The sequence below is a fragment of the Ochotona princeps genome, chromosome X (genome assembly GCF_030435755.1).
Source record: "Ochotona princeps isolate mOchPri1 chromosome X, mOchPri1.hap1, whole genome shotgun sequence".
Taxonomy (NCBI): Eukaryota; Metazoa; Chordata; class Mammalia; order Lagomorpha; family Ochotonidae; genus Ochotona; species Ochotona princeps.
The window spans coordinates 81509743-81653921 of NC_080865.1; the positions used below are offsets into that span (position 1 = coordinate 81509743).

The 144179-nt window shown below is 42.2% G+C and overlaps 2 protein-coding genes across 3 annotated transcripts; one reads left to right on the forward strand and one right to left on the reverse strand.

Moving 5' to 3' along the window:
• Positions 1-40562: 40562 nt before the first annotated feature.
• Positions 40563-47983, forward strand: ZBTB33 (zinc finger and BTB domain containing 33). The gene is made up of 3 exons (XM_004587651.2): positions 40563-40842; positions 42745-42846; positions 44265-47983. Exon 3 carries the CDS (start codon positions 44267-44269, stop codon positions 46283-46285), a length of 2019 nt encoding a protein of 672 aa, XP_004587708.1. The 5' UTR covers positions 40563-40842; positions 42745-42846; positions 44265-44266; the 3' UTR covers positions 46286-47983.
• A 1539-nt stretch (positions 47984-49522) lies between these two features.
• On the reverse strand, positions 49523-106931 carry TMEM255A (transmembrane protein 255A). 2 transcript variants are annotated; one of them, XM_004587652.4, is made up of 10 exons: positions 106857-106931; positions 99333-99475; positions 85732-85794; positions 83529-83618; positions 80230-80298; positions 78626-78697; positions 78165-78253; positions 68871-69033; positions 62844-62987; positions 49523-51860 (listed from the first exon to the last, which is right to left on the reverse strand). In XM_004587652.4, the coding sequence occupies exons 1-10, from the start codon at positions 106912-106914 to the stop codon at positions 51702-51704; spliced, it is 1050 nt and encodes a 349-aa protein (XP_004587709.1). In that variant the 5' UTR covers positions 106915-106931; the 3' UTR covers positions 49523-51701. The 2 variants fall into 2 exon arrangements, with proteins under 2 accessions (XP_004587709.1, XP_004587710.1); XM_004587653.3 differs by lacking the exon at positions 78626-78697.
• Positions 106932-144179: the final 37248 nt, after the last annotated feature.

A 144179-nucleotide genomic window follows, 5' to 3' on the forward strand; every position in this document is an offset into this window, starting at 1 on the left:
ATTATTGAAATCTGAATGTACCAAAAAGCTATATTATAAGAGGAATCATTTGTAGTCCTAAATTATTTCAAACATATAAAACCAAACGTAGGCGTTTTGCTTAAGCAGTACTTTTGTAAACATTTAAGCCTTGGTGTGAAGGAATAAACCTCACACAGGACACACTGCTAAGCTGTAACTGGTGGGAAGGCAATGGGTTGTAAGGCCTAATGTCATATTGTCCTGCTATTGAATTTGCAAGACTGGTAAAGCAGTGTGGAGTCAGCCTTAGATGGTAATCTTTCTGGAATTCTTTGGTGTGCTAGCCTGCAAACTTTGCTCCGATTTCTCTTGAGAAATCGGTCCCATCTGGAATCCAATCTTTCCTCTCTATAGTACTGCTAGGCAGAGGTAGGCTTTGAGGAAGTTAAGGCTGTCGGTCACCAGCTTTCACATCCAGCCAGGTTCTTCTTATTGAATGGTAACTTCAATAAGAAGTATCTTCTTTTTACATGCTCAGGCAGCAAGCACTAATTTGTAGCTCATGCCATCAGAAGTGGGTTATTTTAGACTAATTGCCACAAAGGAATTTCTCAAGGGAAATCAAAAAAGAGAAAACATCCCTTGGAAGCATCTCTCCTTTTCTTAAAATTTCAAGAGGTTTCAGGGCATGCATGACTCGTACCACTTGGTCACCCTTGAAGGAAAACCTGTGTTTAAAAACAACCTGCTCCATTACTGAAGATGTGCTTTTCAAGGTGGGGTTGTTCCCTCTCTAAAGAATCTAAAGGCATGCAATTTTTAACCAGTAGTCTAGATGACAGATAATAATTTACGTATTGATGGGGGGCAGTGTGATATTGTGGGACACGTCTACCTGGTGTAAGAATCAGCTCGGGTTACTTAGGCTAGCCACCAGCTCAAACACTTACCATTTCTCTGTGATGAAAATGCCTGCAGATCCGACTTCTAGCTCTTTTGATTGGTACAATACAGTGTTGTTTGCTGCAATCACCCCTGTGTGTCATGGCACACCAGAACACTTTCCTCCCATGCACAAGTCTGGCATGGTGACATGTGCCTGGTGGCAGCTGGATTGCAGCTCAGGATACAGATGAGCCAGGTATGGCAATCACAGAAGGAATCTAGTCCTATTCATCAGTCACTGCAGCAACAATCCATGTGCACAGAAAGATGCAATTAAAGGTAGGAGGAAAAAGACAAAGCAAGCAGTGCACCAAGCCAAAGCTGAGCACATATTTGAGCTCACGAATGGAGGGGGTGTTCTTTGCCTTAGATATTTGAGTGAGAATGAAGTAGCTTTTCACAGCAAGGAAAAAGGGTTTAAGACACATAAAGTTGTCTGTTGTGTTCTTTCTTTGATGACTAAATGCTCAATGTACTAAATCAGTCTCTGTTTTCTTCTCTGATTGAAGGTGTGGTTTAAGAAGAGGAGAGCCAAATGGAGGAGACTTCAGATGATATTAAGATCCAGAAATCAACTCCCTGTTGTCCAGGCCTCCCCTGTTGACCAGCTCCCGTCTGTTGTCCAGCCCCCTGCTGTTGTCCAGCCTCCCCCTGTCGTCCAGCCTCCCTCTGTTGTCCAGGGCCCCCCTGTTGTTCAGGCCCCCCCTGTTGTCCAGCCCTCTCCTGTTGTCCAGGCCCCCTCTGTCATCCAGGCTCCCCCTGTCACCATAATCTGGGGTAGACTGTATCAAGTCGTGTCTTTACCTAACATGAACTGGGTACCATATATTTCAGGTACACAGCCATTCTGGCTCTACCTGCCGACGTGGCCCACTGTGCCCATTAACACGCCCATGCATTCACCTATGCATATACCCGTGCTGATTCCCATGTCAATGCCTGTACCATGGCATACACAGCTGCCTCTGTCACCAGCATATCCACCATATCCTCCCCTGTTCTGGCACCCTATTCCCTTCTATTTTATACCCTTGTCTCCCAATGGCCCAATATCCAGTGGCATGGTTTGGCTCTGTATTTTGAGTCAGGCGTATAGAGGCCCATTTTTCTAAGTAATAGTCTCTGTTATTTTTCCCCAAAATGTTTTAAGGGGATATAGAAGTTTTGTGTGATATACTGTTATGAGCAGTTCATCACATGCCTGTTAATTGTATAAGTGCACAAGGTCACTGACCCATTTTAGCACATGGTTTTTATATTCAATAAAGAAGTTTACAATGAAATTTATGCATATTTTTGTTTGTCACAGGACTTAAGAGGTTATGAATGGATATTGCTTTAAAAACTGCCATTTACTTTATATTAAAATATTTTTGCCTGGAAGAAATATAAAGTTCTGTCACTGTGGTAAAAACAAAACAACAAAAAATCAAAACTGCCATTTACACTGTGGCTGGAAGCCTCCTTCCATTTGGTTAGGTCCTAGGTCACCAACAAGGGCTGCGCACAAAACAGAAGCTGCGTGAGCACACAGAGCAGGACTCCACGGACCTACAGTCCTTCCACCTGCCTACCCAACACTCCACACTCATCCCCACCCTGCCCCACTGGGACCACATACATCTGCCAGATGGGGTGGTGGAAACTCCTGATGAGAACAGCCTTTCAGCTCAAACCTGGATCCATCCTTGCTGCCAGGCTCAGGCAAGGCACCAGACTCCAAGGAATGCCTCCCCACAGGGCCCTCGAGACCTGTTGGAGCAGTAACAACTGGGCAGTGAGCTGATAGTCTCCCAGTTCTGTTCACTGCTGGCCCTTGGCATGGGGAGGACGTGGGGATATTATCCATGACAGCAGGAGAGTCCTACCCTTGCAATGGACATCAAGAGGACACGCCGCCCAGGTCAGGAAGGGGTTCCCTTTCCTGTCCACAACCCCCAGAGGTGCAGTGCATGTTGCTGTACTTTTCATAGCTGGTACACTGTCACTCCTTCAAATGTTGCTTATCACCTTCAAGGCCACTGAGAGAACCCTGGCTCCAAGTAATTAAACACTGAAAGGGATTCTGTTGGTTTACTGCTGCCTGAAGGAAGAAATAGTCCTGAGAAATGTAGAACAGTTTAAAGAGCAGTTAGGAGTCTGTTGCCACGATGTAGTGAGCTAAACTTCCTGTGATAATAACATTCCATATGGCCTCCAGTTTGTGTCCTGTCCTAAGGGTTCCATTTCCATTCCAGCTCCCTGTTTATGCCCTGGAAAAGCAGCAAAGGATCTTTGAAGCCCTTAGGCTACTGTACTCACATGGAAGAACCAGAAAAATCTTCCAATCCTGGCTTTGAACTGGTTTAGACACAGCTGTTGCAGCCATATGAGGAGTGAGCTGACAGACTGAGGGTCTGTCTCCTCTCTCTCTGTAACTGTGCCTTTCAACTAAAATAGAAATAGTCTGCTTTTAAAAAGATTTGTTAAAATTGTTATTGAAAATTCAGATTCACAGAGAGAAGGAGACAAAGATCTTCTGATCACTGGTTTACTCCCCAAGTGGCTGCAACAGCTGGTTCTTAACTGTTCCAAAGTCAGGAGCCAGCAGCCAGGAGCTTCTTCTGGGTCTCCCACATGGGTTGTGGGTCCGAGTAAAATAAAAATATAATGTAAAAAATAAAGTGGAGTAAAAAAATAAAATTCAGTGTACTGATATTGACTAATAGAAGTAGACTGTAATAACTTCAAAGGCATTTTGTCACCTTCAGCATCACTGAGAGAACACTGGTGTCACGTAATTAAACACTGAAAGGGAACCTTAAAGGCATTACTGTCCCTTAAAGCAAAAATGAGAGTCCCTGAGCAATAATCCAGAATATTTTATTTACAAAGGGTAGTTTGGGTGGGGGTTGTGGCACAGCTGTTTAGCCCACCATTTAGGATGCCCATACCCCCTAACTGAATACCCGCTATCAAGCCTCACCTCAGCTTCAATCTAGCTTGATGATAATGTGTGCTTCTGGAGCTCCAATGCTTGTATACTACTTCACATGTGGGAGACCTGGAATGAGTTTCTGGCTGCTTGATTTCACTTGCAATAGACTCTGCTGTACAATCATTTGGGAAATCAAGTGGTGAATTGAAGATCTCAGATAATATTCTCTCAAATTAAGGTGAATTCATTTATTTATTTGAAAACTCAGGGGGGGTGTATTTAAAGCCAGGAATTTGGTCCAGCAGCTAAAGCACTGCTTCAGATGACTGCCTCCCATATGGGAGTTCCAGAATTTGATTCCCATTTACTCTTTCTGACCCAGCTTCCTGTTAATGCACACCCTGGGAGGCAGCATATCATGAATCAAGCACTTAATGTACCTCACAAATGGAGTTCAACCAAAGGCTTCAGCCTGGTCCAGCCAAGCCTATTTGAAGTATTTGGAAAGAAAACCAGGAGACCGAATATTACTCTCTTCAAATAAAATGAAACATCCATCATGGGAAAACAAAAATGGAGCAAGGAATTAGGGAAGATGTCAAGCACATATTTTTAGATTTATTATTATGTTTTTTGAAAGACAGAGTTAAATAGACAAAGAGACACAGAGAGATCTTCCATCTATTGGTTCATTCCCAAGATGATCGCAATGGCCAGAGCTGAGCCAATCTGAAGACAGGAGCCAGGAGCTAGAAGCCTCCTGGGGATCTCCCATGAGAGTACAGGGTCCCAGGGATTTGAACCATCTTCCAATGCTTCCCCAGACTATATGCAGGGAGCTGGATCAGAAGTGGATCAGCTGGGACATGAGCCAGTGCCCAGATGGAATGCCAGCACTAGAGGCAGAGGCTTAGCCCACTATGCCATGCACAAGTGCTGAGCTTACTTTTTATCATCCACTAAGTTTTCTCTCTAATGATGGCAAGGTTCCTTTAAGGTACTTTCTGTTAAAAATACGAATTTGATTAATGTCAGTGAGTTATGCCCTTAAAATGTTTGAATTGGCCAAATTTGTTATACAAGTTTTATCATATACTGCTCAGATGCATAAAAGTAGATCTGGCAGGCCTGAAGGCCTGATGCGGTGGCCTAGAGGCTAAAGTCCTCACCTTGAACGCGCGGGGATGCCAGTTCTAATCCCAGCAGCTCCACTTCCCATCCAGTTCCCTGTTTATGGCCTGGGAAAGTAGTAGAGGATGGCCCAAGCCCTTGGGACCCTGCACTCATGTGGGAGACCTGCAAAAAAGCTCATGGCTCCTGGTTTCAGATGAGCTCAGCTTTGTCTATTGTGGCTGTTTTAGGAGTGAACCAATGAGTGAAAGAGTCTCTCTCTCTCTCTCTTTCTTTCTCTCCCTCTCCCTCCCTCCCTCCCTTCCTTCTTCCCTCCCTCCCTCCCCCCTTATCTGTCTCTAACTCCGCCTTTCAAATAAAATAAATCTTTAAAAAATTGAAAATAAAGGGCCCGGCGGCGTGGCCTAGCGGCTAAAGTTCTCGCCTTGAAAGCCCCGGGATCCCATATGAGCGCCGGTTCTAATCCCGGCAGCTCCACTTCCCATCCAGCTCCCTGCTTGTGGCCTGGGAAAGCAGTCGAGGACGGCCCAAGGCTTTGGGACCCTGCACCCGTATGGGAGACCCGGAAGAGGTTCCTGGTTCCCAGCTTCGGATCGGCGCGCACCAGCCCGTTGCGGCTCACTTGGGGAGTGAAACATCGGATGGAAGATCTTCCTCTCTGTCTCTCCTCCTCTCTGTATATCCGGCTTTCCAATAACAATAAAATCTTTAAAAAAAATTGAAAATAAAATAGAATTGTCAGATGAATTGGAACTCATCCCAAGTCAGATACTGTTGAGAGTATATATGATGGGATGAGCTCAGTGGACTGACTAGGGCACAAGTTGTAATTTCCTTTTGATGAGGCATAGCAGTAGGGAGTGATGCTATAACCTTCAGTCACCCAGTGCACATTTCATTATCAGCTTACATCTATCCTCCCTTTACATTCTGTGGAAAGCAATTGAATACTTTCCTTGAGTGGTTACATTCGATGTTCAAGCAAATACTACTAGCAAGATACCAGAATCCCCATTTAAATAAGAGAAAACTATTGCTCAAGTTTGAAAAACTAGTAAAAGGATCATGGTTTGAAGCCAAGTCTCTACCTTTGTCATGTTTATTACAGTAGCCACATCCAGGGATGGTACTAGTACAACTATTCATCCTATAGATGCAGAATACACTTTTGTTTAATCAGTTCATGGAACCAAGATTGATAAAATCATAAGCCACAATAAAAGCCTCAGCAAATTAATATATATATATATATATATATATATATATATATATATATATATACCATGTATCTTCTTAGACCATCATGGAGTCTGAAACTGGAGATGAACAAGCCAAAATACCCCAGAAGATACGAAAATACACAGACTCTGAACAACATGTTGCTTACTGAACAATGAGGTATAGAAGAAATCAAAGAGGAAATAATAAAACTTTCTGAAATTAAGGGATCAACACAACATATAAAAACTTGTATGACACAGTCAAGGCAATGTAAAAAAGAAAGTTAGTTGCAATTAGTGCCCATTTCAAGAAACTAGAAAGGCATCAGGTAAAATAAGGGAGGAAATAAACAAAATAGAGACCAAAAGAACAATATATAACATCAACGAATCAAAGGGCTGGTTCTTTGAGAAAATCAACAAAATAGTCTCCACTAACCTAACTAACCAACAAAAAGGAGCGAGAAGATACAAAGCAGCAGAATTTGAGACAAAAAAAGGAAATGCAACAATGAATACCTCAGACACAGATAATTAGGAATTATTATAAGCAACTATATGCCAACAAACTGGAAGACCTAAAAGAAATGGATAGAATTTTTGGACATGTACAATCTACCAAAATTGAATCATGAGGTAATTAAAATCTAAACAGATCTATAAGCAGGATAGATATTGAATGAGTAAATAAGTCCCTCCCAGAGTTGAATTCTACCAAAAACGTTGCAAGAAGAATTTGCCACAATCCTCCACAAGCTATTAAAAATAGAATGGGATGCATTGCATCCAAACCTTTTCTGTGAAGCCGACATCACCTTATTACCAAAGACAGACAGATACAACAGAAAAAGAGCAACATACCAATATCCCTTATGAACATAGGTGCAGAAATCCTCAATAAAATTCTAGTCAACAGAATCCAACAATACGTCAGGGAGATCATTCATCTGGACCAGGTGGGATTCATCCTTGACATGCAGGGATGGTGTAACATGTACAAGTCAATAAATGTGATGCATTACATCAACAAATTGAAAAATAAAAACCATATGATCATCTCAATAGATGCAGAGAAGGCATTTAATAAAATCCAATACAACTTCATGCTAAAAACCCTAAGCAATATAGGCATAGAAGGAAGATTCTACAGCACAATCAAAGCAATTTGCAAAAAAAAAAAAAAAAAAAAGTGACAACATCATTGTAAATGGGGAAAGATTGCAAGCTTTATCCACCTAGATCTGGAACTAGACAAGGATGTTCACTTTCATCACTGCTATTCAACCTAGTACTGGAAGTCCTCACTAGAGTTAGTAACTAAAAAGAAGAAATTTAAGGGAATAAAATTGGAAATAACATCCCCCAGTGTAATATTACTCAGCCATCAAAAAGAACGAAATTCTACCATTTGCAACAAAGTGGTTCCAACTAGAAACATCTATGCTCAGTGAAATAAGCCAATTCCAAAATGACAAATATTATATGCTTTCTCTGATATAAGGCAACCTCCATACAAAATACGAGATAAACAGATATATAGGTAAACATGTATAGACATATACTCTCATAAATGAACTGTATCACGGAGAGTAGCATATACCAGGAAGTGGAGATATGTTGCAGTATGCTTGTCTACTTCTGAATAATAAGAGGACTCCCAATAAAACTGTTAATGTATCTTCACAATAGGATGCTGGCCTTTCTACCATTACTTATACCTACAATGCATTATTACACACTGAAACAGAAGAATGTTAGACATGTGACTGTTGTTGAAGAACTATGCTATTATAACAATACAGGGGAAACAGCTGATGGGAGGAGAAATGGGAGGTGGAAGGGGGAATCCCTTTGTCTATGGAACCATACAAAGAAAAATAATTTTAAAAAATAAAAATCAAGGGCCTGATGTGGTAGCCCAGTGGCCAAGTCCTCACCATGCACACACCAGGATCCCATATGGACACCAGTTCATGTGCTGGCTGCTCCACTTCCAATCCAGCTCCCTGCTTGTGGCATGGGAGGGTAATGTAGGATGGCCCAGGGCCTTGGGACATTGCACCCACATGGGAGACGTGGAGAAAGCTCCTGGCTCCTGGCACCGGGGAAAGCAGCCATGTGAGAGATGAAGTTTTAGCTTCTTGCCTTTGTCCTGGCCCAGTCCTGGCCTTTGCTGTGATTTTGGAAAGAGTCCAACTGATTGAACTCTCTCTCTTTTTTTCTCTCTCTCTCTCTCCCTCCCTCCCTCCCTTCCTCTCACTCTCTCTTCCCCTCCTCTTTCTGTTTTTATCTGCCCTTGAAAATAAATAAATATTTCTTTCTTTTCTTTCCCTTCCCTTTTCTCTCTTTTTCTCTTTCTTTCTTTCTTTCTTTCTTTCTTTCTTTCTTTCTTTCTTTCTTTCTTTTTTCTTTCTCCCTTTCTTCCTTCCTTTACCATTCCATTTACAAGCCATAGATACTAAAGGCAGCAGTTCAGAGATATGAGAATTTCGGGAACTAATCAAATTAATAAAATATAACTAGATCCTACCAGAGGTCATTATCTTCTCATTTCAACAATACAGACCACCTAAGAGTAGTATTTCCACTACTAAAATAATATTACTAGCACAAATGATGCATAGGCCTTATATATAGACTAAAGCAGGGAGCTGGATCAGAAGTGAGGTCCTTGCAGAGGATGTCCTAAAATTATGATTCAAGAACTAACCACATCAGACAGAATGGAAAAGCAGAAGTTGCAGGTAAAGCCTAACATTCCCCCTGAAGAATTTTTCCAGTGCTGCAGGGCCAGATGAAGTCTGTGATCTCACCCTTTAATGTCACTGTCCAGCCTCCCAGGCAGGGAGAGGATTCACGTGGACATTATCACTGATAAGTTCCAGAGCCACTGATGCTGTATCAACACTGATGGGTGGTTTCACCCCCCACCCCCACTGAGCCCATGAAACCAATTGTAGTGAACCTCCATGTCCTTGCTCACCTTCTGGGGTCCCTGGGAGTCAGAGATGCTGTGCTTCTTCAGCAATAGGAGCTGGAGCTACTCAGTCCCAAAGTATCTTCGTTGAAAAGGGGCAGATCTCTAGCTTCCTTTGTTTTATGCTTTTGGAAATAAGGACAGCATCTCTAAGTGCTAGGACCACTGGAAACAGTGAGGATACCAGCTCCTGGATATAAACCTATGTGTGGTCTTTGAGGTGCTAAACCAGGCAAGTACAAAAGCTTTTCCAAGCAGAAATCATAGCGGGGAAGACCCTTACCCTATCAGATTTGCTGCACACCAGTTGTGTGGCAGTGTCTGAAAGGTGCTGTGATCAAAAACCTTGCTGATGTAAGGTTGAGCTCCAAGGTGGACCAATAAGGGATTTAGACATTGTTTTCTTTTTCACTATTCTGATTCAGTATCCAGTATTTTTCAACTGCTAGCCCCTCTCTCTCACCTCTGCCACCTCTGCATGCATATTTGGCAGGAGGCTTTTTGTTCAGATTTTCCTCAACCAGGAGATGATTTTCTAAATCTATGCTAATCCCTCTGACCCTTGCCTCAACTATTATGTGTGGACAAAAGGAATGATGGTGGACGTGTTATTTTCTCTGGGCTAGCCAGTTGTTTACATTACCAAAGAATGTGACGTAAAGGCTGGAATTTTCCGTTTTGACTTACTATCTTAACTGCTCTGATGTCCTGCAGCTTGGTTATCTTTAGGTCAGCTCAATGTTTATAAAAAAAAAAGTAGCTTAGTTGATCAAGCACAAATCGTTTTTACAGGGAAAAAGCCTGAAACCCTTCTAGAAAGTTTCACCAATGAGGTACAAACAGAATTTTCAAAGCACTTATGGAAAGTGCAAGTGGACCATCCCCCAGGACCCACAGGCCTTGTCAGGCATTTAAGAAGTGCTAGCGACTCCCTGGGGTAGTGCACCAGCCATGCCCATGGGTCTCAGGAAGTGTTAGGGGAATCCAGTATGTGTGAAGCATTGGGAAGTGATTTACATATAAGCTTTTTGGTTCCAAGGAGGACCATTGGTCATTCTCTTTAACCCTCACTATCCTAGCTAAGATCACTTTGTGGATTGAATTAGAGACCCAACAGAAGGACTCTGAGAAAGCTGAGGTAGCAATGCCCTGGCTACTGCTCCTCATTCTCCCTTGATGGGGCTGTGGCTCACTGGAGATCCCATAAACTGAATTGTACCCAGTAACTATTGCTAGATGTCCCTGGTGATGGTGGATAGATAATGTGTCGTGCAATATGTTATCAAAACTCATAGTTCTATCATTTAAAAAAAAAGTTGAGCTCTTGATCTGGAGAGACCTTAGAAACTTGTGACATTTCCTGAAGTGAAGTGGCCCATTGAGGGGAGTGTCAGTACAGACTTCAGTTCTTCAGAACAGCTTGACAGTGAACTTTGCCTAAGGAGGAAGCACATGAAGAGGGTGCACATACCACGAGTGCATTCCCCAGCTGGGTACTGTGTAGCTTGTGATAGATTTGCCCCCCCTCAGAGGAAAACATGTCTGAACAACAGCTGTGGACTCTTTGCTGCCCTCCTGCTGGCTTGTTGAGTCTACCATGAAGGAGTGGAAACAGGAGACAGTGACACTGTTAGTGAGATTCAGATTTATGTCTTTTTATGCCATTCCTTCTTGTAATTATGCCAAGCTAAGCCACTTATGCGGTCTGTGACACAATTCGGATCTTAACTGAGAAATTCTCTGGCACAGAAAAAAAACATGGCTACTGAGAAAGTAACTTGCATGGACTGATCCGGAGAGGAGCATAACAATGGTGATTTGCTGCCCTCTTCTGGATTATCTGGATCTAGGTCTCATTACTCAGGTTTCAAAAAGTTCCTACATAACCTGCGTCTCTACTTCTGAACAAAATAAGGACTACCAATGAAACTTATACCTTTACATTACAAAGCTATATTTTCTACCTTTTCCTAGATTTACTATGTCATGATGCATTTAAATATCAGAAATTGACACCTGTAATCATAAACCGAGCGACGATGCTTTCATGACAACATGGAGACAAATAGTGGGAGAGAAAAAAATGGGGAGGGAAGAAAGGGAGAAAAATATTCCCACTTAAGAAACTCAAGGCCATGGACCAAGCCACAAGATACTTAAAAAGTGACACCACTAGAGCCCACATGGTAATGGCCATGCATCTCTTCTGGTGAATTTGGAGATGAATTACACAATAGACAAGTTTCAACATAAATTCTGAAGGGGACAAATTATTCAAATCACAACACTGTGAAACCTTCCAAAGTGGTGATCAGCCTACAAAAAGCCCCAGAAGCCCAGGGAGGAAGTTGACAAAAGACATGGAGCAGCTCCAGGGTAGCTGAGCGAACACTCTGGCTGCCACAGAAATCAGGAGCCCAGAAGTCCTTGATCTTTTTATCAGCATTCCTGTGTGTCCAAGGAAACTACATAGGGTCTGAGAAAAGACATGCAAAGTTCGCCCCTAATGTTCTTGCAACACAGAACTAGAAAGAGCCCACCCCACTTAATAGTCTGACCTTTCCCTGATCCTTGCTGCTGGATGGGCTACAAGTTGATCTTGACCCCTGCTTCTACTCAGCATCTGTTTATTTCACTCTCAGCTGACTAGATGTCTTAACAAGGAGTCATTTCATTTATTATCATCTAAATTGTCACTCAAAGACTACAATAAGAATAGCAAAACTTAGATTGATCTGGTATATGTTTTTACTTCAGGGTCTTATTGGCTGGAGGCTTGTCATTGGTTAAAGTAAAAGTAAATGATAAAAGCACTACCTTCATGTCACAGGACAGTCTTTCACTTAATTAAAATTTCTGTGACTGATGACATGGCTTAGTATCGTCTAGCTACAGTGTTGGCATCCGATTTGGGCACCAGTATGTATCCCAGCTGCTCCATTTCCAATCCAGCTCTTTGTAAGGCCTGGAAAATCAGTGTAAAAACAACCTAAGTCCTTGGGACCCTGAATCCATGTGGGGGACACAGAAGAGGCTCTAGGCTCCTGGCTTTGGATTGGCTCAGCTCTGGTCATTGTGGCCATTTGGGGAATGAAGCAGCAAATGGAAGATATCTCTCTCTCTCTCTCTCTCTCTCTCTCTCTAAATTCACTTCTCAAGTAAAAAACCCTTTTAAAATTGTTTCAAAAGTTTTAAGAAATATGACCCAATTCCTTACATTTTTGTAAGCTTAACTGCTCCTTGCTCATGTCTCATGTCATTCTTAAATCCTAGATTGGCTTTCATTTCAGTTTTTTATGTAAAGATGTTCCATTATGTTTACAGCAAAATAAAATTGGAATGTACTGAATTCAAACACACTTCTATATTCCTTTCATTTTCCATCCTGTGCATCGAAACAGGATTATTCAACAAATATCTTCATCAAGTGTTATTAAAGTTTTGTATCAAATGTATCTAAAAATGTAGCTGCAGATTTGTTTATCAGGCGACTGGGCTACTTTTCTGCATAAGTTAGAAGAATCCCCTGAAAATGCTCCTCTCAAGTGTTCACTTGCACAGCCAGAAATTTGATACCACTTATGGTAGTTAACTGGACTGCATTTCCTGATCACCAAATTCATATGCTGAAGCCATAACCCCCATGTGACTCTATATTTGAAAGACCAAATTATGGGAGGTAACTCAAGGTAAATGCGCTCATAGAGGGGCACCATAACTTGATACCATTCAGAGCCTTATAAATATCTCTCCCTCTCTCCTCTTCTCCCTCACCTTGGCCAGCTGGTCCCCAAATTCCTATAGCTCTCACTCCTGCCTCCTCCTCATCTATTATTCTGATATTAGTCAAAGTGCTATTTCAAAACTTATAACAGATTATATTACTGATTAAAAATAAATTCTGTGCCAGTGTGGTAACACGGTGAGTTAAGCTATCAATACTGGCATACAATATAGGGGTACCAGTTGTTCTACTTCCAATTCAGCTCCATACTAATGTACCTTTCAAATAAATAATCTTTTTTTAAAATTACTATTTTTTATTACACCAAAGTATTTCTTAAGATTTACTCATTTTTATTGGGAGAACAGATCAGATTTACAGAGAAAAAGAAAGAGAAAGATCTTCTGTCTGCTGGTTCACTCTGCAAAGGGCTGCAACAGCTGGAGCTGAGCTAATCCAAAGCCGGAGCCAGGAGCTTCTTCCAGGCCTCCCATATGGGTACAGGTTCCCATGCTTTTGGGCCACCCTCTGCTGCCTTCCCAGGCCACAAGCAGGGATCTGGATGGGAAGCGGGGCAGCCAGGACAGGAACTGGCACCCATATGGAATCACAGCGCTTGCAAGGTGAGGATTTAGCCATTGAACAATTGCTCTGGGCCCTATTCTAAAGTATTTGACTTGAGATTCTTAGCATGATCCACGAGCCCCTGGCTAATCTTTCTCCTCTTTCAATTCTCCAAACCCCTTTGAAGTGTCTCACTCATAATCCCACCTTCTAGATTCTCCTGGAATATAGAAGGATTTCCCAACTCCAGATCAGTGCCCAAGCTCTTTCACCTCTTCCTTCTTATATGTATGTTCCAGTCCACAACTCGGGGGGGAAAGCATTGCCTCTCAGTAAAGACAGTGATGTGAGTTGTAGAAGTTTTAGTCTATGATTTTCAGATTCCTTCTGTATCTTTCAGGTTCAGCTTTCATGGACTCTTCCTTGGAATGCCCCCCACCCCATGAGCTATAATCTCAATTAGATTCTGTTGTTACTATATAGGTATATATATATATATATATATATATATATATATATATATATATATATATATATATATACACACACATACATACAACATACACACACACACACACACACACACACACATGCAAACACACACACAGGTTTACTGTCTGGCCCTCCAGATGCGTGGCCCATTTTGTGAGAGTAAGGAAAGCAATCTGCCTTACTGATGAATTCCCAGCACTTAGTTTCGTGTTCAAGTGGAAATTCAGTTGACATGTCTTGAAAGGCAGAATAAATGAGTGCATTCTACAGAGGCTAATATTATTAGCTCAGAGTAGGTAAATGATTTACTTTCTGGTACATAACCAGCAAGTGGAAACACATGGATAAGACCCCAGGATTTGAGTTCCCAAGGGAACACACCATCTAGGAGACTGTTGCTAAGGGGATGAACAAGAGAGGGAGGTATGGGGTGTGTATCAGTCAAGTGAGAAATTTCTGCAATATTGATTCTTAGAAAGATGTTTAGAGGATATACTATGCAAGACACATATTCAGTATTTATGTGTGTTGAAAAATATCTCTGTTTCCCTAACACAGACTGCTGAGAGATCTCCCTGGCTTGGAAGGATAAAAGAAAATATAGAACTTCTTCCAAGAGAATGGAGTATTCCATTTATCAGAAAGCAGATTTAAAAGCAGACTGGAAACTTCATGAAAACATTGTGCTATTTGCCTAAACACACCAAGGTGTGTGGGAGTGGGAGTGGGAGATGCCACAAAACAAGGTGTGCCAGGAGCACACTCACTTAGGTCTGTGGCGCAACGCACACAGGCTGTGTATTCCCACTCAGCCACAACCTCTGCAGGCTGCACATGCCATTCCTCCAACTGTGTATCACGAAGCCAGATATCACCTTGCAAACTCATGTCACCTTATGAAAGCTGCACTCCCCCATACACTAGCATTTGTAAAAACCAAGCACAGAAGGCATGGATGAGGAGAGCCTGGTATGCTGCCAGGAGGACCCTTGGACAAGGCGGTTCGGAACCAACTGTCCAGCAGAGTTTGCTTGAGAGCCTCTGCCATCAGAGCCAATAGGGGACATACCCTCTGGCAGGCGCAGGCTTCCTGCCTGGGTTAACTCCAGGGTAGCTAGAGAGACAATTAAGTTAATCACTGCCTTTCTAAAAACAAAATTCCTCTTTCTTTCCCTCCTAGGCTTGACCATTAGTTAACTACACTGTTAGAATATTTTAAATGATCCTATGGATATCTGCAAGAATAAAGGATACTTATCATCATTATTATTAGCATTAATCAGATTAAAATGAAGCCAAGAATTGGGGATAAGGACAGAACCGTGGACATTGTGTTTGAATATTTTACTTTGCTCTGGTTTGTTTGCTTGGGTTTCGGGGGAGTATTGTTTCAACCTTATCAGTTTTGGGTCTGTTAATGTACTTAGTAAAATAGTCTTTCTGGGGAAAGACATTAATTTTTCCTGAGCGATTTGTCACATTTCTGGTGAAATACACTAATGTCCCCTCATCAAGACTGACTGAGATAGGGCCAATACGCACAATAACTTAACTTGGCAAAGAGAATAAGATGTGAAGGGACAGTTTATCAATGTCTGAACCTCCACAAAACTACACCATTTTTAAGAACTATAAAAAGAATAATATTCATTAAGCAAAAGAACATTAGTGCTAGAAGTAACCTTTGAAATTAAACCATCTCTTTACTATATATATGGTCAATGCAGCCCAGAGAGGGTGTGTGACTCGTCCAACGTCACACAGCATTTGAGTGCAGTCAAGGCTGAATTTCAGTCTGCAACTCACAAACAAAGGATAGAAACTCCGGTCTCTCAGTGAAAGGATAATGGCATGAGTTTTCAAGACTGGATTCAATCCCAGCTGTAGGTGATGGCCTAGATCGCCTTGTACCTAGGTAAGCGCTGTAGTACTGCGAGAAAAGCAAGCATTCTGGGCCTGGTTAATGCTAAATGTGTCTTAACTAATTCAGTGTGCCAGCATAGTTGCACATTCTATTTTTTCTTTTCTTTTTTTCAAAAGATCTGGGAGGAAGGGGGCAAAGCACTCATCCCACCACCATGGGTGTGCGCAAGCTGAGGCCATCCCACTGCCATCACCGCAGTCATAAGTGTGTTGGGGGAAAGGGGATGCAAATATTGCTAGGGGCTGGAGGACGGGAGACAGGCCGGAATAGGGGCCATTGAGGGTTTGCTTGACATATAGTGTAAATTACTTTCTGTGGCTTCAATGGACCAGGCTACTGTACCCACAGGTAATCAAGGGAGTTGAGATGGAGTGGATCAGAAGCAAGAATTTGGAGGGCCTACCTGGGTCAGGCCAAAACACTTGCATGCATGCACAAGAGCCAGGACTGTGGGGTGGATCTGGTAGGGGTTCTTTGGGGCCACCTCAACTAGGCCACCAGCAAATGTCTGGGCTGGCAGTGGACCACACCAGATTGGGCCACAGCAGCCGTCAGCCCACATAAGAATTGGGGCTAGGAGCAGGACCAGTGGGGGACCTTTAGGGACACCCCTGCTAAGCCTCAGCACCTGCTGGAGTATGTGAAAGCTGGGGTCTGGGTAGGCTGGACCAGGCTACATGGTACACTCAGCGACCAGCCTATGCACTGGCATTGTTGGAGCTCCTGGGGGGGGGGTCACCCGGACCAAGCCACAGCACCTGCAGGCACACACAAATCTGCATCTGTGGACAGGCCAGGCTGGGCTGCAGCACCCACTGCCATACCCAAGAGATAGATCTGGGGACCTACTCAGTAGGGGGTCTTAGGAGTTGGCCTAACCCCCAACCTCAGAAAATACCACATGGGCATCTGATCTGGCCTCGGAGCACATGTCGTCAGACTGGGCTGCCCCTGTTGCTGTAAGGAAAAAGAACATACCAGAACACACATAAAAAACAAGACAATCCAGCCTCTGATTCAACACAGGATGTTGAGTGTCTTACCAAAAGACGGAAAGAGGAGGTTGCATAATGCTACAGGCCAAATTCCCCACTAAACATCTAAGGCTATGGACATACCGAACAGATACAGAAAGACTTCAAACATCAAACCTTGTGCAATGGAGCCAGCAGTCTCTCAGAATAATTGAGATTACTCAACCAACACCCTTAAGACATTCTTCCCCTCATAAGGGTCCCTTGGAAGACATCAAGGGACCATCTCTGTCCTCTGGCATTGATGTGATCTGGCAGCAGGGATTGACGCAGTATCTGAGGTAATAGGAGGTAGGACCGGATGTTTTATCTCACTCACCTTTCCCCACCCTATTCCTTCACATTCCTCCCAGGGGCCTGCCTGGGTCTGCAATCACCTCACCAATGTAGCAAACATTTTAAAAAATGTAAATTATAAAAATACTATATTCTATTCTTTATTACACGATTATTGTAGAAGAAACTTCACACTTTAAAATTACCTAGTATGCTATCAGTTCAAGATTATCACGTTAGTTTTACTATTACACACATTTTCAGGTTTTATATGTATAAATACCGGTAAAATTGTGATTTTTTTTTTTAGCAAAATTGAAGCTTACTGTCCATTCTTTATTGTAATTCCTAGTAGATGCAGAATGATTCCAGTAAGCAGACTTACCAGTTTAATCAGTTCCTACTGACATGGCGCACGCCTGTAGTCCCAGCTACTCGGGAACCTGAGGCCGGAGGATCGTTTGAGTCCAGGAGTTCTGGGCTGTAGTTCGCTATGCCAATCAGCTGTCCATACTAAGTTCGGCATCAATATGGTGACCTCCTGGGAGCAGGGGACCACCAGGTTGCCTAAGGAGGGGTGAACCGGCCCAGGCTGGAAACGGAGCAGGTCAAAACTCCTGTGCTGATCAGTTCCTACTGACAGACAAATAAGCTTTTTCCAAAACATCTTATAAAAGACACTGCAGTAAGCATTCCTGTTCATGCATCTTTTCAAAATTTTTATTTACCAGAGAGAGAGAGAAAGAGAGAGAGAAAGAGAGAGAGAGAGAGAGAGAGAGAGAGAGAGAGAGAGAGAGAGAGAGAGAGCTTCCATCTGCTGGACCAGCAGCCCAGAGCTCCATCGAGGTCTTCCACATGGATGGCAGGTATTCAAACCATCAACTGATGGCTCCCTCCAAGATGTGCTTTACCAGGAAGCTAAAATTGGAAAACGAGCCAGGAGTAAAACCCAGATGCTCCAATGTGGGATCTGAATGTCCCTGACGATGTCTTAACTGCTGCACCACATATCTGTTCTGTTCATACCTTTTGATTTATTTTGTTTGCTGAAGTGATGTCTGCCTACTATGTGAATTTTTGCAAAAAGGTTAATTTATTCCTGTAGGCTAGATTTGAAGTCTGGCTCTGGAACTTAGGTATGTCTCTTTACATAAGTTACAAATTTTCTGAGCTCCAATTTCCTCATCTCCAAGTAGAAGTAATCATACTATTATTTCCCAAGATGCTAAGAGTTAAATGAAATAATATGCATGAAATAACTGGTTAGTACCTAGCATACAGAAAATCCTAATATTTGTTATTATTATTACAAACTCTAAATTGGCTCTCCAAAATAACATCCTTATTTTCTATTACTCTTGAAAAGATAATAAACATTTTCATTAATTCGTTTCTAAGTGTGCAATTGTAAGATAATATTCTCTTTTAAAAATTTATCCTGAAGAAAATAATACATTTAAAATATGTAATGTGTTTATGCTGGTGTATTTATTTTGATGAGCTATATACCATGATATGATTATCCTTATGACTAATTCCAGTCAAAACAAAAAGAAGCATGGTTTTGCATCACATAGGTTCTTAGATCAAAATAAAGCTTTGGGGCTGATGTTGTAGTGCAGCAGGTTAAGCTACTACCTGTGACACCAGACATCTGGACAGATTCAAACCCAAGCACTCTGATATGACATGGACATCCTACTCAGTGTCTTAACTGCCAAATGCCCATTCCTTTTACTCACACTCTGCTTCTCTGATCACAACTTACCAATTGTATTCTGGTTATTCTTATCCTACATCCAAATTTGCAACTCATACACAGGATTATAGACATAACAAAAGAATTTTCATTTTGTCAAAAAAGACACACACAAGTAACTGTTACCCTTGTTTTATTTTTCATGTCAAACTTTTTCAAATATCGCTCTGAATTTGTTGATTTTCATTCCTTCCCATTTTCTCTGCAAGCCATTGAATATGACCCCTGCCTTATAAAACTGAGTTCTTCAGGGACTTATCAAACACCAAATTCACATCTCAGTCTACTTTTTTGGTATCTTAACTACTATTGAGCCCTTTCCCTTGCTTAAATCTCTCTCCTCCATTGCTTTCCATGAATTTTCTCCTATATCCAACAATTACTTCTCCTTATTTGCCAGTTTCTCTTCTACCTACTCCTCAAAGTTCAGTAGCAGGTTGTCTAAACTTCACCCCAAATCACATTCACAGCACTCTTGAATTCTCTACCTTTACGATCTCCTCTACTCTCACACATCCACCCATCACTCTCACACTCATGGTATTCATATGTGTGTTCTTACATCAGTTGCCTCTCTCCTGAATTCCAGCAATGTGTTCCCAATATTTTAGAGTCTCACGTGACTCTCAGATTCAACATGTGTGAACTGAACTGAACTGCTTTTGTGCTGTGACATTTCCCACATCTCCTAACTTGAATACTGGCATGAGCACCATTCCATTACTCAAACACAAAACATCAGTTATTCAACACTCTCATCAGTCTCTAAATCCCCCGGTTATCCAATTATCCCCCTTTGCCAATTTGCACAGCCAATCTGTTATTCAGTCTTACTTCTATTACACTAGTACAATAAACTCCTACTTGAGTCCTAATTTCAGCTTCTACATCTCTCCTTCCTTATTTCAAGTGTATATTACCTCCCTGAAACATGAACGGTTCTATGTAACTTCTTTGCTATAATTACCCGATTCCCCCTGGGCACACAGAATGAACGCCTGGTGGTTTTGTACAGCATGGCCATGTAGCAATTTGTCCTTGATAAAACCATGTTTCACTATAATCTCCCTTTCATCACTCACGTAGTACAGAGATTGCTTAGCACAGTTCTGACTCGGATGTAGTTGTGTGCCCTGGCTCAGGGTCTTATGTCTTTTCTATTTGAGCTAAGCATTACATGAATTCTTAACCATCCTGTCTGCCTAGGCTCAGTTCTTATTTCTCAATTATTTCAGTGAGTCTCTGAATTAGATATTCTTTATCAATAACACAGATTAATAGTGCATAAAATAGCTCACATGGATCAAGCATTTACTTTGTGTTAGCACTGTTAGTTAATGGCAGGAAATGATTGATGTTCTCGAGAATAAAGGCACCAAGAAATAGTTTGAATGATTTTTCTCCTAAAAGGAAGGTTTGACCAAAAAAAATGCCAAATCTCTTTGTAATTGTCCTTAAGTTTCTACTCAAATTTGTTAGTGAGAGAGGAGCCGCATACTGCTATGCCTGGTGAATGGTTCTTTTTATCCCGCAAGAGGTTACAGAAAATAAATTCACTCTTGTTCTTGTGTGAAGAAAACCATCCACCTGCAAATCCAACATGTGGACAGGCATTTGGCACAGCAGTCAGTATTCTGCTTGGGACACCCTCATCCAACATTAGAATGCTTGCATTCTAGTTCAGTATTGCTTTGGATTTCAGCTTCCTACTGATGCACACTTGGGGAAGCAGCAGGTGATGTCTCAGGCATTTGGGTGTGGACCATCCATGTTCTGGCCTCCTAGCTGAAGCCTGGCCCACCCTCAACTACTGTGGGCATCTGGAGAGAGACGTAACAGATGGAAGGTATTGCTTTCTTTGTCTCTCTCTCTCTCTCTGTGTCTCTGCCTTCCAAAGAAAAATTAATTAATTAAAATAAACATTACATTTAAAAACAAATAAATTTAATGTGGTCCTATTAGACAATTTAGATTGGAGGTGTTTTTCCTCCTGTACTCTGATGCGATTAATATTTAACACAGGACACTTTTGATATAATATTCTGCAGCAGACACCAACTGGGTATCCAGCAACTTCTTAAAGATTTATTTATTTGAGAGTCAGCATTGAGGTATAATAGGTTAAGCCTCCACCTCTGATGTGCAGATCTCATATGGGCATCAGTTCTAATCCCAGTTGCTCCACTTCCAATCCAGCTCCTTGCTTATGGCCTGGGAAAGTAGTAGAGGATGGCTCAAATCCTTGGGACCCTGCACTCACATGGGAGACCTAGAAGAGGCTCCTGGCTCCTGGCTTCATACAGGCCCAGCTCTAGCCATTGTGAGCATTTGGGGAATGAATCAGCAGATGGAAGACCTCACTCTCTGTCTCTCCTTCTCTCTGTAACTCTTCCTTTCAAACAAAAAGAAAAAAATTTAAACCAATTAGGGTTATGAAGCTAAATTTAAAAAATAGATTTATTTGAAAGTCAGAGTTACAGAGAGAAAAGACAGACGTACACACAGAGGGAGATCTTGCATCTGTTTGGCTCACTTCCCAGATGGCTGCAACTGCCAGACTTGGGCCAGACCAGGTGCTTCATCAGGGCCTTCCACATGGGTGGCAGGGGAACAAATACTTGTACCATCTCCCACTCCTTTTCTTTCCCAGACCATTGGAAGGGAACTAGACCAAAGGTGGAGCAGACTGTACACGAAGCAGCACTTATATGGAATGCCAGCATTGCAGGAGGTGGCATTATCCCATATGCCATAATGCCATAATTATAATTATTTTATAATTTAATTCACTTTGGACCTGGAGACAGTTTCTGATTTCATAGGTTAAGGATTCAGCTCCCCAGCTGTAGGCAACTTTCTTTTTCTTTCTTTCTTTTTTTTTTTTTTTTTAAAGAAATGCAGGGAATGCAAGGGGTGATGGGCTGGGCCACCGTGTGCCCCAGGCATACCACATGCAGCCAGGCAGTGGGGGTGCTGCCAGTCACCTAGGGAAGGAGTTGTGGGGACGTATTGGAGTGAGGGCTACTGAGGGCATGTTTGGCAAAGGAGGAATAATTTCTGGGTACTTCCACAGACTGCACTTGCAGGCACTTGTAGGCAAGGGATCTGACTCTGGATGCTTTAGAGTGGGGAAACTGGAGAACATGTCTGGGTCAGGCCAAGGTACCCACCAATATGGGAGACCCAGGCTGGGCTACATGAAAGCTGAAGCTGAGGGACATGCCTAGTTGGACTAGGCCACAGTACCCGCCCACCAAGTGTCAGGGCAGGGTTGGGCCACATCAGGCTGGGCCACCGCACCCACCAAAATGTAAGAGAACACGGTCTGGGAGCAGATTCTGTGGGGGATTTGTGACTTCTCTCTGTGGAACTGCAGCACCCACCAGTTTAATGCAGATAACTGCGGGGTGGTAATGGGCCAAGTCAGGCTGGGTCATAGAATTCATGGACAGTTGTAGGAACCAGGACTGATTGAAGGCTGGGCTAGGCCAGGCTGCAGCACCCATTGGTACATGCAAACGCTGGGACTATGGGAAGATCATTCCAAGCAGGGTCATGGCACCCACCAGCACATATGAAATCCAGGGCTGGGAGCAAGGCTGGCAGAACATGAGGAACTCCCCTGTTAGGTTGCATCTCCCTCTGAGGAATACAAGAGCCATGGCTGGGGGCAGGCTAGGATAGGCAAGGTTGCAGCAATTGTCAGCACTTGTGTGAGCTGGGTCTTGGGACAGGCCAGGCTGGGCTAGGCAGCAGTACCTGCTGGCACACATAAGAGCCATGACAGGGTATGAGCCATGTCCAGCTGAGCTAGAGTGTAACATTTGTCAGTGAGAGCTGAGACCATGGGCAGACCATGCCATGCTGAGTCAAAGCATCTGTCAGCCCTCACAAGATCTGGGGCTGTGAACAGGCCTGATGGTAGAAATTCTGGGATTTCCCTGCTAGGCTGCAGCTCCCACTGGTGAGTGTGAGAGCCAGGACTGTGGGTGGACCAGGTTGGGCAAGGCCATAGTACCTGTCAGCATGCATGTGGGTTGATTCTGGGGGGTGGGCCAGCCTGGGCTAGACTCCAGTACCCACTGGGCTCACAATGGCCAAAATGGGTGTAGGACAGCCAGATTAGGCCACAGCACCACTGGCAAGTGCCAAGACTGGGTACAGATCATGTGTAGCTGACCACAGTCCCTCCTGGGAGGCACAAAGTCTGAGGCTAGAGGCAGGCCTGGTAGGGGAACTGTGAGCACTTTCCTGCTAGGTTACAGCTCCCGATGATGAGCATGAGAGCCAGGGCTGGGTGCAGGACAGACTGGTCAAGGTGACAGCACCCCTCAGCATGCAAGTGGGTCAGGTCTGGGGGCATGGTGGGCTGAGGGAAGGTGCAGCACAGCTCAAGTCTGTATATAACTTAATTCTAGTCACCCCTGCCTTTCCTGAAAGCCAGTGGGTGGGACTTAGAGTTTTAACCTTCCAGGTTTCTAATGACCCAGGCTTTTAGAAGAATAGCCCCATCCTGGGCTACGTATGGTCTTTAACTTAAGTCACCTACTGAGCATTAACACAGGTGTTTTGGCTTTTTTTTTTAAACACAAGTACCAACTATATTTTTATACCACAAGACTCTCCCTCAGTATAACTGTAAAGAGGGTTCAGTGTTTACTCAGCTTTCAACATAATCAGGATGACACTACCTCTAATAAGGAGGTACAAAGCAGTTGAACAGGCAATGATTAAATGTTAGGACACCAATATTTCTCTATTCTGTCACCAAGAATAACATCAACAGTAATTCATTACAGAGACTTACAGCCAAGACCCAGAAACAACAACAACAACAAAAATAAAATAAAATAAAATAAAATAAAATAAAATAAAATAAAATAAAATAAAATAAAATAAAATAAAACAAAACACAGGAAGGCTAGTCAATGTGGGAAGACAGAGCAAAGCCTAGTTCAGAGCTTAGCGAATAGTCTGTGCTCATTAAGGCTGAGCCAAAGTTAACTTTCCTAAGAATTTTAACAATAAGCCAATAGCTTCTCCTGCTGAAATTTAAAATCTCAGTGGCACTGGCATAAAGATTTACATGCTATGTTTCATGTTAATGCACTAATTGTTTGATATAAGAAATCAGTCCTTTTTCTTCCCCTGAAGTTCTGGTTTAAGATTATGAGGATTGGGGCCCGGTGTGATAGCCTAGTGGCTAAATCCCAGCCTTGCCTGCACCGGGTTTCCCATATGGGTGCAGTTCATATCTCGGCTGCTCTACTTTCCTTCCATATACCTGCTTATGGCCTGGGAAAACAGTAGAGGACGGCCCAAAGCCTTGGAACGCTGCACCCACGTGGGAGACCTGGAAGAGGCTCCTGGCTACTGGCTTCGGATTGGCTCAGCTCCGGCCGCTGCAGCTGTTGTGGAGTGAACCCACAGATGGAAGATCTTTGTCTCTCATTTTCTCTGTAAATCTGACTTTTTAGCAAAAATAAATCTTTAAAATGTGAGGATCAAGTGGAAAAGATGTCACAAAGCTTCAGTTTTTAGAAATATGCAAACTACAGTCTCATGACTGTGTGCCTATCATCACACTCTTGGAAGGGTCCTATAATGCCACACTGGTTTGGAAGACCAATTGTAGTTGGGTTCTTCTGACATCGTTGCAGCGCACAATAACTTAGCAACTACCCACGTCATCCTTGCCTTGTCTGCTCTTGCCTCCTTAGGGAGCCTTCCTTTGACTTGGTTTTGGAAGAGTCCTGTCATCAGCATTTGTCTAATGGTTTCCATTTTCTAAGATCTGATTTTTACCACTTTTTCAAAGTGTATTTCTGCCAGATTAAAATTCTGTATAGCACATCTTCAGGAGCAGTTGACCAAATTTCTGTTCAAAGAATAAACAAAAACTCAGTGTATCAGAACATCATGACACAGCAAGTTAAGCCGCTGCTTCCAATGCCAGCATGTTGTATGAGCATAAGTTTAAGTTCTGGTTGCTTTGTTTCTAACAAAGCTGCTTACTGCTATACCTGGGAAGGCAGTGGAAGTTGACCCAAGTACTTAGGCTACCCATGTGGGAGATGAGGATGGAGTTCCAGGTTCCTAGCTTTGGTCTGGCCCAGTCCTAGCTCTCATGGCCGTTTTGGGAGTTAGCACAGCAGATGAAAGATCTCTCTTTCTTCTCTCTGTCATTCTACCTTTCAAATAAACACCTAAAATAAATCCTTGAAAAATCACTTCTTAAAAAGTTACTGTTGTTTTATAGGATACATTTTAATTTTGAATAAAGATGTGAATTCTCTGTATATTTTATGCTATAGATGGGGTATGGCTATGAATTGGTAAGGAAACACCATTTAAACAGAACTGCCAGGAAGCTTTGTTTCACGAGGTGATGTTCCTGAGTTACCATAAATAGACCCTGTACATCTGACATGCATACCAGTGCAAAATAGGGCAGGGCAAGTTCCGAGTAAGCGAGCAGTGCCAACCTCCCTGTATACCAAGGAGCTCAGTCACAACCCTGGACTCCAGGAAATCTTTCTAAGAAGCAACCTGTAGGGCTTCATGAAAAAGTGGCAAACATCTACATGGTGTGTTCCCTTTCTGTGGAAGACATGGAGAAATAGGAACCATTCTTGACCCAGAGTCTTGATTTTTAATAGGAAACACAAGAAGAGACCCCATCAAAGCCAGAGTGAGGCTTCCTTCTCTGCCCCATTCCCAGCCCATAATGCATAGACCTGCACCTCCTGCAGCTCAGATGCTGTCAGTCACGTATTCCAATGGAAATAATGTCATTCAACCTCCATGAGAGGGACCTAGTTGCTGACAAACACTAAAAAAGAAATGTGTTGGCTTACTGCTGCTGAAAGCTGTAGGAAGGAGATAGTCCTCCAGTGATATTCCAGATAAATTGATTCTTGAAAAGCAGCACTCAGACCTTGCCTGTTTTCATGCTATCTTTCTCATGTGAAACCATCAAGCTATGAAACAAATAGAAATTTTTAAATTAGAGGATTTACTGCTAAATTTATCAGGTATGATAATAGTACTGGAATTATGTTATTTTCTAAGTTTACCTTTTTGAGAAAAAAATGCAGAAATGCTACCTGGGATTGATTTCAAACTTACTGGAGAGCACAGGTTATATCCAACAATCTGATAATAATTCAAGCTGGGTGTTGTATGCATGGGGGATAATTATGTCATTCTCTGTGTTTTTACACATTTCCTTTCCATAACACAATGTGAAGAAAAAATGGTAATCTACATTTCCTCTTTTCCTTTCTTGTGGCTTGCTTTCTTCTTGTCGCATTTTCACCTGCAGGTCAAAACATCATTTAAAAATCTACCTCTAAAATTTCAATATTTGGGCTGGCACTGTGGTGTCACAAGCTAAGTCTCTGCCTGTGGTGCTGGCATCCCATATGGGCACTGGTTCAAGTCCTGGCTGCTACAGTTCTGATCCAGGTCCCTGCTAATGGCCTGGGAAAGCAGTGGAGGAGGACTCAAGTCCTTGAGCAACTTGCACCCACATGGGAGACAAAAGAATTTCCTGGCTTCAAAGTGGTGCAGTTCTGTTTCTTTGGGCCATTTGAAGAATGCTCTAGCAGATGAAAATCCGATTGTATCTCTCTCTCTCTCTTTTTCTCTCTCTTCCTTTCAAATAAATAAATCTTTTTAAAAAATGTCAGTAACTTTGAAGAAACAAATATGCTTTTGCTGTCCCTGCTATCCTATTTGTCATTCCAGAGTAATGAATTCATTCAAATATCAATTTTTACAGGCCCTGGGGACATGGAAATTAAAGTCATACTACGTACTAAATGAGATGTGGAATTATATTAATTTATGTAACGAGTTGATGCTCACTGTGGTTAGGTAGGTATCATTTTTGGAAAAAATGTTTACAGGAGTCTGCATTGTGGCAAAGGGGTTTTAAGCTACTGCCTAAAATGCCAGCATCCCATATCAGAGTGTCAGTTCGAGTCCAAGCTGCTCGGTTCAGATCCAGGTTTTGACCTGACTCAGTCCTGAGATGAGAGATGGAAGAAATCTCTCCTGCCCCTTTGTCTTTCTGCCTTTCAAACAGATAAAAAATGTAAAAGAACATTCTTCATCTGTTATTCAAACCACTGCCTATACTAACTTAAAAAGTGATACCCTGAGGCCGGTGTTGTGGCATTGTGGCGTAGCAAGTTAAGCCACCATTTGCACTGCCAGTATCTCATACCATAGTACCAGTTTGAGACCTTACTACTCCATTTCTTCTTTTTTTTAAAAGATTTATTTATTTTTATTGGAAAGTCAGATATACAGAGAGGAAGAGAAAAAAGAGAGGAAGATCTTCCATCCACTAATTCAATCCCCAAGCAGCTGCAACAGCCAGGGCTGTGTTGATCCGAAGCCAGGAGCCAGGAGCTTCTTACAGGTCTCCCACATGGGTACAGGACCCCAAGGCTTTGGGCCGTCCTCTACTGCTTTCCCAGGCCACAAACAGGGAGCTGGATAGGAAGCGGGGCCACCAGGATTAGAACTGATGCCCATACGGGATCCCAGCATGTGCAAGGCGAGGATTTTAGTTGCTAGGCTACTGTGCTGGGCCCACTACTCTACTTCTAATCCATGTTTCTGTTAAGGAGCCTGGGAAGACAGTGGCATATGGCCCAACTATTTAGATTCCTGCTAACCACATAGGAGACCCAGATGGAGTTCCAGGTTCCTGGTTTCTACCTGGCCCAGGCCTGGCTGTTGCAGCCATCTGGGGAGTAAACCAATAGATCACTATCTCTGTATCTTTATGTCTCTTTACCTTTCAAAAACTAAAGTGAAAGTAAATATATATTCAAAATAAGAAAGTTAATTCCTCCTGCAGTGATAAAAAAGACGATGTAGGCCAGGAAACCCACGTGATGTCAAAGGAAAGGAAGCCTGTTTGCAAAATGTGTCAATCCAAAACGGAGGAACCTTCTGCCTAATCACAGCCCCCCAAACACACAAAAAGGCAGCTTTATATAATGTGCCTGTGCAAAAGGGGTGCTTTGCATCAATCAATAGCCAGCCAGAAGGGGCACTTTATGGAGAACTTGAAAAACCTGTTTGGAACTATCCACAAGGTATGGGAATTAATTACACAAAAAAGCCCTTCCACTGAGCAGATGCAGCCCTCCAGGAGCATCTGTGGTGCCACATGTATTGTAGCCCAATCTCCTGACCTGCTCTGTGCCACATACCAATTCGGTTTGCTTAAGTCTGGATCACAATTGTGAGATGTTGGGTATGATGTCCAACTGCCCTGTGCCTCCACTTCTTGTGGCTGGTTTTTTGGTTGGTTGTTTTTTTTTTTCTAAGATTATTTGTTTTACTTGAAAGTCAGTTGCAGTGAGAGAGAGGGATAAAGATTCCATGCATTGCTTTACTCCCCAAATGTCTAAAATGATCAGAGCTGGGCTGATAAAAAGCCAAGAGCCAGGAGCTTCTTCAAGGTCTCCTGTGTGGGTGCAGAGGTCCAAGGATTTGTGACATCCTCTACTGCTTGTGCAGAGCCATCAGGAAGGGGCTGGATCACAAGTGGTGCAGCCAGGAGTTGAATCAGTGCTCAACACTGCAGGCAGAAGATTAGCATGCTGCAGCACTATGTAAGTCCCATCTGCATTTCTTAACCTATAAAGTGTACCCTAAAGATTTTGTGGAGATTCGATAGTAGCACTAAATGCAAAGCACTTAGCAGAGTACCTGACATAAAATTAGCAAGCATTCACAAACTCCTAGCTAGTAAGTACTATTGCTTTTAAGAATCGCTTTCTAAAATATGTTTTAAGAAGTAACATAGTGGGGCAGTCATTTTGGTTTAGCAGGTTCAGTCATTGCCTGTAGCACTGGCATATCATATGGGCTCCAGCTGCAGTTCTGGTTGTCTCACTTCCAAACCCGCTCCCTGCTAATAATACACCTGGGAAAGCAGCAGAGGATTGCTCAAGGTCTTGGGCCCCTGCACCCATGTGGGAGACCCAGATGAAGCTCCTGGTTTCTGGTTTTGGCCTTGCCCAGTCCCAGCTAGTGTAGCCATCTGGGGAGTGAACAAGCAGGTGTAAGATTGATCGATCTCTCCCTTTCTCTCTATAACTCTTCTTTAAAAAAAAAAAATAAATATTTTTAAAAAGAAAAAAAGAAGGCAGACTAGTTTTGAAGCAAGGCTAGCAGAATGATATGGTCTTACAGTCTGTTTCAGAGTTAGTCATCACCGTTATCTTCAGAATACTTCTTTTAGACTTTTCTTTTTCTTTCTCCTTTTCTTGTATCTTTCTTTTGAATGCCTAGACCTCTTTTTTTCCATCTATAGAACATACAACTAAAAACCTACCTTGCAGATACTGGCATGGTGACACCCATGTGGGAGACCTGAAAGCATCTCCTGGCTCCCAGTTTAGGATTAGCTCAGTTTGGCCATTGCTGCCATTGGAGAGTGAACTAATAAAAAGAAGTTCTCGCTTTTGCTCACTCTCTCCCTTGCTCTCTCTTTGCCTCTTATCTCTCTCTGTAAAATCTCTTTCCCACAATTTTTTTTAATCTTAGAAAAACCCTAATTCCCAAAGAAGTATTTCTGCATATCCAACTGTTTGAAATACTGAAAATGAAGATATGGTGATTTAAGTAAAAACAAAGTCTGGTTATTAACTTAGCTTTTTTAACTTCTCAGAAGAAAATGTATATAGTTTTTATTTCATTTTATGACACAGTTTCACAGGCTCTGGGATTCCCTCAACCCCTCCAAAAAGCCCTCCTCCCATGGTGGATTCCTCCACATTGTTACAGTAGTACAGTTCGTATCCAGTCATGATTCCATCATTGTGAGCATGGACCATACAGAGAGTCCAGCATCTTATCGTCCAGATCAATTCAACAGTTTCATTGGGAGACCATCCGTGGTCTGAAAGTAGAGCTGGCAGAATATCATCCCCTCCAATGAAAAGCCACAACACAACATCAACAACCATTTACAACATCATGAAGTTAATTGACATGGTATTGAGTGACCAATATGTTAGAAAATGCAAGTTCTTAACCACATCCTGTGACTACTTCATTGACATTTCAATTTTAGTTTATATACAACCGGCTGCGTTAAAATGGCTATAGCGTACTATTCAGCTGTCTCGTGTCTATTTTCATTTTTATATTTAGCAGTGTATAGTATTGAAGTGTGATTTTTTTACTGAACTTCGCGAACTTTACGATAGTCCAAACAGGTTTATAACTCTACCAAGGCATATGTTAACATTTGAGGCGCAGAACAGTTTTAGGAGGGGTGTGCAGAGAAATCTTCAATACCCTAGTGAGGAGTAACTAATCTTTGTGTCCTACCTAGTAAGGTATATGTGAGTTCAATCTGACTGTTTCCTGTCTGTTCTAAGCTTTCCTTATTGGTCTCTGTCTATCTGATCTCATTTGGGGGGGAAGCCTCCAAAAATCCCTTCTGAAGTAGAAGCGCAGTGCTCTGCTTTAGCTCTTCATGCTCTGCTGGTGTACAGTCCTCAGAGCCACCGTTCAAGGAAGTGGTTGCAAGAATTAGGAAAGTGATCAAATATGGAACATAGAAGTCTTGACAACAATTTTCAGTAATAATGATGATCCAAATGTGTTGAAAGGAAACCCTGGGCTGGTTTTGCCAGAGTACAACTCAAGGTTTTACTATCTTCATAAATAATACAATTTACATTTATATAATTCCTTAGAAATCACAAAATGCTACTCAAAGCAGCATGGAAGATTCATATTTTTAGACAAAATTGCAGAGCAAAAGAGAAATAGGAATAAAAAGAGATAAGAAGGCTGAGGGAAGATGTCATAATTTTAGTCTAAGTGTGTAAAAAACATGTGGTAGCACAGAGCGAAGAGAAGCTAACAAACCACAGTCTAAAGAAGCATTTTTCTGCTGCAGAAAATTCTGAAAGTATTTTTAAAATACAAAAATAACTCAGAAAGAGACTTCTATATTGCAAAATCTTCTAGAGGTGACATCTGAAAAAAATCTAAGTATTGCCTAGAAAAAAGATTTTAGGGTTATTTTCTATTCCAATTCTGATTTTAGTTCCTTTAAGCATTTTCTAAAGGTATCTATGAGAACAAATTTCAGAGATTTCTGTTTTATCACCCTGTCACAAATTACAGAATTATCTATAAAGCACATTGTTTCAGCGCAGCTGAAAATGCAGAGAAATAGAGAAAAGGAAACAAGAAGCTTATGAATAACACCAAACAGAAAAGCAACAAAAAAAATTAAGTTTTTGATTAGATATAGGAACACAAAAGATTTATTTATTCCCTTGAAAGGCAAAGCTGCAGAGAGGGGGAAAATAGCAAGAGGTCTTCCATACTCTGATTCACTGTGGAACTGAGCCTAATGATAACGAAGCCAATACTGGGGACTGGCACGGTGGCATAGCAAGCCAATCCTCCATTCTGTGTGCCGGAATCCCATATGGGCACCAGTTCACGTTGTACTGTCTGTTCCACTTTCAATCCAGTTTCCTGCTTATAGGAAAGCAGCTGAGGAGGACTCAAGTCCTTGGGCCCCTGCACTCACAGGGAAGACCCAGAGGAGGCTCCTGGCTTCAGATCAGTTCAGCCCCAGCCATTGTGGTCATTTGGAGAGTGAACAAATGGATGAAAGAATTTTTCTATCTCTCCTCTCTGTGTAAAATATGCCTTTCCAGTAAAATACAAATCTTTACAAACAAGAAGAAAACCAACATGATTCTGCAAGCCTTCATTCAAAACCAGTATTTTTTTTTAAACAATTGATCTTATTTATCTGAAATGCAGAGAAAAAGAAAGATCTTCCACCTGCTGGTTCACAATCCAGATACCTATAATGGCTGGGGCTGAACCAGGCCAAAGCCAGGAGCCAGGAGCTTTAAGTCTCCTGTGCGGGTACAGGAAGCCAAGCACTTGAAGTGCGGTCTTCTGCTGCTTTTCCAGGTGCACTAGCAAGGAACTAGATCAGAAGTGTAGTAGTCAGGTCTTGAAATAGTACCCAAATGGGATGCTAACTTGGTAGGTGGTGATGTAATATAGGATTCTAGGACATTGGTCCCTGAGGAAATAATTTTTAAAAACATACTACTACATTAGCTTTTAAAAATTCTTTTCCAATACCACTGTCTGGTACACAATTCACTACTGAGCTATTGAGAAAAACAGCTCAAAATAGGATACATGTGTTACTTCTTATAACACTGAACCATTCTATTTCGAGGAAATTAGCGCCTGATGCATTAAAATTTAAAGAGAACAATGAGCATGTGAAAATTAACAAACAACATGCTTAATTTATTAAATATGTTCTGTTTTTAAAACTTAACAGCTAGAAGAAAATATATATCACAACAAAGAAAAAATATACTTGGAGTTCTTCCATAACAAAAATGTTAATAGACTCCAAATTCAGCAAATATTGTATTACTAAAACACTTTTAAAACTTATTTTATTTGAAAGTAAGGGTGAAGAGAGAGAGAAAGAAGAAAACGGAAAAGGACCACACAGTTATTTAAGGAAACAATGACAGAAAAGTTCCAAAAATAAAAAAGGAAAATAAGCCCCAAATATCCACAAATAAATATATTTGAAAGATATTTTCACCAATCACATTATATAATCAAATTCTTAAACTTCAGGGATAGATACTGTGTCACAGTACATTAAGCTGCCACTAGGGATGCCTGTATCCTATATTGGAGTACCTGAATTGAGTCCTGGTACTATGCTTCTGATCAGCAATCCTAACACACCTGAGAGGCAGCAAGGTGGTAGATCTAGATGGAGGTCCTAGGATCCTGGTTGCTGCCTAACCTAGCCTCAGCCGTTGGAAATATTTGAGGAGGATGGAAAATCTTTCTCACTGTTTCTTTCTCTTTGCCCAGTAAGTACATAATTTTTAAGCATTCTTAAATATAAAGACAGAAAGAAAATTTCAAAAGCAACAAGAGTAAAGTGATTTAGCACATAAAAGGGACCCTCTAAGATGTCAATGGGTTTCTTACAGAAGCCTTGGGGATTGAAGGTAGTGGAATAGTATGTGCAAGAAGAAAAATCTGCCAATCAAGAATATCATACACAGCCAAAGATGTCCTTCAGAAAAGTCAGCCAAAAAAAAAAAAAAAAAAAAAAGAGCAAAGGACCTGAACAGATATATTTCAAATGAAGGCATACATATGGCCAATTGGTATATGACAAGGTGTACAACATCACTAATAATTAGACAAATGCAAATCAAAACACAATGAGCCATTTTAGGATGGCTATAATAATGATAATAATAAGTGTTGGGCAAAGGTGTCATGAAAAGAAACCCTTGTCACTATTTTGAGCATACAGATTGGAAAAGCCATTATGGGAAACAGTAGGGAAGTTCCTCAAAAAAATGAAAAATACAGAACCAATGTTGTGGCATAGATGATAACCCTGATTAATGTGATCTCAGCATCCCATATGGACACCAGTTCATATCTTGACTGCTCCACTTCAGCTCTCTGCTAATGATCTGGGAAAATCAGGGAGAGATGGCCTAAGTATTTAGACCCCTTCCACCTATGTGGGAGATCCATATGAAGCTCTTGGATTCAGTCTGGCCCAGCGCTAGCCACTGTGGCCATTTGGAGATGAATTAGAAAATGAAAGATCTGTATGTAAGATCTCTATATAACTCTGACATTAAAAATAAATAAATAAATGTTTACAAAATGAAAAATAGGACCACCGTATGATCCAATGACTCCAATCCTGGGTATATATCAAAAGAAACGAAATCAATTTCCGGAGATGTACACTCCCATTTTCATTGCAACATATTCAAAATAGCCAAGATATGGAATCCACCTATGTATCTCTCAACAGGTACATAAAGTAAATAATTATTAAATACAGTGGATATTGTCCTGCCTTTAAAAGGAAGAAAACTTATTTTAAACAACATGAATGAACTTGAGAGACACTGTGCTAAGTGAAAAAAGACACACACCAAAAGATCAATTCTGTGTGATGTTATGGTGTGGAACCTTAAAAAGTTGGACTCATTGAAGCAGAGAGAATGAAAGTGTACAACGTTTCAGTCATATGGGATGAATAAGGTCTTGAGATCTAACATACAGCATGGTTATTATATTTAATAATACTGTACTAAACACCTGCAATTTGCTGAGAGTAGATCTTAAATATTCTCTCAACACATTCACAAGAGGTAATTCAGTGAGGTGATAGATATATTAACATGACTGTGGCAATCGTTTTTAAATCTTCATGTACATCAAAATATCATGTTGCACTCCACAAATATATGCAATGTTTGTCAGCTACATTCCAATAAAGCTGGAAAACACTCAGCCCTATATAAATGGCATAGCTCCATACTGTTCATTTCTTCTTCTGCAGAAGAACTATTTCTGTGGCAGAAAGAGTTTAATATTTGTGAATAATTTCACTTGTTTACACATATTTATGAAAAGAAAAATACCATCAATTTGTTTAAACTTTAAGGTCTCAGAAACTAGGAACATGGAGGAAATAATGAAGACAAAAATTAAAGCATCAGAAAACACAGAAAATAAAAGGTTTTCTGAAAAGTTTGAATTGATAAAATTCAATAAGTTCAGAATTTGTTTTTTTCTGTGTTTCCTTTAGTTTTTTTTTCAGATAGGTATATTGCTTATCTGCTCTTTGGTAGACACTTGTTTTGTTTTTATTATGTTGCCCATTTCTTCCATTTTAATTTTGCTATCACTCATAAACAAGAAAAGAAAAAAAAAAAAACAGATGTTCAATCCCTCAAGTTTAACTATTTGTTCCCATCTACTTTTTTCTCAAAAAAATATATAAACTGTTTGCTTTATTGTTTGGATAAATTAGTTTTTCTCAAAACAGTAGTATAACTATGTAGAGTTGGATTGCAAGATTTTCCCACTTCAACAGCAGACAATCTGGAAGTAGATATACAAATAACAGCTCCTGGAAAATGTAAGTAAAAGGTGCAGGCTTTTTTAAAAAAAATTAAAGCATGCTATTGTAAAATAAATAAATAAGGAAGGAGAAGAGTAGATGAGAAATGTGCACAGGAGGGAGGGGAGGGTAGGAGCACTATGCTCCTAAATCTCTATTATGAAATGTGTGACATTTGTTCACTAAGATAACTTTCTAAAGGCACATTTTTTTTGTGGTGTAAGCCACCAATATTACATGCTGCCTGAGCAGGTGTGGAAACCAGAAGAGCTCTGAATGATCTAATTTCAAACGCCCTTCTCCAGAAAAGGTCCTCTAACCTCACAACCTCACTATCAAAGGGATTAGGCACAGTGCCAGTTCATCCCAGGACAGCAGACTTTAGTATTCTACCGGCCTGCAGAATTATTCAAACAAGCCAAACACATCTTCAAAAAAGTTATCTCAACATCTTGATGTTAAAAAGCCTGCCACCCACGCTTGCTGGTTGTTCATTTTCCTACCAACAGCAAACTGTGCAGCATGTTGTGGCCCCCTGTGTTCTCCCAGGCATCCTCCACTCTAAGTATATGTGTCTAATAAGAGTGTATATGTGTCTAATAAGAGTGCTCTTGATGTTATCTACCCTATGCTTGGTCCCCCCATGACACAACATGGGAATCCCTCCTATAAAAATCAGATGAGTAGGAAATGATAAAACCAATACCTGCTGCTGGGTAGTTTCCTTTGTACCCTTAAATTACAGTCATGTGTTGCTAAAAGATGGGGACCCATTTTGAGAAAGGCACTGTTGGGTGATTTCATCGTTGTGCAAACATCATTGAGTGTACTCACATAAACCTAGATGGTTTAAGTCAATCACTATATGTGGCCTCAACATAGTTAAGAAATGGTAAACACAAGATAGTGCAGCTACTGTTAGCATATAATGGGGCAAATATTTCGTTTACTAGACACTTTTTTTTACAAATATGAGTACACTCTAACAGCCATCAAAAGTACAGCAAATTAAGGGGATTATATAACAATGTAATGCAGACTATCATATCTAGATATGAGGATACAATGCAGTATATATCTCTACTTCCAGATCAAAGATGGACTCCCAATGAATCCAATAGGGTGCTGGACTCTCTGCCACTGTCCATGCTCACAATAATGGACATATGACTGTTTATGAAGAACTATACTATAGTAATGATATAGGGGAACTCAGTGGAGAGTGGGAGGGAACTTGGGGAGGAGGTAAAGGAAATCCCAGGACCAATGGAACTGTATCATAAAATGATAATAATAATAAAAAAGTTTAAAAGTATAGCAAATGCATAAACCAATATACAGTAGTTTATTACCATTATAAAGCCATAATACTGTACTTAACTGTATGAGCAGTACTTTTATGACTGGCAAATACAGTAGGTTTGTGTACACTACCTTCACCCCCAAAACATGAACAATACATTGCACTACAAGTTAGGACAGCCATAGCAGTTCTGGATGATAGGAAATTTTTTATTCCATTATAATCTTATGGGACTGCTGCCACATATGTAGTCTTTTGTATATGTGTATATGTGGTTTGTGATTGACTCAAAAGTTATTATGCATCACATGACTGTATTTCTTTTCTACATATACACATGCAAATTTTATCCAAGGGGTTCTTTAGTTGGGATTCTCAAATTCAAAACTACTTTGATCGACCTGGACTGGGAGAGCCTTTCCACTATGAAGCCTGCAGGAGTCGTCAAAGCAAAAATGCAGTAGTTCCACTACCCTTATCATGGCACAAGAGGGATGCTTTCAAGCACACTGGAGCCTGTTTTCGCTGTTACTGCTCATAGCTAGCAGCTGTGGAATGCATCGAACTTCAAGGCACTGAATCATTACAAGCATCCTAAAAACGCTAGTGCTCTTTCTCGCCTTTTCACAGGTAAAGAAATGAAGCCTGGAGAATTTGTCCACAGTCACAAACGTCTTAAGCAGCAAAGTAGGGCTTCAAAGTCAGACAATTTGAATCCAGAGCCTGTTTTTCTCATTACTATATTTTATAAGTTCTTAGTGCTGTGAGATAAAGAACTATCAAGAAGTCTCCTAACTGTTGGAATTTCCACCTACCATTCAATGCCCAACATGGTTAAAACTTCTCATTTTGAAACACACAATGAATGTAAGGCAATTAGTATGATACCTGCCACATTTGATAAACACTAGATAGGAGTACTTACAGAGTAAGAAGTATAACAATTTCCCCTCTCCTTATCCAATCATGCATTTTTTTCCACTCCAGTACTCACTCTCATTTATTTTCCCTCCCCTCATTATTCAAGACCAAAACTGAGACCCCTACATCAGGCTTTTCAGTTATCCTATGCTCACCCAATTATCAGGTCTCACAGAAAACTTTTTCAATTCAAACATGAATTTCAGCCCTTGCCAACTCCATACGAAAAATTCCCACTTGTTATCAGGTCAAACCTAGCTGTTCAGCATTCAAGGACCTACCTAGGTGCCAGGCATTGTTAATTTTGTGAGGAACAAAATAAGGTTCCTCCTTTCCACAGATTGTTTAGTAGAAGTCAAAACGGGCAGAAGAATGATAGCACAAAACAAATCCCAAATAAATGCTATATGTAGGTCTATAATCCTACCGGTGCTTTATCCAGGCCCAAGCATGAGAGAGAAGGAAAAAGGTGACTAAAGGACTGGTGGAAAGAATAAAGATAGATGAAAATTAGGCTCAGGGAAACTAGGGGTAATAAAATACAACTGATCAAAAGTAGGCAGAAAGTGAACTCTGGGTGGCAAGTGGTTCCTCAGAACCGAGCTGGGATGGCCTCGCTTACCTCTTCAGCAGGCTGACCTGCCTCTCCTCACTGAGAAGGCGACATCCTGGTTTGTTGTTTCCATCGAGGTACGAGTAGCAATAGCAACAGGCCAACCAGTGGGCAAAAGCAGAGGGGGAGGCCAGGAACGTGAACACTTTAGACAATCAAGCCACAAGCAGTGAAGCAGGGCCGGTTTCAAATCAACAAGAGCAAGCGAAAGAGGCGGCCCCTGCAGGGGGACAGGCAATTTTCCTGGGGCGAAGTCTGCTGCGTAAATTGTGACACTTGCTCCCAGATCCAGAGGCGACTTCAGAAAAGGATATTGGGGCTATTGCAACCATGAAAATGGTGGGCACTCAAGAGCCCCGGAAGATCTGAGCTGCCTGGGTTCTCAAACTCGCACAAAGCTAAGGAAAACTGTGGAGCCCGTTGTGAGTAGTTTGGCAAATGTCTTCTCCGGGTTTAGGGGCTTTCAGCCCAGGCAGAGGTTCGTCAGTTGTTCTAAAGCAGCCACAGCAGTAACCAATTCTGCTAATCCTTCAGTTCTGCATGCGGTTCATCAAGTCTAAATTGGACCAAAGATTATGCCTTTCCCAGCCTCCTACACCAAACAACTTGAAGGGCAACACGAGGGGCCACAGGATACTCCTCACAGACTATCACCACAGGCAATTCCACTTTATCTCCAACCCTTTTGGTGTGTATTGTGGGTTTTACTGTATTGGGTGCCTCATCTCGTGTATATACATGTATGTATATATTACATATGGCTATATCACATCATATATAATATATACCCCATGTGTATGTACATATATAATATATAGGGATGTCTAGAATTCGTTTTTTTCTGAGTTTAACTGAATTTTCAGAAAACTGAATGATGGGGTACGCATGTGACCAGCTAAATCACCACTTTGAACATCCACAGGTCAGAGGATCAGAGGATCTAATTCCAGCCTGCTTGCATACCCCAGGAGGCAACAAGTGGTGACTCAAGCAGCCACATTCCTGTCATGCAGGTGGGAGACCTGCCTTGAAGCTTTGGCCCAGCCCTGACTGTTGCGGCCATTTACGGAATGTTCTGTGGATGGAAATGTCTCCCTCTTTCTCAAGTAAAATGTGAATAAATAAAAACACTTTTAAAAAACTGAGATGGAGGGCCCAGCGCGATAGCGTAATGGTTAAGGTCCTAGCCTTGCACGCACCGGGATCCCATATGGGCGCCGGTTCTAATCCCGGCAGCTTCACTTCCCATCCAGCTCCCTGCTTGTGGCCTGGGAAAGCAGTCGAGGATGACCCAAAGCCTTGGGACCCTGCACCCTCGTGGGAGACCCGGAAAGATGTTCCTGGCTCCTGGCTTCGCACCGGTCGTTGTAGCCACTTGGGGAGTGAATCATTGGATGGAAGATCTTCCTCTCTGTCTCTCCTCCTCTCTGTACATCTGCCTTTCCAATAAAATAAATAAATCTTTTAAAAAACTGAGATGGAAAGAAAAGGGCAAAATATTCAAAGTGTTTCCCCACAGAAGTGATGATGTTTTATTTCAGTGCCATCAGATTTAGCCAAAACAACCTTCATTTTGGAGTTTCAGGTGTTTTAGCATAAACATGTTCCATACGATAATGCAGTTTTGAATGACTATGTTTCTAAAACAACAAAAAAAATTAAAACAGTTACACAGAGAGAAAGAGCTCTTCCATCTGCTAGCTCACTCTTAACTGACTGTAACAGCTAGAACTGAGTCAGGCTACTGCCAGGAGCCAGAAATTCTATCCAGATGTTCCACTTTGGTAGCAGAGGCTCAAATAGTAAAAAGATTAATAATTGCAGGTGCAAGTTACTATTTATTTCCTTGGTTGGTTATGATCAATAAAGAACCTAAAAGGAAATACACCCAGCCTGTTGCCTCATCCAATATGCTATTCGCCAGCCTCACTGGCAAGTGTATTGCCAGAACGTGTTGTTGTTGTTGTTGTTTTAATTCGTTAATCCATTTCTAATCCAGGTCACAGCTCTTGAACTTGGAAAGTCAAGGGAAGATGGCCCAAGTGATTGGGTTCCTGCCACCACCTTGGAGATCCAGATGGCATTCCTGGCAAACTCTTCTGTTCTGGCCCAGCCCCCACCGTGTGAATCAGTAGATAAATCTGTAGCTCTGCTTTTTCAAATAAATAAGTGCATCTTTAAAAAACATATTTGAAAAGCAGATTTACAGAGAGAAAGATCTTCCATCCATTGTGTCACCCTACAAATCGCCACAGCAGCTGGAGCTGAGCTGATTCGAAGCCAGGAGCCAGGAGCCAGGAGCTTCTTCTGGGTCTCCCACGCGGGTGCAGGGTCCCAAGGCTTTGGGTCACCCTCGACTGCTTTCCCAGGCCATAAACGGGGAGCTGGAATGGGAATTGGAGCAGCCAGAATTAGAACTGGTGCCCACAGGGGATCCCAGCGCTTGCAGGTGGAGGATTATCTTGTTGAGCCAATGTGATAAGACTGTGCACCTTTGAAAATACTAAAATTTAGATGATTTGTCATCTAAGAAACTGATAGACCATATTCAAAGTTGCAAAAGATATGTTGCAGTCTCTAAAAGCTGCTATTCCCTAGAGGTCCACACTGAATTTGGAAGAATACGACTAGCTTCCTTTTTCACCCCAAGAGCCCGAACTGCATTAACTATCTCTCCTTTTGCGCTTTTTTTTTTTCCCACCCTTTCGCCCTCCGGAAATAGCCGAACACTCACAGAGCTTCCCAGTCTTTCTCCGCCCCCTTGCGGAAAAAGCCGAGGCAGAGTAGGGTGCCTAGGGTTTCGGCCTTTCCGGACAGCCGCGGACTGCACTCGGAAGGGGAGGGGCGACTGGAATTTAAGGCCTTCCCCCCCGCGCCGTTCCCTCTGTCGGCGGCGTGGGGCAGCCGTGGCAGCGGTGTCGGTAGGAGGTGGCAGGAGGCGGCAGCTGCGCGGACACCGGCCAAGACAGGAGAGACGCTTGGAGACGCTTGGAGTAGCACCGCCGGGGAGACTGGCTTCTTTGTATCCGGGGCCTCCAAGCCTTGCGCGGCCCGAGGAGGAGAAGCGGCGGCGCCGGCGTCTGGAAGCAGGTAAGGACGCGGCCTCGGTCTGGGCAGGGGGCGAGGGAACGCTCCTGCCTTCTCCGTCCCTGGGCCGTGCCTGCGTTTGCGATCGCCTCACTTGAACCAGGAAGCGACGGAGTCCGGAGACTCAGCTCCTCCGGCTCTTTGTTTTGTGTGGGCTGCAGAAGAGTAAAGGGGGACGAGCCGGGAGCGCCGTGGCGCCCTCCGGTTCGTCGACAGTGACCGAGGGGCTGTTTATGTCCCGGGTAGGCCCTGGGAAGGATGTGGGGTGCGCGCCACCGAGACCCCATAGTTTTCCCTCGTCCCTTGGCTTTCGTTTTAGGACGCCTTTTCCTCTGCCTAGCCCCTACTTTGATTCAGAGCTTTTCGGTCGGGCCCGTTCTCCCATTTCAACCCCTTCCCGGGGCGTAACAATGCCGCCTGCTTGTTTCATCCTGCTTTCCCTTGGCACCCGTTGTTCCTCCCGCCGTTTGCATTTGCAAGACGCTGCCTTTTCACGTGCATTGCGTTAAAAACCTGCGTTGCAACCAGTACAAACCGAGAGGAGGGGAGCAGAGCGAGGGAGATGGAGGGGAAGCGTTTAGCTGCCACTGGGAACCGCGTGTTGTTTCGTTTTGCTTCATTGGGGCTGGCTTTGATCTCTTTTTCACCTTCACCAGCCCCTCCGAAGCAAACCTCGGTCAAGGATTTCTGTCAGGGAGTGCCTTCTGCACAGCCAGATCGCGAATTTTCTGGAGGGTTTGCTTGTTTGGACGGAACTGTGCTGTCTCTGGGCCCACCCTGACAAGGAGGAGGGGAACACGTAAACAAAACGAAACCGAGTCTACATGTCACCTGGACGCACACGTTTGACGCAGTCCCACATTGGAAAAGCCCATTTGCAAAGGGCAAAAAATTGTGAAACTGCATTCAGAAAACCAGTTTTTCCACTTAAAAGTGACTTCTATCGAAACCCCTAATTCCAGGAGGCCTGGTTGTTGGCATGCTGTCCAAAGGTCACCTAACTGATGAATGGGTTTTTGGTAACCTGGAATTCCTTGGTTACCAAACGTGCTCAAGTTTTAGACATTTTGCTTGCATCTTGTTCTGGAGCTCTCATTTTGAGAAATGTAAAAGCATTTCAATTTCGGTGTGCATACAGTTTAAGCACTGTGACAGTTATACATGGTTGATAACAGGCGAAGCGCATTTACAACAAATATTTATTTGCTAATTGTTAGTATAGAATAAATGAATATGTATGTGTTTTTAGTATGTATGAGTGCTGGATTTTTAAATTGTTGTTGGGAATATCTTGTGTGAAGTGCCAAAGAAAATGTATTTTGGGGGTGATACACAGCAATGCGATATCCTGACACCTCCCTTAACTTTTTAGAGTGATGTGGGATCTATGAGAGTCAGTATTCTTTTTTTTTAAAGATTTATTTATTTTATTACAAAGTCAGATATACAGACAGGAGGAGAGACAGAGAGGAAGATCTTCCATCTGAAGATACACTCCCCAAGTGAGCACAACGGCCAGTGCGCGCCGATCCGAACTGGGAACCAGGAACCTCTTCCAGGTCTCCCACGTGGTTGCAGGGTCCCAAGGCTTTGGGCCGTCCTCAACTGCCTTCCCAGGCCACAAGCAGGGAGCTGGATGGGAAGTGGAGCTGCCGGGATTAGAACTGGTGCCCATTTGGGATCCCAGGGCATTCAAGGTGAGGACTTTAGCTGCCAGGCCATGCTGCCGGGCCCGAGAGTCAGTATTCTTATGGACTCAATTGATGTGACTAAGGTTTTCATAACCAGTACCCGGAATTCTTTACCAATATAATGAAATGTTTCATGGTTTCATACAAATAACCTTAAGCAATGGTAAACTTCCCTTCCTTTTTTTTAAAGATGTGTTTTATTTTTATTGGAAAGGCGGAGAGAGAGAGGAAGATCTTCCGTCTGCTGCAGGGACTGCAGGGGCCGGAGCTAAGCCGACTCGAAGCCAGGAACCTAGAGCTGCTTCTGGGTCTCCAGGTGGGTGCAGGGTCCCAAGGGTTTGGACTGTCTTTGACTGCTTTTCCAGGCCACAAGCAGGGAGCTGGATGGTAAGTGGGTAGCCAGCATTAAAACCAGTGACTGTATGGAATCCCGGTGCATGCAAGGCAAGGACTTTAGCTGCTTGGCTACCGTGCTGGGCCCCTCTCTTTCCTAAGAGCATCTGTTGACTTCTCTTGGCAGTCTGTTTACCATTCTACCTCTAGAAATTGTAAAGGTAGAGGTGAGAGGAAGGGGATGAGAGATGAAGAGAGAGGAAAGATGGTTAACAGTTTTTAGGATCAGGCACTCTTAAGTAAGAGCAGAAATATGCAAGATTGAGAGATAATAACCAGTATTTTTAAATGGCTTTGGCTGTGGGAAGTAGCTTTAGGATGTGATTTTTTTTTAAAGATTTTTTATTTTTATTGGAAGGTCCAATAGACAGATGGGGGAGAGACAGAGAGCAAGGTCTTCCATGGGCCGGTTCACTCCACAAGTAGCCGCAAGGGCCAGTGCTGTGCCAATCCGAAGCCAGGAGTCTGGAGCCTCTTCCAGGTCTCCAACGTGGGTGCAGGGTCCCAAGGCTTTGGGCCGTCCTCGACTGCTTTCCCAGGCCACAAGCAGGGAGCTGGATGGGAAGCGGGACTGCTGGGATTAGAGCTGGGCCCAGGATGTGATCTTAAAGATAGGAGTAAACATGTAGAAAGTTTTGAGACTCAGTTTTGAACATGACGCTTTTATTTAATTACAGAAGAACTTCTGTGCACTCAAAGTGAGAACTTTCCTTAAAATACTCTTAAGATAAGCTTTAAACCTTTTCTTGGAAAAGAAATAAGGAGTGAGAAAATACTAATCTTGAAACTACTTGGTGGAAATGTATGCATCTGTGATTCAAAGGAAGGAGACAATGGAGATTATTGTTGGTATCTGTGAACTGTTTTAAAATGAGCTTGAGGAGGTGGGATTTTTTGCTGAAGATGTCCCGTAGGATGCCCGCACCTTAAATGCAGGGCCTGGGTCTCATTCCAGCTCTACTCCTGCTTCCTGCTCATGTGCATCCGGGGAGGCAGCAGATGATGGCTCGGATTCTGGCTTCCCTGCCACTGGTTCCTGACTTTGGTCTGGCCCAACCTCAGTTGTAGGTATTTAGGAAATGAACCAGCATCCAGGAACTCCTCTTTCTGCCTATAGCCTTCTGTGTGTGTGTTTCAAAAATAAATTTTGTTTGATTCAGCAGCAAAATGCAAGATTTGATACAGGGTCCAAAAGCCAGTGTGTGTATGAACAATTTGTAGAAAAGTCAAAACATTATGCCAGATTTCCTTTATAATTTGTATAAAGTAATGATTTTATAGTTTAAATTCTGAGTGATTTTTTTTCTGCCTAATCCTCTTCCATTCTCTCTTCTCTTATAGGCATGGAGAGTAGAAAACTCATTTCTGCTACAGACATCCAGTACTCCGGCAGTCTGCTCAACACCTTGAATGAGCAACGTGGCCATGGCCTCTTCTGTGATGTTACTGTCATTGTGGAAGACCGGAAATTCCATGCGCACAGGAATATTCTTTCAGCTTCCAGTACATACTTCCATCAGCTCTTCTCCGTTGCTGGGCAAGTTGTTGAACTGAGCTTTATCAGAGCAGAGATCTTTGCAGAAATTCTGAATTATATCTACAGTTCTAAAATTGTTCGTGTTAGAGCAGATTTGCTTGATGAGCTAATTAAATCAGGCCAGTTATTAGGGGTGAAATTTATAGCGGAGCTTGGTGTCCCATTGTCACAGGTGAAAAGTATCTCAGGTACAGGTCAAGATGGTAATGCTGAGACCATGCCACCTGGGTCTAATGATAAGAATCTTCTAGAACAAAAATCAAAAGAGGAAGCCCACGAGAATGGGGCTACTGTCATGCCTATAATAACTGAGTCTTTTTCATTATCTGCTGAAGATTATGAAATGAAAAAGATCATTGTTACTGATTCAGATGATGATGATGATGATGTCATTTTCTGCTCTGAGGTCTTGCCTGCAAAAGAGACCTTGTCGGATAACAATGCCGGGACACAGGTCCAGCCTACCCCAGGCCCTGTTGCTGTTTCAAATGCTGTACCTTGTGCTAGCAATAATGCTCCGCCTTTACCGAGTGTGACTCCTACTCAGAAATTTCCTACTCCTGTGAATCCAGTATCTGTGAGCCAAACACAGGGAAGTGAAAAATTGCTGGTGTCTTCAGCTCCAACACATCTGACTCCCAATATTATTGTGTTAAATCAGACACCGCTTGCTGCACAACCAAGTGTCAGTTCTTCACTTCCAAATCATATGCCCTCTTCAGTCAATTTACTTGTGCCAAACCAGCAAGCACCGAACAGTGCTGCTGTAACAGGAAACAAAGCCAGTGAAGAGGAGGAGGAAGAAATAATAGATGATGATGATGACACTATTAGCTCCAGTCCAGACTCAGCAGTCAGCAACACTTCTTTGGTCCCACAGGCTGCTCCCCCCCAAAATAACACTTTTGATGGATCCTTGGTACAGAAGATGCAGGTTCCTACACTTCTGCAAGAACCACTTTCTAATTCTCTCAATATTTCAGATATAATCACTAGATTCACTAATGACCGAGGCTTAGGATCCAAACAGCTCGTGGAGGGGCAGAAAATCATTACTTTAGACACAGCCACTGAAATTGAAGGCTTGTCAAATGGTTGCAAGATTTATGCAAATATTGGTGAAGATACTTATGATATAGTGATCCCTGTCAAAGATGACCCTGACGAAGGGGAGGCCAGGCTTTCGAGTGAGGCACCAAAAACACCTGGCAGTGAGACGGCAAACAAACGTATGAAAGTGAAGCATGATGATCACTATGAGTTGATAGTAGATGGAAGGGTCTATTATATCTGCATTGTGTGTAAAAGGTCATATGTCTGTCTGACAAGCTTGCGAAGACATTTCAACATTCACTCCTGGGAGAAGAAGTACCCGTGCCGTTACTGTGAGAAGGTATTTCCTCTTGCAGAATATCGCACAAAGCATGAGATTCATCACACTGGAGAGCGAAGGTATCAGTGTTTGGCCTGTGGCAAATCTTTCATTAACTATCAGTTCATGTCTTCACACATAAAGTCAGTGCATAGTCAAGATCCTTCTGGGGACTCGAAGCTTTATCGGTTGCACCCATGCAAGTCTTTACAGATCAGACAATATGCCTATCTTTCTGATAGGTCAAACACTGTGCCTGTGATGAAGGATGATAGTATTGAGTATAAGGTTGATGCTGGAAAAGACCCTCCTGTACAGCCCGCAGCTCCTGCTCAGGACAAGCCAATGACCTGGGAAGATATTTTCATTCAGCAGGACAATGATGCCATCTTTAAGCAGAATGTAACAGATGGCAGTACTGAGTTTGAATTTATAATCCCAGAATCTTATTGAACTTGTTTGAAATATCAGAAAGTTTCCGGTTTGGTTTAAGGGACAGAAATTTCGGAAGACCTGTGAAGCAACTTATGGTTAAAACAAATTGCTTTTTGATCTGCCTTGTCATCTGAAGGTAGTAGTCTAGTTTGATTATTTGTTAACAGTTTTTAGAAGCAAAGTTTTGTGAAAGTTTGAGTAAAATCGAGAAGTCCCCTTCCTCCAGTATCTGTTTATATAGTTAGCTTCCGGCTAATTTGAAAGAGTCAAAAATTTTAAAGGTGTGGCAAGATACTTTTCAGAGTAGAATTTGAAGTGGTCTGAAATGTTCTTTGATGATAACTGGAGTTGTTAGCAGATCTAGGGCATCTTACACCTTTTCCCTTCCATGTTAGCACTTTACTGATAAATCCTTTAATTTTTTTCAACATTGAAACTATGAATAGGTGTTGTGTCATGTATCTGGCATAACAAGCAAAGAACTTCAAAAAATTTCCTGGAGAATTTCAGGATAAATATCAGTTTGGTGGTTTATTCTGCTAATCCAACGGCTATCAACTTCATGCCACCCTTCTCCCAGGAAAGTAGCCAACCGGCTAAGTCTGTCATCTGAAGAATAAATTAATTTTAGCAAATCGGATTAGTCTGTTCATTGCCAGTTGGTGACACTTTGGTGGCTAGATGCTGTATGCCTTTTCAGTGTGGTCTCTGTGCAAAACACAGGTGGAAAGAGACATTTCTGAAATGTAGACAGGAGGAAATGAAAAGCTCTGTTGTACTTATTTTTAATTATCCTCATGACATTTTTAAAATTTTGGATTTGGAAGCCACCAAATAAACCTTTAACTATGTATAAATGTTGTAAATGGCAGAGTCTATATAGGAGATGCTTGCATATTTTGGGCAGGAGGTTACTTTCGTGTATTTTTAAATGTTTATATTACTTAGAATATCTAATAGGAAGTTATTGGAAATAGTTGAAGAAGTAATCTAGTATTTTTCTTTCAGCAATATCTTTTAGGTTTTTGCCCCTTCTAAAGTTCCATTCCATCTTCAAATTAATACAATATTACAGCAATCAGAAACTACATATGGAATGTTACATAGGCTTATTAATTCTCATTTATCTTGACAATAAATACCACCTTTCTTCCTTGTAAAGTGACCCATAATTTAAACACTTAGAAAAAAAAGTTAAAACTTACTGAAGATTTAGTACTAAAAGGAAGCAGGTTGGAATAAATGCATAGCCTAGAATTTATAACAGAGTTAACTTGTTGAATTTTTGTAAAGGATTGCTTTGTAACGGAAAAATTAATAGAAAAAAAATTGTTGTGTATAGTCATTAGTCATTTGTAACTTTAAATATTCCTTATTTCAACATAGATGATTTCTTCTTACCATGTGTTTTAAAAATAGTATTTCTTGACTCTGAAATTAAAAGCTTTAATCATTGTTCATGTATGCATCATTCTGATTTATGTAAGTTAGATTTCAAGGTAATAGTTTCAAGAGTTTTCTTACTTTGCTATCTGGGGGTGTCAGGCATTGGTATTTGTAATAATACAAGAAAAAAATTAAGTAATCTGCTTACCAAGGGTTAGAGTAATGTCCATTTGTTTTGTTTTCTGTTCTTTAGTCTAGACCTTAAAATTGTTTTGGAAAACCAACCCTTGGAAAACTCGAGAAATTACCTTATGATTTAAAGAATCTGTCGTCTTTCTGTGTAGCAGTCGGTAACATTACACTTTGGTAATAGGGTACACTCTGAAATGTTCTTAATGGAAATCTGTTTGAGTTTTATTAATGTTATTTCCTCAGTTAAATGTAATCACTTCTGCCAATGTGAATGATTATGATGCCAGCAGTTTCCAGACCTTTCAGATTCCACTGCTAGGTAAATTAAGCTTGTCATAATAAAACGTGTTGATTTCTATAAGACTATTATGACAAAACAGGAATTCTGTAATGGAAAACTATTCTAAATAACATTAAGAGTTGATTTGCTGTTGCTGTGCTCTGTGTAAATTTTGAATATGGAAATTAAATTCTGCCCACTAACGGTATCTTAGGGAGTTTCTTTTGGGAGGAGGAAAACTGGAAAATTAAACTAATTTTTGCCAGAAGACTCTTAACTTGCATGTTATCTCAGGGTCTTCAGTTTTTATAGATCTTTATCCAATGCTTGGAATTCGTGTGGAATATTCCTTTGGGATGAACTTCAGTACTTACTGTAATATAATAGAGCAAGATGCTGTTCAATATTTGCTATGGGATTTTTCTACTTTATACTCAGCTTTCTGGCTATTTACATTTCCTTTTATTCTTTTAAATTTGCTGCAGTGCAGAATTTCCAGTAAATATTCGAATAGCAGATATTTAAATAGTAATTTGTTAACAATGTTAAATGCTCCAATGAAGCAAAGAATTTTAAATGCTGTTCCAAACTTACAAGACAAAAATGTATGCTTTATTAATTCATTCATTTACTTAAAGCCAGTTACAAATAAGGAAAGACCAAGAAAGCTTCCATCTGCTGGCTCACTTCCACTCCCCAGATGGCCACAACTACTAGGGCTGAGCCTGGAGGAAGCCCCGAGGAATTTCTTCCTCGTGTCCTGAATGGGTGTAAGGACCCCAATGCTTGGGCTGTCTTCCACTGCTTCCCCAAGCCATCAGCAGGGAGCTAGATTGGAAGTGGAGCAGCCAGGGCATAAACTGTTATCCATATGGGATGCCAGAGTCAGAGGAGGTGGCTTTACCTGGTAAGCCACAATTCTGCCCCACGTTTCCCCTTTTTTCCCCTTATTTTTCTTTTTGTAAAGCTAAAATACAGTCAATTAGAATTTTGCTGGTAACATTTCAAACATAGAGCCACTATGAGAGAATTCCATATTGTTCCCTATTGTACCCCAAAAGATAAAATGGTAAGATATTGCCAAAGCATGCATATGCTGAAGATTGAAATGCTAATTGAACATCATTGGCTGGCTTTTCTCTGTCATTTCCCCCAATACTGTAATGTTCATACTTGTACAATCTTCCTGTCAGAGGAGTTTATTCTACTTTGTGAATCATTACCTGATATTAGTTCATAGAGTTTCTTCATGGCAAAAATAAAAATGTTTTCATTCTAATTTGTGAGTGCATTTTTATTTCAGAAATTACATGATTTGTGACCATAATACTCAAGTGAATCAGCTGCTGTCTGTTATTTTAGAGAGCTTATACTTTGGTGGATATCATGAGGATACATGGATAAGGAGGAGAGTTTTATTAATTTGAAACATCACAAAAGCAGCCTGGGTTTCCAACATGGCAGTGATACAGATTTTTAAGCAACATCCAGTTCATACAGGTTCTGGATTATTATTTGAATACTTCATGCCCAGTTCAATACTTTAAAGCAGAATTAGGAATTAAGCAGGAAATATTACAAAATGCAATCAAGATACATATTGGAGATACAAATTCCTTTGTTACAGCAAAGGTTTTGCAAAAGAGTAAAGCTGCAAATATTAATTTTTCTAAGGTAATGTGCACTTCCAATGTAATAAAAAAAAGCTGCTCAAACTAAGATTACAAAATCTATACTGTTTCAAGTTATTTTGTAAAGTAAGAAAAATACATACAAATGAGTTATAGAATCTTAACACTTTAAGAAATGTGATCAATGTAGGCTATAGTATGTAATGGTGCCTTTTAAAAAACTAAATGTACACATTTACTAAAGCAAAAAATAAAGTATAAACAGCAAAAGACTTCATTGAATGTTCTAACAAGTTCATATTTTATAGTAAGTCAATTAGTTTTTAGACACTTTTTGAAATCCAATAGAATTTGAATATATATGCTCAGCACTGTAAAAAATAATTTTATATAATGCAAAACAATTATAGTTTTTCAGATTTCAGTCTAGATAAGACAACATGATTCTGAAAATTAAACCAAATATTTTTTTTTTTGCAAACATTGAACAGTGAGTGCACGTAGTGTGCACTGGCGATTCTTGACGGGCAGGTGTCTACAAGGTCAGTGGGAGCACCAGCATTTGTCTGCTACCTCTGATCCATCAAGTTGGGAGGTAGCAAATTGGCTGGAAATTTTTCCAGTATTTGTTCTGTGTTTGCAAAACTGTCTAATTAGGTACCCTCCTGGATCCGCTATAATTTTGCATTATACTAGTACAGGATGATCAGTCTCCCTTTAAAATGTATTCTCAGGTTAATGTAAGATCACAAAGTATTCATCCTTAAGTGGAGGAATGGGTGCTGCAGTGTTTTAAATGTATCAAGTTGGTGGTTTTTAAAGCTGTGTATAATTAAAAATTGAAAATTGGCCAGTGTGCCTAAAGGATTTTAAAATCTATGGTAACACTTAAGAATTTGTCACGTTAGGTACATTTGAGATTTTACAGACTTGAAGCGACATTTTAATACTTCCATAGTGTTGAACTGAACACTATGATTGGCCTCAACAGAAAAAAAAAAAAGGACCGATAAAAGCAATGGCATTAAAACACAGATGATTCTTTTAAGGTGAGGTGCAAGATACGTGCAGTTTGCTGGGGTTGAAGCACAATATGTGAAGATTAAATAGTCACAAGGGTTAGTAACAATTCATATCACGATCCAAGAACCTAATCTAACATTTTAAAACTGAATTTCAACTGCAATGTTTCTCCTGAAGGAAATTTTCTAATAATGCAACGTGTAGTCTAACCAATGTCTCCCAACGTTGTCAGATCTGACAGATCTGCCTAAAACATCTCACATGTTGCTATGCTTCTGGAGCAATTAGTTCTGTTCTCTTCTACTTGAGGGAATATTGTACTTTTCCCTTCAGCAGGTACCAGTAACAAAAACAGCTGAATGATCACAGGGTCAGTTTTACAATACGGAGAAGAAAGGGGTAAGATGTAGGCAGCTTTTTTTTCCAAATAAATTCAGACATAAGCACATACAATTCTTTGCCAAAACTCTATTGGAACTACTGTGTAGCCCCTCAGCTGGGAAACTCCTTGGGGACTGACTTCAGTAGTAGAGAAAGAGCGCTTTTAAGCCAGGTGCTTCCACCAGGGTGCTAGGGTGGCACTCTGTCAAGGGCCTGAGGGCAATACTCCTTCACATAAACAAATGGCGACCACACTTTTGCCCAGCACAGAGGAGGAGCACAGGGTAAGGCAGGTTCAGACTTGACAAGCTTCGTGCTAGGCTGGCCTCCCCAGCCTTGCTCAGTGTGAGCTGCCCTTCTGGAAGTGATTGAGGCTGCAGTGCTAAGGAAGAAGCTTCATCCTGGATCTTTCCCTAGCCTGGCAGGCCATCTGTAAAGCTTTACACAGAAGAGTCACACTTTAAATTCTGTACCCTACACCCATCCATTAAAGCAGAAATACAAAGCCACGAGAATCTCCAAAGTCAGCCAGTATTCTTCTCTAGGGGCTGTAAGGTGGTGGTTTTTCAAAAGGAGGATAGTAGGGTGGAGAGTAACGGGGTGGCGCACTTGAGGACCACATGTAGCTGGGTGATGGAGAGGCAGACTGGGGCTCATCAGAAAGTCCAGAAGGAGGAGAGGATGGAAAGACGCTGGAATGCTGTGTTTGGGAAAAAAAAAAAAAAAAGTCAGTTTAGGCAGCAAGTTTACAATTCCTTGAGCGAAGATGTCTGAGTCTCACATTACAGTACTGGGTTCAGATCCTGACTCCAGTTTCCTGCTAATGAAGATCCTGTTAGGCAACAATGATGGCTCAACTAATTGGGACCCTGCCACCCAGCTTGAGCCAGACTGTGGTCGGTATATTTGGAGCAGTGAACCAGAAGATAGGAAGATGGAAAGTGTGTTTGCTCTCCTTCCCTTCTCCACCAATTTCCAAATAAATTCACTTAAAAAGAACATGGATCAAGTATGTTTCTGATTGAAACAGCTCCTTCAGACCCAGATCTGGGAGATGGCCTGGCAGGGGAACTTTGAGGACTCTCTTACTAGGCTGCTGCTTCCACTGGTGAGCGGGGGAGTTTGGACTAGGGGTGGGCTAGCCTGGGTGTGGGCCAGGCTGGACTAGGCTGCTGCACTTGTTGGTGTGTACAAGAACCAGAATGGCTGCAGGCCAGCCGAGCTAGGCTGCAGCACTAGCTGCAAGTGCTGGAACTTGGTGCAAGTCATGTCAGGCTGGACTTCAGTAACCCTGGCAGACACAAGATCTGGGGCTGGGAACATGTCTGGCAGAGGAACTGTGGGCACACTCCTGCTAAGCTGTACCTATCAATGGTAAGCACAAAAACCAAGGCTGAGGGCAGGCCAGGCTGGATAAGGCAGTAGCACCCCTCAGCACACATGAAGGCTGGGTTTTGGAGCAGGTCAGGCTGAGCTAAGCCATAGCATCCACAGGTGTGCATGAGAGCCAGATGGGGTGTCTGCTGGGCCAGGCTAAGCCGCATCAGGGACTGACATGTACAAAAACTGGGGTTGACCCTGGTGGGGGTTATTGATGGTCGCCCTGACTAGGTCATAGCACCTGCTGGTATGTATGAGGACCAGGTCTGTGGCAGGCTGGCTGGGCTAGGGCACAACACCTGTAAGTTTGTGTGAGACATGGGGCTAAGGCTGAAGTGACCAAGCTGCATCCATCAGTATGTGTGTTGTTTGGTGCAGGTGACAGACTGAACCTGACCCTGCAATGGCTGGCACACAAGAGGCCAGACTGAGGTCACCCCAGGCAAGATTTTTTGGGAGACTTCCCAACTGGACCACTGGACTCAGACCCTGGCCACAGGAAAACTCATAAGGTTAGACCACGCATCCTGTGATGTGATCCTGGGCATCCTCACTTGCTGATATCTGTGCAGTGGACAGCATGTCCAAAAGTACACGGGGGATATGCTGGCCACTAATCTAGGCCAGTAGGGGACATCAACAGCCCCAATAGAGAATGGAAAGCAGAACAGGTTGGACAATTCCGGCCATGCTTTGCAGCATGTTCCTGGGTCTGTGAATGCACTAAGGTGGGCTCCGTCAACTGGGAAAAATTTTCTCAAAAGTGGAGCAATGAAACCAACATCCCAGGGCTATCGAAGCCACTCAGGTAACACCCTGAGAACACTCTTCTGCACATCAGGGTCTCTAGGGCCTTATCAAAGGACCGTCTCCAATCCCAGAGTGTTAATGCACTTTGACAGCAAGAAGTGACCCTCTCCTCTTGTTCCTCTGCAAACACAGGAGGAAAAAAAAAGAATGAAACCTGCCCCAGCCACCTTCCTCCGTTCCTGACCCTTCCCGCCCTATTCAGAGGCCCACATGGGCATGCATCCCTCTCAACTATGTAAATAACATTAAAATAAAGAAAGAATGAACAGCACTATGTTGGAGTGCAGAAAAAGTTAAGCCTTCATTTTCATTTGTGTTGTCTTTGGGAAGGGAGCAGACGTGGATTTTTCAAAGTGCTCAGTGAATTGGCATGTTAGGAAGCATTTGCTCCTTTTCCTTCCTGGCTCATATATATGCTTGATACTAATGATTCTCCTGCTCAGAGAGAGCTGGCCTGTTTCTACTCATTGGACTGTCTCCCAGAATTCATAACAATGTTTGGCAAGTAGTAGCTGCTCAATACATCTTAAATGAGTGAAATAGCTTTGGCTATATATAAGAAGGACTTGAAATGCTTTTAAATAAATAGAAATATTTTCAAAGAATAGGGTCACAATTAGGGCTCTGGCCTTGCTTCAGTGGTAGATAAGGGCCGAGGTGAGGTCTGAAGCTTGAGGAAGGATGAAAGGAAGAAAATCAGTGTCAGACGCGCAGGAAGAGCAAACATAGGTAAAACACGGGGCAGAAGAAAATTATTCTGTTCTTAGGATTAGGAGGAGCTAGTATGTTTAAAACAAAACATCAAAAATTTTAACTTCTCCAGAATCCAAGTATTATAGACACGGGTGGCAGTGAAAGGTCACACACTCACACCGTGCTGTTAACCACAGCCACTTTTCCAAGCCTGCAGCAATCTACAGTCAACCTTCATATTTATGGAATCTAAATCTATTTGGGTGATTCTCTTTATCCCCAGTCCAGATCTCCGCTCTCCTGGAAAAAGGATGTACAAGTTTCTGATTGTGCTTGGGACACTGGATTATCTGTTACCAACAGTGCTAGGGCCCCGAAAAGACTTACTGAGGCTGACATTGTGGCACGGCAAGTTGAGCCCTTGCCTGCAATGCTAATATTCCATATGAGCATTGGTCCAAGTCTTGGCTGCTCTACTTCCAACCCAGGTCCCTGGTAATGTGCCGGGGAAAGCACCAGAATATGGCAGAAGTGCTTGGGACCCTGCATCCATTGGTGAGATCAGGATGGAGTGCTGGGCTCCTGGTTTGGGTTTGGACTAGCCCTGGGCATTGTAGCCATTGTGAAGCGAGCAAACAAATGGAAGTCAATCTCTCTCTTGCCCCTTTGTAAATCTGCCTTTCAAATTAATACATCTTTTTAAACAAGAGAAAAACATACAGTAGCTGCCACCATTCCCCTTCCCCCCCTTACATCCATTATTTCATTTTGAGTGAAGAAATGATAGGGTCCTAGAACTTGCAGAACCTTTAAAAGCAAAACAAAAACTCATTTTTTCCCTTCTCCCTCCAAATCTATTGTTAAAATATCAGCAGAGGGCAGAGCATGATGAATTATTGGCTAAATCCTCGCCTTGCTGAGATCCCACATGGGTGCTGGTTCGCATGCCAGCTGCTCCACTTCCCATCCAGCTCCCTGCTTGTGACCTGGGAAAGCAGTAGAGGATGGCCCAAAGCACCATCATGGGACCCTGCACCCACATGGGAGATCCAGAAGAGGTTCTGGGCTCCTGGGTTCGGATCGGCTCACTGTAGCCATTGCGGCCATTTGGGGAATGAATCAGCATATGGAAGATCTTTCTCTCTCCTTCTCTCTCTGTAAATCTGCCTTTCAAATAAAAACAATAAATAAATCTTTTTTAAAAGTAAAATAAAATATCAGTAGAGCTACTTGTCGTGTAAAAACAAGGATATGGTCTGAGAAATATGTGCTTCAGTGAGTCCATTACTGTGAGCACCACAGAGTACATACTGAAGCTAAGACAACTGTGACATCATTAGCTGATATAATTGTCTGGAACCACTATTGTATATGTGGCCAGTCACTTAGCAAAACATAACTATACACTGATTTTCCAATTTCCACACCTTGATCTCCCAAATTCATCCCTCCTCCTTCCTCCTTCTCTCCCTCCCTCCACTTCTGTTGCTTGTATCAACTAGGAATTTTCTCCTCCTAATCAGAGAGTAGTGTGCAATCCCACAAGGACCAAGAATCTGCCCAGGTACTCACCCCTTCAAAATCCTATGACAAGAATGGTGAGAGTCAGCAGTATTAGGTGTTCCCAACCACAGATGGGTGGGGCAGGTTTCCTGCGATAGAGCTAGAGCCAGTTCTGTTCTGAGAGATATGAAGAAACTCTGGCAACAGCTGCCATGGGTGACAGTTGCACACCCTGATAATAAAAGGGGGTAGTACAGTGATCCTTGGGTTTTCACTTCTCAGTTTCATCTCTGGGAGGGATTGGGGTGGCAGAAGGGGGAGATGAGTCTCACTTCCCTTTGCAAATGCTGCGACTCTCAAGGATAGATTTGAAGGGTTCCTAGCAGACCAGTTCGCACACCCTTGGGACTGAGGAGTAGGTCACAGTATCAAGGCATAGCTTCCCCAAAACAGGCAGGCCTCTTGGGAAAGATTTGGCTTTCCTGCCCTTGGGAAGCTGGCCTCGTGAATTTAGGTTCCTGCATGGGAGTGTGACTTTACTAACATGACCGGCAGCACAGGAGAACAGTGCTTTGAATTCATGGGTGCCACAAAACACAGAGAGAATCTAAGTAGTTCCAGCGCTGGGCCTGCTGAGCTGTCACTTCCTGAGCTGCCTCAGAGAGGTTGGGAACCCTAGAGGCTGAAACTACTACCATGGAGCACTATGCTTTCCGAGACAGGCAGCTGTCCTGTCCCACCCCAGCCTGCCAACTGACCCACACTCTTCAAAATCAGGGTATGCATCTGTCAGAGCATGTTTCGCTCTTGAGGGATATATGGGCAAGGGACTCCAAAAGGAACCTTGGACTGGATGCCGATAATGACTAGCCAGAAACACATTGTCCTAAGGGTAAATCGTTTTGGTTCTTACCTTCCAATTCCGTTCTGCTCCTGAAAGAAAGACTGGAGAAACACAGACTTGAATGGAGATGAGAAAGAAAGGGAAGAGGGACAGAAACAAGAGAAACGAGAAGAAAGGGAAAATTTGACAAAAGAGGAAGAAAAAAGAAAAAGTTGAGTGACAGCAATGGCAGCCTTATAAGGCTATTAGTAACCTTACCATTCACTGACACCCCCAGGATTAAAGCAACCCTTTCACTAAATGAGCCCAATTTATAATGAGTTATTTTTACTGACTCAGGTGAACTACTCTTGCAATTTAATAAAAAGTATAAACAGAATGATTACATTTTGGAACTTACTTTTTAAACTTAGGCTTAACAGTTGACACACTGAACAAGAAAGGGACTAGTCCATGGTTACAGTTAAAAGTATAGGGACTGGGCCCGGCGGCGTGGCCTAGCGGCTAGGGTCCTCGCCTTGAACACCCCGGGATCCCATATGGGCGCCGGTTCTAATCCCGGCAGCTCCACTTCCCATCCAGCTCCCTGCTTGTGGCCTGGGAAAGCAGTTGAGGACGGCACAAAGCTTTGGGACCCTGCACCCACGTGGGAGACCCGGAAGAGGTTCCAGGTTCCCGGCTTCGGATCGACGCGCACCGGGCCCGTTGCGGCTCACTTGGGGAGTGAATCTTCAGACGGAAGATCTTCCTCTCTGTCTCTCCTCCTCTGTGTATATCTGGCTGTAATAAAATGAATAAATCTTTAAAAAAAAATAAGAAAAAGAAAAGTATAGGGACTGATCCAGTATGCCAAACTGGGACGTGTGGCTTCAAACCTCAAAGAGTTTATAGAAAGCTACACCTGGTTTGATTTTGCTGCAGAAGTAAAGACTGATGGTTTACACCTTTGAGAATTTGGACTGCTTCCCTGAAGGGATAAATAATTGCAAATAATAAGAGAAATGAGTATTGAGATAAGCAAGGATGCAAAGATACTATGAGCATGTATCCTTCCTGCTTTTGAATATGGAGAGTTCACAAAAGCAAATATATATGGAATCCAATATCTGAAAGAGTCCTGCTTCTCTAAATTTAGCAACTCAAAGCTTCCTCAGCTCTAGCTTAGTAGACCCAAGTACTTCTCATGTCTGACCACAAGAAATGTTACCCAGGTTTTCTAACTGCATAGCTGCACAATGAGGGCATGACTTTGAGGGATTAAAATACAAGCTCAGGGACTGGCCCTGTGGCACATCGTTGGCATCCCACATGGGTGATGACTCTTGTCTCTACTGCTCTACTTCCCATCCAGCATCTGCTAATGAGCGGGAAAGCAATGGAAGATGGCCCAAGTACCTGGGCTCCTGCATCCACATGGGAGGCCCGAATGAAGCTCCAGGCTCCTGGCTTCTGTCTTGGCCAGCCTTCGTCATTTCAGCCGTTTGGGGAATGAACAAGCACATGGGAGATCTCTCTCTCTCTCCCTCTCCTTTTCTTTATGTCTAACCCTGCTTTTTCAATTAAAATAAATTAATCTTTTTAAAAAATACAAACCTATTTTTTTTATCTCATCCTTTTATTAGCCTCAGAGTAAAAAGGAACTCATCAAAACCAAAGTCACATATATAGCCCTATCTGAAAATGACTAAAATGGAGAAGTCATTTGGAAGAAAGTCTAGAAAGGTCGATTTTCTGGCTGTTACTTAAGTCATTCAATCTGAGAAGAGCATGAGGGAGTGCTGACCTTTTGGGGGCATTTGTGCTTCTGGTGGTTTTATTGTCAGAGCTTTTTATTATTTTTTTATTATATTTGTCTACAAATATAAGCAGACAGTTCTTGGCCTCTTGATGTTTTTGGTAGACTGCTATTTTCTCCTATGAAAACTATAAAGGAATTGACTTTAGTGAACAAAAGAAAGCTCAACTCAAATACTAAAACGAAACACAATTTAAGTTCTAGAGGGAAATAAATCACTTAAAATCATGTCCCTCAAGACCTATGCCATACAAGTGTATAGTCTTCTAACAGAAAGTACAAAAGACAGCCTGAGCTCAGGAAAGGATCCTGAAGATATACAGGAAGTATTTAAGCAGCCCTAGAATTGGGGAAATACATGAAGAAACGAAGTCCCTTTTTAGTGGAGATGAATTTAATTAAAAAGAACTCCTTGGCCCAGTGCAATAGCCTAGCAGCTAAGGTCTTCACCTTGCACGTGCCAGGATCCTATATGGGCACCGGTTCTAATCCCAACGGCCCCACTTCCCATCCAGCCTCCTATTTGTGGCCTTGGGAAAGCAGTAGAGGACGGCCCAAAGCCTTAGGACCCTGCACCCACGCATAGGAGACCCAGAAGAAGCTCTGGACTCCCTGGCTTTGGATGGGCACAGCTCTGGCCATTGCAGCCACTTGGGGAGTGAATCATCAGATGGAAGATCCTGTCTGTCTCTCCTCCTCTATATATCTGACTTTCCAATAAAAATAAAATACATCTTTAAAAAAAAGAACTCCTTTCTATGATCATGATTATGCTATCTATAACTTAAACCAGTAAATAAGTATAAATAGTCTAACATTGACTAGGGAAAAGATTCATGGTGTGCTTAGACTCACAGTTACTCCAAACAATTCTTCAAGTTAATCTCTGGGATTGGACAGTCCCAGGTATGAACACTTGCTCCACCACACACCACCTCTGTGACTTTGGGAAAATCACGTAACCCCTTAAAACTGTCAATGACAAGAGTACTTCCCTCAAAGGTTTAAATGATTGAATCACTGTATATGCAATGCACTTAGCATGGTACATAGTAAGTACTCAAAGAATAACATCTGTTACTACAAAGTAGAGACTTCTAGGGACAGGTGTTTGGCCTAAGGCTTAACACACCTAGGATAAGTGCCTTCAGTTCCTGATTCCAGCTTCCTCTCAGTGCAGACACTGGGAGGCACACTGAAGATCTAAATTGAGTTCCTGGCTTCTGGCTCCCAGCCTGGGCTCAGTCCAACCGAGCCTTGGTCCAGCCCCAGCTGCCACAGGCATCTGTACAGTGACTAGAGGAAAGAAGTGCTCCTTCTTTATATGTCTGTCTCTCCGCATTTCAAATGAATAAATCAAATACATATTCAAAATAGGTAGATTCTTTTTATAATTCTTGAAGTTCCTATCTTTTCAAAAAAAGAAGTATTTCGCAGAACTCTTTTTTTAAAAAAGATTTATTTATTTTTATTGGAAAATCAGATATACAGAGAGGAAGAGAGACAGAGAGGAAGAGAGGCAGAGAGGAAGATTCTCATCCACCAACTCATGCTGCAAGTGGCAACAACAGCCAGAGCTGAGCCAATCCGAAGCCAGGAGCCAGGAACTTTTTCTGGGCCTCCCACATGGGTGCAGGGTTCCAAGACTTTGGGCAGTCCTCATTTACTTTCCCAGTCCACAAACAGGGAGCTGGATGGGAAGTGGGGCCGTTGGGATTAGAACTGACACCCGTATGGGATCCCGGCACATGCAAGGCAGAGACCTTAGCTGCTAGGCTATTGCACTGGGCCCTTGAAGTTCCTACTACAAGCTATCATATAGGTTTATACTAGGTGATTAAATCTGGATCCATTTTCTGAGTTACATCTCCTGCTTCCATAACATTTTGGATAATAGTTTATTTACAGTTTTGTTCCCATCACTGTCATCTGAAATGTCTCCAAAAGCTGGAGACTGATATCTTAATACAAAGAATTTCTCCTTCAACCTTTATGTGCAGAGCTGCTAACATAGTGCCTGGCACATGTGAACCCAGAAGAAAATAGTGCCTGTAATCAGCTCATCAGGAGCACTGTCAATCTCATTTTCATTCCTGGAGTAGAATTTGAATGAGGAATGATGGACAGAGAGATAGCTCCATACTGCATAAAGGGGCTTCTTTGGCAACCATCACCAGAGTATTGATCTCCACAGAAAGCGTTCATTATGAAACATAATTTCCTAAATTCAGTATTATTTACTTCTTTCTTAAAAGGAGGCTTCTTGGGCTCGTGCCATGTGTGCATAGTCCCTGTACTCCAATTTTGTTTTTATTTGTTTTGGAGGCCCAAGACAATGGTGATCTTTGTTGTGTTCACTTCAATAGCCCTGTATTCACTTAAAGGATTCCTTATAATCTCTGTCATCAATGAATTACCTTTGTCATTCTTGAATAATGATTGTTTTCCAGTCTGTACCACTTTTTAGGGTAGCAAGTTGCATTTGTTGTGTACCTGTGCAAACAGTAGGCTTTAAAACAAAGTCTAACATTTTAAGCTTTAACAAATGCCTCCTTGTACTTGTGCTCTATCTTAAAGTGACAGGGAATCTAGGGACTCCAGGAAAGCAAAGATAACCATAGAAAAGAAAAAAAAAAAACAAAGCACATGGTATAACTCTTTAGGAGTCCTGAGAGGGAAGGAGATCGGAGAGAGAGGAAACACATACAATGTAATCATGTGTTGTTGTGTCTGCCAAATGGACTTGACTGAGAACTCTGCCCACCTCTGTGCAAAACAAACTATTCCGTTCAGTTCCACGACTGGTTCATTCACATGCCTCATTAGCAAACACTTTCTGTTCTGTACTTGGTTGTTGTCCTTTCCTTCTGATTAGTTGTTATCCTTGCCTTCTGATTGGCTATAACTTTGGCCTCCTGTTTGGCTGTCATTTTGCTCCCCCTTGATGGGTTAAGTATGTACTCACTTTTCAAAAAGGGACCAGAGAGAGTAAGTTTGTGTTAAAAGCGCCAGTACTGGCAAGCTTCTCTGGCAGCTCCTTCCTTATATTCTTCCTCCTATCTGCTAGTTTCACACTTTCAATAAGTCCCCCTTTGCTCACTGCCCCTGTTGGAGAGGAAATTCTTCGGTGTGAGACAAGACACAAGAGCACCTTCATTATCTAGCAGCAACAGTAGTGAACTACACCATTTTATAATACTTGTATTATTGCATTTTGGAGCCCTAGATCTCTCCAAACATGTCTTAAATAAGCACAACTACATTGTTACTCAAACTGACAGGGTTTTTAGGTTTCAATTCTTTTGTCAAACTGAATGTTAAATTAGATTGTTCAAGGACTTTGTATTGTCAAACTGGCTGGCTAATTGGAAGTACCTCTGAACAGTCATGATTTTATATTGCATTAGAACATTCATGGCCTCTTAAACCAGTAGATATAAATGTATCACAAGTCTTCTTTTCCTTAAAAGATATTTCTTTGGTCCATGAATCTTTGAATTAATTACAGTTTGGGGTAACCCCATCGTTCTGTGCTCAAGGGTTTATAATCACTGTACATGACTACAGGGCCATTTTGTTTTCCTAAAATGCCTAGTTTGGTGCAGTATACACAATGAGTCCCTTTTAATCCACTGCCCTTTTTTGTTATTTTATTTTTTAAATTCTAGAAGCGAAGATACAGGGAGAGAGAGAGAAAGAAAGACTGACAGGCTTAGGCAGAAAGTTCTCCCCTCTACCAGTTCACTCCCTAAATATCCACAACATCTAGCACTGTAACAGGAAAAAGGTGAGCTGGGAACCCAATCCAAGTCTCCCACATGAGTGGCAGAAACTCAGCTATGTCAGTTGTCACTTGCTGCCTCCCAGGGTCAGCACTGGCAGGAAACTGGAGTAGGGATCCGCAGCCAACACTCAGACAAAGGCATTATTAAATGACATGTGGACATCTCAACAAATGTCTTAATCACCACACTGAACACCCACCCCTAGTTATGTTTTTCTGTTTGAAAAAAAAAAAACAGGACAGTACATATTTGGTAACACTATTGCCGAGCCACATATTAGTAGGCCAAAAAAAGGGGAAGATAATGTGGTAATGTTTATATATATATATATATATACATGAACATTGTCCTATGTATTCCTAATTAAAGTCTGGAGAAGAACAAGTGAATTTCTTCTTTGGATATTTCAGAGTCCTTATGTGACACAGGTTATTCCTGTTTAAGGGAAAATGGCTAAGTCTTTCCCCATGCCAGAGGACTGGAAAAAGCCACTATTGGATAGGGGTCTAATGTGGTATACTGAAGGGGTTGATGTTTCCCAGCAAGTCACTGAGCCCTTGGTGTGGTTCAAGGCAATTTGGGACACCCTGTTCTTATTTCTTCTCTTTTTCTTTCATCTCTCTATGTCTTCTCTCCCTGTGCTGTTTCCAGCCTCCCCAGTTCTATCACTACCTGCCTATCATTTCTTAAGTTAGTCTATTGGTACACACAGACTGCTAAAGGCTATTAAGGACAGGTAGCCCAGCTGCCTCAGACACACTATAAAGATCATAGAAAATTTCCATAATTGAATTTAGGGAGAGGACAAGAGCTCCTGAATGAAAGCAGGGGGGAAAAAGAGGATTTGTTTGTTTGTTTTCTCTCTCAACATACCTGGAAGTCATAAGCAGAATACGGTGGCAGGTGAGGAGGACTATGGTAGTAGGTATTGTAGGATGCCACTTGGGGACGAGCATAGTATGAAACAGTAGGATGGGCACTTTCAACAGAACAATTCAGTGCAGGAAGAGTCGGGTTCTGTAGAGAAATACAAATTACAAATAACATGAACTTTCTTCAATACAAGAATAGTTAAATAAAGTGCACTTCATCTATACTAAAATACCATGTTGCTACAGATTAAAAAATGATGTATATTTGGTGAATCAGAATTTTGTGTATGATATACTTTTAATTTTGAAAAGCCATCATGTTAAATTAATATAGCATGATTCCAATCTATATAACAAGTGCAATCACATTCATATGTATTTTCACAAATGTCAAAACTTTTAAAAAGTTGAAAATACCTGTGTGATTTTTAAAGATACACATTAAAAAGGAAAAAATACAAAAACACTAAATGTCAAATAGACAAGACTGAACTGCCTACTGCATTTGTTGTCACAAAGTGCATTCAATCACAACGAGTTTGCTAAAATCCTAAGGATTCTTACGCATTTCCAACCTTGCTCACGAGCTCCCCTGCAGACATGGAGGACACTCACTTCTCATCAACCCTATGGGCTAGAGGCAAAAGCTTAGCAATGCACAGATGCCATGAAACACAAGCAAAGCATGTGTTCCTTTGTTTCCACAAACAAAACAGCACAGAAATAATTGTGTAACATTTTTACAATCTGGTGGTATGTAGCTCTTGAAGGGTTAAGCTAACCTGGTCCAGGATGCAGACCCTACTTTCAATGGGACCAAATCACTGTTAAACGCAGTGACCATTGCTCTTTAGGTTCCCAAGTAGGGGTGTGCTTTCTACCACATGGGTCAAAGCTTTTCTTTTTTTTTCTCCCATCTTCTATGTCATTGGCTCTGAAAGCTGTGTGAAAAAAATCAATGTGTGTTTTTCCCTGTACATATCTGTGCCACATTAAAGGACAGCAGACACTTCCTCTCAAGTGCTGAAAATATGTGGGCCGACTTTGGCAGTGGCACAGGCAACCATGTTAGGGTGTTGGCAGGGGAATATCCCTTAACAGCACGTTTCAACACAGTTCTGTTGCTCCCTTCTTTGGAGTGCATTGCTGTTTACATCTCTAGGAGGATTGAAGAGCTACAAACTTTATTCATTATTTGTCAGCTTCTTTACTGTGTGGGAGAAGGCTGAGATTTTAACTTTTCATGGGCTGGTTCCCTTCACAGAGGAAAAGCACTCAGAAAGGCCCTTACTCTCCAACAGAATTGTAAGAAATAACGCTCACCCATGGAGAAGTGCAAGAAATTGTATTTCATTGGACTTCTGTCAATTAAAAACACACCCTCTTAGATCTGTTCCTACAAGTTGATACTATCTTTTCAGTCCAAATAAACTAAACCTGACTATGGAGAAACAGTTATTCAGTGTAAATTACCTCTATAGAAGTTTGTGTGGTGCTCACTTCGGCATCACATACACTAAAATTTGAACAATACAGAGAAGTTTGTATGTTCAGTAAGGTCAGGTTCTAGGATAATATTTAGAGGAAGCTGACTACTATAGGCAAAGTAAAAAAGGATAAACATCAGGAAGATTGAGCATTGGAAAATCAGGAATATAGGACATAGAGAATACAAAAAAAGCAAGAGAGGAAAAGGAAGAGAGATTGAGTCTGAAGAGTTGAGGAGTGATTGGTAAAAAGCCCCCCAAATAATGGTCTGATTATAATATAAATCAATAATTCTGATTTTACAAAATGTGTGCTGTCTCTATTTGGGTGCAGGTAGTGTGTGTGCGTGTGCGTGTGCGTGTGTGTGTGTGTGTGTGTAAGAGAGAGAGAGAGAGAATGAATTGCTGTTAAAATTCTGCACCTTGTGTTGTGAGATCTCCATTATTGATCACTAGCATTCTGAGCTCTAGAACAAAAGGTTACTAGGTAGCACAGGGAAGGGTGAAAGCAATCTTGCCTAGACAAAAATGAGTTTATTCTGAGACAACGATTGCGGACTTTGCAAAGAACGCCACTTTCATTTCTCTTCAGTTTACTTCAAACTATTGACACCAATTAGGAGGAAATGACAAGATACACTCACTTTAAAAAGATTCAGCTCAAATCCTTGTACCTTTAACCAACAAATACTTTATCAATGTTTTAAAGATTTTTTTCCAAGAACCTCTGGTTATGGAATAATGGCATCTTTTTACCTTTCAGGATCGCACAGCTTTGGAAATGGTGGCTCCTAGCCAATTCTATTAAAGGATGCCAATTCACAGCCCTTGGCTTCTGTCCTCCCTCCCTGGAAATGGCTTCCACAGCCATCCAACACCAGTGAGTCTTTCTGTAGACCCTAGGGCATTCTGCTCACAGTGAGGCACACCACAAGTTACCAAACACATTAAGACCTAGGCAAAAAATTTTACTTAAGTTCACCCTGTTGATGTTCCAGAAATATCTACAACGTGTCTTTTGAGTGAAGTGTCCTAAGTAATGGTTCCTTTGTGCCCCAACATTATACATCTATTAATGTTATCTCATAAAATAATCTACTTTGTCCTTAATTTTTATTTTCATTTTACATTCTCCCCATTCCTCCATGATAGATTACCCAGGTTTGGTATTTGATAACTTTCAGTACATTTTTACTTCTGCCTTATTGTTGGAAAGAAGCTCTCAACAGTTATAAACAACTCATTTTAAGTTTTTTTTTAATTAAAGAAGCTAAACAAAGAATTAAACACATTTTGCATCAAAAGGCATTATTGGGGCTGGCCTTGTGGTATAGCAGGTAAAGCTATCACGTACAACACCAGCATCCCACATGGGTGCCAATTTGTGTCCTTGCACCCTGCTTAATCCAGCTGCCTTCTAATGACCTGGAAAAGCAGAGGAAGATGTCCCAAGATTTTGGGCCCATGTTACCTACAAAGAAGACCTGCATGGAAAACCAAGAGTTCAGCCTGACTCAGCCCTGGCTGTTGCAGCTATTTAAGAGTGAACCAGTGAATACGAAAGATCTCTCTCTTTCTCTCAAATAAATGAATAAATCTTTTTTTGTAAGAAAAAATTATCCAGAAAGTGAAAAGAAAATCTACATAATGGGAAAATATTTGCAAATCACATTCCTGATAAAGGTTTGGTATTCACATATACAAAGAACTCTAACAACCCAACAATAAAAATGCAACTTGATTTAAAAATGGACAAATAACCTTAATGGGCAATTAAATAAGATACATAAATTTCCCTCAAACACATAAAATGATGCTTGACATCATGAGTCATTAGGGAAATTAAATTCAAAACTACAATGAGATACCACTTTGCAGCTCCTTACAATGGCTAATAATTTAAACAGAAAACTATTGGTAAGCATGTAGAGAAATTAAAATGATGCAGCTGCTGTGGAAAAAGTTTAGCATTTCCCCAAGAAGTTAAACAGAATTATCATATATCCTAGCAATTCCCTTCCTAGCTATATAAGCAAAAGTATTAGAAATGAGATTTGACTATTATACACCAAGGAACAGTGGTTTTTCTGCTAACTATTTGTTGAATTCTTTAGTTAGTAGCCTATCAAGCCTGAGACTATAAGGTATATCATTGCAAAAATTAAAAGAAACATAAGAAAGAAATGAGGGAAAATGGTGTAAGCAAGAGAGAGGGAAGCAAGATAGGGTGGGAAGTATCATTATGCTTGTAAAACTTTATATATGAAATACAAGACATTTATGTATGATGCCTTTATATAAATAAGGAAGGAAGGAAAGAAAGAAAGAAAGAGCGAAAGAGAGAGAGAGAAAGAAAAAAGAAAGAAAAAGAACGAACGAAAGAAAAGTTTTCAAACAAATGCTTGCATATGAATGTTCATAGCAGCACTCTTCCCCATATCCACAAAGTGGAAACAACCCAAATATCTATCAACAGATGGAGACAAACAAAATGTGATATATCCATACAATGGAACATTCCTATAAGAAGAAATGAAGCACTGCTATGAACTACAAAGAAGATGAATCTTGAGAATTTTAAGAATCAGACATAGAAGTTCATATATTGTATGGACTCCCTCTGGATAAATGCATAGGGACCAAAAGCAGACTAGTGGTTTCTGGATTATGAGGGAAGAGACATGGGAATGGTTGCTAAGTGGGCACAGGTTTCAGATCAGTGAAAAAGTTCTACAATTAGGTAGAAGTGATTATTAAATAACATCATAAATGTGCTAAATGTTACTAACTTGTATATGTGGAATTGATTAATGTTTATCACTTCCATTTATGTTTTCTTTATAAAAAGAGCACAGTGAAGTAAAACAGGAGTCTGAAGTTATATACCTTTCCACTCATCCTTTCTTCACAATTTCCAGAAATGTCGTTAATAAAGGTATCCATTTGGTCACCCTCTACATCCTCCTCAGTTGTCCTTTGCTTCAAATCCCAATTCCTTCTATCACCATGGTAAAGGAGCTCATGGAGTTTTTCACGTTGTGAAGCTAGTAACTCAATAAATTAACAATTTTGTGGCACATTTACCTTCTAAAATTTTACTCCTGTGTGCATTTTCAAAGTGGGTAAGAAGAAAGAGGACAATATCTATCTTAAAGTAAGGAATCAAAAAAATGTTAGACATTTCATCACCATGACCTTCATTGCGGGTAAAAGTGGATGCTAAGAAGCCTTTGCAGGAAGCCCAACAAGTATGTAACCATCACCTTCTCTATCTGTTAATCACGGTAACTCTACCACCTATGCCTAAAGTCTCTAGGAACAATTTAGAGAATTTGTGACAGGCTACCCTGAGGTCTCATCTCCTCAATCTGCCAACTCAGGAGTTTGTCTCCCAGCCAAAGCTGGAAAAACTCCAGGATAAAATTCCTGAGTAGGGGGTGACTAGCATTAATTTTACCTAAAGCCACAACTTTCTTGCCTTCCATCTCTCCTAAAGTTAAGAGAAACTTAGCCCAAAACATTGCTACTTAAAGTTTATGGGAGATAAGGTGTTAAGGGACAGGAAGTGGGCGGTGTTGTGTACATTAAGCCAACACCTCCATATGGGCACCAATTCGAATTTTGACTACTACACTTCTAATCCAGCTTCCTGCTAATGTACCTGAAAAAGCAATGGAAGGCGGCACAACTACTTGGGGTTCCCACTTTCACATGGCAGTCCCAGAGGAAGCATTTGGCTCGGGGATTCAGCCTGGCCCAGCCCTAGTCATTGTGGCTATTTGGGGAGTGAATTAGCAGATGAAGACATTCCTCTCCCCTTCTCTGTAACTCTGGGTTTCAAACAAATACATTTAATTCACATCTTCAAATAAATAAATAAATAATTAAAAATAAATAAAAGGAAGCAGGGAAAACAGATCATGCTGCCATAATCAGGGTAAAAGGGGTACTGAAAATACCCTTTCTTCCCCCACAATCCTGTCCCTAAAATGTGCATCAAGAACTCTGACAGAGCAGAAATGATGGCTCAGCTAGCTAAGCCTCAGCCTGTTAAGTGCCAGTATCCTCTACAGGCACCAGTTCGTGTCCCAGCTGTTCCACCTCCCATCTAGCTCCCCCGCTTATGGGCTGAGAAAGAAGCTAAAGACAGCTCAAAGGCCTTGGGACCCTGCACCCATGTGGGAGACCCGGAAGAAGTTCCTGGCTCCTGTTTTCATACCAATCCAGCTCTGGTCATTGCAGCTATTCCGTGCATCAACCAGCGGATGGAAAAATCTCTCTCTCTCTGTAACTCTGAGTTTCACGTAAAATAAATAAATATTTGAAAAAGAACACAGATAATTCATGTTAACAAGAAATATTTGCAGTGATAGCATTCACTTGTTCCTTCAACTTGAGGTGTTTGAGGGCAGTTACATCCTTGAAACAATTGCTTCTGATTCTGCTCATCAGAATAAGTGTCTCCATTACACCCAATTGCTTAATTTGTCCCTTCCATCCCAAATTGGCATTGTTAAATAGAAAGGCACTTCCTTCCTTACCATGTCTTTAAAGCCTCCGAGGACAGCAGCTGTGATGATACCTAGGAAGAGGCCGACGATATTGAGAATGGTGGCAGACCAGAGCAGGTGGTAGAGGTGGATGATGTCCTGGCAGCTGCTGACATCGATATATTCATAGTATCCACCGGTGATCTCCACCCGGCTGCCAGGGAGGAGCACACTCCAGTTAGTTCCCAGAAGAGGCTCCTTCCCCGGAATTTGGCTATCATGTAGCTCATGGGGGCAGAGGGAGCTTGTCATGAGGGACATCATAGTGATTAACTTGGATGCGGAAGATTATAATAAATGATTGATCTTCGTGCAAAGCAAGCACATTTCTGTCTTCCAGAGAAACATAACCATTACTAACACTATTGCTCAATTGCATCTATTGACACTTGCTGTGTACCAGAGTCCAAAGCATCTTACAAATGTGAATTCATTACGTCTGTGCTTTCCAATATGGTTATTATTTAAGGACTTAAAATTCAGCCTTTCAGTCTCACCAGTCACATTTCAAGTGCAAACAACCACCTGATACTGGACAGAGCAAGTAGAATATTTCCATTATCACAGAAAGTTCTATGAAACAGTGCTGCCAGTCCTTAGAATATTTCAGGATATGGTGCTGTCATATATTCCTATTTTATGGATGAATAAAGTGAAGAAGCACACAGAATTTAAGGAACTTTCCCAAGTCCTATGTGGTATAGCTGAGATTTGAATTCAGGCTTCAAACACTTAGCGTCTCTTTTAAAACAAAACAAAACAAAAACAATGCCCCACAAAAAAGTAAAGTTACTTGCAGTACAAAACCCAAATAACCATCTCCTTGGAGAGACCTTCCCTGACCACTGTCTCAAAGATACCTTTCCTCTCTCATCCAGCCCAGGCACTCTCTACCACATTACCTGTTACAGACTGAATTGTGTACTCTAAAAGTCATATGTTGAAGCCTTAATCCTCAATGTGACTGCTTTGTAGTTAGAAGACAATTAAGGATAATTAAACTATAAGGGTGGAACCCTAATCCAATAGGATTTAGCGACTTTTTAAAATGTTCATTTTTCATCTACTTCAAAGGTTGAGTGCCACATGGATCACAAAGATCCAAGTACTTAAGCCATAACCTACTGCTTCCAAGTGTTCATTAGCAGGAAGTTAGATTAGAAGCAGAGTAGAAAAGACCAGAATCAGCACTCTGATATGGTTTGCAGGTGTCTCAGGTGCTGACTTATCATGCTGCACCCAATACCCACCCCGGTAGCCTTTTAAGAAAAGGAAAATTCACATTCACACTCCAATCTCTTTTTCTTTCCTCATCCCCACAAGCTGGGAGGAGAGTCCTCCCCAGAACCTAACCACACTCCCACCCTGATCTTACACTTTCAGCCACTAGAAGAAAATAAATCCCTGTTGTGTATGCTACCTGGTATGTGATCTTTTGTTCTAGCCATATATAACCTACTACATTATCTTCTCTACTTCCTCTGTAGCACTCACTGCCATGTGAAATTATATTGCTGATGTGTCCACGACATTATTTTCTGTGTCCCCAACGTAAATGTGAACTTTTAGAGGACAGGGACTTAGCTCTTTTTGTTCCTTGCTATGCCTGAAACATGGTTGGTACTACCCAAATTCCCGCTGAATTGATTAAACAAAAGTTCCTGTTCTCCTGTAAGTTGCCAATTGACTTATAAATTGGCCTCTAGAGTTGCTAATGAATCTAAAATACTGAGGTTCTTAAAAAGAAATCTACCACCAAGTGTATTGGCACATGACTGCTGTGGATAAAAACACTGAAAATGAAAAAGTAAATAAAGCAAAAGTCAATCTCCAAATGAATCAAGGAGCGATTACTCACATAAAAAAGACTTCAAAAACATTATAGATGAAGGTTTACTCAAAAAAAGTTTAAAATTTGTGTTTCTCGGGCCTGGCACAATGGCTTAATTTGCTAATCCTCCTTTAAGCGCTGCAATCCCATATGGCCCCTGTTCATATCCCGGCTGCTCCATTTCCCTTCCAGCTCCCTGTTTGTGGTCTGGGAGAGCAATAGAGAATGTCCCAAAGCCTTGGGATCCTGTACCCACATGGGAGACCTGAAGGAGACTCCCGGCTCCTGGCTTCGGATCAGCCATTGGGCAGTGAGACAGGAGATGGAAGATCTTTCTCTTCTTCTCTCTGCATATCTGCCTTTTTAATAAAAAAAAAATCTTAATAAAATAAAATCGGTGTTTCTCTAAGGGATTAAAATGAGTGTGATTGCAGAACAGAATGTGTCCTAATGATCTATGTTTGTGTCTATGAATGCCTGCCTGCGTGTGTCAGTATAGAATTTGTATATACCTACAGGTATCCTTGTGTGAGTCAACGCATATAGGAATGTGTCTTAGAAAGAAAGGGTAGAAATTACAGATTCCTGGGCCAAGCCCCAGTTCTATTGAATGTGGCAAAAATCTCTGAAGGTGGGGGGTACAGAAATCTGTGTTAATAAGCTCACCAAAGGCCAGCAATATGACATCATGAACAAAGCCACTATTTGTAATCCTGGTATCCCATATAAGCAATGGTTTACATCCTGGCTGCTCCACTTCTGATCCTGTCCCCTGCAAATGGCCTGGGAAAAATCAGGGGAACCACAGAGCAAGTGTTTGTGTCCCTGTACTCATGAGGGTGATCTGGATGAAACTCCTGGTTCCTGGAATCAGCCTGGCCCAACCCTGGCACTTACAGTCACTGGGGAGTAAGCCAACAGATGGAAGCCCTTTATCTGTCTCTCCCCATCTTTAACTCTGGCTTTTACATAAATTAATTAATTTGTTAAATTTCTAAAATAAGGAACTGGCGTGATGTCTCAATTAGCTAATCCTCCCCTTATTAGCACCTGGGTCTTTTATGGGCACTGGTTCATGTCCTAGCTGCTCCACTTTCCATCCAGCTCCCTGCTTGCGGCCTGGAACAGCAGTAGAGGATGGTCCAAAGCCTTGGGACCCTGCACCCACATGGGGGACCCAGAGGAAACTCCTGGCTTCTGGCTTCAAATCAGCTCAGTTCTGGCCATTGTGGCCATTTGGGGAGTTAACAAGCAGATGGAAGATTTTTTTTCTCTCCTCTCTGTAAATCTGCTTTTCCAATAATAATAAATATCCGAAAACATTTTAAAAATAAACTTATCAGTATTTGAAACCCACTCTTCTCAACAGCAAGCTTCCATACTGGAATTTTAAGGGTATTTCAATTCACCATAATTTGAACCCAATTTCAGTATTTTCAGCAACAGAGTTATTGAGACCATTGGTAAGATTGTTTGAGGTCTCCTACTAGTTGGCATGGACTAGGCACCAGGGATGTGGCAGGAAGCACGCACAGACTCCTGCCCTAAAAGGATAAGGCTGTGTATAAGGGTAGATGTGCGATGGCAGGGACAGTGTGATGGCTCAGAGTCAGTGTCTGACATCCCACAGATGACTTTTGCCTGCTTCCTGAAATGCTAAAAGCAGAGTATATACAGGCAGTCCCCAACTTAGACCCATTTGACTCAGAATTTTTCAACATGCAATGCTGTGAAAAGGAGATGCATTCAATAGGAAGCGTATTTGGAATTTGAATCTTTTCTATGACTGGTGATGTGTAGAATGGTCTTCTTTTGTCATGCTGGGCAGAGCAGTAGCTGCAGCTTCTATATTATCACAAGGGGGAAACCACTGACACTACCGTGTTCTGTATTGTTAAATCAGTATGTGCAATAGGTTGGGGGTATTAAGTGCATTTTCCACTTATGATATTTTAATCTGTAATGGGTTTGTCAGCATAGAAGCCCATCTTACAGTGAGCAGCACTTGTACAGACAGGCAGTATACCAAAGCAGATACTGAGTCAGACTGTATTGAAATATTATCTCTGTTGCTTATTTGCTCTCTGAACATCAGTAAGTTCCTTAGCTTCTCTGAACATGCAAGATTTAATGAGAGTATGCACGAAATCAGTACTCCAACACATAAGAATTCCACCAAAATATGAGACTAAATTTGCACCTTCCAAGAGCCAGCCTCTGGCAACATAGTTCAAACCCATGAATCCTATTTTTACAGGGATTAACACTTTAAAGTTACAGACCACAAATTGGGGGGCAGATTTAGCGGTTCATTCTAAGAGATTTAGTAGCCTTACAGAATCTGTATCAGTTTCAGTTTGAGTAGGTTCAGCAAATATTAATTTTTTAATTGAACCATGTAACAAAGACAATCAATACTCAGATATGGTTCAGAGTTTAGCAAATTAGCATGCTTTGTTTCTGTTTGAAATTCATAATCCCATTCGGTTCAGCTCTGGGTAGAGTCCTCTGATATTGCATCTCTTGTATTCCCACTGCTTCCACCCTCATGTCTTTATGACTACAAGGTCTTCCTGCCAGTGCCTAACACTCGAACAGATTGTTAATAAAGGAGGGAAAAGACAGATCATTTCATTAATTATGATATTGACTACTCAATATGATCTTGCAATCCCCTTGCTCCCAACTTGTTGCATGGTCCTGGAGAAACAGACAATTTCTTTGGGTTTCACTGCCACTTAACAAAATAGAAAGCAACAGATTTTGGATATGGCAGAAGGGCATTCTTGTGCATGGGGGACTGGGGTCATTAACCAATTTTTTGGTAGCTGGGCAGTATCCAGAGACAACCTCTGTGTATGTCTTGTTGCAAGTACTATATAGAACCATTTCAAGTTCTTCTCTCTATAATCCCTTTGGTACCTCGAGTTCCTTAAGTATAAAGCTATATTTTATCAATACCTGTTCTTTCACAACAGCCCATGGCACATACTACAAGTTCCACAAATAGTTTGTCAAAGGAAGGAACAAATAGAAATGAGCATGTTCTTGCATTTTAGCACCAGCTGGGGCAATCCACAAACCATCCATTTCCTTTCAATTCCTTTAGGTTACATGCTTAAAACCAGTGATATTGACCTGACCTCTCCAAAGATGAGTACATGAATGCCCAAAGTACTCTGAAAGGCAGCTGCGGAGAGGCCAAGTCCTAGAGAAAACTACCTTCCTGCACAAGGCTAAATGGAAGAATCTATGTTTGGTATTAAAACCTCACCACTCCTGACGTCAAAGAAGGTCTGTGGGTTCGAAGGGACAGTAGAAACTCTGTAGCACTGTACTGCCTGATGTTTTTGTCCCCATTTTTTCTTGTCCTCCTTTCCAGGAAGTAGACTGGAGAAGCTGGCAATTGATTAAAAATAGGCTTCGTATAAGGAAAACAAATGAAAGTCTCTAAGCCTCAGAATGCTTGTTGCTAGCTATATTTAGACATTGGGTCTAGGTCTCTTTTGGCTCTGGCTGCAAAAAGTCCCAAGTCAAGAAATAATTTTCCCTTGTGTTGCCACATAGAAGGAGCTTATGCCTGGGGGAACTGTCTCCTGATGAAAAGCTAAAAATCAGGCCCAGCGCAATAGCGTAATGGTTAAGGTCCTCCCCTTGAATGCACCAGGATCCCATGCGGATGCCGGTTCTAATCCCGGCAGCTCCACTTCCCATCCAGCTCCCTGCTTGTGGCCTGGGAAAGCAGTCAAGGACGGCCCAATGTATTGGGACCCTGCACCCGTGTGGGAGACCCGGAAGAGGTTCCAGGTTCCCGGCACCCAATCGGCGCGCACCGGCCCGTTGCAGCTCACTTGGGGAGTGAAACATCAGATGGAAGATCTTCCTCTCTGTCTCTCCTCCTCTCTGTACATCTGCCTTTCCAATAAAATAAATAAATCTTTTTTTTTTTTTAAAAAAGAAAAGCTAAAGATCTTTTCTGCTGGCTTTGGCCTTGAACTATTAGCACCACAGACCTGGGAATGCTGAAGACATGCCTAGGACTGGCCTCCAGGCTTTGGCTAGGCAAGATCCATTTTAAGGCTTGGAGATCTTTAAGAGAAGTGTTCCAATGACTCCTTCCGGTTATGTCATCCAATAATTTATTTTCCTAGTGAAAATCATTTTATTTTGTCAAATTATTTTATTTATGTAAGGTGAATAAATTTTTTAAAAGATTTATTTATTTTTATTGGAAAGTCAGATATACAGAGAGAAGAGACAGAGAGGAAGATCTTCCGTCCAATGATTCACTCCCCAAGTGACTGCAACGGCCAGTACTGTGCCAGTCCAGAGTCAGCAACCAGGAACCTCCTCCACGTCTCCCATGTGGGTGCAGGGTCCCAAAGCATTGGGCCATCCTCGACTGCTTTCCCAGGCCACAAGCAGGGAGCTGGATGGGAAGCGGAGCTGCCGGGATTAGAACCGGTGCTCATATGGGATCCTGGGGCGTTCAAGGTGAGGACTTTAGCTGCTAGGCCACACCGCCGCCCAAGGTGAATCAATTTTATGTATTTCATATACAGAAATCTAGGAGCATAGTGACAATTCCCATACTATCCTTTCTTTTACCCACACTCCCACTGTCCTTTCTTATTTTTTCTTTTAATTTTTACAATGATATACTTCAGTTTATTTTATAATCACAAGCTTAACCCTCTACTAGGTAAGGAATTCAGTAGCAAGTAAAAAAAAAGCATGGTTCCTCAAGAGCACAGACAGGTTCTATTAACAATAATCAAAGCTTATCACTTTGGCTCATATGCTTTTTTCTTTTCTTTTCTTTTCTTTTTTTTTTTTTTTTTTGCTTCGTTTTTAAAAAATCACTTTTTTTTTCATCAGCCCTCTGCTGGGACTCAGTGATATAGATAAAATTAAATCACATTTCCTACTCTTAAGGAACTCATAGTTTAGCACAGTTCCTTATAAAATTCCTTTAGTAAAGACAATACTGTTACAACCTATTTTTTTAAAAAGTTAGAAAGTCAGTTATTGTGAAGTTAATATTCACATGAAGGTAAACTGTGCATCAGCTTTGCAAAAAAAAATTTACCTGAGGACTCAGCTAAATGGAATTTAAAGCAGGGTTTTGTATATTCACACCTTTGCCAGAAATGCACCTATCGCAGAGAGAAAGCTATGTGTGCAAAGGATGATTTCTCAACCCTCTCAGTGGAGCCCTTGTCTCCTCTCAGGGTTAGCTGGCTGGAATTCCAGTACTTCCCGGCCCCCAGAAGGCCATGGAATGAGAAGGGAGTGGGAGAAAGCCACAGAAGGAAAGAAGCTGGAAGCTGAAGGAGGAGGAAAGAGAAGAGAGGGGTGGACACAGCAGGGGAGGAAGGGATAAGGGGAGACAAGAGGCAAGAGAGAAAAATAATCTCCTTTCTACAAGATCTAGCTTATTTTCCTTTGATCACTTTTGGAAGGATGGGCTCAGGCAGTAAAATTATAGCAAGCTCTCAATCATTGCCATAAAACAGGAAAGTCCTTTAAAAGTGTTAGCTATAATTACATCATGAATAATTGAGCCCCTCAACTAATCCCTAAACTCATTTGAGTCTTTTAAGTATTTCTTTCTCCACTGCTAAATGTATCAATGAAATTAGACTGGTGCTAGCAAAGAAAGTAAAGGGCTGATGTGAGTTCTCTCCCTTCTATCTCCACCTTGTCAGCTCCGGCCTCCAACAGAAGGAGATATGTGTTAATCCTTCTGACAATCATAACTCTGGCTCTGTCCAGGTCCCCTCTGCCAATTCCTCCTTATCCCCTCTCTTCCCTTGACCCTCAGAGTCTCAAGAAAATTTGTGCATGGACATGTTCCCTATCACTTACTCACACATTCTTATAGATGCCCATTTCTTGATTGCTCTTAAACGTATTCTCTGGGGGCCTAGCACAGTAGCCTAGAGGTTAAAGTCCTTGCCTTGAACACGCTGGGATCCCATACAGTGTAGTCCCGGCAGCCCCATCCAGCTCCCTGCCTGTGGCCTGGGAGAGCAGTCAAGGATGGCCCAAAGCATTGGGAGACCCAGAAGAAGGGCTCCAGGCTCCTGGATTGGCACAGTTCTGGCCATGGTGGCCACTTGTGGAGTGATATTCCTCTCTGTTTCTCGTCCTTTCTGTATATCTAACTTTCCAATATAAATTTTTTTTTAAAGAAATGTATTCTCTGTTTTCTACCAACACCAAATCAGTTTTATCTAGGATTCATTCCCTGTGGTCTGAACCATTGAAGTGGCCTCCTTATTCTCTAACTATTCAATCCCATCTTCTATGCTGTATCCTTCAATGTTGTCAATTGCATATAGGATCAAGTCCAAAGTGGTCAAAGCAATCACTATCATTTGACCTTTGACTACAGTTCTGCCTTCACCTTCTACTGCAACTTCTATTGTTATCTCTGACTCCCACCTCCTGACAAATGCCAGAAACAGCCTCCCCATCTCTACTGCCCCCTCCCCTATCACTGTGACTTGCTCCTACGTGACCTCTTCTTAACACTGACCTACACTTTAGCAAGTTCTGTCTTTCACTCATTTAGGCTGCCAAGATCCCACCTATATCCATCGATCACAACTGTACTTATCATACTATATTGTAATCAATTGCTCACATCCATATTCTCGCTAGTCAGGGAACTCCTCAGTGGCAATATCTATATTCCCAGCACTTAAATATGCTTTGGGGGAAAAAAGCAAATGGCAACTGAGTGGCAGAGAGCTACAGTAATTGTAGAATTGTCCCCAAACCTGCTGTACCTGCTGGTCTTTCTGCTTGAAACACATGAGTTGCTGTTTGACCTCATTCAAGCTTCTGCACAAACATTACCTCCTCAAAGAGGCCTTCCTTGGTTACTCTAACACAGTATGTGCACCTACACACACCACCTCATCACAATCTATTTATCTTTCCTGCTTCATTATTCAAAGCTCTGATTACCACTTTGAATGAGGTGATATACTTTTAGATTAACTCTCCCCTACTGGAACATAAGGCCAATGGGAGAAAAGTGCTTTAGTTCTGTTTGGCATTGAATATTCAGTGTCTAGAACAGTACCAAGGTAACTATTTCTCGAATGCTGTTGCAATTGGACACAGGCAGAACTCAGTTTGAATCCTATCTTTATCATTTTCAAGATAATGTGTGACCTTGGATTAGTACTTTTCCCTCTGCTTCACTTTCCTCATCTGTAAAATGGGTTGTATATACCCCATAGGTAAGAATTAGGTGAAATGAAATATCTGAAAGTATCTTGCATCATGCCTAGCACAGAGAAAGTAGGTAGTCAGCCTATTGGCTGATTTCTGTTGACAAACTAATATTTTCTAATTCTTTGATCCTTGCCATGTACCCTTCCCCATCCTCAGCCCTTCTAATACCCATTGTAGTTGAACCATACCTGGGGCTCCACACTTACTTGCCACAGTTGTAAAGGTCACAGCAGAAGCAGGTGTTGCCCCGAATGCGAGGCGTACAGAACCCACGGCTGAGGTGCGGACAGTTCACCTGGGGGTACACAACAGATGATGGGCTGGCACTGCCTGGGAAGCAGGGCCCTCTGAGATTAGAAATGCAAGTTAGTGACTCAAGGAGATGGTAAGAATCGCTGTGAAATGGACACAGCAATGTATGAGAGGCAGGGGGGCTGGAACTAGCCAAACTAGTTGAGGCTACACACAAGGCTCCTGTCCAGCCTCAGTCCCAGCCCTCAGCGCCCCATGCCTGAAGGGTGGTTGTGGAGAGGAGTATGGACCAAAGAACAAGTTTGTGATAGGAAATAAAGATCAAGAGGGGATGAAATGAGGGTATAGGAGGGAGAAAGGGTCAGGTGGGGAGGAAGACAGGGGCCATCACATGCACTCTGAAGTACGGTAGTACCTCTCTAGCTGTCTGGGTAAGGTTCCTCACAACTCTCGCGGTGGGAGAATTTTTGGCTGAGGAACTTATGACCTTATATAGGAAAAATAGGATTAGGGGGACCAGGGTTACAAGTGAACCTATGGAAGTCATTATTTACATTTTTTTACAGCCACCAAATTACACCAAAATCATGAGAACAGCAATGATATTTAACACATTTTGAGTTTGCAGCATCAACAAAAAAAAAATCTTAAACTGACCAAAAACTTTCCATTTACCATGTCTTATTTGCAAGAAATTTTCCAGGTTCTCTCCCCTCTACATAAATTAAATCAAGTTCTTATCAATTTGTTTTCCTTATTATAGTGAATACTTACAATTATAGCATTTTTATAGCAAAAATGCTATATTTATAGCAAAAGGGCACTTTTTTATATATTGGATCACTCATTTAAATGACCTTTCTGATAAGCTGTTAACACATTCACATTTCTATTTCTTCCTTCCATCCTGAAAATAGTTGGAAAAATGATCAATCTGTGGTTGGTCAAAGGAAAAAGGAGGCAAGTAGACGGCAGAACCATAATAAAAGCTTTTGCCATAATGCCTTGGGAATAGGACTATCACTCCACCTAACTGCAACAGCAGTATTCACATTGTATTTTATGTAAAGTGGCCTCCCTGAAGTTGTGCAATGTAGTGGTCACTCTATACCCACTTGCCTTCCTTCTCTTGTTCTCATCACAAGCTTATCATTTACCTAAGTATTTTCAGAGGTACTGGCTTTCAATTTAAGGTTAATACTGCACCAAATTGTCAAGGTTTCTGGAAGCATAAATAGAGTTTCAAATGAAAAGATCCTGAGTTGGGAGCGATTATTGTATTCTGAAATGAGAGTTTTCTTGAAGTACCTGGAGTCATGCTTTGCCTCATTTCTCATTGCCTCTCCTTCTGCCTGATTTCACATGAAGAACAAGGAGAGTTGAGTGGGATAGGAGAGATGCATTCAAGCTTCATCAGGATAGTTTAAAAGTTCATGGAAATGCAATTAAAAATCAGTTCCTTTAGGTGCCCAAAATTGAAATCTGTGCATAATTTTTTCATACTAGGCATTTCTGTGAACATTTGGAAGAACCCTTCTATGAGGCAGGCCTTCTGAGAGTGTGGTGAGAGGATCCAGGCTGACAGTCCGGGCCTTCCCAGTGCCTTGGGGTGGACAAAGTTTCTCAATCACACTTTCTGCCCCCATAGCCCTCCCGTATGTGGAAGTCAGGCTCTGCCTCCCCAGTCCAGGCAAATGAACCAGCACCTACAGAGATGGGAGAGAGGATGACCTGTGGCCTCTCCACTCTCACCTGCCCTTCCTGAGATGAAAGCCACATACTAAGAGGCTGCTGGTTGTGGTCAAAGGAGTAGGCTTTGACCACAGAACAATGTGTATCTGACTATGCCTCAAGAGGCTCCAACCTATGGCCACGACCTCACTGTGTTCTGATCCACTGGAAAAAACTGTCAGATACCTAGCAGTAAGCTTTAGAATTATGGAAAACACTAAAAGAAAGATGATTTCAAGCAGGAGACTTTCTCAGGCGTTAAAGACATGCAGTCACATTGTGGCTCACCTCCTCAGCTTCCTTCTGGGATGTCTTGGGGACGTAGTGGCACCGGTTAGCATACAGTGGCTTTAGATCCTGGAAAAGAAAACATCAAACCAAAGAGATTTTGAGTTAGGAAAATAAAACAGGAAAAGCTCTCCTTGGTAACAAAAGATTCAAATACACATACACACACACACACATCACAAGAGTCAGGAAAATGCAAATAAAAATCAATAATGAAATACTGCTTCATCCCCACAAGAATAGGCAGAATTTTTAAAAATCAGATAATAATGAGAGTTGGCAAAGATAGAAAAATCAGAACCTTCATACACTGCTTATGTGAATGTAAAATAGCACAGCTACTTTGAAAAACAGTCTGGATGTTCCTGAAGCATCAAACATAGTCACCATATAACCTAGCAATCCCACTCCTAAATGGAAAGGAAAGAAAAATAGAAACAGATGTCCATTCAGACTTGCACACAAACATTTATGGCAACATTATTCATGATAGTCAAAAGGTGAAAGTAACCCAAATGTCTATCAGCCAGTAAATGCACTAACAAAACATTGTACATCCACACAATGGAACATTACTGGGCCATTAAAAATGAATTTAATAGTGACTTATGTTACAAGGTGTTTGAACCTTATATTGTGTGAAAGAAGCCAATTATTAAACAAAGTTTTATGATTCCATTAATATGAAATATCTAAAATAGGGATAGCTCTAAAAAAAAGTTAGTGTTTGCTAGGACTAGGGCATAAGGGGATAGGAAAACAATAGCTAAAGGGTAGAAAGATTCTTAACATGTGAAAATTGTCTAAAATTCAGGGTGATAATTGTACTTAAACAAGAGTATACTAAAAATCGTTGAACTGCACAATTGTAAGTAGGTACCTGTACAGGACATGGACTATATTCTCCACAAATCTGTTTGAGGCAGGCATTAGAAATGGAAGATGGAGGGAAAAGATGGAATCCATTTTAGCTCATGATGTCATCAAAATGTACTGCAGGTTTCTTAGCTACTAGGACCATGTTGTCATGGAGATTGCCTGGGGTGAATACAGCTTGTCAAATGTGCATAAAATACTGCCCTCTATATTTCTCAGAATTCCAGTGGGTCTCAAATGAGATAACAGATGTGAAGACACACTGAAAAACTAAATGTGTGAAACAAAATAATGAAGTATTGCTATTAAGATGGCTCCTGTTAATACAAAACAGCATATACACTATGATGGACCATGCTACAAAACAGGCATATTCTCAAAGAATAATATACAAAAACAAGAATTGTGAATGTTAAAAATTATTGACATGTCAGTTGCCATTTTAAGAGGGAAAATTTTAGAAAAAGATGCTACTTTCAGCTAAAATCAACATGGATTTATTTGATAGAAGAATCTACATTTCTAATTATATACCTGAATGAAAACAGGACCAAGAGCTTTCCTCTTCCACCTCCTATTTTTCCCCTGCCCAGAAATTATTTCCTGAGATGCCACTTCAAAGATAACCTAGGTTATGATATTGATCATTTGAGTTCCTCTAATTTTGGCATCCAGGGACAATGATTTTTCTGCTTGGAGCAGGATCCAAGAATGCTTTGAAATCGAAATAAATAATGTCTCAAACTGCCCTAACCTACATCCAGCCATATCTATGACACTCTTTCATGATGATCTTAACAATTACCCAGTGATTAAAACAGAATAAAATTTAATTTGATCCACACAAAATTTTGTTAATTCAATTTTGCTCTAATTTTTTTTAACATTTATTTAATTTTACTGGAAAGTCAGATATACAGAAAGGAGAGACAGAGGAAGATCTTCCATCTGATGATTCACTCCCTAAGCAGCAACACAGCCAGAGGTACGCTGATTTGAAGCCAGGAGCCTCCTCCGAGTCTCCCTTGTGGGTGCAGGGTCCCAAGGCTTTGGGCCATCCTCGATTGCTTTTCCAGGCCACAAACAGGGAGCTGGATGAGAAGTGGGGCCTCTGGGATTAGAACCGGCGTCCATATGGGATCCTGGTGTGTTCAAGGCCACGACTTTAACCCATAGGCCATAGTGCTGGGCCCAATTTTGCTTTAATTTAATTGCTTTAGAAAACACAATTGCTGTCTAGTTCGTGGGATATTTTCATTTTCAGTACTGGCTCAGTTGAAACAAAATGAGTGTGCTTGTTGTTTTAGGGCTCAGTAAGTCATTGTGCATCATACAACAAGCCTGATTTCTATTTATGGGCCAGATCATTGCCGTATTATGAATTCCTTGGGCCCTGAACTCTTTGTCCTTTACAGGACCTTTCTTCTGACAAAACAATTGAAAATTATATTTATCTCAAATTAGTTTATGACTTCATTGGTATAAAATAAATATATTTGTATTATATGCTAAAACTCTTTCCAACCTAAAAGTTAATCAATTTTTTTCTTACTTAAAAATAAACGATAGCATTTTTATAGACCCTGAAAGAATCATGAGTCCTCGGTACTGTGCTCAGTGGCCTTAATTGAGAAGCATCCCTGAGACGGCCATGTGAAATAATATGAAACATAAAGCACTCAAAGAGTGATGAGGGTTCCTAAAGAGAACTAAATAGAAACCCTTACTCCCAGGCTTCCCCATAGAGGCACAGCTTTGGGGTTTAAGAACAAAACAGTCCTTAATCAAGTTACAATTTCTCCAGAGCAGAAAGCACTTGACATCTGAATTATGTGACTGGAATCAGAGTGGAAGCATCTTCCAACCTCCAATCACATTATCAGATCCCCAGTCAGATCACTACTCTCCCATCACTGAAATAGGAACAGCGATGTTTGAGATCTAGAAAAATCTGACTTTGTCCTCCTGCTCTGCTCTTGTTGATATTGAAGGGGAGGTCAGCCACTGAAACTTTTAGAGCTCTCAAGAAGTCATGGCTTCCTGCTGCGCTCCCCTCCAACCCCAAATGCTTCATTCCCGATACTAGTTCCACACAACTCCCCTGACCCCAGTGCCCTTGTCTTTGCCTTTCTGAATCTTAGCCACATACCACAGATCCATCTCCAGCCCATCGCTACCAAGAAGCCTTCCCTGGTCTTTGGAGTCCAAGATAACCACTATGACACTTGGCATCTGTACCTGCATCTTAGACCCAGTTCTTCAGATGCCTATATATCCATCAGGGTCCTTTATCTTGGCCGCCAACTCCTGGAGGAAAGGAATTGTGTGTCTTCTCCCTTGTGTGTACCATTCACAACATTCAACACAGACTCCAAGAAGCCTCACTGCACATTTTCTTTAAAGCCAAGATTGAAAATACTCACAATGTGTCTGGCAGCAAAGACTCCATCAACTATGGCACAACAAAAAGCCGCAATAACACCAAAGCTGATAAACACGATAGAAGCCACCAGCTGTGTTGGGGAGAAAGGAAGAGGAAAACATGAATGACTGTTAGCCTTCTGTTCTTGCTGCTTCTGGAGACTAGGTGGCCCCCAAGAGACTGCCAGGCAAATAAGCACTGGAGCCTGATATCCCATGGGGATGCTCTTTTCAGTCCTGCAGGATGGTTGTGTGTGTGTAGGAGGTGAAAGCTAGGCAGGAGAGAAAGACAAAGTACAAATGAAACCCTTTTTACATTTTCAGGGAAAGCAAAGAAATTTGCTTGCTAGAAATCAATATGCTATCTGTAGAGTAACTTGGCTGCAAGGTTCTATCACCCTCAAGATTCAGAAAAATGCTGCATATTTGACATGTAGTCCAATTGTCTACTGTATTTAAGTGAAAATGAAGGCACAGTGAGGGGAAATGTTGTGCCCAAGGTCTCCATATCACCTCTAGAAGAACCTAGCTCATACAAACTCCAATTCCATTTTTCCTTCTATGGCCACATACTGTATGGCCTAGTAGGCATTGGAGAAGACAAGGATAATTCTTTGGTTCTGCACCACCCTTACATGGTCTACTGTAGCCCTGAAAAAAAGGAGGAGATTGCATTTATTGAGACTTAAATGTCACAGGGACTTTACAAGGGCTGACGTCTCTGAAACTGACTGACTGTATAGCTTATATGAAAATACTGGCTTTAGCCAGACTGCCCTAGTCTCCAATCATGTGGTAACAGAAAGTTTCCTAATTAGCTTTTCTTCTATTAAAAAGGTAAAGCTACATCCCAAGTCAATGTGTGAGGAATATGTTTCAGAGTGTTTTCAGAGGCAGGGATTGGAGCTACCTGAGGCTACTTTCTCCCTGTGTTGACCCTCAGAAATGGATGGAATCAGTGTTTCCCTTCTGTGACATTGAGGAGGGGGTAGCAAAGCATTAAGCTGTTATCTACAGAGAAGGAAGAAATAAAAATCAAGGCCACCTTAGGGTTTCCCCACTTCAACAAGCTAGGAGGAAATATTGATCTCCTTTGGGAGTTATTCAGAAAGATCTCTCACTTCACAGCGCTGGAGAATTGGTAAATAATGCATGAACAATGACATGAAATTGGCATTATTTTCCATCTCCTAATCAACAACTAAAATTCCCCCATTATTTTGAATAATTTAAGCCCCAAGTACAAGCACAAGTGGCAGGGGCAGTCCAGGTGAAATGGAAGAAGAAAACTATTAGAATTCCCCTGGGAATGACTTCCCACATTTCTGAGGGCAAGCATTCAGTTAGAGCTCCCTGTCCCTGGAGCCATTGCATTATCTTATTAAACTTGATATTAAATAAGCCCCTTTATCAAAGTTTTGATGGCACAGAGACTTGTAAAAGGCAAGCCTAATCAGTTCACCATCTGAAGACTCACCAGGCATCTTGATTTACAAATCTATAAAACTGCAATATGCTTACAATTCAGTTTCTACCATTTGCTTTTGCCTCAGAGGACTCCCTGTCTGATTGAAATAGGAAAACTCAGCAGTTTGCCCTTTTCAGCCCCTAATATGGCACAGAACGTTTTAAACCACACCATCTGTCAATGTGTTCATCTTTCCATCAAACTTACAACGTACTTAACTTTGACTTATAGGTAAGGGAGATACTTTAGATTGCCTTCATAATTTTATTTTGTCTTTGTTTACCCCAGGCACATTTGTTCTCTTAATCAAAACCCCTTATATTGTAATCTCTTAAAAAATAGGAACTCTCTGTGAAAATGTCCCTGAAAGGGCAGAGAGATATGAGGATCACCAACAATTTGGGGTTGGAAGAAAAGAAACAACAAAAGCAAAGGCGTTTCTAATTGAGGACAACAACCGAACTAGAAAGGCTGAAGCACTTCTGTGCAAATGAGGAGCACAGAACAAAATCCAAAGTGGTCCATCCCCATGACTAGAGGGAACTAGCTATGCCAGTGAGGGAGCATCAGGCAAAATGAGAACTAGCCCCACATCACATGTTCATTGTAAAACAGGTTCAGGAGAAAAGGCAAACTAGCAGTCACTTGTGGCCAAAGTCACACAAACTTAAACAATGCATTATTTACTTACAGAAGCAATGCTCCTTTTCAAAGGAAGAATAGGGATGAAAACTTACCATCTGCCGTTTGTTTTCGACAAGGTTTGATCCGATGATTCCAAGGAATGATCCAAAGCCGAGCTGCAGAGCAACATATAGATGGCATAGAGGAAGGCAGTCTAACAACACAATCGTCCTAGCTCCTGGATTTGGATTTAGTGTAGTAGAAAACAACTGAGGTTGAGATGCTAAGGCCATGTGTAGCTGCTACTTGTACAAATATAGCATGTACAGTGAAGGTATTTTCTCTCATCATTTTGTGAATTTTAGCTCATAGCTATGAATCATACCTTTAAAAATCATATGCACAAAAACTAAAAGTAAAAGTTAACTGTAGCTTTTCAAAGTCTTCCTCTCTCAATTTCTTCTTCTTTTTTAATTGGAAAGGAAGATATACAGAGGAGAGACAAAGATCCTTCATCTGCTGGTTCATTCCCCAAGTGCCTGCAATAGCCGGAGTTGAGCAGATCTGAAACCAGGAGCCTTTTTCAGGTCTTCGATGCAGGTGAAGTGTTCCAAGGCTTTGGGCCATCCTCTACTGCCTTCCCAGGCCACAAGCAGGGAGCTGGATGGAAAGTGAAACATCCAGGACACAAACTGGCAGCCATATGGTATCCTAGTGCTTGCAAGGGTCGGATTTAGCCACTAGGCTATCTCGATGGGCCCTGCCTATCTCAAATTCAGTATCTACTACCTGGCATGTGACTGGTGAGTCAGTAAGAGACGTATAATGATGAGAAGTAAACATTATATTCTGATCTTTATGTGTTTTTGGAAAGGGCTTTCCTTTGTGATGCATGAATTATAAAATAAAGTTTTGCAATAGCAATTTTTGACGCATCAGGAATACTAATCAAACCCAGGAAGTGCTTTAGAAATCAACAAGCACCTTAGCCCACACTAAAAAAGCAAAAGAAAATGAAGAACTTTTTTTGAAAGCCTGTGTTTGTGGTCGACCCACTACAATTTATAGTAGTACTTGTTCACCTCTTCTGCCATCTCTGCTTCATTTATGGACAGAAAGCATTCATTAAAGGGTGAATAGAAATGGCTGTGTAAAACCCTGAAAAACAATTTCCCTGTCTAAGTGGCTGGGATTATGGCTTGGTGTAGCACATCCTACTGCCCTCTTAGTTCAGCCATTAGCAAACTGAACATGACAGGTGAAGGTAAAAATGATTGCTAGACAATAGCTTCTGATGGGGATGAAAATGGAAGAAGTAAAAAGTGGTGAGCATGGAACAATAAATCTTAACACAAGTTCAATGATATAGTTACATTTCTCTTTATCCTCACAAATGGCCCAGGTTTCTATCTGTAGCTTTACCTTGGCTCACAGGAGCATCTATTTCAGTCCAAGGTTCACAAGCCTCTCACCCAGTCTTGGAAACACAATGGACACAAGAGCTGCTCAGGAGCCTAGTGGGGCTGAGTGATTGTCTCAGGATCCCAAGAAAGAAACATGATGGATGAATGAATGTTAATGCCGAGTACTCCCTCTGTGGGAAACAGAAGCTGAACTGCAGGAGGTGTATCCGGTGCCACCCAAGCACATCCCCACTCAGCAGTTAAACTACACCAATCTCCTAACTGGTCTTCACATATAACCAAAATGTCCTATTTGCGATGACTGAAACCCATACCAGAATGCTTAAGTTCAAGTTTTAGCCCCACTACTGATTTCAGCTTCCTGCTAAAACCATGACAGACAGCAGCCTATGGCCCAAGAAGCCAGGTCTCTGCCCCTCATGTAGAAGGCCTGGATTGAACGTCCAGCTCCCAGTTCTAGTGTGGCCCAGTTCCATTTGCTACAGGCAGTTGGGAAGTAACCAGATAGGCGATCAATTGATCTTTCTGCTCCACCCCTCTCTCTCTCTCTCTCTGCCTCTATCTCTATGCTTTTGAAATAAAAAAAAAAAACACATATTTGAAACAAGCAAAAAATTAATTACCCCCACTAGCCTTAGCTTCTAACAACAGCTCCTCCACTTACATCTATGCCTCTTTAAATTTCAATTTCCTTATCTGAAAATAGCGTAATGTTGGTTATTTCTTAGGGTTTTCATAAGGATTAACAATGACGATACATCCAAAGAACTTTGCACAGTGCCTGACTCACAGTAAGCACTTGGCAAATACTATTTTGTGCTAGTGGGTATTATTACTATTGTTTAAAAGACCTTTAACTGCCAAGCTGCTAAGGCCTGTTTTGAGCTTAAAAAAAATTCCTACGATAATTGCTCTCTTTCATGGTAAGTGAGTTTCCCTGTTCTATCGTATCTTCCCTTCCAATCTGTTCTACAGCTTTCGGTTTTAAAAGAAATTCCATGAATAGTCTGTGCTAATGGTACCCTGGGCCACTTATGGAGACCGAGGGGAATTCAGAGACTGCTTCTTACAGGGAAAATAAGATCTTTTATCAAACCGTTCATCAGCATTCAGAGATTCACAGAATGTTTCCCTAACTCCAACAACAGTTACCCTTCTCCTAGTACAGAAAGCAAAGATGCTAGCTATTCCTGTTGTTCGCAATAACTCTTTGATGCCATTTACCAGAAGACATAGACTAAATTCTTGTGGCAATGACTAGAAAAGCAAGGCATTCCAAAACAGGAAATTCAGATCAACCTGTTACTTCATCCAGTCCCTCCCATACTTATCTTCCCTTTGATTCACTATCCCACACCAATCTATTCAAATGTCTATCATTCACAGAATGCTTTTATGTCAAAGGAGTTAGACACTATCCTTGCTCTCTGAAATCTCACAGTCTAGTGAGAGAGAGACTATGGATTAGGAACCATAGGTTAGGGGGAAAAAAAACCAATGTTCTAGATGGGAATAATTTATTCTTTTTTAAAAAGTTTATTCATTTTTTATTGGAAAGGCAGATTTACAGAGAGAAGGAGAGAAAGATTCTCCATTCTCTGGTTCACTCCCAAGCAGCCGCAAAAGCCGGATCTGAGCTGATCTGAAGCCAGGAGCTAAGAGCCTCTTCCGGGTCTCCCATGTGCACAGGTCCAAAGGTTTTAGGCCATCCTCACTGCCCTCCCAGTCCACAAGCATGGAGCTGGAAGGGAATTGGAGCCGTGGGAACACAAACCGGTGCCCAAACAGGAACCCGGCAGTAGCAAGGCAAGGATTTAGCCACCAGGCTACTGTGCTGTGGCCCAATAATTTATTCTTAATTATATCCCTGACTCTGCTACCCATAAATTATGACTTTTGGGCCAGTCGCTTAACCACTCTGTGCTTGTGTTTCCTAATCTGTAAGATGGAAATCACTGGGAGGCCGGTGCAGTGACTCAATTGACTAATCTTCCACCTGCAAGCTCAAGCATCCCATATGGATGCCAGTTCACATCCCAGCTGCTCCACTTCTCATCCAGCTCTCTGCTTGTGGCCTGGGGAAGTAGAGAAGGATGGCACAAAGTCTTGGAAACCTGTACCCACATGGGGGTCCTGAAGAAGCTCCTGGCTTGGATTGGATCAGCTCCAGCCATTGCAGTCATTTGGGGAGTGAATAGAAGATTTTCTGTCTCTCCTCTGTAAATTTGCCTTTCCAATAAAAATAAATAATTTTTAAAAAGGATGAGAATCATAAAAATAACTACCACACAGGGTTGCTGTAGGGATTGAATGACAGAAAATAAACAATTTGCATTAGATACGTTGCCAAATAAATGATGGGGATATATTTTTATATGAGCCCAGGATTGAAATAATTCTTCCAGGTCTACCATGGGTGCAGGGTTCCAAGGCTTTGGGCCATTCTCCACTGCTTTTCCAGGCCCCAAGTAGGGAGCAGGTTGGGAAGTAGAGCAACCGGGATATGAACCGGCATCCATATAGGATCCCAACACTTGCAGGGGGAAGGTTAGCTAATCAAGCCATTGCACCAGGCCAAATTGAATGACACACTGATGAACTTACCCATTATTTCAATAAGATATTTGCAAAGAATTTTTAAGTCAAAGAAGCACTTGCCCTACATTTAGATCACAGAAATACTATGGAGTTTGGTAGAGCCAAAGTCATTCCCATGTGATAGAAAAGTAGAGGCCTAGAGGATTTTAAGAACTTGTCCTGGGCCCGGTGAGATAGCCTAGTGGCTAAAGTCCTCACCTTACACTGCCGGGATCCTATATGAGCACTAGTTCTAATCCCGGCAGCTCTACTTCCCATCCGGCTCCCTGCTTGTGGCCTGGGAAAGCAGTGGAGGATGGCCCAAAGCCTTGGGACCCTGCACCCACATGAGAGACGTGGAAGAAGCCCCTGGCTTCTGGCTTCAGATCAGCTCAGCTCTGGCTGTTGCTGCCACCTGGGTAGTGAACCAGTGGATGGAAGATCTTTCTCTGTATTTCCTTCTCTCTGCAGACCTGGCTCTCCAATAAAAATAAGTAAGTAAAAAAAAAAGTAAATACATAAATCTTATAAAAAAAAAAAAGAAGAACTTATCCTTTCTTAATACATGTTTATAGTAGGACCAAGACTAACTCTAAGCACCCCTGGCTTACAGCCAGTGTACTTCTTGCCACACCTTGCTGCTTTTTTGTGGCCAGTGGTAGAATAGTTAACTTAAAAAAACAAGAGCCTCAATGTTACTCCCTAGGCAAGCAGTTCTCTCTGCTGGGTGGGAAGGCCTATTTAAGGAAGAACTGAAGGCATAAAAATAAAGAATGAAAACCCAACTGAAACCCTGAAAATGGGAAGTTGCTTCTAATCAGCTACTCGCTCGCCTCAGAAAAGTAAGCTTTGTGCATCTCCCACCCCCCACCCCATTCCTCTCCTCAGACAGGTAAGTTCTGTGGCCCCTTGTCAAGTGCTTCATGGAATCATGTCATGGTCAGACCTTGGACATTTTGGTTTGCCATTACCTAACAAATAACCAATTTGCTTTGTTTTGGTTACCCATCATTTGTGGAAGAAATCAGACAAATCATTAGAAATCAAAGTTGGCATCAAGGGCTCTTTCAGGGGCTAAACACAGTCACTGACTCCTGTGCCCATTCATTGCCCCCAGACACCCTGGGAGGAGGCTCTGAAGAATCAGCTATTTAGTAAATACTAACTGGAAATCTCTGTCCAGTTAAATACTCCAAACCATGTTTGAGCTGCAGTTTGGAGGCCATGAAGTAGGGTGAAGTCTGATCCCCAAAGCAGTGAGATTCAAAATCAAAGAGCTCCTACACGAATTAAATACATCATGGCACAATCCCGATCCATAATCCTGAAATCCATAAAGCTCTGAAAAGCAAGAGAACTTTCTTTTTTCTTTCGGCAACTAACTTGGTGGCAAACCCTGACCTTGAACTGATGTGGGGTCACTGCATAACGTTTATCTCACTTAGTGTAAAAATCCACATTTTATTATGGAAACTTCAAAAGAGCTTGATTATAGAATGCTTCTCAAGGCCCACTGGGCTGTTAGCTAATTTATGGTATATGCACTGAATTATTTTTCTAAAATAGAGTCTAAATTCTAAATCATATCTGGTACAAGGGTTCAGATAAGAGATTTGCATAAACAAAACCAAATAAGAATATAGCGCATGGATGCCACAAAGCAAGACATATTTTTCATGAACTTTGAGTTTGAAGAATCTACAGTAGTGAGATCAAAGATGTTAGACATGAGGGCCAGCATGGTGACTTAGCAGGCTAATCCTCTACCTGTAGTGCCAGCATCCCATTTAGGTACCAGTTCTAGTCCTGGCTGCTCCACTTCACATCCAGTTCCCTGCTTATGGCCTGGGAAAGCAGTCCTTGAGCCCCTGCACCCATGTGGGAGATAAGGAAGAAATTATTAGCTCCTGACTTTGAATTGACCCAGCTCTGGCCATTGTGGCCTTTTGCAGAACGAATCAGCAGATGGACGATCTGTCTCTCCCTCTCTCTTTCTGTAACTCTGACTTTCAAATACAGTAAATAAGTCTTTCAAAAAGGAAAAAAAAAGATATTAGAGGCCAGCATGATGGCTCAACTGGCTAATTCTCCACCTGCAAGTGCAGGCATCCCACATAGGCACCAGTTTGTGTCCCAGCAACTCCATTTCCAATCCATCTCCCAGCTTATAACCTAGGAAAGTAGTGGAGGATGGCTCAAGTCCTTGGGCTCCTGCACCCAAGTGGGAGATCCAGAGGAGGCTCCTGGATCCTGGCCTTAAATCAACTCAGCTCCAGCTCTTAGTGGCCAACTGGGGAGTAACCCAGCAAGTGGAAGATCTTTCTCTCTCTGTCTCTACTTCTCTCTATGCATCTGCCTTTCCGATTAAAAAAAAAAAATCTTTAAAAAAATCTATTGGGCAACATTGTGTACCCAGCAGCTGAGATATGTTCTTGTTGTGTATGTAAGTTGGGGCAGGACAGAGCATTTAGATCGAGGGCAAGTCCTAGGGGACAAGACAGTAGCACCAAGGTAGAAAAGCTAAAGTTACACTCAGGGGCCTATGAACTGAGGTTTTGCAAAAGAGAAGGAGACCAGATTTAGTACACCTATGGAAAGCTTTGAAGCATGCCAGGGGGTAACAGGGAGTCAGTGAAAGCTAAAACATTGTGACTTCATAAAAGTCTGGCCCTAGAGCTCTGACTCAAGTACCAGCTGCTCTACTTCTGTTCCAGTTTCCTGCTAAAGTGCCTAGAAAGGCAACAGACAATGGCCTAGGTACTTACTCCCACCCACATGGGAGACCCAGATGGATCTCCAGGCTCCCAGCTTCAGCCCAAATCAGCCCTAGCTCTTGTAGCCCTCTGGGGAAGGAGGCAGCAGATGTAAGATCTCTCTCTTTCCCCCTCCCTCCTTTCCTCCTCTCTCTTATTCCCTCTCCCTCTATCATTCAGCCTTTTAACTAAATAAATGAATGAATAATGTTTAAAAGTCTTAACCAATCAAGATTTAAGTTTTTAAATGTATTAACTAAGGTTAATGTATTAACTAAGGTTAGGAATCTAAATTTAGTTTTATTAAAATTGTATATATTTATGGGGTACAATATGATACTTTGATGCATATGTAATGGTCACGGTTATATATATATATATATATATATATATATATATATATATATATATATATATTTTCAAACACTTAACATTTCTTCAAAGTGAAAACACTAAATTCTATCTTCTTGGACTGGCATTGTGGTACAGTGGGTTAAGCTGCTGTTTGCAATGCTAGCAGGTCATAAACATGCTGATTTGTGTTCCAACTGCTCCACTTCTGGTCCAACTGCCTGCAAATGTGCCTGGGAAATTAGAATATAGCCATTATGCTTGAGCATCTGCACCCATGGGGACACCCAGATGAAGCTCAGGCTCCTGGCTTTGGTCTAACCCAGTGCCAGCCATTGTGGGCATTTGGGGAGTGAACCAGTGAATAGAAGATATATCTCTCTCTTCTTCTGTCTCCCTCTCTTTGCAACTCTGCCTTTCAAATAGCTAATTTTACAAATTCTATACTGTAGTTTTTACATTATCTACAGTGACAACTGTAATAAGGAATTTATATTTTAGAGTAAACTCAGATTTTAGAAACCTTTTCAACAACAAGTAGAAAATTTCTAATTTATAATAAGCCAAAAAAATCTCACTATCTAGCTGCCTTATATTTCCAGAATATTTAACTTATTCAAAACTCGTTTTGAACTCATGGAAGGCCTCTTTTATATCCAAAGCTGAACCCACACTGCCCTCTAGAAAGTGTTTGGTGTATTTGTCTCTTAATGATTTCTCCTGTCCCTGTTTCATAATATTCCATTGTAACTCTGAAATGATTTCAATTCACGCACACATATAGTATATGGAGCAGAAACTTCTGGCTACTTTCCCTAAAGACAATCCAGGGTAGTGTGAACCTTAGCAGCACAACAGCTGACAAGAGGGTAGGAGAATGAAAGGCTTTCCTTAGAAATTAGGGGTTCAACTCCATCTTTTGGGTTGCTTGGGAAACACATTTGGAGACCTATCTTGGACTTAAAAAAAAAATAAGAGGAATCATAGAGGGAAGTGTAAACATCTTTTATCTGTCTTTTTTTTCAAGATTTATTAAATTTATTGGAAAGATAGATTTACAGAGAGGAAGACAGAGAGGAAGATCTTCCTTCTGCTGATTCACTCTCCAAGTGGCTGCAACAGCTGGAGCTAAACTGATCCGAAGCTGGGAGCCAGAATCTTCCAGTTCTCCCACACGGGTGCAGGGTCCCAAGGCTTTGCGCCACCCTTCACTGATCTCCCAGGCCACAAGCAGGGAGCTGGATGGGAAGTGGAGCAGCCAGGAAATGAGTTGATATTCATATGGGATGCTGGCACTTGCAGGTGAAGAATTTGCCGGTTGAACCATCATGCTGGGTCCTCATCTGCCTTTTCAGATTCATGCAACAACCAAAGCTCTTGGATTTTTAGACTTTCAGAATTGAAAACTCACCGGAACTCCATATGTCATAAATATTCCGAGAGTCAAAGTCTTTATTATTACTACTACTACGTCTACTATTACTATTATTATTACTCAGTGGGCAAAAAGACAGAGCAGCGGAAACAGAGGTACGCAGAGCTTCTATCTGCTGATTACTCCCCAAATGTCCACAAAGGGTGGTTGGACCCAGGCTGAAGCCAGGAGCTAAGAACGTAATCCAGGTTTCTCACATGAGTGGCAGGAACCCAACTATTCAAGCCTTCACTGCTGCATCCAACTGTTTACATTAGCAAAAATCAGGAGCTGGAGCTGGAAGGTGAACCCATACACTTCTATATGGGAAACAAGAATATTTTAATCAATATTTCAGGGCCTGGCGCAGTAGCCTAAATCCTTGCCTTGCACACACCGGGATCCCATAACGGTGCCGGTTCTAATCCTGGCCACCCTGCTTCCCATCCAGCTCCCTGTTTGTGGCCTGGAAAAGCAGTTGAGGACAGCCCAAAGCCTTGGGACCCTGCACCCACGTGGGAAACCTGGAAGAAGCTCCTGGCTCCTGACTTCATATCGGCTCAGCTCCAGCTGTTGCTGCCACTTGGGGAGTGAATCATTGGAAGATCTTTCTCTCTGTCTCTCCTCCTCTCTGTATATCTTATGTTCCAATAAAAATAAACAAATCTTTAAAAAACCAGTAATTTTAACTTCTAGGTCAAATACTTACCCTAACAATAAAAATATTAGGCTAGTTTATCTTGATAAGTTTTATACTTTTTAAAACTTTTCAGTTCAGGCTGTCCAAATTGACACATCTTTAAAATACATACGTTTTAAAAATATATGCGCATGTTTTTATATCTCTTAGAAAAATTACATTCTAGAAAGGGAGAGAAGCTAAGATGCTATTATAAGGTACTTTTACTGTACAAGATCATGTCATTCCATGAATTAAACATGTCCCTGAAAATTTTTACATGACTTAAAGTTATGCAAAGTTAATTAATCAAGGTGTCAATATTTGAATAAATTATAGGACTTTACATCTAACTACTTCTCTGCAATTTGTTTGGAAGAACGTAAATTAACATCAGTTGCTAAAACATGTAAACCAAAATCCAAACTGAGAATAATCTAGAATTTTGTCCATTGTTCCTTATAGTAGTGGTCATTTATAATCAAAGTGACCAACTGAACGTACAGAATCTTTTTTTTTTTTTTTTTTGGCAACTGGTACAGACTTTTAAAACGCCAGATTTATGCCCCTTTTTGTTTTTCTGCCAAGCCAATTTTGTTCTTTTGGTCCTGTGGGGGGCCCACATGAATTAGTATCTCTTACTGATGCTTACTGAAATGTAGACTTGGGATCTATTTCGTGGCTACCAGGCATCCTATATTTGAGTGCTGATTCTAGTCTCAACTGCTCCGCTTTGACTTAATGTGTCCTAGGAAAGCAGCAGAACATGGCTCAAGGACCCAGGACCCTGGCACCCACATGGAGACCAAATTGGAGTTCCCAGCTTCTGACTATAGTCTGCACCATCCCTAGGTGTTTGTGGCCATTTGGAGAGGAAGGAACATATGGATGGAAAATCTTTCTGCCTCTCTCCCTCTTCCTTTTTCTTTTCTCTTTCAAATAAATAAAATAAAATATTAAACAAGGTGTAGGTTAAATGTATATTGTTTCTTCAATCAAGGTTATTTCAATATATAATTCAAATAAAATTCAAATTCCTGGGACCCACCCAATCTCCTGAATCAGAATCTCTGGAGTAGAGATCCGCATTTTTCACAGGTTAAACAGATCATTCTTAATTCATACTGGGGTCCAGAAATCACTGGCTTGGAGTTTATATAGTAACTCTCAAATAACCAAACTATTCAATCAGTCAAAGTACCCTATTCTCAAATAAGCCTGGATTCTCAGGCAGGTTTTAGTCATGACTAGATCCATAAACTCAAATGGATTTTTCTGCTTTCCAATTGTGTTCTTCCCCTTCCCCTTTACTTTCTATAGTTAAAACCCATTTTAAAGAAACCATTTATAAGAATTATGAGAGCAAAGTTTTGAAGGTTAAACCATGGGGACACTCTGTTAGGGCTGGCTCTCCATATTAGCTTTCAGTAAAACACAAGGACACAGACACATATCCCCATTGCTTTAACTTTTAGTGCTAGCTGAAAGCCAGGTACTTGAATAAAATCATGTACCCTCCCTCATTTGTTAATCTATTCCAAGCTAGGGTCAGACAACCCACAGAGAAGGATTATAGTCACTGTTCATGAGTAGAAATTAAAATTCTTAAACAACACAAAAAAATACTTCCCCTCACCCATGGGGACTGTGAGTCTTGGTTTTTGCATTTGCTATCAGTCAGAAACATTTTACTAATGCACTATCTGAAGCACACAAAGTCACACAGACCCTATAAATTGCTTTTCCAGGCCACCAAAAATGCTCTTACCCTCTCCTTTCCTCCCACCTCCTTTGCTTGTGTTTAAAAATAAAACCCAATTCTGCTGACTACCGCTTTTCTTGCTTCACCACAGGAAGTGGACTGGATGACTTCTCACATCACATGTTTAACAGAGGACACTAAACACCAAACAATGTCTGTGAGACACCTGCTCTAAGTTGGGGAGAGCCCTGTTTGCTCAAGGGCTGTGAAGGAGCTTCACACAGCAATCTTCAACTCCAGGGAGTCACAGCCCAAGTCAGGTCTCGGCTGTGCAAATGCTGCAGAAGAGGCCACTTGTGGAATGGAATTGCTGATCTAGTAGACAACAGGCTCCAGGCTTGGTCACTCCCAGCCCTGGCTTGTCAAAGGCATCATCTTTACCCTCTTCCCTTCCCTTGGTTTCTTTCTCCAACCTCCACCTCCGAGAGAGTATGTGTGTGTGAGAGAGAGAACAAAACAACCAAAAATACATCTGTTCTCTTCACTGTGCTAAAATGTCAAACACAATGAGCCACAATAAACCATCTTCAAGCCCTCTAGCAATCACAGCTCTGGAGCCATTTGATATTGTAAGTATGAACCAGGGAGCCAGCATCGCGGCAAAGTATGCTACACCTCTGTCTGCAATGACCGCAGGCAACACAGATGCCGATTTGTGTCCCAGCTGCTCCACTTCTTATCCAGGTCGCTGTTAATGTGCCTGTGAAAGCAGTGGAGAATGGTCCAAGTGCTTGGGCACCTGCACTCAGATCAGAGACCTAGAAGAAGTTACTAGTTCCTGGCTTTAGACTGGCCCAGCCCTGGACATTCAGGCCATGTAGAGGGTGAACCAAAAGATACAAGATTTCTCTCATGTGCTCTCTCCCTTGCTTCCTCCCTCTCTGTACTCTGCTTTTCAAATAAATAAATGTCAAAAAAAATATGAACCAACCTCTGCTGTTAGTTTGGCCGTAGACTGAAATGAGTTTTTTTTTTTTTAATGTCACAAGTTCAGAGTTCTTCAAAGTGGACTGCATACACTGTGGAAGTGGGTAAAACAATCCACTGTAATATAGAAACAAACTATTAGAACTCTTGTTCCTTATTTATTATTTATAGAGCATAATGAGAAATTTAGTGTTACTAATGTTCAATAAAGAGACCGTCCGTGGTGCACTCAGTCACAGGACACTTAGATGACTGGGAGGAAACTATTCTGTGGGAAGAGGGCACACCCTAAGCAGCAAAGGGTTGATGGTGAGGTATTTTATGTGTGCCCAGGTTCTAGCACCCAGTTTGTCCTAGCAAAACAGACAAGAGACTTGTAAATATTCTTGTTGGGAAACCACAAACTGAACTTGAATAATTTAAGTACAAGTGAGCAACAAGAAAGCTCCGAGAGGTTTGCCACTGTGGTACAGTGAGTTAGGGCTGTTGCTTGCAATGCTGGAGTTGCCCATTGTAGTATGAATTCAAATCCTGGCTGTTCTGCTTCAGATCCAACTTCCTGACAATATGCCTGAGAAGATAATGAAGGATGGACCTAGCATTTGGGTCTCTGGGACCAGCATGGGAGGCTCCTGGCTCAGCCAAGTGCTAGCCACTGCAGCCACCTGGGAAGTGAGCCAGCAGATCTCTCCCTATATATATTTCTCTCTCTCTCTCTCTCTCTCTCTCTCTCTCTCTCTCTCTCTCTCTCTAACTATGCCTTTCAAAATAAACTAAAACAAAACAAAACAAAATAAAACTGAAAAAAAAATAATGGCAGAGTTGACACTAGAAATGCCAGGGTTTTTGTCAGCCATATTGTGACAGTAAAATACAGTGATTCCAGGGTCCAGCATTAGAGTGTAGTGTGTAAAACTGATGCCTGTGACACTGGCTTCCTGTATAAGCAGCAGTTCAGGTTCTAGCCACTCTATTCCCCATCTATTCCCTACTAACGGCAGGGAAAAGCAGCAGAGGATGGCCCAAGTGCCCTACTTTGAAGACCCAAAAAAAGCTCCTGGCTTTGGTCTGGCCAAGCACTGATCATTGAAACCATCTAAGGAATGAAGCAAAAGATGGACAATCTCTGACTCTGACTCTCTCTCTCTCTCTCTCTCTCTCTCTCTCTCTGTAACTGACTTCCAAATAAATAAATAAATTTCTAAGATTTAATCATAATTTGTAAGTCAGCCAAAAACACTCGCAATGATCAAGTAGGCCATTTGAAATATGGATGTAGAGCTACTGTCTTTCATGACAGGCTTGACACTAAGTTAATATTACCCTATGGTATTTTAGTGTTCATATGAAGAAAGTAAAATGCACTATTTCATTTTAAACTAACTTTTGAATTTCTATTTTTGTGTACATTTCATGACTGTATAATTTATAAATAAATATACTTATTTATTTTAAGAGTATGTATTTCTCATACTTTTCCTGGTAAGTGTGCAAGATCGCTTTGGTGATCAGTGCTTTGCTAATGGCATGTGAAGCTACCCGTGCCCTCACACCTTCAGCTAAGATCAGGTAACTTCTATGATAGGAGGAAATTAACTGCCCAGAGGTAAAGAAAGAGCCTTAGGTTGAAGTTAGCACTGCTAGTTAACACCATCTCCTAAGCCTGAAAGTTGAAGTCCTGTACCATGAGATGACTGGATACAAATAAGGCAGAGGAAATCTGAGCAAGCACCAGAAACTGCAACAGAACTGAAAAGCACCAGGAATACAGCCCTGATATCTGTAGCCACCAAGCTATTGACACCTACCTATGCCTTCTATACTTACAATAACTCCGGGATAATAACCTCCAACAGTCACATTCTGTGTCCTGGTGGTTGCAGCAAGACCCACAGTGAGAATTAACACGGACACAATAAGCAAAGTCACAGTGACATAGATAGAGTTCCGTTTCCTCCGATTGAAGGCTCCTGAAAACACAGAGAAAAACAGAAATTGCTCATTTCGACCAGGGAAGGGAATGACTTAAGGAAAAAACAACAGAAACCTTTTCCTTTCCTACTCCTACTGGACCCAGGGTCACCCCTGGGACAAAGAATTATGGGGACAAGAAGGAGTTTTAGTTTTTGTACTTCATCGAGTGCCACTTTTATGATAAAAATAGGTTTCCAGTTTGAAAATAAGCAGAAGAAATTCCACCAGGTACATAAAAACAAAGCAGATTTTGGTTTTCTATAAAAAATTTGTCATATCCACTTAGTACAGTGCTTTTTTAGGCTAGATTACAAAGTATAAGATAAATGAAAAGTGTATGTGTGAAGGTATTAAGTGAAAATATTTTACAGCCAATATGCAACTAAAATGATTATTTTTCATAAGCTAGAGTTAGGAAATTTCATTTTCAGTGTAAATATCAGTACCAAGCCAGATGCTGGATTTTTTTTTCATTTATTTCTGACATTTGCCACCTAACATATAAACTTTAAAATGGTGTGTTGGCAAGATTTGTCACATGACTAATGTATGTAGTAAAGTAAGTGTTTGGAGGCCATTCGTCCACAGTGATACAGATAGGGGGAAGTAGATATGAAGGATTATAACTTACACACATTTTGGTTTATGTGAGGATGACATCAATATAAATGTTGTGGAACCAATTTTCCCAATCAGGACCTATCAGACATGATAGTGCAAACCAATACATATATTTTGAAAACGGGTTTATTAAGTCAGATAGAAAAATGGAACCTAGGCTCACTTTTCAGTTTAAAAAAAATGTTTCTTAAGGAAATGAGCACCTCTCCATACTCAGCTGGCATTTCTCAGGCATGAGGAAGAACACTCAAAAGAAAATGCTAGTAGCCTAATGGCCAGGGTCCTCACCTTGCACACACCGGGATCCCATACGGGTACCAGTTCTAATCCTGGTGGCCCCACTTCTCATCCAGCTCCCTGCTTGTGGCCTGGGAAAGCAGTGGAGGATGGCTCAAAGCCTTGGGACCCTGCACCTGCGTGGGAGACGTGGAAGAAGTTCCTGGCCCCTGGCTTTGGATTGGCACAGCTCTGGCTGTTGTAGCCGCTTGGGGAGTAAATTATCGAATGGAATATCTTGTTCTCTGCCTCTCCTCCTCTCTGTATATCTGACTTTCCAATAATAAATAAATAAATCTTAAAAAAAAAAAGCTAGAGTAATCATCTAGGAGTGGGTGGGGAAGGACATGTGAATAAGCATGAAACACTAAGATAGCGCAGTTCCCTGAGAATGGCATTACAGAAAGTAGGGAAGATGAAGTAGTGGGAAGCCTTAGGGTGGGGCTATGCAACCAGGTAGCCCTAAATAAACCACTTAGTTGGAGGAGTGAAATGGCTCATTGGCTAAGTTCTCACCTTGCATGCACCGCTTCATGTCCCATGCTCCCTGCTTGTGGCCTGGGATAGCAGTGGAGGATGGCCCAAAGCATGGAGCCCTATGCCTGTGTGGGAGACCTGGAGGAGGCTCCTGGCTCCTGGCTTTGGAGCGGCTCAGCTCTGGCCCTGGAGGCCTCTTAGGGAGTGAACTGGATGAAAGATCTTTCTTCGTCTCTCTACCTTTCCAATACAAATAAATAAATCTTTAAAAAAGAAAGAAAGAAACCACTTTGGTTTCTTCATAAGACCCTGACCCTGACATTCAGGGCGGCCTCACTGCAGCCCCAGGAAGCACCTGCCAGAAAAGCTTCCCAGACTGTACCGTAGGAGGGAGACAAGGCAACCAGCGGCAACCCAGGGGCTGTGGTTGGCCTGTGGCCCCCTGAAGATATCACCTTCCAGGCGGAAGACAAACATCATTAGAGCCACCCAGAATTAGACCCATCATTCATCTTGTCTTCCCCACTACAATTCCTGCCAAAGGTGAGGAGGTGGTAGAGGTTGCCGGTCTCCCCTGACGTCAGCCTGGAAAGCAAGGGACATGACTCATCATGTTCCCTCCTAATACAGTACTATTCTAAGACAATTTTGTATCAAAATGTAGGTGTGCTTTGGCTGTTTTTAGGTACTACCTACATACTAAAGTTCAACGTTTCACCCTGGGAGGAGAGGTGACAAAAACTAGGTAATGAGGCTACTCTCTGGTGAGACCAGAGCCCAGCCTTGATGAGGAAACAGAAACGGCTGCTAGAGACATCTGTGACCTTGGGGACCCTTTGTTTGAGAGGGTTATTAGGGATGCAAATGGAGAGCTGGCTAGTGGTAAACATAATAAGCAAAACCAGGAGACTGGGTATGCCTGATGCAGGGAAAGACACAGAAGAGAACAGGTGCAGCATTCAATTCTTCTGTTTACCTGATGGTTAGTTATTCCTCCTCTTCATTTAGAAAGACCTTGAATGAATCTCTAAAGCAGGGTTCTTGTGTGTATTTAATGATAGACACTTCTTAGTGAATCTTGGAGTTTGTTCTAAAAAGGGGCTCTAACCTAAACTTTAAAAATCACCTCCTTAGGAATTGCATGCAGGGGGGGAGAGTGGGGTGACCATGTAACTATGCTCCTAAATCTATGTTGTGAAATGTGTGCAATGTGTTCACTTTATATAAATAAGTTATATATTTAAAAAAACACACCTCCTATTTTTGTCTTCCTCTTTTATCACTTGTACGATCTCTAAGCCCTACCATGTCCCAAATTGGCAAAACAGAGCAAAAGAACATCTGGATACACCAAGGACCTTTGCAATACATGAGTGTCCCAACACTTTACACTGAAAAACATGTAACTTTAGAGATTAAATTGAAAGAATGTGTATGTATGCACCATCATTCCTAATTGGTTGTTTGACTGTTTTGCTCCTTCCCCATCAACTGACTGGCCTTTAATCTTATTCACAGCTCTTGGGTCTTTGAAAATATCACTCTAACTCTTAAAAGCACAGCAGCCAGGTCAGAAAAGTGACTCAGCAAACCACATGGTGTCATTTGAAAATCTATTTTTTCCCCTCTGTTTTGGAATCTGAATTGAAAATTCAGTCAGTTGAGAAACCCAAAGATTCAGCAGCCCCACAGGGCTTTGCCTCTAGACAAGATTTACTTTGGAAAGAAAAAGCTTAAGAAAGCTCTCCAAACCTTAGGTTGAATCTATTATCTATTATCCCTTGAATCTATTATCCCTTTTAATGGTCCCCATCACCCCTTATTTTGCACTATAAGAAACATGTATTATAGTGTAAAATGAAATTATTTCTAGTTGTACTTGGGCAGTTGACTATTTTAAGGAACCCCTGGGGTTAATCTTTTTGAAAATGAGTAATCACACTTCAATTTATCTTTAGTGTCAATTTGACTGAATCAAATTCACATTTGTTTAGAGCACGATGTACCTGTTCTCTGAAAATGTAGCTCAGGTTCCTAAAAGGCCTCTCATTATGTCTGCTTAGGACATTTTCCTGGTGGTTGTTTTTAGAAGGCAGAAATGGAGCCCTGAACTCATTGGGGTCAAATTTGGAGCTTGCCTTAAATGTTTTTCATAGGAACATGTAATTACAATTTTGCTTAATAAATCAACACACTAAAAAAATTCAGACATTATATGCTACAGTACTTAAAAACAGCAGCAAGACCTTGAAAACAGTGCCTATCATAGCACTTCACATCTAGTAAGCAGATGGTACTTGTTGAACAAACAAGGGGCAATATCTCAGAATTGTTTCCCTTCTATTCAAAAAGGTGTGGGAGGAATTACATAAATAAATATGGGCTATGCTCATAGAATAGATTTTTTAAAATAGGGTGCTTGAGTGTTCCCCGGAACTGAAAGCCTTCTGGCCAACTAGTGTCACAACCCCAACATCTGTCACTACCCTGTCTACCGTGTGCCCAGTGTATTTCTTTTTAAACAACAACCTCTGCAGTCAGCAGCAGTAAGAGTCTGAAATATCGTCATTGGCATTGCCTGCCCACCCCACCCCCCAGCAGCTCCCTGCAGAACTACTGCAGCCCTCCCTCTCTGCAGTGCCCCACCTCCATCCCAGATCCATGAAGACCAAGATGCTCAGCTCCGGAAACACCCAATTATTTGCTGCCTCTGCCTTTCCAAACACAATCAGGTGTCTTTCCTGGTCCCTCCCCGCCCCTCATCCAAGCCCCCACCTGCACTGCAGTCCTTTGGTCCCTCCCTTCCTTTGAACCTTACTCAAAACTCACTTCCTTCAAGTATTTCATGAGCAAATTCACTCTATTCTAATCAATCACTGTTCTGTCCCTAAGGTCTCAGACAACGTATTCAATATGTGTAATGATTGTAATAGCTACAGGTACACTTTTAACTAGTTATATGATGTCCACCAGTTCCTGTATTACGTATGCTGTGACAGAAACCAAAGTGAGGTTTGAAACCAAAGTGGAGTTTGAAACCAAAGTGGGGTTTGCTAGAGATAAGATGCTGTCCCTTGGATTTTACTTTGTTCGTGTTCCTGATTATTTCCTTGCAAGAACATAAGTAGGATGTGTGACCTTTATTGGAGTACAGCAGATAGGGGCCCAGTATCCTGTTATGCACACTATGTCGATGACTGGCTAACACTCAGGGTTGTTTTTTTTTTTTTTTTTTTTAACCAGTTAGGATTTGCTTACCTGAGTTAGGTTTGCCACACAGAGTAGGTCCCCGGAAGACAGCCTTAAGCTTCCGTGGAAATAGGTGTCTGCCTACACAAAGGTCTCTAGGCCCTGTCAATCTCCCAAACATTTCCTTTCAGGCGCTGAAATCCACACCCTCTCCCCTTTAATCAATTCTGAGTAGAAACAAACAAGGTTCTGGGAGAACTATAAACGTGTTGGTTGCTGTGTTGGGAAGAAATCCCCTACTGTAGTTTAGGTGCCTTAGCGCTTGGGGGCGGTGTTGCCAAATAGGAGAAGGGGGTTGCCAGTAAGGGCTGGAGGGGCGGTGGAGTCAAATTACCATCTTCCTGATTGTCAAGCACCTGCCCCGCTCTGAGTCTTAGACTAGCAGTTCACCCCCAGGCAGCCAGCAGAGTTCAGGTACTCAAGTGCACTGTGTATCTGCGTGTCTTACATCTTATTGTTCTGGTTGCGGTTGTATCTTGACTGTAAAGGGAATCCCCGCAGAAATACCTCCCTCGGAAGCTGAAATACCCACCTACCCACTCTTCTGCTCCTCCCAACGTAAGGGCGACATAACCAGAGCTATATTAAGTGGAAATAGCTCCTAAGTAGCCTAGACGCTGATTCAGGCCTGGGCTTTGCAGAACTCACGCCAGGAAACTCCGGGGAGACGACGCTGCTCAAACTGGGAAAGCCCAGGGTTACCCCTGGACACAGGAATTTGGGGGTGCTGGGGGTCTGCAGACTGGAAACAGCGGAAGGCAGTAGCACTAGTTCCGCGACGATGTATCCACTCAGCTTATTGTCTCTCAGACCTTTGGAGATTGCAAAGACTGCAAACCCAAGATTGGCTGAGGGTTCCTTGCAGCGCGAGAAATAACTTTTTTTTTTTAATCTTGTCCTCCCATTTAGAGCCGTGTGCCAAGTAGCAACCCTGAGTCTAAGCCCTGGGCTTCCAAACTGACCACCAGCTGCAAGCACTCGGGCCTCAGGGCGAGAAGGTTGGGTTTGCAGGTGGTTGTACCCACAGCGGTAACAGGCCTGCGGATCCCCAGCACTCTTCCACGGATTCCCTCACTTGCAAGCAACAGCTTGGTGTCAGGAGCCAAGGATTGGCGCCACAGTCGGTCAAGGTAAGGAGTGCATCTCGTGTGTGTGTGTGTGTGTGTGTGTGTGTGTGTGTGTGTGTGTGAGAGAGAGAGAGAGAGAGAGAGAGAGAGAGAGAGAGAGAGGGCTGTGATAAGGAGGCAGCTGCTACTGCTGAGATCTGCATTCGGACTCAATTGGACTCTATTCCTTGACCTGGTTTATACCCCCCTTAAACGTCCTTAAAGTGTTTATACACGAAAATAAATGAATAAATAAGCAAAATCTTATACTGAACATGCAAAGCCATTGAAAATACAGATCTTTCCATTATCCAAGAGACAACACTTTCTGGGACCTTTCTAGTAAACGAGTTTTGTTGTCAGTGAGTTTTTTTTCAGGCAGTAGGAAACTCATAGAGGGGCTTCAATGTCCTGGCCCCCTCCACACAGACATCTCCCACAAATTCCCAGGAGAAGACCTTAACAGAACGTCTGGCAGGAGCTGGGGCCAGAAGGATTTGACAGAGTGTAACACTATGTTAACAAGAGAAAATTCGATTTGGTTGAAGTGTATCCAAGGCGAATTTTAAGATTAGGTGGGATCATCCTTTGACAATCCCCTCCCACTCTCCTGGGCTCCAAATTAATTTCTCCACCCAGTGAAATCATAGGGCTTGGGAAGGTGCCTAACAGCTGAGGGGGGCTGGATTTGTTTTCTGTTTGTAACTACTAAACAACGACTTCGAGGGGCAGCTAAATTGGCGCTGCCCCCCCAATCCCACCCCCTCACCCCCGTTGCCTGGAGGAAAGGTGTAGATAGGTGCCCCTCCCCCTTCAAACCAAGCAGGGAGGAAAAGCGGGGCTGGAGCTGGATCTTTCTCCCCCACCTCACCCCCACATCTCCGAATCCTTTTCACACTCACGTACATTCCTTGCATTTGGAATAGAATAGGAATCAAATTCAAGGAATGTTGATTCTGCCATTGCACCCTGCAGGGCGGGCTGTCTTGAGTGATTTCTCAAGAATTCCCATTCTGCCAGCTCCCTCCTTTCCTCTCCCCCATCCCCAACAGTCCCCTAGAGTTGCGCAACACCCCCCAGGAGAGGTAGCACCCCCCCCCACGCGCGCGCGCACACAGACACACACACACACACACACACACACACACACACACTGCAGCTTGGAATTTCAGAGAGCTGGGAGGGGGCAAGGACCCTGCTCTGTTGGTGGTGGTGGTGGTGGTGGTAGTGTGTGTGTGTTTCCTTAATTCTTGTTGGGAGCTCTTAAAAGTGAGGAGGGCTTTGCAAAATGAGAGCATCAGATGCAAAGCGAAGGCGCAGGTTGCAGGAAAGTGTTTTGATCCAAGACAGCTGGGATTTGCCACTGGCTGAAAGTCTGTAGACACAGACACACAAACACGCACACAACAGTACTCCAGGGCAGGAATACTCCGACGCAAGCTTGGCGCTCCCGTCTCCGCGCATTGCCCCGCAGCAGCCGTACAGCTCCCCTGGGGGCTCTGGTCCATCACCTAGACACTGGGAAGCATGGACCCCTCTAGTCCTGCTTCTCAGTCTCTGACTCTGTCAGCAGCCAAGGCACTTGCGATGCAGAGGACATCGCACTCACCCCTTGCTTGCCTCCCAGATGAAGGGCGGCTGGACTTACCCATGGAATCAGGCAGGGACATGTCACTGGACCGCTGCTGAGTCAGGGATTGATGCATGGTGAAAGCTGCCCGGTTGCCGGAGTCCTCAAAGCCACTTCAAGTGCCCCCCCGCCCCGGCTCAGGGAGTCCCGCAGAACATACTACTCCACAACTGCCTCTCCTGGTCCCTCCAGGAGCTGAGCGAGATGACTCTGGTTAAAAGCTGCAGCCCAAGTGCCTGCTCCCCTTTCTTTTCCTCTTCTCTCTCCCTCCTCTTCTGCCTCTCTGCTCCAGGAGGGAGCAGCATTGGCGGTCAATGCAGCGGCTGCGCTTGCGCAAGACCCCCCCCCCCATCCACCTCCCAGCCTCCCAAGCCAGACAGGGAGCTGTTTTAGCCCCTTGGGGCCAAAGCTGCGCAGAAAAAAAAGGCAGGGGGTTGGGGAAGAGGCTTCAGCCTGGGGCCAGCTGGCCTTCTCTCTAATTTAGAGAGAGGGTCTTGGGCAACCATCCTTTTTAGGATTTTTAAATGGGAAGGGGTACAGAGTCTAGTTCAAAGCTAAGATGCGCGTGCACACACACACACACACACACACTCACACACACTCATTTGTGCAGGTCTGGTGTTAGTGCTTCCAGAATGACATAATGGAACTGGAAATGATCCAGAGAAGGGCCACTTTATAATCAAGGGTATGGTTGGGGGTGGGGTGGGGGAGCCTGCAATATGAAGATAGATTAAACAAATGCAGGCTCTTTAGTCTAGAACGATGAAGGCTGAGAAGGGATGTGACCAGAGTGTATAAAATTATGCAGAGATGGAGCAAGGGAACACAGCCTTATTTACCAGATTTGAGAATTCTAGAACCAACAGCATTCTTAACAGCTAAATGATCCAGCCAAACCAAATATGACTGCATGAGCACCCCAGTGCTTTTGTTCAAGGTACTTTAATATCAAGAATCTCATTTTTCTCACAATAGCAGCCTTGCAAAAGAGGAAGAAGAGTTAGTAAAACTTCCACTTTACAAATGAAAAAACTGAGTTTCAGAGAAGAGATGGAATTTCCTCTGGCTACTTGGTTAGTAAGTGGACAAGATGGGATTCGAACTAGGTCTGTTGTACTCTCAGGTCAGTGTTCTTCTTGCTATAGCAGCTGAAAAAGAAAAATAACTTTATGCAGCATAATGAAAACCTAAGGAATTCATTAACACCCAAGAGGTGCAACCAGATTGAAAACACGAGTAGCTTTGGAAAGGGTGAAAATAAAGTCATGAGTGGCAGACCTGCTGTGCCTAACTACGGGAAACTGCAAGTGAAGTGGGAAGGTTCCTGAACTTAGAAGTCAAGTTCTCCCATTCTATTCTTCTGAGCCCCACCAGGATATTGGACTGGAAGCACCATATGCTGGCCCAGAAAGTATCATTTAGTTTTTCCTAAAACATCTGCAGAACAGGATGAGGCCTCCTTGGAGTCCTCCCAAGACATCTGTCTGGTGATTAACAGTGGACTCTAGCTCCCTCTAAAACTCAGCCCTGTGGGCCTGCCATGTTTAATGAAATTTACGTTTTTGGAGGTGTCCATTATATCCCAGAGAGGAGCTCACAGGTTCTGCTTTATCAGTCTGCTCCCAACCCTCTGTCACTGCCCCTCCCCTGCCCTGGCTGCAACACACACACCCAGCTCAAGACTGCAGTAACCCTCTCTGCAGGTCCCTCACATCCTCTGAGGGGGAAAAAAAACTGTACCACGTATAAAACTCCCCTGGAGTTAATGGGGGTTAAGGCAAATGCTTGGTTCTTCCCAGATCTGCCTGGCTAATCTACTGTGAGGCTGTTTCCTTACCCAGGAAATGGAACTGAAGGCAGTTGTTACATTTTTCCATCTTCTAAAGGAAGGAAAGATACTTCCTGAAGGTTAAAAAGGAAGCCCTTTGTAAAGAACTTGTACACCCCAGGGGCCAGACTGAACGCTGTGTCAGATATTATTAGCAATCCACACTATAGACATGGTTTAGAAATGTGTGATTTATGCCCTAGATAGAGACAAGATACCCATGCGGTAGAAGTAGATCTTTAGCGTGTTTAGCTTATGTGTCACAGTTTTCATAAACTCCACAAAGGCAGAGGGAAATCCCATATTTATACTATCACAATGTTCATTCTGTCGACTTATCTCTTTGTCCTCCTCTATAAATATCTCATATTTAATGTGAGGGACTCCTGAAACCAGTACCTATTTTTAGCGAGTGCTTCATAATTATTTTGCTTCTATGAAAGTTGCATTGAAGAAGAGTTTGTATACAAGCTGGCAAAGACTGTTTACTATCTTTTATAGAGATGTTTAGCTCCCCTACAGCAACACTACAGCTGCTTCTTCAGGAAAAAGCCAAGTAGAAAACAGTTAATGGTGCCACACTAGTTTGAATGGACAAATTGAGTTCTTTTCACTTTGGAAAGAAATGTATTACCCATCACAGGATACAGACAGCTTATGTAATGTGATGTTTATAATCAAAGCTACAAACAAATGAGGTATCTTTAATGGGAGTGAGCCTTGTTTTCTGCAACATCTATATTCCTGAATTCTGTATGAAAATCAAATATTATGTTTAGAAGTGCTAGTGTATCTTTCTTCCATGCTGTCTCTTGGGTGCCTTACAGGATTTGGAACACAGCAGGCATTCAGTCAACTTAAAAATGACTTTGAGACAAGTAGCAGTGATAATAGCAGCAACGGCAGCAGCTTAAAAAGTAGTAGCAGTATTCTCCCTAGAGATGGTGTGCTTGTCTGGAGAGACGATCTGGGATAAGGGGAGGGACTAGAATGGGAACTAAGGGTAGGGAAAAAAAAGACATTTCAACAAAGTCCAATACATAAACCTGCCTTCCTTCCAAAGAAAGTTTATTTTAACTCAGAACAAGCTGAATGATTTAAAAGAGATAATTTTTCTAAGGCTGTATTCTGAGTTTCTTCATGTCAAAGCACACATATTTTTAGGTTCATAGTAAAATTTACCAATACCTAAACCATCCAGATGAAGGCATAGGTCTCATGCAAGCAAAGGTTGCACTAAAGCCACTTGGTTAGCTTGTTATAAAAAAAGAAATTATTAAAGTAGCTTAAAATAAATCCTTTTCATTGCAGGCTTAATCAAGCATACAGTGTTATAAGCAGTTTTATAGCATCAGGAAATGTGTGCCCATGGGGGCTGCGACCTACTTCTCTCCATCTCCTTCAAGCCACTGACGAAGACTCCGCTGAAAAGCCTTCAGAATACCAGAAAGATGTCAGGTGGCACTCTGTCTCCAACACATTCAGTCTGAGAAAAGCTATACCACTCAGTCAACTCCTTATCTTGATTATCACTTTCACTAGTTTAATTACTGATGTACCTTCTTGATTGCAAACTTGGAAATGTGGGCTAGAGGTTTCATGTCTACACATACATGTAAATACATGCCCATATACATATTTAAAATAGTGTTCACAAAAACAACTGCGTGTGCATATGTTTGTGTCAGCCTTTGTTTCTCCACACTGGTTATCACCGCCCAACTTTCAGTTCCCAGATTTAGGTTGACTATAAATAGAGAGGGGCAGGCCTGGTACAATGGCTTAGTAGCTAAATCCTTGCCTTGCAAGTCCCAGGATCCCATATGGGCGATGACTCATGTCCCGTCGGCCCCAATTCCCATCCAGCTCCCTGCTTGTGGCCTGGGAAAGCAGTCGAGGACGGCCCAAAGCCTTGGGACCCTGCACCTGCATGGGAGATCCGGAGGAAGTTCCTGGCTTTAGATCAGCTCATCTTTGGCCATTGCAACCACTTAGTGAACCATCGGACGGAAGATCTTTCTATCTCTTCTCTTCTCTCCTCTCCTCTCTTCTTCTCTGTAAATCTGACTTTCCAATAAAAATAAATACATATTAAGAAAAACCTATTAACTTTTAACAAATAAGTAAGTAAATAAAAGTTCATGGTAATGAAATCCAAAGAATATTTTTTTGCAAAATAAATTTTTAAATCCATACATAGCTTTTTACATAATGGGAAGATTCTATGCACATTTTTAAAATATTTATTTGTTTTAAAAAATCTATTTATTTATAAAATGGTTCCAACTACAGACCATTATGCTCAGTGCAATAAGCCAATCCAGAAAAGACAAATATCATATGTTCCCTCTGATGTGAGGCAATTTTCATGCGAAATACAAGATAAATAGATATATTGGCAAACATGTATATACAAATACTCATCTAGAGGAACTGTGGAATGAAGACTAGCATATCAAGAAGTGAACTAACATTGCAGTATGCATATTAGATGCTGAACTTTCTAACATTGTTTGTGCCTACAATGTCATGATACACTTAAATAGCAGAATGATGGACATCTGACTATTGTTGAAGGACTATACTATTGTAATAACATAGGGGAAATCAGTGGGGGAAGAGGAATAAGGGAGGTGCAAGAAGAAATCCCTGAGCCCATAGAACTGTATCATGAAACATAAAAACTTTTTAAAATGTTTATTTTTATTTGAAAAGCAGACATTTGTTTGTTTGTTTTACAGAGAGAGGAGAGACAGAAAGGTCTTTCATCTGCTGGTTCACTCTCCAAACAGCTGTAACAGCCAGAGGTGTGCTGATTCAAAGCTGAAAGCCAAAGCCAGGAGCTTCTTCACAGCCTCCCACATAGGAGGCCCACATAGGTACAGGGGCCTAAGAACTTGAGCCATCCTCCACTGCTTTTCCAGGCCATAAGCAGATTACTAAATGGAAAGTGATGCAGCCAGGAAAAGAACCAGCACCCAAATGGGAGGATTAGAATGCTATGCCACTATGGTGTCTTCATTGGATCATCTTCTACTGTCCTTTCAGTTTCGTTAGCAGGAAGCACCCAAGATTCAAAGTAGTGCCCATGTGGTATACCAGCGTAGAAGGCAGCTGCATAACCTGCTGCTCCACAATCTGGCTTTGAATAGATGTTTTGTTAAAAATGTTTTTTTAGATTTATTTATTTAGGGCCCGGCGGCGTGGCCTAGTGGCTAAAGTCCTCGCCTTGAATGCCCCGGGATCCCATAAGGGCGCCGGTTCTAATCCCGGCGGCCCTGCTTCCCATCCAGCTCCCTGCTTGTGGCCTGGGAAAGCAGTCGAGGACGGCCCAATGCCTTGGGACCCTGCACCCGTGTGGGAGACCTGGAAGAGGTTCCAGGTTCCCGGCTTCGGATCGGCACAGCACTGGCCATTGCGCTTACTTGGGGAGTGAATCATCAGACGGAAGATCTTCCTTTCTGTCTCTCCTCCTCTCTGTATATCTGACTTTGTAATAAAATAATAAATAAAGCTTTTAAAAAGATTTATTTATTTATTATTAGACAGTCAGTTATACAGAGAGGAGGATGAACAGAGAGGAAGATCTTCCATTCACTGATTCACTCCCTGCTGCCCAGAGTTGAGGCAATCCGAAGCTAGGAGCCAGGAGCCTCTTCCTGGTCTCCCACATGGGTGCAGGCTCCCAAGGTTTTGGGCTGTCCTCGATTGCTTTCTCAGGCCACAAGCAGGGAGCTGGATGGGAAGTGGAGCTGCTGGAATATGGACTGGTGTCCATATGGGATCACCATGCATCCAAGGCAAGAATTTAGCCACTAGACTACCACACCAGGTCCTGAATAGACATTTTAGCACTGAAAACATGCATAGTTACTGTCAGCAATGGAAAGGACCAGTCAAGAAGCTAAATTGGGATGGACATTCAGAGAGAACCACAAATCTAGGAGCCAGAGACTGATCATAGTCCCAGCAGACAGGCAATTTTTTGTCACAGTCAACAAGCACCTTAGGAATCTGCAACTACTCAGGTGTCTCCTTGCAGAATTCATTATTTTGGCCCAGCGGCGTGGCCTAGCAGCTAAAGTCCTCGCCTTGAAAGCCCCGGGATCCCATATGGGCACCGGTTCTAATCCTGGCAGCTCCACTTCCCATCCAGCTCCCTGCTTGTGGCCTGAGAAGGCAGTTGAGGACGGCCCAATGCAATGGGACCCTGCACCCGCGTGGGAGACCCGGAAGAGGTTCCAGGTTCCCGGCTTCGGATCGGCGCGCACCGGCCCATTGCGCTCACTTGGGGAGTGAATCATCGGACGGAAGATCTTCCTCTGTCTCTCCTCCTCTCTGTTTATCTGGCTGTAATAAAATTAATAAATCTTTTTAAAAAAGAATTCATTATTTTTTTCTGTTGCAATACTCAAATCGTTATATTTAATTTTCAAACTTTCTATCCATGGTCAGTACATAGTTAGTGTTTAAAGATTAGTTGAAGAGGGAGATCACCATGGCATAGTAGGCTATGCCTCTGCCTGTAGCACTGGCATCTTATATGGGTACCAATTTGTCCAGGCTGCTCCATTTCCCATCCAACTCCCTGCTTGTGTGCTGGGAAAGCAGCAGAGGATACCTTAATGCCTTTGGATCTCTGCACCCATGTGGGAGATTTGGAGGAAACTCCTGACTCCTGCTTTCAGATTGGCTCAGCTTCAGCTGTTGTGGCCTTTCCAGGCTGTGAACCATCAGATGGAAGATGTCTCTATGTCTCTCCTGTATGTAACTCTACTTCTCAAATAAAAATAAAACAAAACTTTAAAATATTTGTTGAATGTATGACACTTTTTTCTTTTTTGCTTTCTCAGCTTACTGAAATGAAACATGGCAATGTAAGAATTCCCAAAACTGCAGAGGTGCATGATACAGCAAATTACCCCTTCTCCCGTAATAGACTTCTTAGAGACAACATTACACAGGTTGGAATACATTTCTCCATGCATACTTTTATGCAGGTACATGCAGGTTCATGGAAAAGTAGAATTAAAGTGCGTATCTTCCATGAATCTTTTGAAGTCGGCCAATATTTTGCTTATTTTGAAAACTCCATAATTTTAATAGGTAAACCTTTAAATTATAAAATAATATTTTTATTAAGCATTGTGAGTTACACTTGAAAGCTATCAAATATACTATATCAGTGACGCCCAATAGTAGCTTGTTCTTGCATAATAAAACTCCCTGCAATGTATGTTTTGACACCTATAAACCTGTTAAGGGCAAGAAATGCAAATTACATCTAATTTCTGATTCCTAATGTGTGATGAAGAACATCAGGAGAATTATATGAAAAAGAATGTAAGGAGATCATTCTGACTCCAAAGTACATTGTTTGGAGACATTTACAATAAAACTAGCAAAATGATACAGATATACATAGTTCTACTCAATTCTTGACAGCAGTGTCTGAAAAAAAAATCTGTTTCCTGCTATAGAAAGGAACTAGTTTCTTCTAAGCGTTTTCCCCCACAGAATTTCACACTTGCCTGTCTTGAAGGCACAAAACAGTAAAAGAGAACAATAATTCATGAACTAATGAATATTCTAGAGACATAGTGATATTAAAAAAAAGGTAGTAATACTTTTTTGAATTTTATAAGTATGACAGAGATTAAACTCTAATATTAAGATTATCATGAGATCAATCAATGGGTAAATGTAATTATTTTGTAATTGTGGAAGTAATATATAGTACACTATTTATTGAAGGCAAAAAAATCCATACAGAAACATTCACCACACACATTTTTTAACCAGAAGAAAGAGGTAATGGATGAAAGGAAGTAATCCTTGTTTTTTATTTATTTATTTATTTATTTATTTTGCGGAAAATGGAATTTTTTATTATTTATTTTTTTCTTTTTTTAAATTATATTTTTGACAATCTTTACATAGTTAATTACGGTAAAAATTTTCAAGGGCTATAGGGAGGTGGGTAAGACTCTTATTTCCATACTGTTTCCTTCATGTATCTGAGGTAAAGGGGGATATTGAGGGAGAAGGCCCACCCAGTCTCCCACCCACCCCAAGTCCCGGATGTAGGGCATGCTCTGAGATACTTGCTTAAGTGGTTTTGATAGTTCACCAGTTATGAATCACTGCCAGTCTCGCCACTCCGAGCACAATGAGGTCGTTGAAGAATCCACTGATTGACATAGTCCATCATAGAGTCTCCATTTGCCCAGTATTTTGCTGCCAACATACAGCTGAGGTGGTTGATTGACTTGTTCTTTCTTCTGTCTTTTCTTGGCTAGGGTTCTGAGTCCGGCATTTCAATTGGGCAGATTCCCCCAAAGAAACTTTGAGGTATTCCCAGACCAGATTCTTGTGTGTTCCAGCAAGCACAGGACCCGGCACAGTCCATCACCACGATCAGCTGGTGGTTGCAATTGCTGGGTTGGTTCTGTTTTCAGTCCCAACTTCCACTGGAACCAATGGGTGTTGCAGTCCAGCCTGGTTCTGCCCAGCACATACTCGGCCCTCACATAAACCAGTTGGAGCTGCAGCCTAGTCAGAGCGACCCACAATAACCCCCACCAGGCCCGCCCCTTACCCTGGTTTGCCAGTATATGTAGCAGGCTAGTCCAGTCTATCCCACATCCTGTTTGGCTCTCGTCCATGTCAATGGGTATTGAAGCTTAGTTCCATCTAACCAGCTCAACTATCCAGCCCTCACGGATGTTGTTGAGTGCCTCTCTGTCTAGCCACCCCAGCCCCTGTCCTAGTGTTTGTGCCCTCCCGCGGGAGTAGTAACCCAAGAGGGAAGAGCCCATTGTTTCCCTCCCAGGTCTCTCTCAATCCTGGTTTATGCACTCTTCGGGTGGTTCTGTGGTTTAACTTGACAGAATTAGACCCCAGTGCCAGCCTCCGCTAGCCGATGCCGCAGCCAAGCCCAAACAACCCTCACCCACTCTAATTTATGCTTGCACCAGTAGGAATAATCTGCCCAGCCTGGCTTTTCCCTGATCTGGTCCACATGAGGCACACAGGTGTTGTAGCCCTGCTTAGTCTAGTCTGTCCCCATCCCAGCCCACGCTCTCCAGTGGGAGTAGCCATCCAGCGAGGGGACCACCCCTTTAATACCCCTGCCGGCTCTGCCCCCTCCCTTCCCGGTTCTCATGCATGCTGCTTGGGTGCTGCGGTCACATCCAGTACAGGCAAACTCACCTTGGCATTCCATATTGTACACTAGTTTTAGTCGCGACCCAACCTGGCTCGACCCACACTCTGTTCTGGTGTTCGAATTTGCCAGTGGATGACATGAACTGATTCAGCCTGGTCTGCCCCCAACCCATGCCAAATGTATGCCAGTGGAAAACTTTCCATGGCCTATTCTGGGCTGTTTCCTATCATGTGTCCTGCCAGAGGAGTTGCCCAGGTTCCTCCACCAGAACCCCTCCCAATGCCAGATTTTGCACACACCAGGGGGTCCATGAGCCAGCCCTACTCAGTTCACCTCCTGTCCTAGCAGGAATAGTGGATTTTTTTGGCTGGCTTTCAACCCATTCTGGTTCTGGCTGTTGGATGTTTCAGCCCAGCCATGGCTCATCCATACCCACATACAACTCACACATGGCTCAGTAGGGGTTGAGACCTAGCCTAGTCAGTCCCACGTCTACCCTGGTCCTCCAGAACACCAGACGGTGTTGGGGTCTGGCCTGGCTTGGTGCATCCAGTCCCAGTCCACATTAGTGCCAAGGGAGACTACAACTGTTTCCTGGTTAGAACGCAGCCCCCATTCCAGCACACGTGCTCCTTGGCGGGAACCTCAACCCAGTTACGGTGTCCCCTTAGCTCCCCAACCAGGCCTGTTCCCAACTATAGATCACGTGCATGCCAGTGGCTGCTCTGACTCAGCTTGGCTCAGTCCCTCACTTGTTCTGGCCTCTGCCTTGGACACTGTGGCTTAGTGTCCTTGACTCACGTAGACCAGTAAGTGCAAGAGCCTAACTCGGCCTGACCTGTGCTCCATCCTGGTTTCTAGTTTCGCTTGTAGGCTAAGGTTTGCTCAGTCCTGCCCAGTACATCCCGTTCCATTACCAATTTACACATTAGCCAGCTGTTGGGGCTACTTTGCTCAGCTTGTCCGACCCCCAGGTCTGGACCACATGTTCACCAGCGGGAGCTATGACTTGCCAGGGGAGTTTCCCAAGTCCTCCACTTGATCCCCTCCCAGACCCAGTTCTCATACATGCCAATGGGTTTTAGGCCAGTGCCCGGCGCAGTCTGGCCTTCCATTTGCCCTCGTATGAACTGGCGAATGTTGCAGCCCGGCCCACCCCACACCCTATTCAGGATGCACATTTGGGTGCTGCTGCCTTGACCAGTCCAGACTGTTGCGGGTTCCTTTACCTGTGATTGATGGCAGGCTCCTTGGTCACACCTAGCTTAGTCCATCACCACCCAAACTCTTGAGCTAACCAGTGGGGCCAGAATTTCCACAGGGTGTGGCCCACACATCCCCCACAGAATCTACCCCCGGATATGGTTCTCGAGTACTAGTTAATGTTATGGCCCTGCCTACTGTGACCCCTCTGCTGATCCATCATCCTGTCAGGTAATAGGATATCCTGCTGGACAAGCCCCGACCCTTAGCTTTTGCATGAACTGGTGTTCGGTGCTCAGCATTGTTAAGTGATTGTAAGAGCTTGTTAAGAGCTTGTAAAGCTCTTCAAAGGAAGAGTTACTGTCATTGGGAATCTTTAGGATTGACTCAGATCCCAGAAGCACAGTGGGATCAACCTGGAGCTACCTAAGCAGCGATTCAAAGAACCAAAACCCCAGAGCTCCCAAAGTAATCCTTGTTCTACAGGGACTGGATCGGGAGATCATTTGGGGATCTTGAACTTTAGAGGTTCCAATTTACCTGCCAGAAGTGGCAGTTGATGAGGACAGTTAAGCCATAACCTCCCTATTTCCTTCCTCTAATTAATTACAGAACCCAATACATCCTTTTTATCCAAACAAAAAAAAAATTGCTTAAACACCTAATTAGAAGTGGCCTTTGTCACGGTGGGGGAAAGGCTGGTGTATATGTCCAACTAATTGGTCTAGGTTTGTACTGGAGAAGATTTCTGTATTCAGTAGTTTCTGGAAATCAGTAGATTTCCTACCATTTCACACTGTTCCACAGAGTCTTTAAAAACATTTACACTCTGGGACTGGCACTTTGGCATAACTGGCTAATCCTCCACCTCCAAGCGCTGGCATTCCATATGAGCACCTATCTGCTCCCCAGCTGCTCCACTTTCCATCTTTCTCTGCTTATGGCCTCAGAAAGCAGTTGAGGATGTCCCAAGTCCTTGGGACCCTCATCCACATGGGAGACTCTAAAAGCTCCTGCCTTTGGATCGGTTCAGCTCACCTAAGCTCTGGTCCTTGCGGCCATCTGGGGAGTGAACCAATGGATGGAAGATCTTTCTGTTTCTCTCTGTAAATCTGCCTTTCCAAAGATAAAAAAAACCTTTAAAAAATATTTATACTCTGTCACCCAGTAGTTTCACTTCTGGGAGGCTGTGCTAAGAAAAGAGAAATCTGAATTAAGATTTATGTGCAGATGTCATGACTGTCTGATTTTTTTTAAGTTAAAGATAATTAGAAAAAAAAAACCTAAACTGCCCAAAATTAGTGGAGTGATTTAGATGTACGATAGCCATTTGTTGTGCATGTTCTATAATGTATAGGTATATAATATCATGTTTTTCAAAAAGTCAGGACATGGAAATATGACACTGAGTGGAAAACCAGGCTAAGAGCCACATGCCTAGTTTGATACAAATTTTGTTTAAGACAGCAGATGTATGAAGAGAAAAATGACTAGCAAGAAATTCTGAAAAGTTCTCTGTTACCTCTGAATAGTGAAATTACAAGAAATCGCTTTCTATTTTTTAGTATTTTTTAGATTCATCGAATGAGTGTGTATTGTTAACATTTGCACAAATTAGCACAAAAAACTAAATTCTATTTTATCAGCAAATAAATGGGTGAATGTTTAATAAATCACACTGTATTCACCCTGCACTATGTGCTTAGGACTACTCAGGACCCACCTACTTTCTTCATTTCTCTTTCTCTTTCCCTCCCTCATTCCTACATCTCTCTCTCTCTCTCTCTCTCTCTCTCTCTCTCTCTCTCTCTCTCTCTCTGACACACACACACACACACACACATCCACCCATCTATTTTCAGTCTTCCTTACCTAAGTAGATTTCAAGTAATCTGTCAAATCTCTCAAAGGAATTCGTACTTGTGTTTCATGGCATGATTAAAGTTTATTGATGCCAGCAGGTGGACATGGAGTTTTCCAGATCCAGTTCTACCCATGTTCCTAAAATTATACCGGTAGGGGGCTGTCTACACTATCCATTGCTTGGAAGGAGCGGCTAGCTTTCTGGGAAACTAATCCACCTGGGAAGATAAAAGGAACTCTTCCTGGGGGTGGGGAGGGGATGGAAACCTAGAGGCCAGGCAGAATAAAGAAGAGGGGTGAAGTCAGCAACTGTGTTTATTAAAGAGGATTCTATGGCAAGAGGTTTCGTTTCATTTGTTTGCTTTTTTTTTAATGTGTTACTGTATAAACTAAATACAGTTCAATAAACCTGTAGGAAGTTCTATTGAATTTGAAAGGCACCTAAGTCCATGTCCATATCTATCTTCCTAGTCTACTCGGGAACCTAGAATCATGCTATAATGAGGTTGTTCTATAAAGACTGTCCTCCCTTAACAAAACATCCAATAATTACAAAAGTCAATTAGACACATAATTTTAAACAATATAGGATCGAGATGCCAGGTAGGAGACCTGCGTCCCACATCAAGTGGTTCTGCCCCCTATCCCAGCCTCCCGATAGTGTGTACTCTGGGACAGCAGGTAATGGTTCTAGCAGCTGATTTCCTGCCACTGATGGGAGAACCAGACTGAGTTCCTGGTTCAAGGGGATTTGGGGTATGAAGGATTGGATAGAAGTGCGCTCTCTCTCTCACACTGCTTCTCCCAAATAAATGAAACAACCATTTTTGTTTAAAGTAAAAGTTCCCTCTACAATCTCACTCATTCAATAAAGCCTCTATGAAAGTCTGATATATGTGTTCTCAGACTTTTCCTATGCAGATATGCACAGAGAAAGATACCCACATAAATAAAAATAAAAATGAAACAAACCATAAATACTATTCTGAAATTTAAGGGCATATTTTTTCCTGTCAGTATACAAGGGTACTTCAAAAAGTTTGTGAAGGGCCCGGCGGCGTGGCCTAGCAGCTAAAGTCCTCGCCTTGAAAGCCCCAGGATCCCATATGGGCGCCGGTTCTAATCCCGGCAGCTCCACTTCCCATCCAGCTCCCTGCTTGTGGCCTGGGAAGGCAGTTGAGGACGGCCCAATGCATTGGGACCCTGCACCCGCGTGGGAGACCCGGAAAGAGGTTCCTGGTTCCCGGCATCGGATTGGCGCACACCGGGCCCGTTGCGGCTCACTTGGGGAGTGAGTCGTCGGAGGGAGGATCTTCCTCTCTGTCTCTCCTCCTCTCTGTATATCTGACTTTGTAATAAAAATAAATCTTTAAAAAAAATGTTTGTGAAAACAGAATTAAAACTGAAGCTTGGTTTTAGTGGAAAAAAAAGGTTTTTTTTTTAATTCATACATATAAGAGTTGTTCGGAAAGTTCATGAAAAATGTGTATTATGAAAAGCCATGCATGGATTTCAAAACTTTTGGCAGTAACTAAAATCAACTTATCTTTTACTTCTATTTTTTTTTTCACAGACCGTTAGACGTGCCCTTGTACAGATTTACCTCGTTTTTTAGCTGCTGCATAACTTTCCATCTGTGTGTTTCAGATTTATTTAACCACCCCTCCATGGTTGAACATTTAATTAGTTCCACTTTTTCATATTTATAAGAAATGTTGCAATAAACATCCATGTATATGTACCATGGAATAAATTTAAGAGAAAATCTCTATTCCACCAGTTGTACATTACCTAACCATTTGCAATTAGCTCCCTGGACTCTGGAGAACAGTTTTTAATGGCTATGCCAAATGTTCTCTAGCGTCCTGAAAAGTTCAAGACATCATTTCCAATTAAATTGCAGTCTACTACACACTGCATTTTAAATTACATTATGCTTTAAGGATAGGGCAGCATCTTACATTATTGATACAGTATTACAATGTTCTATCTTAGTACTAATGTTCTGGACTTGAATGGGTACCACGTGCCAAGAGTAGGCAGTCCCAGGCTACTGGGTGCACATCACCAAGAGTGGCCCAATCCAAACATATGTCTATCCCTCTCCCAGTTAAATTGAGCATCTCTCCATCAGTTTTGGCAAGAAGGCCCCACTAGATTTAAGGCGTTTTAATTACCAACTATTGCTTTCCGGGAAGGGAAGAGGTGAACACTTACATTAATGTCTCTATTGGTGAAGAAGACCACTGGAAGCTGCCACAACAGACTAATCCTCCACCTCCAGACACTACCAATCCATATGGGTGCCGCTTCATGTCCTACCTGCCCCACTTCCAATCCAGCTCTCTGTTTGTGGCCTGGAATAGCAGCAGAGGATGGCCTGAGGCCTTGGGACCCTGCACCACTTGGGAGGCCAGGAAGACGCTCTTGGACCCAGCTTTGGATCAGATCAGCTTGGACCACTGCGGCCATTTGGGGAGTGAACCAGTAGATGAAAGACCTCTCTCTCTGTCTCCCCTTGCCTCTCTTTAAAACTCTGCCTTCAAATGAATAAAAACAAAAAAAAATTTTTAAGGCCAGGCTGCCTTCAGTCCCTCCTTTGTTCTGGCTGCTTTCTCTCCTTACCTAGGAGCTCATTGTCTCCAGCCCTCATTTGCAGAGCCTTTTTCTGACACCCTACTCAGAAGTGACCACCTTAGTGACTGCCTACATCCACATCCAAACATTATCTCTTTCTAGAACTCCCAGCTTCCAGTATCCATTGTTGTTAGAAGATCATTTTCTAACCCTCGGCCTTTGAACAAATTAATCCCTCTGAATCTCTGTTTTGACATCTGTAAAATGGGAATTACATTAATGTCTTCTTCACAGGGTTGAAGTAGAGATAAAAGGAGATAATGTCAGAATGTACATTGACAGGAAGAAAAAGTCCTCTGTGAGTATAAGATGTCACTATTATTTATTAAATATTTCTCCCAGATAAGCCTATTTTATTTGATTTATTTAAATGGAGAAATTTCTGGAGAGTACAATGTTTTCACTGAGAAGGCAGCTTATTGTAGTGAAAATGTGAAGCAGTGAGATAGGCCAGTGGGAAGGCCAGTATGAGAGATGGAAACCCATCCAGACCTTCAAATCTACACATGTAGTTATCACCAAGAAAGAAGGCTGAGCAGAGTACCCCAGCCAGAACTGTCAGAAAGATCTCTGCCTCCAAGGTACAAGGAAGGAGGGTTAGAAGGCAGCATGGTCAGCAGGCATGACTGTGGGCTGGCTTGAGGAACTGTCTTCCTTAGGAAGATAAGTTTTAGCAACTGTTTGGTGTATTTTTAAAGGTCAGAGAGGCTTTGGCTCTATAGGATGGAGTGGCTGTGACACCTGATTAATGTCTGTGCAGTGCTTTCCAGAATGAAATTTAATCAGCAGAATGATTGCAGCAAGCAGCTGCCTGGAGGAAAATGATCCTGTTCTAATGGTGGCTTGTTTGATGTGTTGGCATTGTAGTGGGGCACGTACAGTATTAGTCCAGCCCAGAGGGCCCCAACTAGGACACTGGATCAACTAGTAAGGAAATGCAGCAAGCAGCAGCAGCCCTTCTGTGGCTGTGTATGGTCATCATGACAGACTGCACTCCAAAGACCTTCACTGTCAGCCTTCCTCCTGCCTCCAGGGGCTTCCTTGTCAGATCTTTTAACCCACTCCTATCTTTGTTCATTCCCAGATCCAGTGAGATCCATCACTCTTAATGTCTATACCCCACCTAGGCTTTAAGGCTGACAGCCTCCTCCTCACAGACTTACATATACCTGCATACATCTATCCCCTCCTCTCGTAGACATTCTCAGGGCTTAAATGAAATGAAAAATGGCCTCTCCTTGTGAAACAATTGAAGTATCCTGTTCTAATTAACCCTTCTTGGCCTATTTTTTCCCATTAGAAACACCCAGGTTATTATGCTGACCTGCAAAGATCTATGAGACATACATGTGCTACTATTCAAAAGATAGCAGAAACTTTTCATCCATGCTAATTATACTGACCATCTTTCATAAGAATCTGCATTACGAGATGTTGTCCCAGCAATAGAGATAGATTAAATGACCTACTCACAATTTCTTTCTGGTCTTTGTGTCTTTGGTTTGAAAACAATCTTCATAACCCTTAAATTGGATTATTCTCTCACCAATGGCATGAAAAGGATGTAGTTGATCAAAATGATTGGTATCATGAACAGCATAGACCAACCAAATCAAGAACATTTGATCAGCTACAATTAACTGCTCATGGTTAATTAATTAGTTTAATGATATGGCAAATAAGTCTCTGGAATACAGCTTCCAATTTCTGCTATGTGTGCATTGACTTGTATAGCATTGGGTCATATTTACCAGATACTGACATCTCTTCCTTCTCTAACATTTTTTCTTTTTTTTAAAGATTTATTTTATTTTTATTGCAAAGTTAGATATACAGAGAGGAGGAGAGACAGAGAGGAAGATCCTCCGTCCGAGGACTCACCCCCCAAGTGAGCGCAATGCACGGTGCTGCACCAATCCGAAGCCAGGAGCCAGGAGCTTCCTCCAGGTCTCCCACGCGGGTGCAGTGTTCCAAGACCTTGGGCCGTCCTTGACTGCTTTCCCAGGCCACAAGCAGTGGAGCTGCTGGGATTAGAACCGGCACCCATATGGGATCCCGGGGCGTTCAAGGCGAGGACTTTAGCCCAAGCACGCTGGGCCCTTCTCTATTTGTAATCCCCAATGTCTCTTATTAGCTCTACCCTCGTATGATGTGCCATCAAGTTTGGCCTGTTTCTGGCAAATAATCTGTGAGGTTTCTGTCTGTAAAGATGATACAACAAAAGGAGCCTAACCAATTGGCAATTGAGTTTCACTTGCCAAGTCTGGTTAGAGATCTCTGATCATTGTGTCTAGCCTGGTTACCTCCACTGGCTGCTTGGGGGAAGCCATGCAACCCTTGTTTGTGACTATGTACCCCCTATCTGCCTTGGAAACATTTCTTTGTTAGATTTGTGAAGACCACCACTATGAGAAAAATAAGGATGGAATCCCATTTGCCTAATAGTCATTGTTCTCTGTCTCAGGTGGCATCCTTCTTTCCTGTGATGCTGTTTCCCTCACTGCTCTTGTATTTTCTCCTGATCCCCAAGCATACTGAGGTACAAAACCATGGCAATCCATGGCTCACACACTGATAATTTGAAAAAAGAGGGAATGGGTATTTTATACTTAATTGTTCTCACAATACACAGCTCCTCACTAATGCAGCTGGACTCTAACTAGCATTGCTTTAACAGCGTGCTAAAGGGTTAACTGTGTAATAACAGGGTTTGATGGATTCCATCTAGGCCATAAGCAAAACTTTCTTAGTGGATATGGACCTTGTCCCTGAAGTGATTGACTGGCTTTCCTTTGAAGAGAACACAGACTATGAGTCAGATACCAGAGCCCCTGTCCCCATAATCACCAAAACATCTGCATCCTGGGTGAATTAAGCAGAGACAGAAACTAAAAGCAATGATTTACCATGACTAGAAATGTAAATTTGTTATGATGGGATTTTTGCAGACAGAAAAAATGACTAGAAAAGAGAAATCTCACATAGGGGAAAGAATGAGTCTGTAGCAGAAATGTCAGCCCCTTGCTCTTCTAAACTACTGGCTATGCCTCCATAGCAACAAGGATCTCAGTCTTCAGGCTTACAGGAAAAATAAATTGAAACACAGATCCACAAGATGACACCATTAAAAATACACAATTTACTAAAGAATTTATACAGGAAAAAGATAAATCGAAGAGGTGGCCATTGTGGTATAGTGAGGTAAACTGTCACCTACGACAACCACATGCCACATCAGCTTCTTGCTAATCTATATGATGGGCGGCAGCAGGTGAAGATTCGAGTACTTTGACACCTCCCACCTATATGGGAGACCCAAATAGAGTTCTGGGCTCCTCCTGGCTTTACGCTGGTGCTGTTGTAGGCTTTGGGGGACTGAATCAGTGGATAGAATTAATCTCAATCTCTTAATCTCTCTTTCCTTTGCCCTTTCTATTCCTGTCACTTTTCCTTTCAAGTTGATGAAAATGAATAAATATTTTTTTTAATTCACAAAAACGTTCTTTTTTTAAAAGATTTATTCATTTTTATTACAAAGTCAGATATACAGAGAGGAGGAGAGACAAAGAGGAAGATCCTCCGTCCGATGATTCACTCCCCAAGTGACTGCAATGGCCGGTGCTGCGCCGATCCGAAGCCGGGAACCAGGAACCTCCTCCGGATCTCCCACACGGGTGCAGGGTCCCAAGGCTTTGGGCCGTCCTCAACTGCTTTCCCAGGCCACAAGCAGGGAGCTGGATGGGAAGTGGAGCTGCCGGGATTAGAACCGGCACCCATATGGGATCCCGGCACGCCCAAGGCAAGGACTTTAGCTGCTAGGTCATGCCCAAAAAAAGTTCTTAAAGGTGAAAATACACTAATTGCCTTTTGTACCTCCACAGTGTAGATTCTGGATTAAAGGCAATAGTTGCTGAAATGTAACAATTGGCAAAATTTCATGGAGTTAATCAATAGTAAAGCTCAAATTACAGTTATACCTAGGGATCCATTAAATTTAAACAAGGTACCCCTATAATTATTTTTTACGGTTGAGAACTATTTATTTGAGATGCCATTGCTGTACAGGCAGCAAAAGCACAAAGTAAGAAGAGCTTGATAAAATTAAAATCCTTTGTTTATCAAAAGACATTATCAGTAGCATGAAAGGGCACTCCACAGGAGAAAATATTTGTAAATCATGTCACATTAGAGATTAATATCCAGAATAAAATCTTCTATAAATTTTTATTAATATGAAAGTTAGTTGTACTTTGTCTTCATGGCCCAAAGGATACAGTACTTTTGTCAGGTTTTGCCACTGCACAGAATCTTTGCAAGCACAATTCTATTTATCTTTAACGACACAGGTATGATATTGTATTAATATTTTTTCTCAAAAGAGATTAATTTAACACCTTTACTAGGAGACATATAAATAGAAAGCAGCTTTTAAAAATGGCACAAACCAGGACCCAGTGTGATAGGCTAGTGGCTAAAGTTCTCGCCTTGCATGTGCTGGGATCCCACAGGGGAGCTGGTTCATGTCCTGGTTGCTCCACTTCCCATCCAGCTCCCTGCTTGTGCCTGAGAAAGCAGTTGAGGACGGCCCAAAGCCTTGGGACCCTGCACCCATGTGGGAGACCTAGAAGCTCCTGGCTTTGGATTCACTTACCTCTGGCTGTTGTGGCCACTTCCAAGTGAACCAGAGGATGGAAGTTCTTTCTCTCTGTCTCTCTCTGTAAATCTGCCTTTCCAACAAAAATGAATAACTCTTTCAAAAAAGTAATTAATGTTCCCTGGAGGTTATGTGTTTCTAATGCCACACACAGGTCTCTCAAATAGCCTTTATAGGCTATACATGCGAATACGTCTCAAGTTTTTGTTGCGTGATGAGCACTTCACACTATATGCCCCATTCTATGGCGTGCCAATTTTGTTTCCTAAAAAGACACTTATAAAACCCCAAAGTCTTGGTCATTATCAAGGTTTAAACTGATGTCAAGATATTAAAGACTCAGTGGTAATGAAAATTCTAAAATTAAGTGCTACCTTGACATCTGGAAAAATCAAGAGAGCTTCAGATAGCCTAACCACAACTTCCCCTCCCCTCTTTGCTCTTGCAGATAAGCTTCCCTAGCAAGACTTTGATCTCAGACTTCCAAGCCTCCAGAACACTGATAGATTTCGGTCCTTTGTGAGTTTTCCAGTCTCAGGTGTTCTGTTACAGTAGTAAAATAGGCTAAGACACTGATCTTGAAGAATAAATTCATTCTTTCTCCATTAGTTGTGATGTTAGCTATCAGGTATTTGTAGTTGCCTTCATCAAGTTGAAGAAGTTCTCTAAGTTTTTATTTATTCATATGAAACACAGAGAAACAGAAAGAGAAATAAAGAGAGAGAGAGAGAGAGAGAGAGAGAGAGAGAGAGAGAGAGATTCCATCTGCTGTTTCACTCCTGAAATTCTTGTAACAACCAAGATTGGGTCAGGCAAAAGCCAAAAGACAGGACCTCTTAGGCAGTCTCCCACAGGGTGGCAGGGCCCAAGTATGAGTATTATCATGTACTGATTTTAAGGTACATTAGAAGGAACTTAGATCAGAAGCAAAGGTGGAATTAGAACTTCAGCATTCGAGGCCCAGCACAATGGCTTAATGGCTAAATCTTCACCTTGCAAGCACTGGGATCCCATATGGATGCCAGTTCATATCCCAGATGCTCCACTTCTCATTCAGCTCCCTACTTGTGATGTGGGAAGGCGGTAGAGGATGTCCTGGAGCCTTGGGACCCTGCACCCATGGGAGAGACCAGAAGGAGGCTCCTGGCTTCAGATCAGCTCAGCTCCCACTGTTGCAGCCATTTGGATAAGGAACCAGCGGATGGAAGATCTTTCTGTCTCTCCTTCTTTCCGTAAATCTGATCTGCCTTTTCCAATAAAAATAAATAAATCTTTTTTTATATAAAGAGCTCCAAGATTCTGATATGGCATGCCAAGTCCCAGGTTGCAGTGTAATCTACTGCACCAGAACACTGACCCCTCTTTTCTTTGTTGCCTGGGAAATTTTATAGGAGTGGAAAGGGGATTTTGATAAATATTTTTCCTGCATTTAGTCTGTTAATATGGACAATCATAATGACTGAACTTCAAATCTTTTTTTAAGATTTATTTATTTTTATTGGGAAGTTATATATACAGAGAGGAGGAGAGAGAGAGAGAAACATCTTCCATCCACTGATTCACTCCCCAAGGGGCCACAATGGCCAGATCTGAGCCAATCCAAAGCCAGGAACCCGGAACCTCTTCCAGGTATCCCATGTGGGTACAGTGCTTTCCTAGACCACAAGCAGGGAACTGGAAGGAAAGCAGGGTCACCAGGATAGTAATCAGTGCCCATCTTAGGTCCCAGTGCATGCAAGGCGAGGACATTAGCCACTAGGCTACTGCGTTGGGCCCCTGATTTTCAAATCTTAAGACAATGTTGCTTCTTAGGATTCACTCTAATTTTGTGGTGATATATTGTCCTTTTTGTATACTGCTGTACTCTGCTTTTAAAAGTTTGCATCAATGCTTTGTTTCCCTGGTCCTGAAGTATATTTGTCCATACTTATCTTTTCATGTGGTTTCTTTATTTGATTAAGATATTAAGAGTACTGCTGGAATAGAATTGGGAAGTTACCTGGAATACAGTATAGGAACAAGGACATGACAAATGTCAAAAAAAAGTTAAGTAAAAGTTATTGAAGTCTAACATACTGATACATTTTATTAGGATCTTAAAGGAATTATGGAATTGGGCCCGGTGCGATAGCGTAGTGGTTAAAGTTCTCGCCTTGCACGCGCCGGGATCCCATATGGACGCCGATTCTAATCCCGGCAGCTCCACTTCCCATCCAGCTCCCTGCTTGTGGCCTTTGAAAGCAGTTGAGGACAGCCCAAGGTCTTGGGACCCTGCACCTGTGTGGGAGACCTGGAGGAAGCTCCTGGCTCTTGGCTTCAGATTGGCTCAACTTCGGCCGTTGCGGCCGCTTGGGGAGTGAATCATCGGACGGAAGATCTTCCTCTCTGTCTCTTCTCCTCTCTGTATATCTGCCTTTCCAATAAAAATAAATAAATCTTTTTAAAAAAAGAATTAAGGAATTAAGGAATACCTTCCTCTTTTGTCTCTTTCAAAGAAATAAAACTTAAAAAAAAAAACCACTATCCACATGGCAGGTGGCACCAGCATCCCATATGGGCACCGGTTCTAATCCTGGTGGCCCCACTTCCCATCCAGCTCCCTGGTGATCACCTGGGAAAACAATGGAGGATGGTCCAAAACTTTGTGCCCCTGCACCTGCATGCAACTCCTGACTCCTGGCTTCAGACCAGCCCAGCTCTGGCTGTTGCTGCCATGTGGGGAGTGAACCAGCAGCTGGAAGATCTCTGTCTCTGTGTGTGTCTCTCCTTCTCTCTCTATAATTCTGACTTTAGAGTAAAATTAACAACAACAAAAGAAACAGAAAAACAGTCCTGAAACCATTTAATATCCATGGAGACTTGCTTTGTGACAGATCTGACACTGAAGAGGGAGTGTTCCTTACAAGATCCAGAAATGGATGCTGCAGTTATAAAAGCAAAAAACTGGGTCCAGCGCAATGGCTCAGTGGCTAAAACATTGCCTTGCATGCACCAGGATCCCATATGAGTGCCAATGCATGTCCCGGCTGCTCCACTTCCCATTCTGCTTCTTGCTTTTGGACTGGGAAAGCAATAGAGGACAGCCCAAAGCCTTGGGACCCAGAAGAAACTCCTGGCTTTTGGCTTCACATTGGCTCACTTCTGGCCATTGTGACCACTTAGGGAGTGAAACGAAGGCTGGAAGATCTTTTCTTTTGTCTCTCCTTCTATCTGTAAATCTACCTTTCCAATAAAAAATAAATATTAAAAAAAGAAAAATGCGAGTTTACAGTGAGAGAGATGAGCATCATTTGTGAAAGATAAAGAAGGAAGCAAGACATGTATGTATGCCCCATATTTGTTTAATGTTCTGGAGTCAGTTTTAGGTAGATTGTGAATCTAAATTGAATGACAAAATTATGCTTTTAAAATATAAATAATTATGTTCACAACCTTGGGACAGTGAAGAACTTTTAAGTACTATACATAAAACCGTTAATCATAAAGGAATAAATGTATGACTTTGAACACATCAAAATTTACTAATCAGTTAATCAAAAGGGAATGAAAAAGTCAGAAAGTCAGCAAAGAAAGATTTGGTAAATGATTTGAAAATTAGTAAAGTGGAAAAGTCATAAAGAGTTATTTTACCAAAGTGGAAATCTATATGACCAATAACATGAATATAAGTTGATCAGAAAGATATAAATGAAAGCATTACAATATATCATCACATATTCACCAGAATGACTAATTATAAAAAAATCCTTACAAGTAAAACTGTAGACAGAGATACGGAGCTAAAGAAACTGTGACATTGTGCTAGTGAAGATGTATTTTAATGTTGCCACTTTAAAAGATCCGCTCTATCCAGTGAATTTGAACAAAATGCATTTTCTATGACCCACAAATTCCACTTCTAAGTATATGCCCAACCGAAGTGTGTGAATATGTTCATCAAAAAACACGAACAAAAATTTCTTTTTAAAGATTTTATTATTTTTATTGGAAAGTCAGAAATACAGAGAGGAGGAGAGACAGAGGGAGATCTTCTGTCTGTTAATTCACTCCCCAAGCTGTACCGATCCAAAGCCAGGAGCCAGGAGCTTCCTCCAGATTTCCCATGCAGGTGCAGGGTCCCAAAGCTTTGGGCTGTCCTCAACTGCATTCCCAGGCCACAAGCAGGGAGCTGGATGGGAAACGGGGCCGCCGGGACATGAGTCATCGCCCATATGGGATCCCGGCGTGTGCAAGGCAAGGACTTCAGCCGCTAGACTTCTGCGCTGGGTCCACACACCCAAAATTTTTTTATCGGCATTGTTTTAGTAGCCCTTGAATTGAAATCACCCAAAATGTTGATCAGTAACAGAAAACTTATGCTGGTGTGGAATACTTCACAGCAATGAAAATGAGCTAAAACTACACACACTGACAAAAAAGAACCTTACAAACATTACTGATGGAAACAAATCATGTGCAAGATATTACGTACTGTATGACAAGCATATAAAGCTGAGTGCTGAGCAAAATTAAGTTATGTTGTTTAGAGATTCATAAGTAAGTGATGGAATAAGCATAAACAAAAACATGATTAATACAGATTATAAATACTAGTTTTTAGAAAAAGTGGTGGTAGGATTTATCAGGCAGACATATGGGAGGAATTTTTTTATTTTGTCCAATTTTTTTCTCATGGAAACTTGCACAGAAACATATACAATGGGCTGGTGCAGTGCAGGAGTGGGCCAACCCTCCGCCTATGGTGTTGTCATCCCACATGGATGCCAGTTCAAGTCCTGGCTGTTCCACTTGTGATCTATCTCCCTATTAATGGCCTGGGAAAGCAGTGGAGGATGGTCCAAGACCTTGGGCCCCTGCACCGTCATAACAGACCTAGAAGAAGCCCCTCATTCCCAGCTTCAGGTAGGCTCAGTTCTGGCCATTGCACTCATTTGGGAAGTGGATCAGCTGCTGGAAGATTTCTTTCTGTGTGTGTGTGTGTGTGTGTGTGTGTGTGTGTGTGTGTGTGTGTGTCTGTCTTTCTACCTCTCTGTGTGTAAATCTTTCAAGTAAAATAGATTTCTCAAAAAAGATACACACAAAAAAATAGTGCCACCAACACTTGCATATCATCAGTTAAATGTGACAATTGCAGCATTTTGTCAATTTCTTTATATTTCTACATGTATGTATAGGTATTTTAACAGCTTTACTGAGATGTGTAATTCACATCCCATAAAATTCATTCATTTAAAGCATGAAATTCTGTGTTTTTTTTATACAGTCACAAATATGTACAACTGTCATCATATCCATTTTTAGAAACATTCTCATATCTCCAAAATAAACCCCATACTTTTGCCATTGTCTATACATACAATGTCAGGATATACTTAAATAGCAGAATGATGGACTGTTTATGAAGGACTATACTATTGTAATGATATAGAGGAAAGCAGTGAGAGGATGTGGGCTTGGGGAGGGGAGAAGGGAAATCATAGCCTATGGAACTGTATCATAAAATAGCAAAAAAAAATAAATTTAATTTTGAAAAGATTTTTCTAAAACATGCTTTTAGCTATCAAGCCCCTATGTCACTTTCATCCCAGCCCTATGGAAGCACCAAATTACTTTCTGTCTCTGTAGAATTGCCTAGTCTGGACACTTCATAAATCTAATCAAATAACACATGATTTTTTTATAGGCCTTTTTCACTTTACGTTGTAGTTTCACGGTTAATGCACATTATGGTAGGTATCATCAGGACCTGTGTTAGTCTCCCCAGACTGCCAGAAGAAAGTACTACAGATTGGGTGACTTAAATAATATAACTTTATATTCTTAGAGTTCAGGAAACTCACCGTTGAAGATCAAGATATCATCAGAGTTGATAAGTGGTGAGAGCTCCCTCTCTGAATGACTGAGAGCCCGTTCTCACTGCGTTCTCACGGGCTGTTTCCTATGTGTACCTGCAGAGAGAGAAAATTATGCTGGGTCTTTCTCTTCTAATAAGGATGCCAAATTAATCATATTAACCACCTCTGATGACTTCATTTAGCACTAATGATCTTTTTTTAAAAAATTATATACTTTTATTGGAAAGGCAGATTTACAGAAGGAAAATAAGAGAGAAGGAGACAGAGAGGGAAGGATCCTCCATCCATTGGTTCACTCCTCAAGTGGCTGCAATGGCCGGAGCTCAGCCAATCCGGAGGCCGGGAGCCAGGAGATTCTTTCAGGCCTCCCATGTGGGTGCAGGGTCCCAAGACTTTGGGCCATCCTCAACTGCATTCCCAGGCCATAAGCAGGGAGCTGGATGGGAAGTGGAGCAGCCGGGACATGAACCAGCGCCCATAAGGGATCCTGGTGTCTGCAAGGGGGAGGATTAGCCGACTGAGCTATTATGCCAGGACTGTGAGTGCCATCTTATTATGGTTAAAATTTACTTTGCCCTGGTGACCCATGTTGTTAGGTGTCTTTCCATGTGCCTATTGACTAACTGCATTTTTGCTCTGGAAAAACAGAATTTAAAAAAAGATTCGTTTATTTTCATTGGAAAGGAAGATTTATGAAGAAAAGGAAAAGGAAAGATCTTCCATCTACTGATTTACTGCCTACTGGCTTCAGTGGCTCCAGCTGAGTTGATCTGAAGCTAGGAGCCAGTAGCATTTTTCCAGGTCTCTCACACAGGTGCAGGGTCCCAAGGCTTTGGGCCATCTTCTACTGCTTTCCCAGGCCACAAGCAGGGAGCTGGATGGGAACTGGAGCAGCTGGGACACAAACTGGAGACTGCATGGGATCCCGGAGCTTGGGGGTGGAGGATTGGACCATGGAGCCATGGTGCCGGCCCTGGAAAAATTGACATTTTATGTCATTTTTCAAATTTTTAACATCTATTCTTTTTTCCAAATAAATATATTTATCTTCTTTAAAAAAAAGATTTATCTTATCTTTTATTGGAAAGTCAGATATACAGAGGGGAAAGACAATGAAGAAGATCTTCTATCTAATGATTCACTCCCCAAGCAGCTGCAACAAAACCAGAGCTGAGCCAATCTGAAGTCAGGAGCCAGGAGCCTCCTCCAGGTCTCCCACACGGGTGCAGGGTCCCAAGATATTGGGCCATCCTCGACTGCTTTCCCAGGCCACAAGCAAGGAGCTGGATGGGAAGCGGGGTCACCGGGATTAGAACCAGCACCGATACAAGATCCAGGCATGTGCAAGGCAAGAACTTTAGCCGCTAGGCTATCTTGGCGGGCCCTCAAAGTATTTTTAAAAATTTACCTTGTGGACCTGGCATGGTAGCCTGGTGGATAAAGTCCTTGCCTTGCATGTTCCGTGATCCCATATGGACCTCAGTTTTAATCCCAGTGACCCCGCTTCGCATCAAGCTCCCTGCTTGTGGCCTGGGACAGCAGTCAAGGATAGCCCAAAGCCTTGGGACCCTGCTCCTACATGGGAGACCCAGAAGAGGTTCCACGCTCCTGGCTTCGGATCAGTTCAGCTCCAGTCATTGCAGCCTCTTGGGGAGTGAATCTGTGGATGGAAGATCCTCCTCTCTCTCTTCCTCTCTGTATATCTGACTTTCCAATAAAAATACAATAAATCTTTAAGAAAATCTACCTTGTAATTTAGTCATTGATACATTTGGTTATTTAGGAATGTATTATTTAATTTCGACATATTTGTGAACTTCTGGATTTCTGTTATTAATTTCTACATTTACTATGTTGTGGTTACAGAGAACATTTAATATTATTTCTATACTTTTAAATGTATTAAGATTGAATATATGGCCTAACATGATCTGTCAACAAAGAATGTTCCAGACCTTCCACAATAGCTCAACTGGCTAATCCTTCACCTCCAGTGCCAGGATTCCATATGGGCACCGGTTCTTTTTTTTTTTAAGATTTATTTATTTTTATTGGAAAACTGATATACAGAGAGGAGGAGAGACAGAGAGGAAGATCCTCCATCCGATGTTTCACTCCCCAAGTGAGCCGCAATGGGCCGGTGCTGCGTCGATCCAAAGCCGGGAACCAGGAACCTCTTCCAGGTCTCCCACGCAGGTGCAGGGTCCCAAAGCTTTGGGCCAGCCTCGACTGCTTTCCCAGGCCACAAGCAGGGAGCTGGATGGGAAGTGGAGCTGCCGGGATTAGAACCGGTGCCCATATGGGATCCCGGGGCGTTCAAGGCTAGGTCACGCCACTGGGCCCAACAGGCACCGATTCTAATCCTGGCAACTCTACATCCCATCCAGCTCTCCACTTGTGACCAGTGAAAGAAATCGAAGATGACCCAAAGCCTTGCAACCCTGCACCCACGAGGGAGACCCAGAAGAAGCACCTGGCTCCTGGTTTTGGAATACTTCAGCTCCTGCCGTTGTGGTCACTGGTGAGTGAACCAGTGGATGGAAGATGTTTCTCTCTGTCTCTTCTCTCCGTAAATCTGCCTTTCCAATAAAAATAAACAAATCTTATATTTTAAAAAGTGTTCCATTTACATATAAGAATGTATATTTTTGATGCGTGGGATGGAATGTTATATACATGTTTTAGGCTTAGTTCCTTTACAGTGTTTTTCTTTTTCTTTTTTTTTTTTAAAGATTTATTCATTTTATTACAGCCAGATATACACAGAGGAGGAGAGACAGAGAGGAAGATCTTCCTTCCGATGTTTCCCTCCCCAAGTGAGCTACAACGGGCCGGTGCGCACCGATCCGAAGCCGGGAACCTGGAACCTCTTCCAGGTCTCCCACGCGGGTGCAGGGTCCCAATGCATTGGGCCATCCTCAACTGCCTTCCCAGGCCACAAGCAGGGAGCTGGATGGGAAGTGGAGCTGCCAGGATTAGAACCGGCGCCCATATGGGATCCCGGGGCTTTCAAGGCGAGGACTTCAGCTGCTAGGCCACACCGCCGGGCCCTTTTACAGTGTTTTTCAAGTCTTCCATTTTCTTTATCTTTTATTCTAGTTCCATGTACTGTTCAAGGTAAAGTATTAAAGTCCACTTTATTATCATTAATTTACACATTTCTCTCTTTAGTTGTGTCAGTTTTGCTTCATACATTTTAATACTGTTTTTATGTACATATATATTTAAAATATTTTATCATCCTTATGATTGGTCCTTTATTATTATAAAATGTCTCACAATATTTTTTGTCTTAAAGTCTATTTTGTCTGAAGTTGTTAGAGCGTTCTTGCACTTACCATGTTTGCATGATAAAATACTTTCCTTCTAATTACTTTCAATCTATTTATATCTTTGGAAATAAAGTGTGTTTTAAAAATAGCATAGATTGGATTTTTAAAATCCATTTTTAGCACTCCCTATTGAACGGATTGTTTAATATATTCACAATTAATGTCATTATTGATGTAGCTGGATTTAGGCCTGGCATTCTAATTTTTGTTTTACATAAATGTCTTACATATTTTTATCTCTATATCCACCCTTTATTGATTTTTGCATTAAGTAAAAATTTTAAATATGGCATTTTAGCATTCTCATGAACTTTTTTAGTTATTATCTTAGAAGCATTCTAGAGCTTATTATAAACATCTTATCTGGGCCCGTGTCGGTGGCCTAGCAGCTAAAGTCATTGCCCTGAACGTGCCAGGATCCCATATGGACGCCGGTTCTAATCCTGGCAGCCCCGTTTCCCATCCAGCTCCCTGCTTGTGGCCCGGGGAACGCAGTCCTGCACCCAGGCGGGAAACCCAGAAGAAGTTCCTGTCTCCTGGCTTTGGATTGGCTCAACTTCGGCCGTTGCAGTCTCTTGGGGAGTGAGTCATGAGATGGAAGATGTTCCTCCCTGTCTCTCCTCCTCTCTGTAAATCTGAGTTTGCAATAAAAAAAATAAATCTTTTTTATTATTAAATTTATTCATTAATTACATTGCGTTGTAATTTCATAGGAACTGGGATTTTCCCCACATTTCCCCACACCCTCCCCCCATGGTGGGTTCCTCCACCTGGTTGCATAACCATAGTTCAAGTTCAGTTGAGATTCCCTCTTTGCAAGCATATGCCAAGCATAGAGTCCAACATCTTATAGTTCAGTCAAGTTCAACGGCTTCTTAGGTAGACCCTCTCTGGTCTGAGGGCAGAGCCAGCAGAGTATCATCCCAATCAAATAAAAGCACTAACATACCATCAGCAACAATTAACATCGTTATGGAATTAATTGACATAGTATTGAGCAGCCAATATGTTAAAAATAAATGCGATTTCTTAACCACATTCTGTGACCACCCCATTCACATTTCAATTTTAGTTTATATACGACATATGACATAACATCCATAACATAACATGTTAGGCATAACATCATATCATCTTAAATTAAGGCAAACATGTGGTATCTAACCCTTTGGGATTGGCTCATTTCCCTTAGCATTAGGAAACCAAAATAAATAAATCTTTTTAAAAATCTTATCATTTTAAGAGTTATTAACTTATTTCCAGTGAAATAGAGATATAGTATTCCTCTAAGTTGTATTTAGTTTTCTACTTTTTATAATTTTATATAGGTAATGGTTAAGGACATTACAAACCTAACAATACATTGTGATATATATTCATTACTTTAGGTAATTTTTCAACCATAGCAGAAGCTGAAAGAGAAGAGTAAGTATATATTTCAGCTTTTATTACATTGTTCTTTTTATCATTTCTGATTTTGTTTATTTATTCCCGTATATTTGGCTATCTAAAGTAATTTCCATAGCCTCAAAAATCTTTGCTCGTACTCATCTACTTTATGCTTTTTATCAGTGACTGTATTACTGTATATCATAGATATCATAGCCCCCCAAACTATATAGACATTGTTTTATAAAATTTCTTTTTAAATCAGTTATAGGGAAAAAAAAAGAAAGAAATTTGGGGTTGGGGAAATGGCAGGGAGCCCGTGGGGGCCTGTGGATGAGGGCTAGGAGATGGGGTGGCTAAGGATGTAGCACCAGTGGGCATATGGGGACCTGGGAGCTCACCTCTAGGCAAGTGGAGCGAACCTGGAGATTTCCTCATGTGCTTGGTCCTGGGTGAAGGGAGAGCCTCAGGTCAGCACGCTGCTCTAAGGTACTGATGGACTAGGCCTGGAGACTTCAAGGGGCCTGGAGCTTAAATGTGTGGAGGGGTAAGGCACCAGACCAGCACATGTGCCAGGAGCTTGGGACCCTAGTGGGCAGCAGAGCACCAGACCAGCACACCACCCACTGGGCTTCCGAAAACTGGGCTGGAGAACCCATGCACTCCTAGACACAAGGATTGTGGATTGATTAGCAAAAGGAGCAAGGGGATATGGAGTAGGGATGACCGCCATAGGAGTATCATGCTGAGGAATGAATCCTGAGGGATTTCCAACAACAAGGCCACTGTAAGTACAGTGTAAGCGAGGGGACTGAGATCTTGTGGTTTGGACAGGAGAGACCAGAAGACCTTTATGGGTCAGATCGATGCCCCAGCCCACATGGAAGACCCGAGCTAGGCTTGCTAGCATTGAACATTGCTGACCACCACATGCCAGCCCCCACACAAGCTAGGGCTCGCGGCCTACCTGGCAGGGTTAGATCCAAGTACCTGGCAGTAAGTGTCAGATCAGGAGACAGGTCACATTAGGCTGGGCCATGACACCAACCAACCAACCAGCACACAGAGAACCAGGTCCAGGGCTGGATTCTGTGGGGGATATGTGGGCCAAGCCCTATGGAATTATAAGCACCACTGGCTAGCTTAATAGTTGGGATGGTGATGGACTCAGCTAGGCATAACCATGGAATTCACCAACACTCATGGGTACTAAGGCTGGGAACAGGCAGGGCAGGTCCAGACTGTAGCAGCCACATGAGCACCCTAAAACAATGTGTGGGGCAGGCCAGGCCACAACATATACCAGCCCATACAAAGGCCAGGATGGGTGGGGCAGGCCATGTAGCACCCATTGGCATGCATGAGATCTGTGTCTGGAAGTAGACCAAGCGGGGGAACTTGGGAAACTCCCCTAGTGGGTCATAGCTCCCACAGATGAGCACATGATCCAGGACTGGGTGTTGGGCAGGCCAGGCAAGGTTCCTCTATCTGCTGGCAAGTGTGGGAGTTAGTTTTGGAAGGGGGCTGACTGGGTAGGGCTGAGCAAACCTTAGCCCACTGGCAAGTGCAGAAACCAGGATGGAGCACTGGTTATGCTGGGCTGGCACACCTACTGGTTTGCATGAACCAGGGATGGGAACAGACTGAGAAGGCCAGGTTGCAGCACCCACCAATGAGAGTTAGGCCTGGGGGCTAGCTGGGCCAGGCCAGGCTGCAGCATCCAAAGGCAAAGGCAAAGACAGGTGAGGGGCTATGCCAAGCTGGGTCAGAACAGCCACTGGCTTGTATGAGATCTGTGGCTGGGAAAAGGCCTGGTTAGAGAGCTAAAGGGATGCCCTAACTGGGTTGTGGTTTCCACTGGTAAGTACGGGGTCTGGAACGGGGGCTGCAATCTGGTCTGGACATGGCTACAGTGTTCCTTGGCACTGATATGGACTGGGTCTGGGGTGTGTCAGACTGGACTAGACTACAGCACCCACTGGTACTTGTGAAAACTAGGGTGGGTGTCAGACAGGCTAGGCTAGGTCACTGCCCCTGCTGAGCCATGCTTGAGCTGTGTCTGGGTGTGGATCAGGCTTGGCTGGGCTGTAGCACTCAACTGTAAGAACCAGAATGGGTTAGAGCCGGTCAGCAAAGGCCACTGTTCCTACTAGGACAGTAGGTGGCTAGTCTGTGGACCCACTGGTGGATGCGAGATCTGGCATTGGGAGAGGTTTGATGGAAGAGCTTGGGCAACTCCTCGGTTAGGACACAGTACCTGCAGGTAAGTACACGAACCAAGAAAGGGAGCAGCCCAGACCAGGTCAGGTTATAGTATCGACCTGCATACTTTTGGCTCAGGTCTGTGACGAGCCAGGCTGGGCCAGTTCATATCACCCACTGGCAAATCCGAGAACCAGAATGGTGTGTGGGTCATGCCAGATCGGGCCATAATACCAGTCAGTTCATATTAGGGCCGGGATTGGGGGCTGGCTGGGCTGGCTAGGCTGTAGCCCCCACCAGTGTGAGCTGGACCTGGGTGTGGGCTGGGCCAGGCCAGGCTACAGCACCCACTGGCAAATGCCAAGGTGAGGCGGGTCATGCAAGACTGGGCCGCAGTGCTCAACCAGCACATGTAAGGACCAGGGTAGAGAGAGTAAACCTGGTAAGGGGGCTGCAGGTGACCCCTGCTGGGCCACTACTCCCACTGTTGAGCATGAGAGCTGGGATTGAGAGTAGATCAGGCCAGGCAGGGCTACAACACCTGTAAGCTGGATTGGGGGAAAGCCAGGTTGGGCAGACTGTACCTACTGGTTCATGCATAAGCCAGAGTAGGTGTGGGTTGGTTGGGCTTTGCCACAGCATCAGCTAGCAGATGCTACCATGGGGGCAAACTGTAAACTTCAGAACCACCTGCAGAGTGCAAGATCCGGGAGTGGGAGTGAGTCCATTACAGAAATAGTGGGCTCCTCTCTGATTGGCTGCAACTCCCACTGGTGAGCATGGTAATCAGGATTAGGGGCAGGCATGGTTAGACAGAGAGTGGCACCTGCAGGCACCAGTGTGGGCTGGATAGTGGGGCTGGTTGGGTTGAAATAGGCTTCAATGCCCATTGACATGTATGAGAGCAAAACGGGATGTAGGACAGACTGGACCAGTCTGCTGTTCTTGCTGGCAAGCACAGAACCAGAGAAGGGGGCAGACCTGGTGGGGGTTATTGCAGGTTGCTCAGACTAGGCTGCAACTCCCACTGGTTTGTGTGAGGGCCAAGTGTGTGTTGAAAAGGATCAGGCTGGACTGCAATACCCATTAGGCTGCATAGAAGATAGGGCTGGAGACAGAACTGACTCAGCTATTGCAACTATCAGTGGTAACATAGGCTGATTGGGGTGATCAACTGTGCTGGACCCTGTATTGATAAGTACACACAATGATCAGGTCTGGGATTACCTCAGAAGAGGTTTCTTTGGGGATCCCCCCATTTGAACTGCTGGACTCAGAACTCTAACCAAGGCAAGAATTGCAGGTTTTCATGGTCTGACCGTGGAGTGCATGTGTCAGAGCTGGGCCTCCTCAGTGGCTTAGACAGAGCAATGGACAGCATATCCAGATGCACATGGAAGATATGGCAGTACATTAGAGACTGCAGAGCACACCTGGTACCATAACAGAGGACGAATGACAGAACAAATCGATCAACTATCCCAGTCAATTGTTGGCACTGGATACCTGGGCAAATGGAGACTCTAAGATTGACTATGTCAGACAGTGGATTCTGAAAAAGATTTCTTCGGGTTTGGAGTGGAGAGATCAACAGCAATACAGAAGTGCTGAACTGTCAAAACCACTTGAGCAGAACCCTCGGAGCATACCTCACATTGGGGACCCTGGGATGGGTGGGAGGCTGGGTGGAGCTTCTCCCCTTATCCCCCCACTTGCCTCAAATACAGGAAGGAAAAAAAAAAGAGAAGTGAACAGTGAAAACAATGGTCTCACCCACTTTCCTCTAGCCCTTGACCCTTCGCACCCTAATCACTATGTAAAAATTATCAAAAGTAAAATTTAAAAAAAAAAAGAAATTTGGACTTATTCCGTCTCTACTACTATTATGTAATTATCTTCCTTTATGCTCTTCATTTTTTTCATGTAGATTCAAATTACTATTTTGGGGCACTTGATTTTAATCTAAAGTAGCTCCTCTTGTATGTCTTATAAGAAAGGTCTGCTACAAAAAAAAATATGATCGATTTCTGCATATTTGAGAATGTCAGTTTCATGTCTATTTTTGAAAGAGATCTTCCTGGATATGAGACTCTTGCTCCACAGTAGCTTTTTGAGCACCTTGAATGTGTTATCCTACTGCTTTCTGGCCTCCATTTTATTTCATGAGAAGTCAGCTGTGTATATTTGTAAAGCAAATTGTTTTTCCTTTGTTCTCACACCACAGCAGTCAATACAGAAGAATTCTGTGACCCCAAAATGTGTGGAGAATTTTCCCACCAGCAAGTAATCAGTTCTGTAACAATGGACACCAGCTGTGTATCCTCTAATTCAGTTCAGGCACTAACTACCTGGAGAGAGCATCAGATTCCACATATTGAGAGCTTAGTCTCCAAGTCCGCCACCCCCTTCACTTTAGATGTCAGTGTTGTTTTACCTATGCTTCTCATCAAATGCCTATAAATCAGGAGTCCCATAATCCTCTCCTGGGATCTTGTTAATTTGTTTGAGTGGCTCACAGAACTCAGGGAAACATACTATTTGACAATTTATTATGAAACATTTTACGAAGGCCAAAAATGAAGAGATACGTAACGTGAGGTATAAGCGAGGGGGTATGGATCTTCCAGGTTCCTTAGGAAAGCCAACTCCAGGAACTATCATTTGTTCAGTTACCTGGAAGCTTTCCAAACCCTGTCTTTTGGAGATTTTGTAAAGGCTTACTTGCATATGAATGACTGATTAAATTCTTAGCTATTTCTCAAAACCATTTTATTATTTTCTATGATACAGTTTTGTTGGTATAGGGAGTCCTCTCGTTCCCTCCCCACTCTCCTCTCCCACCATTTTTCTGCATATTATTACAGTGGTATAGTCCTTCAGTAACAGTTACTGTTACAGTAACAATTTCCAGCCCTACTACCCTTCGGTGCAACAAGGGGATGAGGCTGGAAGTCCCAACAATCTATCCTAGCCTTGGTATTTGCAGTGACCAACACTCAACCTTAAGTTTTCTATAGTTGCTAGCCATGAATCAACTCATTAGCATATAAAAGACTGATCGCTTGGAAGAGTCCAGGAATTTTAGAAGTTGTTTGCTAGAAAGACCAAATATATATTTCACAGTGTTACAATCTATTGAAGTTTTAATCTTATTTAAGTCCTTTTGTAAGTACAAATCATTTTTCTCTTGGCTGCTTTCATTTTCTCCTTGTCTTTGAATTTTATAGGTGTTATTTTTTTTTCAGAATTTTTACCATGCTGTGTCTGTGTATCTCTTGTTTTTGAGCTTTCTAGATGTGTAGAAAAATGTTGTTCAATAAATTTGTGAAATTTTAAATCTTTTCCTCAGATATTTTTCTGATCCTTCCCCTATTTTTGTGCCCTTATGGTAGTGCCATCCCATACCAAAAATTTGGTATCCCAAATTTTTCTGAGGATATCCTCATGTTTTGTCATTCTGTTTTCCTTGTTCTTTGGATTGGGTAAATTCCATTGGTCTATCTTCAAGTTTCCTAATTCTTTCTGCTGTTAGTTCAAATATACTGCTGTTTCTTTGGCAATTTTTATTTCAGTTGCACAACCTCAGAAATTACATATTTTTGATATTTACTCTATTGATATTATCCATTCTATGAAACATGGTCATCATACCTCCTTTTTATCTTTAATTGCAATTTTCTGTAGATCTTTGAACAGACTTATAATGGCTCTCTGAGATTTTCATTAAATCCATCATCTACCCAATGTCTCTTTTTGTTAGCTTTTGTAACTATACCAAAACACCATCGTATGACTGATTTAAACAACAGCAGTCTATTTTCTCACAGTTCTGAAGACCAGGATGCCATCATAATTGGAACTTCTTTTTGACTTGCAGATGGCTATCCTTCCACTGTGTCCTCACTGGGAAAGACAGACTGTGTAGTCTCTTCCTCTCCTTAAAGGGCCACTAATCCCATGCTGCAGGTCTTAGCCTCATGACTTCATGTAAACCCAACTGCCTGCCAAAGGATTTACCACCAAGGATCATCATATTTGGGTTAGTGCTTCAACATATATAATTTGGACAGACACAAATATTACATAACACTATCTCAGATAATTTCTGTTACCTGTCCTTTTCCTCAGTGTGTAGGTCATATTTTCCTTTTCTTTGCATGTCTCAGAAATTTTTGCTGGAAATTGCATATTTTAGACAATGCGTTATAGCCATTCCAGCTGTTGATCTCTCCCTCAAGAACCTGTTATTTGTATTGGTTAATTTATGTTTTTCTGCTTTGTTTTGTTGTTTAGTGACACTGGATCACAGTAATGTGTAACTGTTTTAAAAATATTTATATGAAAGGCAAAGAAAGAGAAATAATCTTTCATCTATTGGTTCACACCCCCAAATGACCACAACTGGAATTAAGCTGGGACCAGGAGCTTCCTACATATCACTCACATTGATGCAGAAGTTCAAGTACTTAAGCCATCCTCCACTGGTTTCCCAGGCACATTAGCAGGGAACTGGACTGGAAGTGGAGCAGCCAGGACACAAACCTGCGGCCATACAGGATGCCAGCATTGCAGGTGGTGGCTTTATCTGCTATATCACAATGCCAGCCCCTAATGTGTCACTGAATGCCAGGGATACGTTATGAGAAATGCACCATTCAGTAATTTCATCATTACACGAACATCATTGAATGTTCTTACACAAATGTGGATAGTATATAGACAAATACTACATATTATGTGTCATTGTATGTACTATAATTTTATAACACTGGCAGCAGAGTAGATTTCCCACAAACATGTGCAGGGTAGATTTCCCACAAACATGTGAATCATTTATTCATGTAGCATTGTTACCAAAGCTATGACATCACTAGATGATAGAAAATTTTCAGCTCCATTATCATCTTATGGGACCAGCTATGCCATGACTGAAGTTCCATTATGTGGCATGTGTTATATTTTTATGAAGTGTATTCCCCATCCCCTACCACAATGTGACGTCTCTGGTGTTACCCCTCAATAGTGTAGCCTTGGGTATTCTCACGGCTATCCTAGGATGACAATAATTTTCACAGGGTTCTCTTTTTCTTGTTCCCTAACCATGCCTAGCTGTGAAGCTCACTAAATGTCAACTGATGCTTTTTCTCAACCAGCTCATCTAATAAAATCCAGCTCCTTTGACCAGTTTCTGAGTTAAGTATCAGATT

Bases quoted from the DNA above. Each gene is read 5' to 3' on its own strand.
- ZBTB33 (XM_004587651.2), top strand. From the start codon at position 44,267: ATGGAGAGTAGAAAACTCATTTCTGCTACAGACATCCAGTACTCCGGC.
- TMEM255A (XM_004587652.4), bottom strand. From the start codon at position 106,914: ATGCATCAATCCCTGACTCAGCAGCGGTCCAGTGACATGTCCCTGCCT. The intron at 80,299-83,528 runs GTGAGTATTTTC...TTTCTTTTCCAG, and splicing joins TCTTTGCTGCCAGACACATT to GATCTAAAGCCACTGTATGC. The intron at 69,034-78,164 runs GTAAGTGTGGAG...CCTCCCTGGCAG, and splicing joins GACCTTTACAACTGTGGCAA to CCGGGTGGAGATCACCGGTG.